The 114135-nt window shown below is 39.9% G+C and overlaps 1 protein-coding gene across 9 annotated transcripts; it reads right to left on the bottom strand.

The window, feature by feature from the left end:
• Window positions 1–246: 246 nt before the first annotated feature.
• On the bottom strand, window positions 247–66795 carry PICALM (phosphatidylinositol binding clathrin assembly protein). Of its 9 annotated transcripts, XM_048294419.1 has the most exons (24): window positions 66490–66795; window positions 40610–40752; window positions 38381–38456; window positions 37043–37145; window positions 34747–34840; window positions 34120–34231; window positions 32642–32748; window positions 31417–31458; window positions 30626–30711; window positions 29297–29420; window positions 28821–28957; window positions 26405–26505; window positions 21463–21612; window positions 20017–20079; window positions 19594–19674; window positions 16953–17060; window positions 15975–16106; window positions 15855–15885; window positions 14938–15037; window positions 13167–13190; window positions 11123–11182; window positions 8783–8887; window positions 2639–2741; window positions 247–1708 (listed from the first exon to the last, which is right to left on the bottom strand). In XM_048294419.1, the coding sequence occupies exons 1-23, from the start codon at window positions 66617–66619 to the stop codon at window positions 2649–2651; spliced, it is 2202 nt and encodes a 733-aa protein (XP_048150376.1). In that variant the 5' UTR covers window positions 66620–66795; the 3' UTR covers window positions 247–1708; window positions 2639–2648. The 9 variants fall into 9 exon arrangements, with proteins under 9 accessions (XP_048150376.1, XP_048150377.1, XP_048150379.1 ...); XM_048294420.1 differs by lacking the exon at window positions 13167–13190; XM_048294422.1 differs by lacking the exon at window positions 2639–2741 and having other exon boundaries at window positions 66490–66794.
• Window positions 66796–114135: the final 47340 nt, after the last annotated feature.

The following is a 114135-nucleotide window of genomic DNA, read 5'->3' as shown; positions in this document are numbered from 1 at the left end:
ATAATAATAATAATTTTTGGGGACATATTTATGCTTCTTGCTCAGTTATAAACAGTACAAGTTTATTGCCATGAATATTTTGAAAAACTAGAAATGGTAAAATATCACGTTAGGTCAGGAAGAAGGAGACACCTTGTTACTGGAACACTGAGGCTGTCTGTGACGACAGCCCGGAGAAGAGGCTGCATGGATCACGTCAGCCACAGGATCAGAGTGCTGCACTTCCTGCAATACAATATGCATGTATGAAATACATTTGGTATTTTATTAAGTAAACAAAGCAATTATCAGTGCACATTTTAAGCAGCAAAAAGAAAAGAAGCACCTCAGACTTTCATACCGTAACAAAAGTTCTGTGGAAGCTGCATTTTATTTGAAAATCCACCCATTTTTGCTAACATACATTTTAATATTTTAAACAAAAATAGAATCTGCAGAGACAATGCAGCAAGTATGCTTAATTCATGTACAGAATTGCTTTCATATCATTGACTATCCTTCTGAAGGCCCCACTCCACCCAAAAGTTATGATGTATTTACACAAAGCACCGATCAACAGCGCTACTTTAATTCCTCATGAACTAAATACCCACTAGACATATGTAAGGAAGCTACTTCCCCTTTTTTACTTTAAAAGGTACATGATCATAAACATGGCACGAGCCAAATGAAAAGGCTTCCCCCCCCAACACACAACACCTTGATTTATTTTTTTTTTTTTACAGAAAAGAAGGAAAGTCTTAAAGTGAAAGCAATTCCTCACATTCATTTTGGAAAGGCCTTATAATGTCAAATGTAAAAATAATGACATGCCAAGCACAAAGCAATAAAGTTCCTTCCCAATGCACTAATGCTGAATTAAAAATGTAGTGCTTCTTCTAGTCAGTTAACTGTTCCCTTGCAAAATCCTAGGCACAGAATTGACTATAAGGATTAATGTGTTTTACAGCTCTTCCCTAATTCCCATATATACTGAGAATTCATTAGATTCAGACCTTTAAAATATTTAGTGCTCTGTATGTCAGCTGAAAAGCATTCTGAATCAGATTCATTCTTTGTGGATAAAAATCAGACATACTGTATACATCCATACTCATTTTCATAAGGAGGTTTTTTTTTGATACAATATTAATGTTAAATTGATAATCATAAATAAATACAAACAATAATACATAAGGAATGTCTACTGCAAACTGAATATATAATTTTTAAAAAAAGTTAATTTCCATTACTGCTGTGCCTACATTTGTGAGGACTGAAGAAAAGGTAACTGCAGAATTAAGAGTTAGGATTTGACCCTCCCCTGCCCAGAGTTGTGTTTCGAGTTACGGTAAACGACATCTCCAATCCAGACAGCATTTCCAAACACCAATATCAATTTCCAGAATAAAGGCTTCTCTTCATACGTTACCAATTAAGGATATTATTAGAAGCTGAGAGTACTGACGTGTTAGTCACCAGGACAAAAATAGATCTTGGTCTTAATTCATGGCAATTCCTGGCTTTGTGTTGTGTACTGATGTCTTCTTATGGAGGTGTCCCAGCTTCCTTCATTGGTCTTCATCATTTCGCTGCATCACTTAATGGAAGAGGAGAGTTTAAGAGACTGAAGTTCATTTTTTTTCCTGGAAGTGGGAGTTTACTGCTGAGCACATCTTTTTGGAAACGTTCCTTTCTCTTCCATCTAACACAGTTACATAAACTGAATCTGGAAAGATGAAAAACCCTTGGGTTAACATCCAACAGAAGTATGGCTTCATTATAAACCTGTTTTCTTCAAACATTTCCATTCTTCTGATGCCCAAGCTACCCCATGAACTGAAGTTTTGAATAGAAATAAAATATTTTTAAAAATCAGGGCCAGGAAACAACCAAAAGCCATCAGGATGTTCTTCCAACGACACCAGCCTTTGGAACATCTCTGCATTCAAAATAAAACCCACCTAGTTATCCATGCAATATTGTCACCAGCAGCAGCTTAACACAGACCAACACCGTTATGAAGAGAACTCGGGGTCATTCTTCATGTTGAACCAGAGGATGCGCACAAAGAAAAGCAGCTGGTGTGTGCAATAACCCTGCTCTCTCTTTATACTATGAATTCTTGAATTTCTTTGTCATGTTTTCACTCATTTTACTATTTAATTCCCACCTGCCCCTGACTGGTAAAAAACAACACAACTCCTCCAGTGCACCTCTGTACCAAAATGGATCCCTGGCACATGTGAAACAAGCACCTCCTCCTGCACAAAGGGAACTCTCTGCTCAAGCCACGGGGAAGCGCACGAGCACTCTGCCAGCAGCACTCAGGGCTCTGCTGCTAACGGGGAACTCCGAACATTGTCCTGATGAGATGGTAAATACCAGGCAGCACCAGTTCCTTCTCCCTAGCTGCAGCAAGTACCACATGAGCTGGTTCCATTTCCAATGGACTGAAGCAAAAACATTCAGCCAGCCTTTAAACTGCTGAAGTTAAATACACAGTTTCCAAGTCACTTCCACAGTGCTTCCAACTCAACAAGATTTGGTTTTATTTCCTTCAGAAACAGTTCTAGCCATGTTAATAAAACTTGAATTAGAACTTTATTTTTGTTGCATATCACAAACACCAGCATCTCCCCAGAAAAATGGACAATACCTAAGTTGTTCTACAAGAAATCCTGGAGAGAGAGCTCTGCAAAGGGATCCTTTCCTGAGGCTCTGTGAGGACTCTGACTGGAAGGGCTGGATGCTGCAGACAGCTAGTAAGAAAGACGACAGAGAAAGGGAAAGAAAAAGAAAACAAGGTCTCAGAATGACAGAATATGAAAGCTGAACGTGTAATGAAAGGACAAGGGAGGTTAAGAGGCAAACTTGGCAGAAATCAACTATTAAAACAAGGTGTTTGGTCATATGGGAAACAAAGCCTCTTCAATGGTTGGTGTAATGCAGAAACAAGCTGGACATGACCCTCCAGAAAGGAAATGCCAGTAGCATTTGCCAAACAAGCAGATAACCTCACACTTTCACAGCAGTTTTCTTCAAAAGAAGAAACAAAACATTCAGCCTGATTCCTGTGAAACAGGTTAGTTCTCTCCCTGCTTTACTGGGAAAACTACAGCCTAGCAGGGAGAGATGATGCTGGGGGTCTGGCCAGAGCATGGCAGCTTTCCAGATGGTTTCTCCAGAAGGAATAGCTCTCAGCATATTTTCATGTCATAGCAGGATGCCTATAAAAAGAGGCTGGACAGCAGATAATAGAAAATTCTCAATTTGGGACCTAGAAGGAGAACATGGGATATACTCTGTGAGTAGGAGGGAAAAAAAAAAAAAAGGAAAAAAGATGAGTTTCAACTGCTACTGTGGCCGTTTTAGGTGAGAAATGAAGACTGTGACTGAGTCTGTACACTCATAAAAATTGCACCCTACAGCCATGTACCTAAAGCACCACACCACAAACTCAGTCATATAAAGCACATAAATTAGAGGTGGGTAATATTGGCATTCCAGCTGCTGCTGCTGGGAAGGACCAATAATCTGGAGGCTGTACTTGCAGGAGTATCTGCTATTTGTTGATTTTTCCTTCTGTGTTAGTACTTCTCCCGTTATAAATGGTGATTTATTAAATCCTATTTGCCCTCCCTCTGGGTAGAACATGCATGTTTTTGCAGTTACAAATCAAAGTCAGCATCCTCCAGTTTGGGTTCTTCACTGGAACAGTTTGTTCAGAACCGAGTCACTTGCACTCCATGCCCATGGCAAAAAACATTCCATGAAGATCTTTCCCTTTGGAAATGCCAGGCACCTGCCGACCTATGCATGACAGGGCATCTGCTTATGGGATTTGCTTGCAGAAGTACTCAGAGTGGAAATACTGCCATTGCATGTTTAAATTATTCACATGAATGTCTATCTCAGAAACCACATGAGCAGAAGGACTTCTTCAGGATCAGTACATGCTTGATCTACATTGGAATCTTCATCTCCTCCCGAAACTCCACTCCCAATGGGGTACTCAGATCCAGTCACCATAAATAGATTATGGAAAAGTCATGAGAGAGAATGGGAAATGCTTGAGAAGCAGTTTCAGAATGTCAGAATTTCCCCTCTTAAACCTGGTTCTTCCCTTTGGAAAGCCATAGCCCAGCACATCCCACCACTCTCCAGGATTTGAGGCAGACTAGTGATATGGTCCAATAGTCCTAACTTCAGCAAGACATGCCTACTGCCATTTGATTTCAGGAGACATTCTTCCTCTTCATGGTCAAATGCCTTGAAATCACATATTAAAAGTCCTATCAAACTAAGTTGGCAAATCTCCAACTCATATCAAGTCCAAAGTAATGTCCCAGTTTGAAAGCAGTGTGGAAGACTGGTAGGTTAGAATCACTTGTGCAACATCAGCATGTAACCAGACATAGGGGAAATTTCAGGAAGCCTGTTCAGGTTAAAATCTGAGAAAAAAACCTGACAACACTATTCCCTAGATGCCACAGTTAAATTCCAACAAGACACAGCATCCTGCAGTAAATACACATTTTAACAAGATTTCTCTAATTATTAAAAAGGATGCCTAAAAAAAATACATGGTCCTACATTGCACCTCTCCAGATTACTGTTTATAAACAGATCTGAAAACCAGGACCAACCTTAGCAGTTTCTAAGGAGAAGCATTTAAAACAACAGCACTGCCCATCCATTTCTCTAGTGCTGATCTAACTGGAGCAGAGAATTTGGTGCCCCTATTGCCCAGAGCTTGTGTGATGTGAAATGCACTGCACTGCTCAGACAGCTCAGTCTCACCTCCAACATCAGCCTCACTTCTCACTGCCTCCAACAAAGGCAAAGCTCCCTGAACTCACAGTAAAACCTAAGAACCATAAGCGAGCACTGGGCTGATTCCCATCATTAGCTACATTCTGGCTTCCCATGAAACAAGTCTGTCCAGTTGTTTTAGCATATATTTTAGGGGTAATGTGACAAAGCAAGCATCTGTAAGGTCTACTTTCTGGCATAAATCTGTCCCGAACTTCATACCCTCTTTCCTATAGTTTCAAACACTCCTCAAAAAAACCCCGCCTACACCCAGCCAAAAAACAACCACAAAACACAGCCACCCTCCAAACCAACTTACTCATTTGCACATTTACTATCCTCCATCACCCAGGTGATCACTCCTGCTACTTGCCCTGTACAACTGGCTGTGTTAACAACTGCAGTGTTACAACAGATGTTAGCAGGAGGCTGAGTGGTTTCTTTATTCTATTTTAAATACTAAATTTTGCACTACCCATCTGCTTCCCCCTCCTAAGGCTATGTCCTTCTGGGGACAACCACACCAGAACATGTGACATGTGAAGGCACACGGATTTGTCATGACTGTACCATTTTATATTGGCCAACACAACATCATTGCTGGTTTAACAGTCAAGCCCAGCTGCTGCACATTGCAACACGCAGGCCTTGGGATGGGCAGCTACATTCCAGCCCCTGTACATCAGTCAGAGCTGGCTTGTCTGGAACATTCTGCATTTGCTGTACTGTATCACATCTGCCATCCCTCTGCTTGAACCACTGATTCAGCCTGCCCCCTCCTCAGACATACACACACACTTCCCCCTCACCAGCTACAATGTAATCAACTCCAGCCATTCTCACTGCTCTGGATAGCACCATGAAATAGTTTGCAGTGAGTAATGCCCACTGTTTTATCATGATGAAAACTTATTTCTTTCTCAGGCAGGAAATACTGACCCTAATGCAGGACAAATATTTTCAAAGAAAAATTACACACCTTTCAAACCTATGAATGCCTTCTGCACTCAGATTTTCAAAGAAGCGACTGTTCTAGTTCCATTCTCAATTATTTTAAATAATTTTGCCCTTAAAAACCGAACTACCCTTGCTCTTAACTGCAACAATTAGGAAAAAAAGTTGCAAGCACGTAAAGAGAACACTTGGAAGAGAAGCAAAACAGGTATATCTAGAGATAGAAAAAATGTATTTATTAAGACTAATCCTTGAGAGTATCAAGTTAGGAACAACAGCTTAATTCATACAGAAACTGGACAACATTAAGACACCTATTTTCCCAGTCTGTTCTCAACTCACTACAACTTGGCAACAAAATTTTTGGCAACAACTTCATATCTGTCATCATGCTTTTAAGTACCTTCAGCTTCCTTTACTGTAGACAACACCCAAGATCTATTGGGAGACTGGAGGTGATATAATCTGGTGCTTTAAAAGTAAATACGAAAACCAATTTTGTTTTTGGCAGTGATGACGCCATGGACAAAACCAGTATTAGAATAATGGTGTTTACAGTGATCCATGTGGACAGTCTGAGCTCTTCACCTTTCAGATAACCATTATTTATTCTGTAAGATTTGTTTACTTACCCCAAGAACACACATTTCTATTTCTTTTACTTTCCTTTTTCTATTTCTGGCACAACAAGAGTAATGACTAAACTTAAACTGCAAAATACACCCTCAGAAGAGCCTCAAGACTTAGCACACAGTAAGCTCAGTGTGATAAAAGTGTAATTCCCCTCCGTGGCTTTACATCAATAAACTCGGCTGTGTATGGGGAAGCTCTCACATGCAGCCCTTGTTTCATTTAAGATGCTTTACTGATGTCAGGCTTCTGAAAACTCAACACCTTCCAGCAACACAGACTGTGTGTCTCAGGGAAAACCCTTCTTGGTCACAGCAAATGCTGACTCAAAGGGTGTGCTTTCAATGAAATTAATTCTCACAGGAGCCAAACGCTGTCAGATAAGAGACTAAATATAGCTCTACACACCTCACTTGTGACTAATTCCTCTTTCTCCTGTTCTGACAGCCAGCTGGGATTCAACCTAGGCCACGCCCTGCAATGTCAAATGAAGCAGAAAGGCTCACTGAGGTATTCAGACCCATCTACCTGCTCATAACTGCATCAGGCAGGTAGGCAGGTTTTATTTTTCAAGGATTGCTTCAAAATTTTTTTTTTTTTTTTTTTATGTAGGAAAAATTCCTATCCTTGAGGATTCTTTTACTTGGTCAGTATTTAAAAACTATCATAAACACTATTTGTCCTCTTGAAATGGTATAAAACCCATGTCAAAAATATCAAATCATTTAAGTGACAGTGAAGGTGAAAAGCAGCTCTCGGAAGTCCAAGAAAAAGTCAGTTGAGAACTGCATTTCCAGCTAAAGAAATTTAACAGCATCCCTTTCAGAAAAAGCTATTAAAAAAAAAGATACTAAAAAAAAATCTATCCACCAGGCCATATTTTAAAGAAGACAATGGACACATTGCCCACTGGCAGCACACAGCAGAATATCCTTTCTTGTTAAAGGATCACACGGAGGCACTGAAAAATGCTTGAGAGGCTCTTTTTAGTTCCAGCTTACTGCTGAATTCTCTTCCCTCCACAGTCTAGTCCCAAACTCTGCACTTACACCAACCTATACCTAAGTGAAGTTATACATGAATGCTTTCAAACAGTCACCTATAGAGACAGAGCTCTTTATAGTGAGATCAAAATACAGGCACAATATATTTCATTTTTCAAATAGAAGTCTGAGGTACAGAGTGAACTTTGAAAAAGAAACATCTGATGGCTAAGTAAAACCACACTGTTAATCCTGGAGCTTCAGTCTGCCAGCTAAACTTGGCTCTGCCTCTAACTGCAGTTCACAAACACAAAGTCTTAATGATCTCAGAATTTTCCAAAAATAGTATGAATGTGTTCAAGGTTATCCATCCTCTTTATCCTATTTTTCAAAATGTTTTTCCTACTGTAAAAAAAGCTCCCCTCTTTTCAGATGCCTATTGGGTTATAAAAGTGAGTTCAGATAGAAATTTCCCAGTGACAGACATTTGTAAAACAAACCAGTAACAGGTATGTATTTAACTCCAGTATTGATGCAGTCAATTCAGAGTGGCCCTTCAGCACACTCATTCCAGTGGTTTAGGTAATGAATCTGGACACAACACATCCCCAGAAACAGGTAACCAGGGGATTTTAAGGAACACTCCATTTAAGGTAGCACTTAACAGGCAAAAGCCAGGTAGATTGGTATTGGCTATTGCACATCTTCACTGTGCTGCAAATGCAGTCTCCTGCAAAACCATGGAGGAACACAAAACCCACTGGAGACCGCCATGGTTAAAACTAGATGGATGTGTCATGTGCCTCCCACTGAGATGGTCAGGAACAACAACTGGGTGTTGGGTTGAGGTTTCACCAAGATTAGTTCCACAATCTTTTCAAAACCATCTAATGCAGTCATGGACATAAAAGGCTACACATGCCCTGTTCGGCCCCTGCAAATGCTGTAATAAAAGCACACACCTTGCACCTTGGCTACTTTATAATCTGATGCTTTTAAGTGTAACAAGGGAAAGAACAGTGACACAAATACTTAAGAAAAAGCTGTAATAGCCAATCTCACAAAGCCACACTCTTGAGGGTAAAGCAGCATGGAACATGACTTTGGGGAAAAAGCCCATCTTCAGCAAAGAGCACAGACATCAACTTTTCTTGTCCTTTGTCATTGTCACATTCCCAGAAAAACAATGCCTGAAAAAAACCTACCCTCTTTGCTTTGGTAACACAAACTTGCTGCTGCCAACATGGATACAAGCAGATAGGAAGCAAGCCTCCCATGAACCGCTGGGGTTGTGAATAATTTGTCCAACACAAATAAGAAACAATTATATCTATGTAAAAAATTAACTTATTAAATATACTTTTAAAGAAACTGCCTCATGTGTAATTCATTCCCAGCACCAATAATTTGAATATACACACCTGTGCTCCCGGTACAGGGCCAAAGGGATTTGGTGGTCTCATGACTGGCTGACTGTATATCAAAGTTGGCTGTGTCATTACTGGTATGCCTCCCATCTGTGATGGCTGAAAAAACACAGACAGCATGAAATCACACACAGCATTAATACATTGCAAGTCTTTATGGAAATAAAGGAAAATGGCAAAATGGGTGAAAAGTCTTGGTCATATTTGAGATACGCAATCACTTGAGATCCTTCTACAATATTCTACAAAGAAGGTTACCAGAAAGGAACATTAGAACCTTTCCAAGGAATTCTCTCAATAACAACTGAGCCCATTCAATAGTGCTGCAAAGATCTGAAGCACTAAAACACTTGTTAGACAAGCATTTGTGCTGGTCCTTCTGGCTCTCAAAAGCGAGGTCAGACAGCACTTCCCTGACTGCCTCTGACAGCACAAGCACAGTTTTACAGATAGCAGTGCAGTGCTGATAGAGTTCAAGACAAAACTGAAAACTGAGAGCTGTACGTGCAATTAATGTTAAGTCATTATGCAATCAAAGTGTTACCAACACTCCAGCTGAGCCAAATTACAAGTTTAATGTGTATTAATGGCCTTACAAGTCAGGTTATATTTAACACAGATGCCCATCTCTGGCACCGCTTTTGGCATTCCCCTCAGGCTTGGGTTGACAGCCAGCAGCAGTCCTACTGAAGCAATCCCCATTCCAGGCAGCTTTTCCCAGACTAATCCTGGTGGTGGTGGTTCTCCTCCTATCATGCCAACCAGCCGTTTGGGCAATCACAGGGTGAACCCATTCAAGAAACTGACTCTGATGAAAACACCCTATAAAAAAATGTAAGAACAACTGAACAACTGCTGGCCCAAGGAAGACACAGGAAGCAGCAGCCAGGGAATGCGCAGGCGCAGCGCTATGGCTCTAAGGAAGCTGCCTGTCCCAGCATGCTCACACCAAGGGAAAAGCCTGCACTTAGAGAAGACCATCCTCAGAACTATGGCCCCCACTGCTTTTAGGAAAAAGGTTTTACAGCAAGGGTTGTAAATTGAGTCAACATTTCAGAGATTCCTCATGGTAAATGTCCTGCATAAAGTCTGAATGAGCCAGGGCAGATTTCAGGATGTGCCATGGAGCCCACTGGTCATTCTGTAATGACCTATCTCACCCATCTGCTCAGATACTGCACGTGTTTGAACAAGCAGCAGCAACTCAAGGTAACAGAGCTACAGCTCCTTAATTTCAGTGCCCATTTCATATTGGCATTTAAACCCCACAATGAAAGTTGCTTGACGTAAGAAAGATTACTTCCCATACACCACATATGTCACCTTCCCCTGCTGCTGACTCAAGTGTAAGTGCAAAGTTTGAATCCACACTAACGTTAGTTTAACCGTAACAGCTTTGATGAAGAATATGGGAGTTCATGGATGGGTAACGGGGAATGATATGATATGAGATATGATACTCTCCCAAGAGGCCCTCAAGAACACAGGTGGCTACTTCTGCAGTTCACTTACTGAGCATATACAAGTTATAAGTCATTAAACTAATTTGGTTATATGATGAAACTTTTTTTTCCCCTTTAATCTGTGAGGCATTTAATAGACTAACTGCTTGAAGGAAGTTTTCTTGCCTTTTATTCACTCAGGAAAGCTGTGCTGCATCAAAATCATACTAAAAAGAAGAGCTAAGGCATATCATTTCAGAAATGTTTTAAAATTTAAGGTAAGAACAAAAATTTTCAGAGCAAAAAGCAGGAAGGTCAAGTTTATGTCAAAAGCCTGGCAGTATTGGTGTGTCACTAAGAGATCCAATTCTCAACCAAAACCACACCATATTGCAGTGTCACAAACTTGCACTTTTGTAGCATTAATCATCACAGATACTTGCTCCCAACCTCAGCAAAAGGTATTTAAGGAAGGTTTCACTTCACCAAGAAAACATTTCTGTTCTGAAAGCAGCTATTTATACTGACATGATACACTTACTTCTATGATACACTTACTTCTATGCCAATAAAGACCACCAAGAACAGACACTCTTAATTTTCATAGAATCACGGAATGGTTTGGGTTGGAAGAGACCTTTAAGATGATCTAGTTCCATTTTAAGAAGTTTATTTAAAAAACAAGTGAAGCAAGGAAGAGCAGACAATTTCAGACAAACACCATGTAAGTGGTTCAGAAAACCAGAAGTTAATAATTTGGTGAAGAATAAATGAATGGGAGCTGAAATTCAGTCTTCAGTAGAATAGTTCAGGAAAACAAGAGCTACCAAACTATAAGCCATCAAACAATACACAGCATCTGCCTGCTTGGAGCTGTAGGAATTCCACTCACCATCACGTAGCCCATCATTCCTGTAGGCGTTGTGGCAGGATAGGCCATTACAGGGGGTGCCTGGTGTGAGAAACAGTGGTGAACTGGGAGAAGAGATCAGCTGCATACTGCAAGACATTGCTTTCTAAGGATCAACTACAGCACTCAGCTTATTATGAACAAAGCAAAGAATAGGATTTTCAGTCTGGTGTTAAGAGCGTATCCTAATTATTTCAGATGGAATATAATACCTAACCTAAAGTTTCTGGGCCATCTTGGCAAATCTCTAATAATGTATTTTGCTTGTATCAGGTTAGGATTCTGGCTGTCTGAACTAAACTGCAACATCCTGTTTAGAGAACACAGTACAAGACTCACAGAAGGTTGAGAGAAAAAATTCATGAAGCAGAAGCCCTTTTTTAATCCCATGAAGTACATACTTATATTCAGTATCAAAAGTAATGTTACACAAGGAGTCTTAAGAGAGAATTTAAAAGACTGAAAGACCAAATGACCATTGCTTCTGCTGACACTTAAAGGAATTCACTTTAGCCAGGATGGACACACTAAGGGGATTCTCCTAGCAGGCTTTGATATAAATTAGACTCTCACAAGAATAGCCAGTTTGCATTCCCTCTCCCTCACTCACTTCATTCACTGCATTTGAACATGCTAAAAGTCCTGAGTACTTGGCAGATATGTTTATATCACCCTGATGTACTTACTGCACTTTTATGAAGGCACAGTACAATTGCTGACAACAGACAAAACCTGGGTGAACTTATGGTTTGTAAACAGCTTGGCAATATATATGTAGAAAAACAGCTGATAACTCTCAGAAATATAAAGACAGTTCTTCATCTCTTTCCTATATTCTTTATTCTACAGTTTAATATCCACTTCCTAAATTAATATTAACTATTACGAGGACAAAAAAGTTGGATTTTTTTCCAGACTAAACTAGTGCTTACAGATATTCAGACAGCTTGCTGTCTATTCACTCCACCTCCTGTTAGTCTCCCCTTTTAGAAAAAAACCGAGTAATTTTCATGCTTTTGCTGGGGGGATTTCTATTCAAGACAAATACCATAAGCATTTCTTGGTACACAGACATTACTGTTACAGAAAAGAGGCAAATGATAAACCATTAATCATACTGGATTAATTAAAGCAGATAAATTGTTTCATCACAAATAGGGCATCAGGAAAGGTGCTTCTGAATTCAGTTCTAAGGTATCAGCTGCTTTTTCTTATATAGTAGAGCCAGTGCAACTGGCATTTCAATTGCCATGAGAACAGATAGAGAACCATCTGGACAGTGTATTTGCCATATATTTCAGCCACTGGGCAAAGCTATCCTGGTTTTTTTTGTGTTGCTTGTGTACACACACCTACACAAACATGCTGAACAAACTTATTGTTGAGTGCTCAAATACGGACCTACCACCCTTTAGTTACAGAGTTACCCTGGAATAAAAATAGAATACAGGGAAAGACCAATATTACTGTTGACATAAAGAAAAAAGTCCTCTGAAATTAAAGCCTGCATTCCTCAGACAGCGAGCACAGGTTATTTCTTGCCCTCTATAAACTATCTGCATTAATTTTCTTTTTTCATATGAGCATTCATGACATATTGGTCTCTCCCCACTTAAAGAAAAATTAAAAAATCAAGATCTACCATAAATGTGGATCAAGTGCCATGTATAACAGAAGCCTGTGAGATTTCATGCAGTTATTCAAACACAATATTTTTATCTTCATTCAGAATTCACCAAATGCATTAAAGGCAGCACAGACACATACCCCAGCTCTCTGGCAGCAGATGGTACAGTTTAAAGCAAGGAAAAATAATCTTGGTATTTCCCATGCCATCATTCGAGTCAAGAGCCTGCACACCACCTATGAAGTTTGTGTATGCTAGGAAAAGCTCAATTTTTGGCACACCAAAGATTTTCAAATGAGAAATGTGTAAATAGCGAGGAGGTTATGAGATTCTGCAACAGCAGTGGTTAATATCAGCATGCCAGTCGATTGCAAAAAGGCTGTGGCTTGTTTCACTTACGTATTGTGGAAAATGCATGCCATTCTGTATTTCCCAGGGAGAACAATTACATAATGCAATAACACTGGATTAGAAGCAAATACTTACACAACAGAATATACACAGATAGCATTTTAGTTCACAAATACATTAAATGTTTACTCCAACACATTCTTGTAATTCAAGTCATTCACTGAGACAACACACCTGTGATACTGTCATTGTTATTAGGTTTGACACTGGTTTGCATAGCCCATTTATTTGGTATATGCCTTTTTTACCAAAGATTTTCAAAAGCATATTTATTTAGCAAGCAGCAGCAACTCCACAATAAATGGACCAGCAGAGGAAAACAAAGCTTTTTTTACCCCCCCTCCTTATTTCTTTTTCAAGTTTTTTATGTTTATAGAACAGTTTCACAGGAAGTGTCTTAACAGTACCTCAATAATAAAAGCTGTTAAATGTAATGACTTATCACAAGATGTAGATATAAGACATGAGTTATTAAACAGATTCAAGCACACAGGTAAACTCAAACCACCAGTCATTAAAGCAGGTAAGTAGTTACAATTTCTTCAATATCTACACACTCCAGTAAGATCCACAAACATATTTCTCCCTAAATAAATGTAGTGAGTTGAGAGGTGACATCTGGTAGGGAAGAGGTGGTGGATCCAGGGAAACAAGTTCTGTCTTTCCAAATCCACAATGCTGCATTACTACACAGCAGATTCAACCTCCCCCAGTCAGAGCCAGATGCCATAAATCCTTGGGGGCAGTTTGTTACCTGTTCTGTCCATGTACAGTTCTCCAGGTCATTGGTGAAAGGGTGAGTAGGATTCACATGTAAAAATGTTCTGTGAACATTGTGAAAACTACTTCTGTAAAGTCTAAACATGTAATTGAAAGCCCACCTCCTACACTGCTACCCCAAAATCCTTGCCAATATTATCTGTTAAAATAGACATGAACTTGCTCATCAAAACTGGCACGGATTAAAAGCAACTGCACACACTGGGGCAGGAAAGCAGTAGTTATGTACATTAAGAAAGCTGTAGCCTCTGACACCTTTGCAAGTATCAGTGGCGCCAGTTCCCACCCCCGGGGCAGGCCAAGCTACAACATAATGATGCATCACCTATCAGTGCACCCAAAGGGCACTTTCACACTTCTGCTTTTCTAGACTGCAAAGTGCCTCCTCCCTCCTTGGAATTCAGAGTTTTGTGTCATAAACTCAGAGAATGGTTTGGGTTGCAAAGTACTTTGATGATCACCTAGTTTCAACCACCCTGCCATGGGCAGGGATACCTTCCACTAGACCAGGTTGCTCAAAGGCCCATCCACCCTGGCCTTGAACACTTCCAGGAACTGGGGCATCCACAGCTTCTCTGGGAAACCTGTGCCAGTGCCTCACCACCTCACAGTAAAGAATTTCTTCCTATCTAAAGCTGACATCTGTCAGTTCAAAGCCACTGCCCCTTGTCCTGTCTCTACATGCACTTGAAAAGTCCAATGAGTGAAACCCAGAGGCCCCTGCCACACCATGTGAGAGGCTGCTCAAACACTACTGAAGTTTGTACTAAACCTTCACATCACATCGCAAACTATTTACTAGAATCACATAGCCAAGAAAAACAATTCCCAGCAGTACACACCTCCAACTGACCATTTCTTCAATTTTCTATTACCCTTTTACTGCAGCTATAGGCCATTTTCAAATTCATCCATTACACATCACCCTGCAGATCTAAATTGCAGGGAACTCACTATTTTAAAATAAGCATTTGCTTACCAACGTTGGAGCATTCCATGCAGTTGTAGGTGCAATCTTGGGTTGCCAGTTGGAACCACCTGTCAGTTTCTTTTCACCTGGCTGAGTCCAGTTTACATCACTTCAAATAAATTTTTAAAAAAATTGTTAGAAAACATTGGACTTTCTTAAAGACTTCCTCAGGTGAACACCGTTTCCACTTGGGAATGAGGCTTCTTTTATTAATGAAGCTCATTTAGCAAAGGAGTCGATAAAAAGTTTTGTGACAACGTTTTGGCTTGGAAAAGTAAGAAGCTGTTCAGCATGAGCCCCCTCAGCATCTCAGTCAAGTTGCCCAGAATAGGTAAGTTAGTGTTATCTGACTTTGGTCAAGACATTTGAGTTAGACTTAAAGACAGAATATTAGGATTTCTGAATGATTTCAGAGTTGGCACAGATAGTCCCAATAAGCTTGAAATTTCCCAATCCCATTTCTCAACTTTGCTGCTAGAGCAGATGTCCACTACCCTTGAACACACACACCCTGCTTCAAAATTCATTTGTCTAAAGGTCAGCCTCAAGACCGAGGCTGCAGTTTCACAATCTTTAATACTGCTCTGCTCACACTCAGATCACACCAAGTATTTAATGAGTGCTATGATTACCTGCAACAACTACAAAGAAACATTTTGATGAACTAATTTTTTTAATATACCTAAAGTCTGAAAGCACTTAGAGACAGGACACCTTGCCTGCTGCTATCACTGTCACTACCACTCAGTCTACAGGCACCTTCCAACAGATCTCAACAATTCATTACACCTTGTACAAGAAGTACAATCCCACACATGCTCTAAAGGCTAACATTATGTTGCTATGCACAGGTTTCAACATGTACACCCATGAAAATTTACTATCATGAAAATCCAAATGCTCAACTTCTGATTAAGCATACTCACTTTTTAGTAGTTCCATTTCCAATGCCCAAATCTGTTACAAGGGAGAAGAAGAGACTACTGAAATTCTGTTTGTTTAAAAGAAATCAGTAAGTATTTACAAGTCAGCAGTTCCATACTTACTGCCTACAAGATTGGCTAAAGATGAATCCAGATCATCTGACACTAATTTATTAGGCGGTACTTTGGCAACTGGAAGACTCTGGTTTTGAGAGGCCACTGTTGGTTTTAGGAGACCACCTAGTTCATCAAAGCCTTGGAATGAGAAACATAAGTGATTTGAATCACAGGCCTCCCACAAATGTCATGGCATTCAATTAAACAGAAAGCAAGATCAACACAATGGCTAAAATACAAAATTTAACCTGGTGATGCTACTCTATACAAGGACAAAACTTATTATTCCTCTTGATAAAAAAGATACTTACTATGGAAATAAGATTTCGCTTCAGTGGTTTAACCTATGTGACAATTTTACACAGAACGGATTCATAGTGACAGTAAAGCAGTCAAAACATAAAACAAAGAAAAAAATACATAAAGTGTTCCAATCTTACAAAAACATGTACTTGCTTTTAGCAAATCACTGGCTTACAAAAAAACCCTGATGTCAAGTCTAATGACAAAAGATCAGAAAATATCTACTTTCCCAATGCTCAAAAGAACAAAAAAAATCCAAATTAACAGTGTATTAACTGATCACTTTCTGAAGCAATTGTAACGTCAAAAGAGGAGGCAAGGAAGTGCCAAAAACCATGTTGTAGATACATAAAATGAAATGCAATTTTACCTCTTCCAACCACACTCTACAAATACAGACTTAATTTCATCTGACAGCATATAAAAATGAAGGCTGTTCACTGTGTGAAAGTTTTAATTTACAAAATATTTAAGCGAGGGAAGTCAGTATAAACATTTCAGCAGAGCGGAGAAATAGTCTGTAATGAAAAATTATTTGATTGACCTTTTAAAAACAGCTTACTTTTCTTCATCTCTGAAACTCTGTCTCAGTAGTGTAAATAAATACCGATTAAGAGATTTATACCTCAAGAATAAAATAAATTGAGGGGCACACGTCATTTATTTTAGCAAGTGTCTTACCACCAGAATCTGGGACAACATTAGAAGATTTGTTTCCAAACACAGACTCAAAGTCAACATTAAGGCCAGCTGATGGCTGTGGTTGAGCAACAGGAGATGGCGTGAACCCTGTGGGGGAAGAAAGAAAGAAATTGTATGTTTTTATACAGCATTTCCCACAAATCCACCTTTATGCAAGACAAGCCAAATAAATATTTCAGCACTGCAGAAAGACTAGGAATACCTCAAAAGTCCAGATTACACCCTGACACCGAGCAGTTTATTTGGTCTTTATTTGAAGTTACTCCTCCAAAGAAAGATTTTGTCTCAAAAGCTGGACAGACAGGCCATAAAAGACACTCCCCTGCAACTGCTTAATCTCTGGATTAATTATTGACACCTTCCTTATTCTTTTACCATATGCTTATAATAAAACTACTGAGGAAAAGTCACCATGCTTCTCCAGGAAAAGAAGCTGGCTAGTGTGGAATCTGTTTCAAGATTATCTGACTAATTATTCCCTCCATGCTTTATATTAACCCAGCAATTCTCTTAGATACAACTGGAGTAAGATCCAAACCATCCCAAAGTGCCTGAACTAGTAATGCCTTTAATTAGACACTCTTAATACTAATAATGTTCATAGCCTAGCCCTTAGCTATTTTTTGACAAACGTTTTGCAGTTGACCATGTTTTGCAGTCAAATTTATAGAAATTATGGCAAGATATGGGGAGGTACAGCCACATTTCAACTCCTAGTGCTGTCTAAACTTACTCCATTTGTCTCCCATGTATCTGTAGTGTTCTACAAATACACAATTATTTTTCAACACTGAAAATTTATTGCAGTATGAAGCATTGCAGATGATGTTCAGCAGCATTAAGTTGATAGTTCAGTAATACAGAAGGTCATAGCCATTTGTTTGTAGTATTTTTTTAGTGTTATACATGATCACACACAAGCATGTGCATCACCTCAGTGTTCAGGCAATTACAGAAGTAATTACTGCTTTATATGAAAAGCACCAAAAAAACCCCTAACAATGCCACCTTGATAACTAGCTCTTCTGGTTTCTAACAAAAAATATGATGACATGCAGAAATGAAAGGATCACAACTACTTCAGGAGTAAAACACTGCAGTGAGTAGAAATAACTGACAAAGAACACTTCTTGGATTTTGTTTCACTTGAGGGGCAGCACCTCATTTCAATCTTACTGTTTTTCTGAAATAAGTCACGTTTCACCCAGAAAAAATAGTAACTATGGGATGTTATTCTCGAACATAAACTTCACAGAAAAAAACCCCAAATTTGGATTACCTGTTCCTTTTTGTTTTAAAGGAACGTAAGACGCCTAACTCCATCACTAAAATTTAGACAATGTAGTTTTCATTAAAAACAAATCAAAGTAAACTGCATATAGCAAAACATGGGAAGCAGTAATGTGGGAAAAGAGAGAGTAAATAATCAACAAACCAAAATGAGTATCTTTATGACATGTATACCATCAAGTTGTAACAAGCCATTTCAGAGACTCTGAACTGCAGATAGGAATTCCTTTGATGGGATGTCCTGCAACTCTTAAAACCGTGCCTGTACCAATAGAAAACTTGACTTACAACAGCTCATATTTTGCTTTAGCAAACAGCCTCAACTGAAACAAGCTGAGTTTCCTGATCTCACGTTTTAGAAGCTTCAAGTTTTATGAAACCAAGAAGATGAGACCATCTCCAGGACAAAACAATACACAGGACTCCTTTGAATCAGCCTCTGAGAAAGACCAAATCCTGCTCTTGGTATCAACCACCAACTCAGGGCATTTTGTTTAACAGGTATTTTGAAAGGTGCGAAGGTCAATATTTTAATGGAGCTTCTTTGAGTGTCAAGACTTGACAGAAACTAACAATCCTGCTTTTTGAATACGGAACAAAGGGAATAGAATCATTTTTAGTATTTAACCTTTTGTTAAATGGCTCTCACTGATTTTTATGCAAAGACACTAAACCAAAATGTGACTTTATGGAGCTTTTAAGAACTAAGCCTTCCACAAACCATTTACTGAAGATATTCCTAAGCCTTGCATTGCAGCAATATTAACACACCCTGTTCAACCGGGTTTGGACAGCCCACAGTCTCTCTAGCAACTATCAGGACAGTGTTCCAGAATCAGCACCAGTATGGGGTTACTATGCAGACGTGACACAGCTGTACAAATGATTAGCCAGTACTTTAATGCAGCAGAGACCTCTTTCTCCTGTTCTGTTGCAAAGCTTAACACTAGTTTAGTGCACTGGTTTAAGAGTAATATAGCAACAAAATTGCCATAAGAAGCACGAACATCCCAATCCCTTTATCTTAAAAACAGTGAGGTAGAGCAAGATGAGAAGATACTTATAAACATGCATGTCTTTTGCATGGTATGTAGCACAAGAGATCCTGAAATGGGGAGATACTCATTTCATTTTTAGACTAAATAAACCTTAGTTTGGCACAAACTGAAAAAATACATACCATTCGTGACCACACACCTGGCACAAGCACATGAATAGTTGGAGCCACTACAACAAGGCACTTCTGTAGTCAGTAACATGCCTACTACTTCTAGGCACACAACACATTCAAACTTCTGTGTGCGTGGTAAGGCTGTATCCCGTTACCTACCTCCAAATAGACCAGCTACAGAAGAAGGCTCATTGCGGAAATGAGAAGCATTAGGGTAAGCTTGAGGACCACAAAAAGAATCTGATAAGGAGTATCACACAAGAGAGAAAGCCAGGAAAGGAGAAGAGGGAGAGTTACAGAAAGAGAACCAAGATACACTGTTTATCTGCTATTCAAAACTTTCATTTCACATCAGTCTATAAATCCACATATAGTCTAATAACATAGAACCAATGGAATGAAATCAATACATATCAGACAGACGGTAAGAAACAAGTTTACACGATCTCTAACACAAAAGGGGAAAGCATGGTTTCAGAGGAACAGCTATATTAGGATGAAAACTTTTTTTTCCAATCAAATGCCATTTTTTACACCCTTGGAGAAAATGAGTGTAAAAGCTTCAAGGCATTTTTCTTATACCTGAAGTATATTCATATTTGGTTGCCACAAAGGGATTTAGTTGAGTAAATGGATTGTAATGATCTAAAGAACCAGAAAGAGTTATTTTAAATCCACATTCACATTATCGTAGCACCTTGATTGTGCTACAGCTAAAACTGAATCTACATTTCCCACATCAATCTGTCAGGAGGCCACCCTTTGGTTCCAGACATATCCTTAGAGCATGAGACACTGGAAGGCAATGCAATGTATCAATGCCATCCATTTCCAGTGACTTCAGAGCTGTCATGTGATAAATAAATAAAGACCAGCAAGGAGAACAAAAACCCATCAGGGTCCTTGTTCACAGCCCTGCACTGCTGCAACTTTTTGTGTGACTGCAAAACAAGTTGTACAGAGGAAACTAATTTGACTAAATAACCATCCTACTAAAACAACCAGTTGTATTTCAAATAATCATTCTACATTTACATGAACCATAAAAATTTCATTGGAAGCATGGAAAAGACAGCAATACCAACTTAAAAGTATTTTATATATATTTAAAGATATATTTATCTTGCTTTCTTTGTCTTTCCATTAAAGACAGACAGGCTAGGAAACTAGTTAGGTAAGGTGACAAAGTACAGGTAGTATGAATATCTTTAAAGAGATCACCCCTTTTGTTTTACCTCTATTAACAAGTATCAGAGGTATAAAAAAACCCTCTTTGTTCTGAGAGTCTGTACTTTTCTTTGATCAGTGCTAGTGGGGTTCAACCAGCATAAATACAGCCTGTGGTGTACAATTGTCTTTAAACTTAGCTTTGTTTAACAGAACTGACATGTAATTAATTGATTTTTTTGGCTATGAAAACAATCTTCCTATTGAAAAGTAAGCAAATTACAATGAGCTGCACCAACAAATGTTAGAAGAATTTCTAGTAAGACAGACATGCTGAACCATCTCCAAAGTAAGATGTGAACAGTTTTTAACAGGTGAGTTATTAGTTTATTGCCCCATCGCTGAACAGTCTGAGTAGATTATGCTTCAATATTTTTCATGTTTCTTAATGACAACACGACTGGGGCAAAAGCATCCACTATCAAAAAAGAAAATATTAAGCTCCTTTGTTTAAAAAGAACATTTCAACCTGAGGAAGAAAGTAGCAGCATTTTCTTCTCAGACATAGCAGCGTTTTACCTTAAAATTCCCAAGTGCAAGAGACTTTGTAAAACTGCACTCAAGCAACTGCTCTAACTGTAACTATGTTTCTTTACATCAGGTTAGAATCCATCTAGGCAGCCAAGCAAGGATTTTAACACCATTTTCATGGTACAGCTACTAATCAAATTCTAACACAGCACAAAACCAGCCCCAAATGACCAGCTTTTAGTTTCTGCAAGGCCCCAAAATATATTTTAGAAACTAAAATAATGTTAAAATGTTTAGGAAATAGGAAATTAGTTTAAAACGGTACTTTACCAACAAACATTTCATGTGTGGGTGTCCTACTGGTGAAAGTAGATACATCAGAAGACACAGACAGATGAGCAGCATCGTTAGTTTTTGTAAGGAAAGGATTTAGGTTTGGAATGGCATCATCAACATTATCAACAGTAGCAGAAAAAGGATCTGTTCAATTCCAGAGAGCAAGAGAAAGAAGAAAAGGGAGACCAATTTAGTTTTCTCCTCACATCTCTAAACTTGGGATGACCTAGCTAATTATTTCATTTTCAAGTTGTCCAGAATTACCTGCTCTCTACTCAAGAAAAATACTGCAGATACTAGCTACTAATTTCCCTTTTTTTTTTTTTTTTTTAAATTAACAACACCATCTTATAAACTGTGCTTCCTCCCGAGTGTGTTTTAGACAAAGTAACTATATTATTCCTCTAAACACAATCACTTTTTGTTTCTCACAGTCACGTCCTGACATTTGCAACAAAGTCCCTGGAGCAGAGGCCGCCTGTCAGCACTACAGAACCCCAGGTGCTATGAGAGGATTCAACACAATAGCATCCCCAAGACAACTTTAAAAACCTGAACAAAACCAACTGAGCTGAACTTCTCCTTCTCCAAACTGTGTTTATGGATTTTTCTGTTACTGAGCATCATGAAATTTTCAAGAGCTATGATTATACCAAGGTAGCATACAGGACATAAGCACTTTCCCTGCTACTTGGGGCATCAGGAACAAAGCAGCTGCTTGTGCATACGCTGTTACCTGCAAGCAAGCAAAAGACTGCTCTGCTTTTACAGACAACAGACAGTAAGCCACGATGAGGAGAATGTTCTTTACTAAATAACTGTCAGACTTTATTGGGAGGAAGGAAACACAGATCTATATAAGTGACTTCCTAAGGCACATAGGAGTTTCAAGGTTTCCCATGCATGAATGCAATTGCCAAGCTCATGTACTCCTGTAATTCAGAATCTAACAGATAAACTGGATAGAGAAGGCAGCTACAATACTTGTTGACTGAAGGAGCTGTGGTTTAGCTGCCTGGTTTCAGAGCCCACGAACCCTTGATGGAAAATTCAAGAACTCACTAGGTAGATCAGCAAGGGTTACATCTAGTCCTCCTTATCATGGTGCCTTGAATTGCAACTTACTCTTCTAGACAAAGCCACTACAGAGAAATTTCTGAAGAACAATAATAGGAAAGATGTCTTAAATACTTCAGTTCCTGGCTTCTTTCTTTTTTTTTTTTAACCTGGCTGGTTTATGTCACAATTCTTGTAAACACTATCATGCTGCACACAGCAGTTTCAAAGTGTAAATTATTTTCTCTCCCTGAATCTGACCTCCTGATTCTTAGCTATAAGTCTATATTGTGCTCAGTTGTACAAAAGTCCTAATGAAAACAAAATTTTAAAACTATAACTGCATTATTCTTTGCAGGTTTAACACATGCTTTGATTTGCTGCTCAAGATATGTCATTAGGTAAGACCTGACTTTTCCCCCAAACTGCTTGGCTGTGTTGCAAGAATGAGTGAAGTACCTTAAAAGACCTTTTTCTAAATCGTTCAGTCAGCAAAACGACAGTGTCCAACACTGAATAAAAGATAAGCAGAACAAGCTGGTATAATATTTGTAATATATAACAGGAATACAAAATTATGTATTGTCTTATGTATGTTTTATATAGTGGACATGCCAATCAGCCAGTCGCCTAAACCTGAGTTCCTGCTTTCAGCTACTCCTTAAAACTGCTTTCTGCTTTGAATGCCTTTTTAAAAGACATAGAACAAACAGATCTGACAATAAATTGGGGCACATTATCCTTTCATCAGTTCTTCCTTGCTCTTTCTGTTGCTGCTTCACATTCTGCCGATTTTATTGGTTCTCTTTATATTATGTAAGTGGAAAAAATTCAAACAGATGTGTCAAAATGTTCATTTCCACACTGGCACATTTGTTTTGCTTCTGAAGTTTAGGTACAAACTGATAGATGGCAAATATACCAGAGACAGCTGGAATGGTCTCCAAAGAACCCCAATAAATAGTGCAGATAAAACAATATGGAAGAAGCTAAGAAGCACAGTAAGTTTTTAGTCTGAATCTACTGTCCTCTAAAATTATTTTACACATGCGCTCATCCAGAAAATTACAGACTACTTTCTGTTCTCAATTCCCAAGGTTGTATATGGAACTTCCTGTGTTTTGACTAATAAGACAATATAATTCAACTTTAGATTATCAAGATTTGCTCGGAAATGTAATCCACTCTCAGATTCTCTGCTTGGCTGCCTCATTCTAACCCTAGCCAGCATGTTCAATCTTGTCCAAGTCTCAGAACTTGCCAATGCTAGTAATAAAAGTAACGGAAAATTAATTGGGTTTGGGTAATTTATATTCTTACATATTCAAGTTTTAAAAATTGCTGTCAATCCTGACAGCAACACCTCAATGTTTCTAAAGCCCAATTTCATCCTTGAATACACATGGCATCTATTTGTGTCAATGGAATCACGCTGCACCTGCATGCTATCATTAGGCATTAATGATTTAGGTGCATTTACAAAAGTAGTTTGAATTTTGCAAATTTCTATCTTTAAGTTATCCAACTAGAAGTATTTTGCCTGGAAAAACAGTGACAAAGGATTTTCAGTGGCATCTCTTACAGTCTGAAATAGGTAAACTAAAAACATACAATCACAGGACCCATTCCCCAGGAGTTTAACCTTGTAAGCTTTAACATTTTTGGGAGCACGAAACTAAAGGCAGCAATTCAAATATAATGCTTTTGTAACCATTTATTGGTCTATTACACACCTAAGAGCTTCTGCATAAAATTTTTAACAGTGACTGATTTTAGCTGATTTGATACTCTTCTCAAAGTCACCATATACACCAAATACAAACATCATCATGTCAGAAAATTACCTAAGGGAAGGATGCTGTGCAGTGGTTAGAGCACAGGACTGGAAATAGTTCAGGTTCCATTCTTGGCTCTGCCACTGACTTGCCGTATGACTTCAGACAAGTCAGTTAATTGCTCAGATTTCCCCATCTGTAAAATGTGGAAAGCACTTCTTATCTACCTCACCTGTGTGAAGTGAGTGTTCATGTCTGTAAGCTGAAGAGTTGGGGTTTTTTTTGATGAAAGGTAACACAAAAAATGGTGATCCCAGAATTTTAGCCTAAAATTTTAGCAGACAATCCAAAATCTTCACAGTTAATTAAGTCTAAGTATTTAGAAATGTGTCAATAGTAAGCAGATATATCAACAGCTATTACTGAAGACTCACACCACGAGCAACACAACATTGAACAAACACAGACCTTCAGGCTCAACTTTCAGGTTAATAAAGAAATGCTGAATTGTGATGTGACCTTTGAGAGGAAGGTAGCTCCCCTTTTATCTCTCACCAATGAAACAAACAACACAAGCTGAAACAGAAGGTATTGTGCAGAAAACAATCAAGATGAGCCAAACCATTTTTCTCCATTCCTAAACTCTAAGCCTATTATAGGGCTGAAATTTGTATGCCTAACTCCATACACTCCTCACTGCATCTTTCTCCAGAGACGCTTTGTTCAGCAAAGCCAAAGAACAAGTAAACTGCTCTTATCTATTTTAGAAGCTGCCACATATATTAGTAGTGCCTTTGTCACTCAAAATTGTGTTATTTCCCTACAAACAAATGTGAGAAGGTACACAAAACAAAGCACACAGCAAAAAGTAAATAGGAAAATGGAATACATACACAGCTTATTATGAAGATACATTAGGTAGCTGGAAAGATTTTAAGAAGAGCTATAGCTCATAAAAATAAATAGGGAAGTAAAAATTTAGAACAGGGTTGTTCTGATGTCTACAAAACTTCCTGAAGCAGCAATTCCCAATTTTTCGCATCATAAAAGAAAGCATTTTTGCAAGCATCTAATTTAGAAAAAAATAATCTGGAAATAGCCACATAGTTCAGGAGTTTAGTATTTTACTAAGTGTCATTTATATAGAAAAGTAAAAAAACCACCACAACCTTCCCCCGCCGTTATAAAGCTTTTTAATCCTCCACCAGTATAACCAACAGTGTAAGCAGGCAATATGTTACTGTATCTGAATTATTCTGGAACACTGAAAAGCAGCCAAGAACTTTGAGTAAACATTGAAATGCTTTAGCATTCAAACCAATCTTGAAGGAAAATTCATTTCTAGAACTCTCTTGCTTGATCCCTTGGTTTGAGGACTTGATTGTACCAATAAGATCATCTCGCAACTCACTCAGTCCATCCTAGAAACTGGGCAGAATGAAAATTTGGGTGCTCTGGAGTAGATTTCAGAGGGAAGAATATAAATTTTATCTCTTCACTTAAGAGGTCCAACCACAGCTTTTTACTAATTTGCTGTTGTAGTTAAATGAAATATAGCAGAGAATTTGTAAAGAGAAGCCTTATTATTATTTCAAAAATTAACTCCAGCTTTTCTTTCTATGCATAGTTGTCACAAGTGCCTCCTTTCAGGCCTCATCCAAGTTCTGCATTATCATCACCAGCAAATTTGATTTAACATTAGACAAAATTTAGAATATGTATTAAAACAATTCTGCATTCAAGTTCCTGTGTTTGCAGCACAGTCTACCTCATAGACAGCTTCACTGAACTGACTTCTAAACAGCTAATTTTCTGCAGCTGGCTACGTGACTCTTGAAGACAGGAGTTATGAGGCTGATAGAGCTGGTCAACAATTAAAGTAACTTTGCTAATAAAAAGATATATCAAAATAATTTAGAATCACCACACACTGCTACATTATTTTAATCTATACAGAGATTTTACTTTTTCTGATCCCTTTATTCACTTGTAATGTCTTAGTAGGATCTCTCTCTTTAAGGAAGAAATACCCCCCAGACTAGGGGAAACATGCACAGGAACATGGCCATAGCAATTAGAACCTTAATCCAACTCAGAATTCTTACCTCCCCAGGTACTTCCTATTTGTGGAGCAGCAGATATAGGATGTACAGACGGATGAAAAGTTGGCTGCAAATCAAGCAGATCATTTGGCAGCTTTGAGGTGCTACAAAGAGAAATTAATACAACTGTTTGAACTACATCAGTTTTCAATATAGGCAAATGCTAGCGACTGTCAACAGTAACAAAACTTTGTTACAAAATGGTTATTACAAAATGGATAGAACTGACCCAAAATTGGAAGGGCTGGTGAACTCCGTATTTTCAGTTCTGTAAAAAAGTGTTAATTTAGCAAGATAAGTTGCATGTTATCTCAAGGGACTTCTGTCAAAGCTGTCCAGAACAAAAAGACAGGTGTCCTCACAGTCCAGCACCAGGGCTAGGACATGTTATGTTCAGAAATCTTCAGCAACTTTTAAAGTCACCTCATGAAAACTCTACAATACAACAAAAACAGATTGACAAAATGAACTCTGATGGGCTGCACCACAAAAATGTTACATTTAAATTCCACAACTCTCATCTTTCCACTATAATCACTGCTGAGAAACTGCCTTACAACTATGAGCTATTAAAGAACTTTGGAGAAAGCAAATGTAAGAGGCCTTGAAACACTTGATCACACGTCAGGCATGTGAATGAAAACGTATTTAAATGCACATTTTAGACCATTCAAAACCAAACTGAGGCCTTATAACATCACATGGAAATTAAGAGTGTAGGCTTATATACAACTGCTGCATTAATTTAAGGAGTCAAACAAGAACAGTAAAATTCATCCTCTTGCAGAGAGTTAATTTCACACTTTAAATAAGTCTTGGGAAAAAAGAAAAAAAAAGGCTACTGTGTTCTCCCAGAACCTTTCAGGACATGAAATGAACCAAAATTTGCACATATGGCTTCTATGATGGATAGAAGCTGAGTCCCTGTGACATCCAAACATCTCTCTAAATGAGACCAGCACAAGAGTTCAATGGCTAGTAGTGACATCCTAGATGTCTGTATATTTTCTTGCTCACCCAATCACTTCTACAATTCACAGTTTTCAGTATTGCTTGGTTCATTTCAGCAGTGATTACAATGACATTTTGCCACTACTGCTCCCATTAAAAAGCAGCATGGTCTGGCACTGCCCTATAATGCGAATAGCTGAACAAAGATAATTTTCAAAGTAAAGCTTGTCCAAGATAATGACAGGGATTAACCAGACACATTGCATCTAATAGCAAGCCACTGAACTTCTGGCCCAGCATACCCCCTTCATGACAGCTCCTGCTGTAAAGTCTGTCCTTTGCTCATAGCAGTCATTCTGCCAGCGAGTAAATTTAAACATGAAGAAAAACTAGTGTGTGGGGTTTTTTTACAAGGAAACACTCTTGTCCTCACTATGCAGCATTTCTGTCTGTTTGAAGAAGCTTTATCAGATGTTTCTATGTTTCAGACCTCTTAAGAAGCAAGATCAGATATTCAAGTTCAAAGCACACACCCATTTCAAGTTTTCTGGCCTCTAAAAAGCAATTTTAAACAAAATCTTTTTACAAGGAAGTCTTTCAGTTACTAACACTGACAGATCTCTAGCTTCTTATATGTGACTCAGCTGTTTACCCCATATTTGGTGTCAAGTAATTTCCTACAACTTTCTAATGGGAAAAGAAAGCTGTCAAAAGAGTAATTGATTCTTACATGAGCTCTAACAGAACTAAGCAATCCTTTAGGTTTAGGATCACACTCAAAGCAAAAATATGACTTCAGAGAGCCAATTCCTTCTGTACTGATAAAAGCACTGTACCTTCTGCTGCTGCTTAATTTGACAGGTATTTTACAGAATGAAGATCACACACTTGCTCCTACCAACAGCTCCTGTTAGTCAGAGATCGGGATTAGCATGCAGTGAGTACTCTTGCACTTTCTTTGCAGGTACTTGAAGAGATGTTTCAGATACAACACAAGACTGCAAAACCTGCCTCTCATTTCAAATCCTGTTTCAGGCTTTTCTTTTTCAGAAAATCTACCCCAAATATTTGCCACTCTATTTTTAAAGATCTAGAAACGAGTTCTCTTTATGACCTCTCAAACAGAATTTTTGTTTGACTTTTCTCAAATTTACTTGTAATGTTCCTTGGGGACAAAGCAAGTGTGTTTTACAGTTCCAACAGTCTGGCTTACTGACTAAGAACAGCTAAAAGGGCTGTCAGCAGTCAGTTCATACCAGAAACTTCCACAAACAGATGATGAGAACACAGTTTTATGTTATTTATTGCAATAGGCTATTTTCCCATCAGCTTCACTATCATTTCTTATCACATTGCTAATGTACTCTGCACCCAACCAATCTTGTGCAATAAAATTGTGATTCTCTGTGGCAGAAATTTAGAGGAAACCCTTGCTGCAGCATGTCTCCCAGTGGAGGATTCAGCATACCTGTTAGAGGAGCTAGGGGTAGAAAAAATATCAATGGCTGGTGTAGTCATGATGCTTCCCGCTGCAGTTGACACAGGAGAAGCTGCCGTGGTTAAAGAGGTATGAGGTTTCTTTGCAAGTTCTTTTAGACGTTGCTCCTGTTGGGAAAGTGAGCTGGCATAAGACATCTAAACATTTGTGTGTATGACACTGGAGGTAAATAAAGCAGAACTAAAGAATTATTTATTCGACACACTAGTGTTAGCCACTTGTAATTACAAGAGTCAGTGGTGCCAAAAATACTTCAGAAACTATTTTAACAAACCCTCCACAAGGTGCATCATCTAAGTACACACAATTCTATTTCCAGCACTTTGCCAACAGTACATGCTCAGCATTAGTAACTCTGTTTTTCCCTTTGCTCCTTTAAGAATCCTAATAAGCTATCAACAAGAACACAGGAAAAGCATTTTCAATTAAAAATTCTGTATGCCTACCTTTAAAGCTTTTAAGCGAGCCTGTTCTTCCTCTAACGCAGCTTGTTTTTCCCTTTCATCCACTTTTGTAAGGGACAGGCCAGTGCTTGCAAGGGAAGAGACTGCATTGGAAAGGGTGGTAGCCCTAAAGTAATTGGACAGGAGAAAAGCTGGCTGTTAACAGATGACACGTGATAGGAGCTTCTAAAAAACACTTAGCTTCTATCCACCCAGTCTCCTTCTGAGCTCTCTATATCATTGGCTATATCTTACACTGTACAATTGAAAAGTTTAACTAAGATACACCATATGAACTGTAAAACAAAAAATGCTGAGAAATCATGCTGTCTACTCTACTGGCTTTTGGATTTTCTACCTGAAATGCTTCCCCTCCAAAGTGCATCACAAATTCACGTTTGAAGCCTTTGCTCTTTTCCTGTTTGCCTAAAATGGGATTATTTGTAGGCACATAGCAATCTCCAATCATCTGGGCTCTGTTTCAAATTGTTGTTAATTTAACAGGTTTAGTGAACAAACTATCAATGCCTCTAATATATCCCAAAGGAAAATTGTAATTTACCATCATGTTTAAGAGTATGCAAAAAGATTTAAAACAAATACTTAACTTTTAACAGAGTAATCTTACAAAAGAAAGCAAATATTCTAAAAAGTTGCTACCATAAAGAACTTATAAAATATTACTGCCTTATTTCTTGAACATGCAATAAAGAAATGCTATTTAATTTTACAAGTCTTATCCCCAATATTATGCTTTGTTAAATTTAAACAACAAAATTTTTCATGTAGAGGACTTCTCTATATTGCCTGTTGTGTTTTGGAAAGCACTCACAATCATTTAATGCCTTTTATCATATGCATTATGGCTTTAACTACCAATTACTTTCAAAATTCATACTTAATGTAAGGACTTCTGGAAGCATTTCCTTGCTTTTGACAAAACAGGGATTAAAGCTGAGATGTAAAAGTCTAAGGAGATGTATTTATTCATGTTGCATACCTTACAGAAGTCTAATTATTAACATAAAATGAACATTTGCAGGCAGTACATGAAAGAAACGTAGCTCCTCTTCAGAAGTTCAGGATCAAATGCTAAAAGCATAAGTAGGGATGTTAGAGGGGGCCCTTGCAGGTCCTTAAGATTCTAGTTCTGTTGACCTGAAAGAAGCTGTTTGAAGTACTCAGCAAAACATACGACAACTTGCTAATCCATCATTGATCATATAATGTCTTTAAGAAAGCCTCCTCAAATCTTAACTTACAATAAAATTGAAAAAAACCTGATTTAACGCTCTATTTGACAATTGTCCAAAAGGACAAGGATATAAGCACCTGCTTGCAGCTGTGGAATCTTTGATTTTCTTCCCCTCTAGAGAAGCTAAATGTTGTTCCAAAGCATCAAGAAGGCTACTTGGTGCCTGCAAAGAGAGATATTGGGGAATACATTTGAAGAAACCAATATTTAAAATATTTTCAGAGAATGCAGCTGTAGGGCAACAGGTACAACAGCTCAGAATACTTCTACCCCCCTCTTGGCATTCTGTATGTGTTTAATGACTTGAAGTATAAGGTGATGTATTCTCCTGACTACATTATTCCATCACAATGATTCATCAGCAAGGACTGAAAGATGTCAAGAAATGTTAAAATTAACAGCTAGGAAACAGCAAGCAGACAATCAGAAGCAGTCAGTATTTAAAGAGACACTTGGAAGGAGATTGTACCTAAAGTCGTTTCTCTGTGCATGCCCTGCAAGCCTTCACATTAATTTCAATAGGCATATAGCCAAAAGCAAGGCTGCTAAAAAACACAGCTTTGCAGTATCATGTAAGAGTCTCATTATGTGACCTCACAGACAAAAATTGTGTCTTCAAGCATGACGGAAATAAGGTTATCTTAAAACTCAATTAGAGAATGACAGAAATTACATATAATATTTTACAACAGGATCACAGAATATAAAAGCCAGGCTCTGACAGAGCTTGGATTTAATCACAAACTTAGAGAAAACTTGGTGACAATGTATACAAGAATGCATAAGTGAACCTTATAATGGCAGGTTTTTCTGGTTATGCAACCCCAAAAACACAGACATGCACTGGCAAACAAATCGGTTTATCTACCTGTGAGAGATCTGGTATGTCTCCTCTGTCAATTCCAACTTGCTGTAATAAAACAAACGAGTTTTAGAACCTGTTTGCTTTTGTTGAAGGCAGAGATGCTTATAAAGTAAACAACATTAAGATGAAGTAATGCAAAAAGCTCAAACCTGTTCAATATATATTTTGAATCTCCAGAGTATGTACTTTGTAATGGTTGATTGTAATAAATTCTTGTTAAATATACACACATTGAAGTAGGTGTGTTACACAGATATTTTAACAGATAGAACATTAAAAATAAGAGATTAAGGACCCAGTGTTTCAGAAACTGAAGAAGTTTGCCTATCTCATCATTTATGTGGCAACTCTCAGACTCACTGAAACAGAGGATATATTTGATAAAACAAAGCACCTTTAAAATTTTGTAAATAAACATTTTCTAAAATGCACATGAAAGTTAGGATGTTTGCAGCAGGACAGACAGTGTTAAAATAGAACGATCAATATTCTCAACTTCAATTGATGGTGTTATCAGCTGACAACAGTATCTCTGGCAGAGACACTGTAAGGACAGAAGCAAGCCAAGCTTTAAGATTTATTTTTTTGTTAAGAGAGATATAAATACCAAGGAAATTAAAACAAGAAGAGGAGCACACCTCAACTGTGGGATTCCATAATATTAGGACATTAATTTAGCAGTGCTCTAGAAACAAGAAGGCAACAGACTAAACACTTTTTTTTTAAAAACCCACAAACTAAACATTTTGCAAGGTAATTGCTTTCCCCTCTATGAGCACACCTACAGCAAGAAATCTTGAAGAAATCACATGTTCATCTGTTTGTCTCAGTTTCTTATTTGTGAAGCTGTTATTTCATCTAAAACTTCCGGTAGAACTGTGGGCTTCAAACTAGAATACAGCTAAAATCATAGAAAGCAGATCACCATGAAGTTCCTTTATTCGTTTAAAGCAAGGCTATTCTTCAAAGAAAGCTCATAAGTATTATATAACCAAGGAAATTTTAAAATGCACATTAATACACTCTCAAGTCAAAGATAAACCAATAAGCACTCCACAGTCTTTCAATACAGACTTCAAATGAACTAATCACCAGGGTAGAGATCAACAAGATGACCCTTTGAGAGAACAGAAAATAAGCAGGAAGGAAGAAGCATCTGTTTTACGATAAAATAAGCACTCTACAAGCTGTTTCAAATAAAGAGCAAAGCTGACTGACTTAAGTTTACCTCTGCAACTTTAAGGAACTCTGAGATCCGTGTCATTCTAGTGAGGAACTTCTTATATATATCAAGTCCTTCTTTGCATTGGTTCTTTTTCATATCAAAATATTTTTCTAGAAACAGTGAGAATATTTGCATTAAATAAGAAATCAAGATTTGCAAAGATAATGCAAAGTAAAAGCATATAAACCAAGACAAACAGAAAATACCTGCAGATCTGTTATTATGATAACTGCAGAAGTCACTATGCCTAACTTGCACCACATGACAAAAGCCCTGTCAAATGTGAGCTATTGATTCCATGCATGCAATTACACCTTACCTTGCAGGTACTAGATACCATAAAAGCATAACCACCTTGAAGACGAAAATCAAGTTTAAGAATAGGCCACCCAAAGAAATGTAAATTCATCTTCTTGGGAAGAAGAAGAAACAAAAAAAAAGAGGCAGCTTTACAATCTGGCAGTCAAATATCTACACAGTTCCAGTGGCCAGATATCAGGCAAGATTTTGATCTTCTGACAAACTGATGCCTCTTACTATGGTCTGGTGCAGTGAAGTACAACTGATTAGAAAACACCAGTCCTGGAAGCAAGAGGGTCTCACTCCTCTTTTGAAAAGCCCTTTCAAGGACTGTTTCATTTATTAAGCTTCACTCAAAACATAAGTGAAAGCAACTGCATGTTACTTGCTTACCAAGGGAAAGGAAGCTGACAGGGGCTTCAGACTGGAAGACTGACTACCTTCAGATTGTCCCTTACTGACTTATTTTGGATTTTACTTTTCATTTTGCAAGCACTGGGGAATGACAGCAATCAGGTAGCTTCATCCAATCTCAGAATACAACAAAATCAAGCAAGACAACAGATTACTTTCATCTTAATTCTTTTTTAAATTTAGTCTCCCCTTCATCTTCAGTACATGCAAGTGAAAGGACCTTAACCTTGAATTTGTAATTCTCCTTAAAATACAAGCTATGCCCTAGGAACATAAGACAACCAATCATGGAAACAAAGCAACATTGAAGTTTCCATAGCCAAGCAATCACTGATGTTGAGACTGCAGATTTGTAACTGACCACAATTGATTCCTTTACTACGAAACACAAACTGATCCTGTTTCTTAAGAAAAACCCCAACGAACATTAATATTGTAATTCAGGTTTCCCATGCAGTTCAGTAAGACGAAAAAAACCCCAAAAAAACCATAAACCCAAAACCAACGCACACAAAAACCCCCAAAAAAGCAGTGCAAGAAAAAAATTAGGTGAATAAAATCTTGGATGGGCTTTGCTTTCAGATTTTACCTATCCCTGTAGGTAAAGCAATGCCAAATGCAACTGCACAGTCAAACATTGGAAATAACAGTAAAATTTTGATGTTTTACTGTAAGACTCTTTCAGTTTCTCAAGAGAGCAGCTCTTGTGGATCATTCACTGAGTTCCCCTCCCAGAGCTGAGCATTGCAGAAAGCAGTTGTATTTACCCAAGAGGTTAATAATCCCTTCGTTATATGCCGCGAACAGTCTAATGGCATCTTTGAAGAGGAGCATGAAGGCAGCATTAATTACACCATTTGTAAGTTCATTGCTATTAACCTAGGAAGATCAGAGAAAAAATTAATTGAATTGGATTGATCTCTTACTGGAAAACTTCTAGTTAAACTCCAGCACGTTGTCTCAAGACATGCTTTCCAATCATCTCACTGGCTATTAGCAGAAAGTAGCACCAAACCAACAGTTTCTCTCATCACAGAATAAAATCAAATCATTTTGGCAGACATTTTTGTTAACCAATGCTAATGTTAACTAACATAACTAGAAGACAGAGGGCAGAAATGATCAGCTTTTCAACAAACAAGCAATTCTTACATAAGGTACACAATAAAAACACAGTAATTTAGGACAAAGCATTCTCGCCAGTGAGCATTGCATCTCTTTTTTCTGATTTCTTGGGCATATACCAATGAACAAAATTACTTGTGCTCTTTAAGCTATGCAGATAACATGGAACCAAGTGCAAGACCTTTAATCTTGACCTATCTTACAATCTTAGGCATGTTTGTACAACAAGTTGACAGTATGTTAGATATGTACATGCTGCTAAAACTTACATTAAAGTCAAGAAGTGCATCCATTTGATTTTGTATAATTGGTACAGTTTTTAAGAGCTTTTCTGTGCTCATTGTTCTCATCACTCCATCAGCCCTGTTGTGAGAAAAAATCAAAGAAAATTCTTCACATGAATTTTGAAGGCAATTTTTAGTAAGAAACAACAGAATATATATCAGGTCATCAGAGAAGCCATTTAAGTCTTTGCCATAGCAAGCAAGCCTTGTGGTGTTCAGGAATGGTGTCTAGCCAATATAACTGTAATAACTGCAGTGTGGAAAGACAACAACTAATTTAGTCAAAATATGAATCCAAGATGAATTTTGACTCAGAGAAAATGAAACTGATAGTGTTTAGAAATATAGGAGAGCTACAATGCATGAGATAACAAAAAAAAAAAGCTCTAAAGGTTATTTTTGAAGCAATTTTTAATATATTCTTTTTCCAATCACCCAACTATTATTTTGTGTCAGTTTGCGTTCTTCTCAACTTAAAGAGGTAAGAAAGAATAAAAAAAATGCAGCAGTATGCTTTTCAAGCGTTTCTTGAAAAGAAAAAAGACTAGAGACTACATGAAATTTCCTTTTAATGGCTGACTACCAGTATTTGATTGTTTATTAATTGTGCAGACTGAATAGACTAGGATTGGCTGCACATTTGAAAAAACCCATCAAATGAATACCAAAAATATCCAAGAAAAGCAACAACTGAGGAAGAGACTAAATCCCCTCAGTGAAATGAAACAACTGCTTTCTGTAAAACAAATCAGACAGCCTTGCAAGTTCATCAGCATGCACACAGCAAACCAAATGTTTCCTGCAAGTGCAAATCTCATCGTGCATCTTCACAGAAAAGTTTGTGGCTGTTCTCGAGGCTGGAAAGCAGTGGGGAGCGTGCTGCTTCCACCTCTCTACTTGTGCTGTATACTTACTCCTAACAGCAAACAATACCTGCAAGAAATTTAGTGGGGCACAGCATAGGAGCAAGGGCCCCAAGAAAAATTGAGGTGTGGAAAAGCCAGATTGCCACCATCAGAACTGTTATTCCTATTGGCTCACAGAAGGACCTCCAGAAACATGGTGCAGGCTAAATAATTCACCTCTTTAGGCCTAAAACACCTGATAAAACAATTGTGTATCTCTCTATAGCAGCTGCAGCCATCTTACCACACACAAATCTGAGGTGTGGAAAATGCTGTTTTGTGCTGTTGGCAATCCAAGCAACTCTAAAGGCAGAAAGAGCAAAAGGAGCCCAAGCATCCTCCTTTTACTTTACCATCACACTTCAAACCAAAATGGACTCCACAGTGTTAGCAAGGAGGCAGAAGGCATTTGCACAGTGTTCTGAGGCCTTTGCAACATTAATGTAAGATATCATGAGACAGCCCATTACTACAGTTAATTTATTCAACAGTATTAAATTCAGATTTCTGTGGATTAAAAATTAAGTTTTAGTTTCAATAAAAACTAACCTATGTATGGATGATATAGGACACCCAAATGTAAAACGAATATTAGGCTTTTAAACTTTAAAAAGCACCATATACAGAGATAATGGACAAAGATGGAAAAACTGTTGACTGTGATTGGTACCTTCTCTCCAGCCTTCCCAAAGATGAGTTCCAGATTAATTCTATTGTTCACTATAACATGTAGTTTACCAAACTACTGGTGCTCTATGCTGAGTTATTTTACATGTAAACAGGTACCTAGTCTCAAAACAACTCATTTCTCTTAAATGAGCACACTTTCCAGGGGAAATTTTAATTCCTGTAGACCAACTCAGGATAGCATCTGCTGTAATGTACTATTAAAAGTACAAATTTACACTACCTTCACAAAGATAGTAAACTTCATACAGATATTTTGTGACAAGAACAGAGAAACACCAGGAAGGACTGCAAGGTGTTTCACCTGTCATCTAAACCTTCAAGAGCTACAAGCACAAATAAATTGCACAGTCCTCTATATTACACACAAGGCAAAGTATACAATCTACTGTGGAAGATTTGTTCAAACTTCTACCTTTTTTTATACAGACTTTGATGCATACCATCTTTCATGCCTTTACATTAAACTATTAATGTTTGAAGATAAAAATTACAACAACTGAAGTAAAATATTTTTTGCAATATACATTATTGGGGAGTCAAGCCTTTGTGTGTCATGGTAGATATTCAACAGAGAAAAGGAGTCATTATTGTGTGTATTAAGCCTGAGCCATCATCAGTATTTTTCACCTGAATTACAGGACATACGACGAAGCCTCAAGATCAGTAGAAGAAAATGCAGTCCTTACCCTCTTTTTACTTTTGTGAAGTCAAAAGCCACTTGTCTGTAGGAAACTGCCTTTTCATTCAAATACCTGCTATACCGTCTGATAAACGTTGACATGTCATAACCTAAAAAACAAGTTTCAGAGGTTTAGTACCTACCAAATAAAAGAACAAGAATGTTGTTCTAAATAAAGTGCAAAATATTAACACAAGACAGCTCCATTAACTACGCAAAATTGTGCAAAAATATAATCTCAAAATAACTGTGTACGTCATTGTATTCACCATGTAAATCAAACAGACAACACCACAAATATCTAGACAACCTCAACTATATAAAAGTTTACACTTCACTTCCTAAGGAAATTACTTCCAAAAGCCAAACAAAGTAATTTTTATGCAAGTCCTCTTATACTACAATAGAAATTACTATCAAAAAAATTAAATGATGCATTCACAAAGGCGTTCACATCAGCTCTGCAATACATTGTCTCATTTGCAACTGAACAGAAAAAAAAGGCTTTGATGGAAACACTACAATATGACAAATTTTTCTCTGTTAAGACAGCAATGATAGGAAATATTTTGATAACTGTCAATCTAGAGGTATAGACTAAGAAAAAGATCTGTTCATAGTCTATGTTGAGACCATAGAAGTTAAAACTCAATAAAATGACACAATTTGGTAGAGCTTTGGTTATCACTGAGAAGGTTTCTGTCCCCAGGCAACCACTTTGGCTGCCTGTTCTAGAACACTTGTGGCAAAGATAAGAAGTATATAAGAAGCAGTAAAGAAAGTAAGGAACCACCTTAGGAGAAAAAACAATGACAGCTATGTATATGGTCAGAACTGCACTAAACTGCAGCGTAACAGTTTGGAAGTTTATTTCAGTTGAAAAACCTGAACCAGAGAAACACTTATTTGCCCACTGAATTAGTCCCGAAGATAAATGGAATGGTCTTTGATCAATTTTCCAAAAAGGTAATTTTGATTGGTTTTAGACAGTTCTTGTCTCACTGACATGATGTATGTACATATGATGCATTTTAAAAAAATTAAGTTACTTATCAAAATTGCCTCATTTGGAGAGGTCTATCTCTATAGAATTAAGAGGAATGCTGAGATTTGTATCACTAAGGAAGTCAGAAGCCTTTAAGTAAACCTGTTAGAAAAGATGCAACATGTTCCTCCAGCAGACAGCTCCTGCCACACCATTATGGCATTTTATTTAAGAAATGCAGCCTGGGGTAAAATGGACAGAAAAGTCACTTCCTAAATGGCAGGGTTCATTAGACTAACCAAGTTGTCTTTGCTGTTCCCCAGCACATTACTAACTTATAATGAAACAAAGACACCTTACCTTGCAATCCACTTTTGTCTAGGAAATTGCTCAAGTTAAACAACGTATTTCTGGAAGCCAGATACTGGATAAAACGCTAGATGAAAGAAAAAAATGAATACTTTTACTGGGTTACCAAGGAGAAGGAATAGAGGTAACAGTACTAGAAACTTTCTACCCAGGTTAAGAAATTCATCTTTCATGCCTTAAGACTGACTTCAAATCTGGAAACTATTACAAAAACTTAGCTGAACTACTGAAGTAAGCCAGTTATTTCTTTTTTAGGTATAAATCTGTGAACAAATCCAAGCTGCATTTTGTACGAAGGCCTCGTTTAGTCAGAGTTTATTTTAAGCCATAATATGGAGCTCTGAACTTCTGAAAAAATCCCTTCAAATACATTCTCATTTTACATGCTCACAGTTGTTTCACTGACTTCAATTTTGTAACAACTGATTTAATTTTACCAATTAGCCAAGCCATCGTTGCACAGCATACACTTGTAATGGTACTTAGCTTAAATATGAAAATAAGGTGATATAAATGTTAGTTTGCTTATAAATCAAATATCAAACATAACAATCCATATAAAGCATTAACACTGCATCACAAGACTTCTAACTATACATAATTACAAATTATGTTTCACAAGGTGAATGATGCTATTTTCATCTTTAAAAGACATTTCAGATCATTGACAATTTAATAGGAAAAGAAAATTTGTACAGAGCTGCTACAAAAATAAACCAATCATTCAGTTGCAATAAACACTTAGAAAAAAGACAAAAATAGTGTTGATTAGCATAACGTACTACTTTGTTACTTCCATTAGCGTACGTAGGTTACATAGAAAAAAGACTGGAGAAGAGTAAAGGCACTCAGTATGCAGCTATAAAGGAATTAAGCCAAAATTGGAGGCACCATCCCTGGAGGTATTTAAAAGACACACAGATGTGGCATGTGGGGATGTGGTTTAATGGTGGGCTTGGCAGTGCTGGGTTAGCAGTTGGACTTGATCTTAAAGGTCCTATGCAATCTAAATGGCGGTATAATCAATTTGCACTCTCATTGTTCAAGTACTATTTCTAACTGTGAAAACTTTCATCTTGAGCAGCAATCTTACCTTCATTACTTCTGTAAAATATTTGGCAAGCAAAATTTGTTTGGAAATTCTATTCTTAATGGAAAATATTTCACACAGTGGTCCCATGAAATACCTTTAACTACTGTGAATTGTTTTGGTATCAGTTTAAAATTCATATGACTCAAAGTGCAAAGTGTATAGACTGTGTTTTGAATAGTGTCAATTATTCCGATGAAAAAGTTTAAGCTTCAAGACAACAACAGAAGTTTGCCCTCTTGTGGCTTAGTTAGCCTCACAGAATAGATTTTCACCCAGACCAGCAATAACCTGCAAGTGAAACCATTTTAAACATTATGTTTAAAAACTTAACCTCCCCCTCCAACCCCGACTAGTCAGTCAGAGGAAGCAGCTCCCCTGAATGCAACCTGAAAAATTCTGGTAATTTGATAAAGCTGTCTCAATTCCAAAGCTCATATAGCTTACCTTATTCTTACTGTTTGCAGTAAAAAGGAATGTTTACAAACATTTCCTAAGGAAGCCTTAAAAATATACTTTTTGGGTTTTTTTAAAAGCAAAACACTCAAGCCGCTGCTATGCTTGGCTTCGTATTTCAAACAGTAAGGCCCCATAGGAATTCAAATTGTGAGACAAAACAAGTTTATTCCTTTTTGTGTAACTTGGGGTTATGTTTGTTAAACTGTTACTGTATTTGGTGTTATTTCACCCACAAAGCCAACTCATAGGCACACATTTGTTTTCATTGTAAAAGGTTAGGGGGTGATGGTAGAAATCAACTTAGAATCAAGTAATCTGGAGAAAAGACCAGAGGGTTAGCTACAGCATAAAAGTAAAAATGCTTCCATTTTCAGCTTTTAGAATCCCATGCAAGTTAATTTTTCTTGGTTTTTTTTTTCTTTCATCATTAGAATATGAACATACGAAAAAAAGTACCCTCAGCATCTGGAACACTTCTTACTCTACAATTACAAACTTTGAAGTAGAAACAATGTAGACAAACAGAAAATGAGACCTGTGTTCATGCAGAGTTGGACTGAAAAAGGCAAACCCAAAGATTGTCCTACAAAAAGAATTAGTGGAAGCATTTAGCTGATATTTACAGGAACAAGGGGCTGCAACTGTTCTTAGACACATCATTTTTGTATTACCTCATTTCCATACACCATTAGATGATGGGTTGTGATAAGAGATTTGAAGACCACTACCCAGCTACTGTTGGTAGTTCTTTCAAATAAACTATCCGCCAGTTGTGGGATGTTCACATTCATCTCATTTGTGCACTGGATTAAATCTGCAATAAAGAAATTTCTGTTATTATTATCAGTTCTGTGAAGGAAGATCAATTATGTAGTAATATTTTTGATGAAAACTGAGGGGTTTTCCAGTAAAATAAATATTGAAAAGCACCATGGCTTGGGTTTACCAGAACTTTGTAATACAAAGTTCACTCTGCTCACTGCCAAGATTCAACTGCTTCTGCAGCTGCCTTAGAAGGCCCTGGAACAGAAGTACCATAATGACTTACACTACTTCTGACTAACAGCTCTCAGCTTTCAAACACCTGAAGCATTAAATAGTAAAATAATTATTACATGGTACCATTTAATTAAGTTTTACTGGAAGATTATGACTAGAACTAACTGTAATCTCAGATTTCTGGCCTCTTAATGGATCAGTAAACCCTTTTAGACATTGGTTCAATGTGAGTAATAAAAGATTCAAATATTGCTTAGTCTTGATACAATGCAATCAACACATTCAAAAGGGCAGAGGAAATGTTGAGTGAAAAAAGGAGCCTCTAGCAACAATGCCAGAAGCTGACAGATTAATTTAGTTAAAACAAAGTTGGATTGTTAACTAAAAAGATGGTTAGGAGCACAAGACCTGATGTTGGCTAGCTAAAACAGTCTTCCAATTTCTGTTCAGCCTGGACTACTGTCACACCTGTGTAAACATGGGGAGCTATATACTTTCAGTACAACCAACAGAACACTATCCAATCATCCAGTAACTTATTTCCAAAGGCTGATGAAGGAAGAGATGACTTAAAATCATGACACTATGTTGACAAATACAACAGGAACAACTATATGATAATACAGTTTGCTACTATTTAATATAAAGCTTAACTTACTGCAGCACAGTAGTGATGAAATTTCTCCACTATTACCACTCCAAAAATAAACCAGTAATTTTCACTCAAACTGACAGCCCTGCCAAAGGCCATAGCTCAATAAAAATCAAGACTTCAGAATGTCCTATGCCTGCCTGTCTAAGGACTACCAAGTCATACTGGAAACACCCATTTAATCTGAAGGCAAACATTTCACCTTTGAAGACAGTTTTATACCTTGCTATGAACAATCATTCACCTTGAAGGACTCCTGAAAGACAGGACCTTCCTTCAGCCAGAGCAGCAGGTAAGCACAGCTACCACATACACAGAACTAGAATGGTCAGAACTGAAAAAGCTGCTATTTACCTGTTTAAGTACTAAAGGAAGAGAGCAGGAAATTACTTCCACATTCATAAATGTAATGAGATGGAGAGACAAACACTCCTTTATCTACAAGTAAAATTGTGATGACTACAAGCATTCATGACCTCATTTTTAAGTCACGGTTATCTATTATTGGATGATGATTTGGGGCTGTTAAGACAATGCCAGGATATTACTCAGCAAGAGACATGCTCTGAACTGTATCATTAAAACCAAGCCCTGAAGCTTCTTCACCTTCAGGTCTTCCCTCCTAAACAGTAACACAAGCAGTTTTGTGCAAGGCTATCTGGCAGGAACACACATTAAATACAAAGGTACACACATCACTGGATGTCAAGTCATATGTTTTGGCATAAGAGGTGCAAGTGCATATTAGAAACTGAACTTCTATTCTTAAATGCAACATTTGTCAACAGATCAACAGTAACAAAAAAAATACAAAAAAAGAGGTGGCACTTGAAAATCCACTATCTAAAAACATTAAAAACCCCCTACTCCAAATAAATACCCAGTGTAGATGATATTTTGTGCTGGGAGAAATGTTTTCTGAAATGCCACTGAACTTTGAAACTTATCTGTTGCAGTGTGTAAAAGAAAACAGGCTGTGTAAGCCAGCAGAAAATCATCCCTCACAGGACTGATGAGTGTTCATGTAAAAAGCGTATGAATGAACTTGGTGGGGGGCAGAGGGAGAGAGTGAAGGCAGATTATGAGGAACCAGCAACCAACTGGGAGAGAACACCGGCAAGAAGACAAGTACACAGGCAACCCCAGCCTTCAGTGGAAGCAAATCTGCAAATGCAAACAGGGGAGTCACTACAATACGCTACAGTTACTACAAACTAAATTTAGTAAAACATGAAACTTCTCTCTCTCCAAAATGCTGATTGAGCAGATATGCAGTAATCTGGTACGTTTTAATATCTCAAAGTACCTACACTGTACACATCTCAGAAAAGTTACATTTCTCTGAAATCTCCTTTGAAAGTATTTTCATGAACAATGCTTAATACGTAAAGAAATATTTGCATGGTTACACTCACATTAGATCAGCAATTTTTGTGCTAACTATAGTATAAGCAGCATAGTACAGACAGCAGAAGATGGTATCCCTTCATCCCACACTGCTGCACCACATCCCACACTGCATATACAGTGTTCTTACTTATTTATCCTATTCCCACAAACATCCTTCATTAAAGGAGAGGAACAAATATATAGTTATTTCCACATCCTACACTTAACACAACTCGTCTCACACCCACCTATGAAAATACTGGCTATGTATTTGGAAACCTAAGGGCCCCAAAGCAACATATCTCTAGACTGCTACTTACTGGAAATGCTATGAGCAATACCACAGGCGGGTGTATAACCAAAGGGTACAGCACTAAGGGGAACAGCTTTCATCTCAGAGCAAAAATAGAAACAAACAAACAAAATCAAGAAAACAAAGGATAACCCTTGGTGAAAGAGTGACGCCTGTTTCATTGATCATCTTGTCATGGGAATCAAGGAGGAGGACTGAATACTTACCCCCATCAATACCACAGAAAGGAAAGTCACTTTCTGTACTGACCTTCTGCATTAAGCCCCAGAACACCTCACAGCAGAAAAAGAAACTCTCCTGGGAAATATAAACTACCTAAAATCATAGAACTCTGCAATTCTAAAATCTGTTAAAACTTTCACAGCATGAGACACACAGCATACAGGTGTTAGATAACAAATGTCATTCCTTGTTTCAAAGAAGAGAGCAATTAACAACAAGAATCTCAAGCTTGCAGCTGGCTGGGAGACTTACTATGAGGGAAGCTTAGACAGCAACGAATGCACAGTCATATCCATGGATGTGGCTGGGGACAGCCAAGGGAAAGGCCACCACGTTGCCCAGGGCGTAGAGCACATGATGAACAGGAAGTGGTTGAAAGAGGTGGGTTTATTCCACCAGTAAAACAGAAGGCTGGAGGCAGGGAAGGGCAATATAAATGCTACCTTCAGCCAGGTATTTTCTTGGAGGTTCACAGTAAAAGGATGATAAGCAAAAGCAAAACGGTCAGGCACCGGAGTCTGAAAACAGCCAGATCTGTTAATGTTCAGCACGGTTTAAAAGCTGGGGTTCATTACAAAACCTGAAGTCCTTCCCAATCTAACGCAATTTACAAATCCATGCAATGTCTATGGAAAGAGAGAACAGAGGCAGGCAAAAACAGAGAAGCGATTTACAAAGTAAGTAGAAGTCAGAAAGAGTAGTCCAACAGGTATTCCAAAAGATTGAAAACTTTTGACTTAAGTGATTGACAAAACATGTTTTGAGAACACCATTTACCTACCTACACTAAATTGTATATCAAATTGCAGCAGAGATTTCAGAGCCAAAACTAGATTTTCCAAGAAAGCACTTGTAGCTTGTTTTTCAAATAGTGTTTAGATTTTATTTTTGTTATAACAGTTAAAGCTTTCACTACTAAGTGACTTTCACATAATTCAGTTCTGTTTGGGTCTTTTTCCACCAAAGCAAGGGTTTTGTAAGGAATCATAACAAAGATCTGGCCAAAAGACAGTTCAGCAACACTTGGAAGATTTGCAACTGCACCTGTACCAAAGCAAGCATATTGCCTAACACTGCTCAAGTTAACTACTGCAAAACATGCAGTAAAATACTGTAGAATACTCAGGCTTAGAAAAATAATATCCTTGCACTCCCAACCAAGAGTTCTACACCCTTTCAACTGTTCAGCCTTCATTACAGGAAAGAACCAAGCGATTCACTGCCTTCCACAATTCATGGTTACCAGGTGAAAGAAGTATAAAGGTGCAAAGTAGAGTAGAAGTAGAGCAAGACTGAAGATTCATACACAAGAAAGAAGCAGCAATCACCTACACAAAGCAGTTACTACAAGGCTATGATGATAAAGTACATTGTCTACTCCACACTAGGCATGTAGATGTGGATTAGCCAACCCATGGTAAGGGGTCATGAGTCTTGACCCATGTCAAGCACGAGGCAGTCAGGCTGGATAATAAAGCATCAAAGGCATCTGCCCCAAATTACCCCAGAGAATGCATGTGCTTTCAGCTTGTGCCTGTGACCTAACTCCTTCTGCAGCACCTCATTCTGCACCAGGCAGCATGCTATGCTATCTAAGACTGGTTTCCTTCCCCACAAGAAAGAACCACAAGGTATGCTGAATGAGTCTTTATTATTTCTTTTCCCAGAATATTACTCGTATTAATTCACAGTAAGATTATAAAGAACCGGGTTGAAAATAGCTTTCTTTAACAGTTTTAGTTTCAGATACAGTTTCAGACAGCATCATTTGTGGTAACAAGTAAGCTGAACATAAGCCAGATTTACATACTTCATGTACATGCAGTACCTGATTATTTCCAATGGTTTACCTGTATCTCTCATTTTGAACAATATTTCTATTCATAAGTATCAACCTGAAAATATTTACAAGAATGAGATCTTCCAGGCCAAAAAGTGCCCCACACTCGTTACTCCAAAATAGGTCAAGCAACTGTGACAGATATCCATCTTGTTAGCTATTGCTTTTTCACCTATTATACCACAGATACTACCTAGAATAAGCAAGTAATTGGGTACATCCTGCAAGTTATTGATAGTTGTGCCGTTTCTAAAAATATGAGAAAATACCCTTTCAGTAAGCAATAGAAATGTTGATCATCCAACATAAGTAGACAGATAGTGCCAAGAGCTAAACACATTACATTCTTCAGTTTAAAAAGATACAAGAATAATAAAAGAATATTTAAATACATATTGGTGGATCCAAAGCACAAGTCAATATGCATCAGATCAAGTTAACTCAATCGGTAAATTTAAAATTGAAGTCAACAGAGCAAACCTGTTTCTTTTTTCAAATACATAAGGAAGTATAAAACATTTCTTGCATGAATTAATATTCACATAGAGGAGTTCAGAAGAACACAGTTAATTTAGTACCTTTCAAACTGAAGAGATAACACGCTAGTGACTGAAACTCCACTCATGAGGGAACACTTGTGGCTAATCACAGTGTGGAATACAGGACAGTGCCTATCCTTAAGATAATTCCACTCAAGAGTGTGCATCTCCTTATGATCAATTTCCCTTTCACCTAAGGCTCTGTACAAAACAGTTTCTAGATTTGAGCAAAATATTTAATAATTATTGATACAGGGCTATTTTGCTTTCCTCTAAGGGACCAGCTTCTCAACAAGAAAAAACATTTGAAGCTGACACAATTGCATTTTATCATACTTCTGGAAATGAGTAGGAAAAATGTTAGTGTGTTAACCCAAAAGGTGAAACAAAAATAAAATACTAATGGAAAAGACACAGTTATCTACACTGCCAATACTCAAGTTAAACTCCTTTCTCCAGCTGTCTACATTTCAACTCATGTCATGATTTTCAAATTATACCACTTCCCTCTATGTTAGGGTCTCATTTCCTTCTTCTTCTACACAAATATTTGCTGGAACAGAGCTGCTCCCTCATTTGGTCAGCAATCTTAATCAAAATGCACATGTTGAATCTAAAAATCTATTAAACAGCTAAAACATTTCCAAAGGATAGATGAGAAAGCAGCAATGTCACCCTTTCCCATGCAACGACACACTGTGTAGCAGCAGTTAACACTGATAACTTTAGGAATTTGGTGAAAATTTTCAAAGATCAGAAGTCAGCAAGTTCACATCAAATTGGTTAATGATATGAAAAATGATTGGTTTTATGCCATCAAGAAGTCAGCCACCAGACCAAAAATGCCTTCCTTTGAATTTTTGTTATGAGTAAGTTACAATTTTACTATTTCTAAACAAATTTCATGGGTTTAAGATTAACATTCCCCTGCTTCCCCCTAAAAAGCTCATGATCTATATGGCTCATGTGGATTTTAAATAGTCCTGCTACAGGTTCTGGGGAAAGCACACATGCCTGCCACATCCTTCCCTCCCAGAAGGACATTGAGAAGGTTTTGCAATAGGGAAAAAATACAGGTTATTGAGAAGGAGAGAGGAAAAAAAAAATTAAAGAAATAAACATGTTCCAGTTACACTATTGTAGCATTTGTCAGCAGATCTTAAATAAAGGAGAAACTGAATTTAGCAGCAGCAGAGTTTTTCATGGTCAGTTTTTATTTTGTTATTTATTGAAATAGAAGTGTCTTTTTTTAACTGGAGTTGTTTGCATGAAATGTAACATAAAATATTAGAAATATCACCTCTGTATATTAGACATTTTTCCCAGTTGTATTTTTTTTCTTCAAATTTCTGTAACAGATCATCTTCCTTCCCTGAATAATTGGCAAGTCGAATTTATCAAATTTATTTTCAAAAGTTCAATACAATGTATCAAGAAGAGTTTTTCAACTGGCTGCTGATGACAACAAATACTTTGGATTATGGAGGTTATTTTTCCTATTCACCTTGACACAATGATTATGAAGAGCTTGCTCCATTTTTATCCAGTTACAAAATTTAAAAAATTGAAATGACTTCAGAAACACATACCAGTTTTATTCTAGTAAAGCTCTTTGAAAACATTTCTAGAACATATAATAGACAGTGTTCTCTAACATTTAAATACTTGGAGGACTTAACTGTGCCATGAAAGGACACTTAAAAAACTTCAAGAAATCAGAAATACTAAAATAAGAACAAAAGAGAAAGGTTTTCTGTAAAATCTATAATTAAAATCTACAGATTAACAGTTCTGATAACTGCAAATGCTGACACATTCAGATCTGATTCTATGCATTCCAACTGACATTTTAAAAGCAGATAATGTAAGCATATGGTAACTTTCTAAAAAATTTCCCACTTCTTCCACAGGTGATGTCCTTATTTAAATATGGGAAATAGGATTACAAAGTTCTTGGATGTAAATAAGTACTTTTCATTATAGAACCAAGCAATTTGTCTAAAGAGAATACTCAAAATAGTTCTGAACATTACTGCAAACGGGTAAAATTGTAATTTTTAAAAAAATTGATTTCTTCCTCAAGATGATACATTTGGTAACTAAAAATTAAGCTTGGGCCAAAATAAAGATACCCCAAATGACGTACTAGAGTGATCAAGCAAGACAGAGTGATGTTAAATTTCATTCTGAGCCACTCACTAAAGGACATTTAATCTGCTGGAAGAATATTATATAACAAGCATGTACTTGAAAACAGAGTGAATACTTCAGTATTTTCCTAATTAACAGAAAATACCTACATTTGCAGTTTAAGACAAAATAAACACTATTTGTTCTAAATTTAGGTTTGTTTCTCTTCTGAATAAACCCAGCTGTACCAAACTACTTTACTAGAAGTAATTTACTACATCAGCTTGCCCCGTGGTTTCACCCAAGTCCCCTTCAGAAGGTGGGCAAGGAAATCTGGATCACACATATTTAAATTAACAATTAAAATTCCCACTGACAATTATTTCTCTGCATATAACAGCATCTTAACAGCTGCATGTACTGACTCCAGAAACAATTTATGGAAGAGTTAAAGAAATCTGAGAAGACTCATTCTATTCTGAGCTTTCCATGTTTAAAAGGAACTATGATTTAATCTACTTTATATTAGATGAGCAGGAAAAAAATGCAGAAAGAAGATTTATTATAATGTTGAATAACTTGCTCAATAGCCAAAGATTTATATTTTCATTTCATCAAGTCACATCTTGCCTTTTTCTTCCAATTGAAATGAGACTATCATGTACTCTATCCTACTTAAAACTGCTATTTCTAACTGGAATTCTTAGAAATTACTTTAAATCTCTATCTTTCTAGTAACCCTGTGAACTCAGCATTACTGCCTCAAGTATCTTTTAACTCTACATTCTTCTCATACGGCAACACTGACTAACTTACTACTTCTGTTTGAGAAGTGTAAAAACTAATTAAGATACTTTCTGCAAAAAATACAGTAAAAATTAGTTCAGTTGAACAACTGCTTCAGTGAAGAATTCTCTGAAAAACATTAGTGGTGTCTATCAAAACTCCTCAACAAATAAAGCATCGGTAAATGAAACAGCAAAAGAAGTTAAAAATAAGGGAAGCACAACTAAAAACCATTATGTAAGTCACGTGGTTTTCTTTTCTTTATCTTAATTCCTACATACTGGAAAGTGCCACATTACCACTTGATTTAACATTCATAGTCATTATTCAAACTTCTCCAGTTACAAATATTGTGGAAATGACCAGTCTGGCTATGTTACCTTCGGAGAATTGATTTGTCAAGACAGACTTGAACATCGGTTTCCTCTAAATTTGCCAAGTATCCCCACCACATTTTAAAGACTAACATTAAAATACTGCTAAATGTTGCTCAACAGCTCCAGCCGCAGATTGTAAACACAACATTTTCATTTCAAGTACATTTGTCTCGTTAATTCAGAAACAGTTATAACCAGATTTACACAAGCATTCAGTGTACTTTGACAGCATATAAACAAGCTTGAGCAGTTTAGAAAATGAACATACCAACACTACAATTCTTGTTCTTATCTGCTTATGTAATCAGATACATTTCTCCTTGGAAAAAAATGGCAATTTTAGGCTGTTCTGTTCATCCTGCAAAGAATCATGTTACACTTTCAGACAAGAGAAGCTGATTCTCTAAAGTTCAGTGTAAGAAAATAACCTGAACTGCCAGATCATCATAGCAGAATAAATTACTTACACATTTAGGATCACTGACCTATAAAATAATTCACACTGGTCAGAACCTCTGGACAGTATATAAGCCCCAGTCAGCTCCTGCAGACTCTTGACTAAATATACAGGTTGTTGGAGCTTGGATCCCTCTGAGGAATGATCTTCTAAAGACATCCGATTGTGGAACCACTATCAGTGACAATTAGTTTTGTTCAGTTTTATGTCTCTTCCTTTCCTTCTGTACATAAGGAAAGGCAATTAAGCTCACAACTGACCAGACTTGGAGGTAATGAAACTGGCTTCTGTGGCTACTGCTACAAGTTAACCCATTACTGCATTACCCCGACATCTCTACCCTTCAAGCTGAACACAAACCACAGATTAATTCACCATGATCTTCATGCAAGTTCAACACATTGCAGAAGTTAGTTATTTTAGACCAACACAAATTCATAAGATATATAACTCATAGAATGTTTTCATGACAGCTCATGACAAAACAGGGTGGTCCCATTCCTGTCTCTACCTGCAAACATTCACACATTTCCATTGCTTATGTTATGTCAGCACTAGTGTACTTCTCTGAACCATACTAACGTCTCATAATAGAAAAAAAAAACACACAAAAAAACCCTGACCTCAGTGGTGGTGGGTGGGATAATGGGGATGACACATGAGGTGACACAACACAGCATAGTTTCTTCATTATCCTACAAGATAAAAAATAGCTCACAAAAGACCAAAACTGGAAAAAGCCACAAAAAAAAGAAGAGGTGATGACATGCAAAGGCAAGAAGAATGAGAGGAAAAAGGGAAGTGGACAAGCCCTCCCACTTTTGGCACCAGTGAGTGACTGTAACTCAACCATCCCACAACAGTCATCCTCTATTCTTCCAAGATGTCTGTCTTGGCCTTCAGTGGTTACTGTACATTTTGATAGTTGCAAGTTTTCTTAGATTAGTATCAGACTTAAAGTCTGATGTTCTGGTTCAGATTAAAAAAGAAATTCCCGTTGTGCTTCTCAGTGGAGACTGAATATCCATACTCTCCACAAAAAACTACAACACAATGGAAAATCTTCTATTTTCTTTCTTAGTAAAATAAATAATTTTCTTTCAAAGTGTCCTAACTTTTCAGTCTTCTTAATTCATCTGATCTCCTCTGGATTCTCTGCAGTTTCACCGATTCATACATATAAATATACGCACACACACATATATATATGAATGTATGTATTTATTCATATATATAGTTAGTGTCCCAGCTGGATAATGAAAATTACTTTCTTCTACAGACATATGGAGGGATGCCCATCTTTCCTACATTCTCACGTTGGTGGTTTATAATAAAAATTAAGTGAGCCAAACCCTCTTCAAGTGTTCCTGCATGTTCAGATAACCCCTTTAGACTCAGGTTTTACACCTTCCTTACACATTTAGACCTCTGTAAGCATTCATACAGCAGTACTCCAATTTATCAGCTAACTTCGTCTTCTAATCTTGGTCTGAAGAGCAGCTGCAAACATTCCCAAGACAACGCAATTCTCTGTTGACACACAGTGTATACCAACGTACCAGTTACTAATAAAAAGCATCATGAGAACTACAACACGGACATATTCTCCACTTTAAGTACCCTTCAATAATGGGCAAAGTGATGCAAGCAGTCTGTATGAAAGCAGCACTCTCTTGCTCCACTAAATTTGAGAGTCAAGGAAAAAACACACTAAAACCCATGGCTGTTACCTGTACCTATCAGTTGTTATAACAGGAGAGAACTATCTTTGTTAGCATCTTAAAATACTAATCAATAAAAAAGTATCTAAAATATATTAGTTACCTTTCTAAAGATTAATTTTCCAGCTGCCACCCACTCTTAAGACTAAATTCTTCCTCAAAACAGAACAAATCAACAATCGCCTCAGCTCCCTAATACTGAGAAATATGCAAGACATATTAAAACTACTGAATACTTTTGCTCTACATTCAGTTCCTACACTACCCTTTAAAAGCATTTTATCATGAAATCTAGTCCAAAATAATTATTAGCTCCCATACATACACTAGCACATTATTCCCACTGAAAAGTATCTGTAAACTTAGAGCCTTGATCTTATCTTTACAAACATGCTAAATAACGAGCCTGTGAATCATATTCTAAAGATGATTCTTGATTAAAACATGAAAAATGTCTGCATCTATCAGCCAACTAACATGACAATTCTTGCACAAGCTGTACGTTCAATCTGAATATTTAACCCACTGGCCTAATTAAACCAGGGAGAAACCAATATTCTTTTTTACTGATTATACACTAATTTCAATGCATCCATGAATAAAATTATGAATAGTTCTTTGTTCAACATTGTCAGTATTTCCCGAGTGCATAGCTGCAAACACTTGAGGAAGCATCCCCTGCTTCAGGTTCTGACAAGCGAGAAAGCAGGTACATACCTTAAGTGTTCCATATGAGCACTGCTGTTTAAGAATACATTAGGACAGGTGGCTGGGCAGGCTTTGATTTTGAATGACAGGCATTGGTTTGATATTGAAATCAATATTTAATATATTAGTGTATAATATTAAATTACTACATCAAATATGATAAATATTTATAATAATACTTAAGCATCCAATATAATATTTATAGTGTGAATAGTCATACATAGTGGATGAATGGAAGCACAATGAACTGCATTAGGTGAAACATTTTAACTTTGATGAAGACTAATTACTTTGAAAATTGCGTAGCTTTTACACTGCTTTTATATCCTACTGAAAACATGAAGCTATTTCAAGCAGCCTGCATACATGTGAGTTTATCCTATGATTTCAGCTTAAGATGCATAGAGAAGGCACATAACATGGTTTATAGATAGCTGAGAGATCAGACCATAATGCCAGATACTAGCCCTCAGGTCTCTTCATCACCATGTACACAATGAATGTTACCACACTGTTCTCTGTCTGACAGGAATAGTGCCCAAGCCATCTGCCTTTGCTTACTGTAAATTTTTGGTTATAGTATGCACTTAAAGCCCTCTCTTTCTGCTCTAAAGAACCTGTAAACGTTCTCTAGCTATTACACCGCCATACAGTAAAAAACAAGTTGTGCTAACAGACATTTTTAAAACAAGGCTTGTGAGACACGTGTACAAGCTGCTGTTGTACTGCCAATAGCACGTAACCAATCCTTGCAGATTGCTCTGAATACCTCCTGGCTGCAGGCAAAGTACCAACAAATGCCTTACCTGGCAGCTTGCTAGCAGTGGTACAGTAACAATACTGTAGCCCAGCCTACTGGAACAGGGAAACCATTTTGTTAACAGCAGACACCACAGAACAAAGAATCCTCAATGAGCACAACTCTACAGTAGTTCTGCAGCAAGACAACTTGTATTTTTTCAAGAAGGTAAGCCTTTAACGTAACTAGGGTTTTCTTCAGTATCTAATCCTCCTCAATCCTGCAAGGAACTCCTAATCTCAACTTTCATTCCCCTGGCTCATATGACATTCAGATGATATCTGTTAAAAAGTACAGCCAAAGTACCTATCACAGAACCATAGAATGGTTTATGTTGGAAAGGACCTTAAAGATCATCTACTTCCAACACCCCCTTATAGCATGAATGCCACTCATGATCAGGCTGCTCAAAGTCCCATCGAATCTGACCTTGAACACTTGAAGGGATGGGGCACCTACAGCCTCTCTGGGCAACGTGTTCCAGTGCTTCATCACCCTCTCCGTGAAGAATTTCTTCCTAGTATCCAATTCAAACCTGCCCTCCGTCAGTTTAAAGCCATTTCCCCTTGACCTGTCGTTACCTACCCATATAAAAAGTCCCTCTCCCTCCTTTTTACAAGCCCCCTGCAGGTACTTGGTAGGCTGCAGTGAGGTCTCCCTACAGCTTTCTTGTATCCATACCGAAGAACTCCAGCTCTCTCAGCCAATGTCACCTTCCGGCATCTGTGACTTCCTTAAACCTGCATTACAGAGGAGCAAACGCCAGACTTCACACACAGCACATTTTGGCAGTAAACGCTTCTAGCACACTTTCTGAATCTAAATATATGTATCTTCTAAATACACAGAGTATCCACACAAGCATAATTTAGGTGTTTCTTAGATGTTTACATTCCACTTCCCTTTATTCTCAAAGATGCACCAGGAAGCAATTTTGTAGTAGTGATGTACCATCTCTGCAGAGCACAGTGAAACTGAAACCAGTGAGCATTAACACCAAACTGACCTCCTGCCACCACATCTCACTGAACAGATCTTCAAGCCAAAAAATTCTCAAGACCTTCATTATTTTGGAATTAATCAAGCACATGTAATTCACATTATTTTCTCTTTGAACAGCAGTGCTGCATCTTTGATTAGTTTAACAGACAAAACCAAAGATAAGAGAAAACCAAAGCCATGTGATCTGAAGTTTTCCTACTTCAATACTTGTCTCATTTCAGTAGCTCAAAGGTCTTCATCTAGTAAAGTTGTTTAGAATATCTGTTATTCTCTCCCATTTTAAAACCAGATTTTGGAAATTAGATTTCCTTCTGAACAAAATCTAACTCTGAGCAAGAACACCACATTTTTCCTGAATGCCTTTGGGAGCTGTCAGGAAGCACATACTTAAGTTAAAGGAGTTATGCCTCTGTATTTGCCCTCCTCCATCAGTGCTGGAACTGCCAATGAAGATGTGTGTACCTGATGCATGGTAGGACATATTTCTTGGTAGATATCAACCTCTACAGCTTCTGGTTAACTACTGGAAAAAACTGTGCTGTCTCGTTAACTACTGGAAAAAACCCAGCCAAAACCTGAACTTGTAATTCTGTAGAAATATGTTTCCTTTTGGCAAGAGTCCATGCTAGTATGTCGCACAAAACAGCTGTACTGTCAAGAGAGTCTATAATGGTGCGACAGCACCTACTACAGGTCCTTTCACCCCTGTAGTATACTGGTTAAAAACCAACACATTTAAATGTTTTTCATGTACTTACACAGATTTGCAGAATTATGATAAAGGGAAAAAACCTGGGAAATTTTTGCACCTAAGACCGAAGAAGTTTAAGCTATATTCTAAAACGGTTTGTTTATTACATTGTGTTCTTCCAAACATCATAGAGATGCAAAAATTACTAATTTGGGTTTGTTTTAATATAGTAAGTATCAAAAGTCCAATATATAAAATTAATGCAAATGGTGCTTTTCTGGCACAGTATAAGTAGAAGGAAGTCCAAATTATTAAGATTTTTAAAATTAGTACTATTTATTACAAAAGAGTGCAAATGCTTTTCCTATAAATAGCACAATGCCCACCTATTGGAGAAAACCTCCTCAGATGATAGCTTTAACCCAGATTTCTACTATGAATAAGCTTTACACACATCATACTACAAATCCAGCTGTGCAGTATTTCCTATTTTGTATGGATAATCTGTTTATCTTACTTTTCTGTATATCTCTCAGGAGTCCTGTCAGATGATCACTTACTCTTGTAGCTGACTAAACAGAGCTTAACAGATCTCAATGTAGCTGTGATTTAAAGGCTTATAAACAATAACCTAAGTAGTCCAACAAAAGTGGAAAAACCTGAAAAGAGGGGAAAATAAGGCAAAGACAATAGAATCAACTAATAAGTGACAAACAAAACACAGATTTCATGAAGGAGCTCTGCTGAGGAATACTTTTTTCTCCTATTTTCTATAAAAGAAGTTGGTCAACCTCAAAATGGTAACCCTCAAGATTATAAACTAAAAACACTTGCCCAAAGGTTGCTGCAAAAATTTCCTTACCAAATCTCAGTTAACAGACCAAGGAGGAAAGCAGTTTAGACTATTTGCCTATTATACCATATAATGAATTTTCTTAAAGAAAAAGAACCCCGACAACTCCTGACAAAGTACCTGAATTGTTTGAATGATCAAAGCAGCAAATCTTCAAACTTCAAGTATTTATAATTCAGTGAAAATCAAACACCATCCTTCTCCTACAAAGTGACTGGCAGTTGGGTACTTGAGCTGGTATCTCAGAGATCAAATAGGCTAAATTTTGTACTCCCTGGTGTTATATGAAACAGTCTGAACACACAGTTTTGCACAATGTGTCTGAGATTTATCTTTCTCTATAATGAAAAACAAAAAAATTACTCTGCACATCAGACATTTTTATATGACTTCTGTCTACTCCTAAGTGAGACTAATCTTCATTTTTCCCATCAGGAATAGGAGAAAGCAGCGTAACAAAAAACATGAAACTGCTCCTTCCGTGTCAATGCATTTGGTGACATGCAAAATTCTAGTAATTTTGGTTAAAAAAGTGTCACTACTTTATAAACTACCATTTTTTAAGCAACAAGGAAAGTTCATGATACATGGATTTAGAACACTTCTTGCAGCCATTTTAATGCAAGCTCCATCAATTCCATACAATCTATTTCACTTTTTGCACTTAAAAGTAGGTGAACTCATTAAAGGAGATCTGTTACTGACAGCCACTTTCATAACTTTTCTTTTGACCAAAACAGGATCAGATTTTGACATTAACTGTTAGAAAACTGGATAAAGCAGAGCACAAGAGCTTAAAAAAACCCCTCTCTTCCCATAAAAACAGAGGTATCACCACTAAACTGTTTCAACTGACACTCATGTACTCTGAGTGTGTAGCTCTTCCATGAAGGGAGGCAGTCAAGCAAAAGTACAGCTAAATTCTTCCATTCTATTAATAGAAATGTTGGAAATGTCTGCTTAACTTAGCTTTTACTTCCTTTTTCAATTTAGACTAACATGTCCCTTGAGATATTTGGAGCTCTCTGACCAAACAAAACTCACCCTGGCTCATCCTAAGTATATTTTCAATGCACAACATTGAAGGGCACAACAAAACCATTCCTTACAGACCATGTCAAAGATGCTCAGAGTAAAAATTTTTATATATACTGTGATAGAGGTTAGGATGGTGCAGGAACAATCTTCATTTAACACGCAGAGTGAAAAGGAAGCTGAATTTTTCCAGGACCATACATTAAGCTTTACCAATTTTCAGTCAATAAAGCAGAGGGCCTTACAAAGAGGAACATACCCTCTTTACAGCATCGTTGTTATGTCTGAGTTTCATAAATTCAAATCAGTTCTTTCCCTCATTCCTCAGTTTTAGAGACTGTTCCTGAGCCCTTCACTAGTGACCATGGGGTCATCAAGTTTCACAAAGTGTCAGAGCCAACACAGAGTTTCAAACTCTTAAGTCTGAAACTGGATGGGTAAGGGAAACTGTATACAGAAAGAACTCCTCAGTATCCACAGCTTTCAGCTGGGAATTTCTCTATTTACCATGAACAAAGACATGTCCCTGTCACAAACAGCCTCTAAGATAAACTAATGCCAAGTGAAGAAGTAAATAACATCTGCCTTTGGGTTTTCAGTAAAAGGAAAGAGACCTTCAGCCAGGTTCTAGCCTTAAAATTAAACTGCTTTGTAAGAAAAGCTCAAAAAAGGCAAAAATAGTTATTCCATTTGCTTCAAAGTAAAGTTTGTTCATTGGTTAAAACCTCAGAGCTAAAAGGAACATGGAGCTATAATAAAACTAGGTGTTAAGACATCTTGTGTCAGCCCTAGTATATACCAAGAGACTGACCACATTCCTGTCCACAAAGACTCCTCATTAACAGTTTAAAATAAGGACAAAAGCATCTCCTCCAACTCACTGTATTTTACTTACAAATCAATAAATATGAAGAAAGTCTCCTCATAAACTAACTGTGTGTAAACAAAAAGCAAAAAAACCCAGCAAAACAAGAGAGAAAATCAGCCACTAGAAATGCATGAGCTTCAAGTTCATAACAATGAAATTCCAAGCATCAGAAGTTAAACTAACTGTGCTGTTCCCTAGTATTTAAGAACTAGCACAAAAACTTCTTTGGATTTCCATCTGCTTACATACCAAATTTGGCACTGAAACAAACTTCATATATTCCAGATTTTTAATGTAAAGTAACCTGCTTGGAAATTGACTTATGTTACACTTGATAGGCTTAAATGATGCTACATAGTGGCAAAACATTTCAGCTGAACAGGTCACAAAAACAGTATGGGCTATCTCCTTATTAACTATAAAGAACCTAAAAATAAAAGTCTGTATCCAGACAACCATTTTTCCTCAAAGCCCAACAGTGTGCTAGTCCCTGCGTGTGTGAAACAGCTTACAGCCAAGAGTTGTGCATCCTGAGCTTTTCCATTCAACTGCTAATCAAATGTGACAACTCACTACGCATTACATACCCTTATTAGAAATAACTACAGTCTGCAAATGCAGAGGTGTTCATATTTGGTTTCCATTTATTTCTTTCTTCTATTCCTATGATTAAAATCCACTTCATATGTATTTTTGATACTCTAAATTTTATTCTGCAGTGCTATACTGTAACACTCATGACTGAAATGCAAGCACTCTAGGGAGAAATAATCCCTAACAAATTTAAGACAGGTTATTAATATATAACAGGAAAACTGATTTAAAGGATAATAAATCCAAATTTAGTCATCTGACTAAAAACCAGCTGATCAGAGCATGGCTATATCAATGAAAGCTAAGGGACATGGACATGCAGAGAATTAATTCAAAATTTACTACCTAAGGACTCCAATATATTTCTAAGCAGTAAAGAGACTTCTCAAGAGAAAAAAAGAACACAAGGATATTATTCAAAAAGACTTTTTTTTTATCTGCAACTAGGATTTGAACTAGTTGTGGTTCACGATGAATAAAAAGTAATTGCAAATAAAACACCTGAATTTCAGCCCTAAAACTTACAAACTGACATAACCATTTATGTAAATATTAGACTTAAGTGCCCCTTGTAAGACAGAAGAACAAAGGCATTTCATGAGTAAGCAAGATTCAATGAAGCCAGCTTTACATCAACCCAGAAATGAAGAATTACTTTGTGAACTACAACTGTATGAGGCTGCAATACGTAATCAAGTAAATATTCCTAACAAACTGGTTTTTAAATGAAAGTTATTTTTAATCTCTCCATAACAGCATACATGCTGAATTATGATCACCAATGGCTTCTGGCAAATAGAAAAGGGGGCAGAATTAAACCTGATCAAATAACACCACTATTCCCTGTATGGAGACTTAATCGTTACAACAGTTCAAAAAAGATTTTACACTTCACATAGAAAATAAGGTCAGATCCAGAATACAGAGTTGTTGATCAGAAAAATTCATCACGTTTGAAATAGGTTGCAATGATGGCTGAAACTATAATGGTAATATTGGGCAGAGAGAGAAGTAAAGGGGATAAATCAAATTCAAGTGTGACCGCATTTCCAATTAAATATCAACCCATTTGTCAGCAAGACTGGAGATATCAGCCAAATAAACCAAGTGCAACTGCAAGCAAATGTAGGTGAAACGGTGATGCAACTTGTGAACATACGGGAAGAAGTGGGGGAGAGAGGGACATACTCCGTAACAAAACTAAACCCAAGACAAAAAACACACATGTGGATAGCAAAAGACACATATAGATACACTTCCATGTCACTTTACAGTTCAGTATCCACCCCAGAAAAAACCAACCACCACCAACAGCAAAGCACGTTACAAGCAGCCCTTCAGAACACCGAGGAACATGAAGACACCCACTTCTACCTTTTGACAGCCAAGGCATTCAACCTTCTCACCTGGCAGATAGAGTAACAAATCACAGACAACCAGAGCTGCTCTGAGTGGATTTACTGCCAGATTGAAGACAAAGATTTTTTTTTTTTTTTAATTAAAAATAAGTATTTAAAACACGTTTACTTTTGTCTATAGTTTTGTAACCTGAGTTTAATTTAAAACTTTGTTTGTTACCATCTCTGGGCCTGAAATCTAGTTTACTACGGTAATTTTAGAAACATGCTGTGCAGATGAATACCAGAGAGTTGGTTTGGTTTTGTTGGGTTCATTTTTCTTTTTTTTGAGCAAAAGTAACTAAGGAATGATATGAACCTCATTATCACCTTTTTATAAATGGATAAAAAAATATCCTTTTTCACAAGTTATTAAGATGGAAAATTTGTTTATACACTAATTATTTAACTAGGAAACAGCGTTATTACGGATTCACAATTTGTGCTTTAAATTTTACTAAACTAACTATTCAAAAAATCAAAAGGTTACAAACAAGACAGACACTTTGTTGTTGTCATAATACACGGCCAGCAACTGGAATAGCTGAGCTACTGCAAGCACCATATTTAGAGTAAGTATGTGAAATACCAGAGCAGTTTCAATCCATGCAAACATCTCACCTCCCACATCAGCAAAAGAATCACTCCTGCTAGAATGGCACCACTGCTGGAGCACACAAATGTTGTGACTGAAGGACTGCTTGCTTGGGAGAAAGCAATAAAGGACAGCAAGTGAAGATTTCAAAAGTGTCTTTTCAGGAGAAAATTAAAAAGGAGTTGATGTGGAGAACTTCTCTGTAAATTAACATAGGTATGAATGGAAGTACATAGGAGAGCTCAGAACTAGTATAATCCCCACTTTGTGAGGTGTTCTTATTTAATTTAGACTACTTATGTCATGACCTGCATAAAACTCTCAGGATTTCACTTTATGACACCACTGTTCATTTCAGGATATTCCCTTATGCTTCATTCTGTGAATTAACATGCCCAAGTCAAATTTTGGTGTAGATCTTGTCAATTTACACCCTCTCTTTTGAAGTAAAACTTGTAAAAGCCTAATTTACCCTTGTATAATATTGCAAATGATCCAGATAAGCATTACTTTAATAAAGCTCCTTTAGCAAAATAGCACAGGAGATGTTTAGTCACAATCAGAAAATCCAGCGTATTTGCTAAATCTGTATGAAATGCTTAACTTCAATAAGTTATTCTCACACAGTTAAATACAGCTTAGTTCCCTAATTTCTAAAATCCCAATATCCAATTCGTCACATATTACTCATAACTTGGATTTACTGTAAGAAGACTTAAGACTACCACACCTTAGCACTGAACTTACTAACATTATTTTTAGGTTTAGAAACTAGCAGCCAATTGATAAAGCTCTGATATAAGCTAGGGGTGAAATACAAAATAGAACACTACTTCTTCAAGTTTTGAAGGATACAGTTACTTTGAACTTACTAAGAGTTCATAACCTGCCCACTCACGATCATATTTCACAATGGAGAAAACAGCTAGAAGAGCAAGGAAAACATCAAACCCAACAATTTTATAGCAACAAAAGCTTCTTTCCACTTGACTGCGTTCTTTTTTTGTTACTTACTTGTTGGTTACTTCTAAGTGGCTGCAGATATAATCAGTAATAAAATCTCTCTCATACCCAAGTCTTTGCAAGATCACATTAAGCTCAAAATTACAACTACTCCCAGAGTTAAGATTTTGACCAGCAGAAAGTCTAAATGGTTAAATTTGCATACTCATGAACAAAAAGCAAAGTTTGCAGCAGACGAGTTTGCTAAAATACTCAAAAGTAAGAACACATACTTGAGATTATTGCTTTAAACTGTATTGCAAACTATTTGGAAATAATAAATAACTGCCCCAGTAGAGGGCTTCAAGACTTTATAAACAAGACATTTACAATTCTTCTATCATGCTTGAGAAACAGCTACTTCACAGTTTACAGGAAAGTGCACATATCCTAGCAGTAGTAAAGCAGTGTGCTATTTTTCAAGCATTAATTCATGTGTGAGATGTTTAGAGTGAAAATATCTTAATGGTATAGAGAAATTTGAATTTAAGAAAGCTGTTTAAAAAATTAAGCTTTCAAATACAAAAGTGTCTCTGCTTCAGAAATAATGTTGCATTTTCCAGGGGGAGCAAGACATCAGTAACATTTTGTAAGTGAACTTTCTCAGAATTCTACCATCATCAATAGATCATGTACTTTACATAAGGCAACATACGCAAAAACCGGGAAGCTTTAAATTCCACATTGGATAAGTCATCTCTCGTATTACCATCACTTTGTAAGCCAAGTCATTAGGGACAACTTAAAAGTTTCACATCTACAAATCAAAAACTGATTTTAGGATTAGGAACTGAAGACTGAAATAGATCATTAGGTCACAGGCTGAACTGCAAAAGAATGCTTCTCCCAAGCGTCACTTTTAGAAGATGCAAGAGATGACAGCACCATTAAAAAAAAAATTAAAAAACAAAGATCTCAACTAGAGCTATAGCCCAAAGTTACATGACACTTGAATAATCCCAGCTAAAGGGAAACAATGGTGGTATGAAGATTCACAGGAAGCTGATTGCAGGTGTCCTGTAGCTTCTCCTCCTTAGCTCCTGCCTCTTACCTCATCTGAAGTAGAATACTGCTTCAGGCTAAGTAAAATAAAACAACAGCTGCACAACTACATGGCTATTCTTTCTGCATATGAGCAGCTGTGGTAGAAAATTGTCACTCTGGCAGCCAGGAGGAGTATGGTAGTTCTCATACTCTACTAAAAGACACGAACAAATATTCCAAAGGAATTCTAGTAAAAAGTAAGAAAGTTGGCTGGAGAAAGAAATGATGAAGGAATCACAGAAAAATTCAAGAGAGAAAAATGAATACTTCAAAAGAAAGTTGTAAGAGTGCAATTATTTGTATTTGCAATAATTACAGTTACAAAGAACATTTCTAAGCAAAAATAACAATGGATTGCCTCCAGAAATTTAAGTCAATTACAGAATAGGAAGCAAAGCCGCAAGAAACTTCAGGTGATTCTGCCAAAACCAGACACAAAATATGAGTTTGTTGAAGCATCACAATACCATAAAAGGAATATGGATAATCTGTTTCTACTGGAGAACACAGAACTATCCACAGAACTAGGAGTTAATTCACCTCATCACCCAGCTACACTTTAGCATCTAAAGGCAAGCGAACACTTAAAATTCCCAGATTTCTTAGAAATCTCTTGTGTGATACAGGGAAAAGCAATGATCCCTCAGTTCTACAAGTTACCCTCTTTGTACCATCTCATTTTGAAATAGAAGCTGTCCCCAGCACAGACACTGAGCAAGTCTTTAGCTGGACTTTTCTCTGTCCTAGTAGTAGCCTCTAGACAAAACCGAAGCAGCTGACACTAGGGACTTAGGAATTAAATTCCCAACAAGCTCCTTCAAGTTTACTTTCACTTACACAGCTTCTCACAGACATCTACCCAACACAGGGCAGGGTTCTGGTTTACCGTCTTCCTTAAAAATACACATTTTCTTTCACAATAAGAAATCAAGGAAATTACACTGTGGCTTAACTATAGAGATATTTCCTGTTAAGAATGGATAATTACAGCATCGCAACTTCCTTCCAAGTCATCCATCCACATTCTCCTTTAAAGAGTGCTACTCCATTAGCTACAAGCAGATAGGGTTACTATGCCACACTCATTCAAGAGGCCAACCCTAAATGTGTATCACAACAAAGCTGTTTTAAGTACACTCCGCAACATGCACATGTACACAAACGTTTTTACGCTACTGAGCTGTCACTGCTACAGCAGTTTCACTGAACCAATCCAGTGAAATCTACTTGGGATTAACTTAAGGTATTCTGAATATTAATGTATCTTCAGGTATTCCTAATATTATTTATCCACCATACACAAGCACACCTCCCCCCAGAATCACGTAAAGGAGGAGTGAAATCTGGCAACAAGTTTCCCAGCACCATTTATATTAAAACAACTTAAAGTAATTGTTCTTACCATCACTATCCAGCACTCAACATGGAGACAAAAAGCTAACCAGAAAGAAAGGGTTGTATCAATCTCAGTGGGCAAGTTAAACCCACAAACCAGTTTACAGCTTCCACTGCTCAGATAGCATAAAAACCAGGAGAAAGTCCCAGTGAAACTAGGTTTTACACAAAAGAAATTCATGAACTATGCTTTGAGGGTTCCAAGGCTATTAAACCTGTCTGATTTCTGTAATCCATCATAACAAAAGCAGCATTTAGATTACCAGACAGAATCCTTAACACAGCTCTAAGGCTGGACCTTCAAAACAAAAGAAAAAACCAGTTATCATATATTCAAGTATACAGCCCCAAGATGATGTTACTACCTATCACAAGCCATGTCCACTTGTAAATTAGAAGTCTTTCTCCCTCAAACCAAACAACTAAGCTTTGTAATGGAAGAGAAAGAGCATTCTTTGAAGTAGATTATATTTTAATCATCATGGGCTAAGAAAAGAATGCCTTTCTACCTTCCTTGATCAAGACAACCATCACTGAGGGAAATACAGAGGTAAACTAGAATGGAGAGCACTTCAGTTTTGAAACTACAGACACAGTCAAGAGCAAGATAAATAAGGACAGGGAAAAACCATGTTCATGAGTATCTGTCAGATTTCCCTCCATTTTATGAGTTAACATGAGGTTGAGCGAGTTAAATCTGTTCATGACAGCTCAAGCTTAATGAAGAAAGAATTTCAGTAACAGGACAATCAGAAATCTTGAGATATGTACAAGAAATACAGAGACCACATTAACAAGAATGTATGTCATGGTCACAGAACATGCTACAAAACTAAGACTTCATTACAGGACAGTGTAGGAAAACTCAACTTATCCATTCACCCAGGACACAACGTATAGCAAAGTAAGTTTTAACTGTATTATCATAATAAACAATAATCAGAAAAATATTAAGGCAGCATGCTGCCTATGAAGAGTGGTATATTAATTATCATTCACAATGAGATGTCAGTTCACAGGACTCACCTAGTTAAACTGTTGTAAAAGGAAGATGTGTACAAATAGTTCAGAAGTGGGCCTTGAGTCACAGCTTGCGTAAAAACCATTTATTTTAAAGCATACAACCACACAGGGTACGAACAAAGAAAATGTTCAAAATACAAGACCATGTGTCATTTCCTGATGCCAGGAACAGAGACTTCTAGCAAACATATTAGGGTAGCACACAAAACATCTAGCCACAATGTATTTTAACCATTAAAAAGAGGGACTAATTAAAAAAAAAGTTTGCTTTGCTCTGATAAAAGAATTCTTAGAGAGACACAGAAACTAAAACTCCTGACACTCTAGAGAAGCAAAAGGAAACACAGAAATTGAAACTGTCTTCTCATCCAGCAGCTACCAGACAGCTTTCTAAGGAAGTCCAGGCACCCTTCTGCAGTAGCACCCTGGAGGTCTCCATTAGGTTGTCTCCCAGCAGCCCTGTTCAGAACATCACCCTTTTACACACACAAAACACTCAAAGAGCAATTTTCTGTCCAGCTTGATATTCTTTTCAATAAAGCTTATACCACAAAGTAATTAAGCTCCTAAATGCCTTATTACTGAAACTACTTTTACCAATATTACAGGCTAAACCTGACAAAGTTTGTTCTCTAGAAAGCCTCACTTCTGCTGTATGAAATCCAGTAATATCACGATTTCATACATATGCCATATGACAAGGTGTTTTCTCTACCTGCCTATAAGTTACTCAAAGCCCAAGGATTTCCTCAGTATTCTGATACCCTTAGCTAACCAAAAATAACAAGGCCACTCAGTTATTATCATCTTCAGGCAAAAGATGAAATGAATGAGGGAATACCAAAAAGAGACAGCAGCTGTTCTGGGACTACCCTAAGAAATTGATGAGATCGCTCTCAGGTACTTGCAGAACAAGAATTTCTTAAACCTTTAACATGGACATGTTTTGGTAGAAAGAAGGAAGAACTACAGTACAATTAATCCTACTGCTATCATCTAGTGTTCTCATTTGGATACAGAGCAATTCAGAAGGCACAGACTCAAGACACATGAAGACTCAACCTTCTCCTCACAGACGTGGGTGGGATGAAGGGAGAAAGCACACTCATAGAGGGCATAGACACACATATCTCTCCAGTATCTTTCATTATATATTGAGGAAGGTGAAAGGGAGTGGGGGGGCTGTCCTTAAAAGGCCTAGAATAAACAGACGCAAGACAATCAGGTATTCAGACCAAGAACTTCCCCAATCTTGTGACCTTACAGCTTGGTGAGACACACACTAATGTGAACTTTGGTGCTCATCATTCTCTTCATAATCATCCGGATGGATCAGAGTTGATAGAAAACCTTCTAAGACTTCCCACCTTTGATCTCTTCTTAACAGAAGCTGAGAAATGGTCAGTCCCTGTACAGTATGTTAAGACCAGGTGAAGTTCTAAAGAAGTCCTCTGAGATACATCTTCCCAAGTGAATGAGACAAACTAGAAAGAACTAGGAACATCCTCACTGAGAGAGATTTACCCCTCGAACACTCATTTCACATATTTTCCTACGTGGAAGAGTTACAGGATTGTTAAAGAAGGATTTTTTAATTTTTTTTCCTGGTAGACAACCTGGAAAATAATTAAGATAACTGATCAGCTATTCCTTCCTGAAACTCCTGCACCTCCTCTAGAGAATAAGGGAGTGCTGCCCTAGCAAGACGCAAATAAGACCAATTAGTAAGGAAATTGCAGCCCATTCCTCTGCCTGGCCTCCCCGGTTCTCTCTCTCCCGAAGAAAGGGGTATGGGGCAGGTCCTGTCCTTCAGAAGCTCACATTGTCCGGGGCCCTGTGCATAAGGAAGAGCTAGCAAGGCCCCTTTCGGAGAGCAGATACACTGAACAGCCTCTCCCAAGCTCTCCATCGCCACGTCCCCGACCCTACGCCCCCGCCCTCCGGGAATGCCCTACGCTGAAACCCTGAGCTCCTCCGCCTGAGGAGGCTTCCCGTCCCCACGAGGCCGGTGGGATGGGCGGCAGCCCCGCAGCGGGACCCCGCGACAGGCCGGGCAATCCCGCTCCTCGGCGGGACGCTCGGGGAGAGCCCCGGGGCCGCCGTCCCCTCCCGGTACTCACAGTCCAGGTGCTTCTTCTTGGGGCCCATGACCTCGTGGGTCGTGGCCTTGCACACGGTTTTCGAGACGGCCGAGCCGGTCACGCTGTGCTGCGCCGCCGTGATGCGGTCGGTGAGGCTTTGGCCGGACATGGCGGGTTCGCTGGCGGCGCTGGAACCGAGCGCGGCTCCGCTCCCTCCTCAGGGGCCGGGACGGGAGGAGTCGCCGGGGGGATGGAGCTGCGCGGGCTCCTCACCCCGCCGTGCCGCAGGCGGCCCCCGCTCCGCCCTCAGGGACGGACCTGTCACCCGAGCAGGGACCCCTCCTCCTCCTCCTCCTCCTCCTCCTCCTCCCGCCCCCCTCCCCCGGCCGCCGTCCCCTCCCCCTGCGCGCCCGCCCGGCCGGGGACAGGGACACGCACTGGGCGCCGCAGGAAAATGGCGGCGGCCGAGCTCCTCCTCGGGCCTTGCCGGACCTCTCCCGCGTCACGTGACCGCCCGGCGCCCCGCCCCCGTGACACGCCCCGCCCCCTCAGCGCCGCGGGGCGAGGGCAGGGGGCGGGAGCTCTTCCTCAGGTCGGGATCGCTTCCCTCAGGATCCCTTCCCCTTGAGCAGCCTCTCCTGCCCTGGGGTCCCTTCCCCTTGGGCAGCCTCCCCTTCCCCTGGGCAGGCTCCGCTCGGGAGATTCAGTGGGCCCCTGTTCGGGTTCAGCGCCGGGTAAAGTCTCCGTGGAGCGAGTGGGGGGTGTCTCCGCCCCTGAAGGAAGTAATTTAGTATTTCTCAGCCTGGAAAGTTTTTGCAGAAACTCTTTTGGTGTCACCTTCGGCTAGGGAAAGCGCAAAGGGAAAAAAAAAAACCTGTTCGCAGGGGTTCGGGGCTGGTTTCTACGATCGAGCTTCTTCTCGGAGTTATTTTTATTTGAAAGCTCGCCAAAAATTTCTCGAATGTACATCACGGCCAGCATAAAAACACTGGTGGTTTTCAGGTCTTTCATGATTAGCCTCCCACTGTTCTGCTACTCAGCCAATGCTTCTCGGACTTAGTAGGTGGCTCTGTCCTTGGCAGCCCGGGATTTTGTACGAAGTTAGTTGGTTTCTGTTCTTAGAAGTTAGAAACTGTTCCTCAAGGTGCCTTCTCTCGGCCTGGTACCTACAGCTGTAGACGTGGTTACCTGTATCCCAGTGGCAGACAGTGAGCAGCAGCTACTTGGCGTCCTTGCCTCCTATCGCCCATTGCCGAAGTGCAACTTCCATTACTCCTTGCAACAGGGCTCTTCTCCTCCTCCCCAAGCCCACAGCAGTGAATAATACAGCAAAACCGCAGGACTCCAGCTGACAAAGTTCTTCCTCTCCCAGAAGTGCCTCCTGAGGAGCTGTCTTGTAAGTGTCCCCCATCCATGAAGCCACTGAAATATTTATTGGGCAACTTAAAGAGAAGCAGTATACAAATAATACTCGGCTCTGTGTGCTTGACAGGATGTGTAAGTAGGATTATCTGTTCATAATGCACAAGGAAAATCGGTGTCAGAGGAAGAACATCTGGTGAAAGTTGAACCCAAATAATGCCATTTGTGTGTGTGTGTATAAGGAATGCTTGCAACATGTAGAACTTGCTTTCTTCATAATGCCAAGCTCTTTGAGGATACTGTTGTATTTGTATTTCTTGGCTCCTTCTGAACTGCTTTAGGAGTCCCAAATATCCATGCTGGGGAAATAAATCACTGATGTATACAGCAGCAGACTCTGGCATGAGACAGCTTCAGCATAAAGCTTCACACCATGAAAACACAGAGGCTGCTCTAGGCTACTGATACAGCAACACACATCGGTATTTTTTATGCTAACTTCAGCTAGGACCTGGATTTCAACACCCCATTTCAAACTGCTTTTGGAAAAATTCTGTGGAACTGGCCTGAGTAAATTAGGCTCCATCAGTTCTTCTCTGATGATGCCCATCACTTTCTCTAGGAACAGTGAAGCTGTACAAACAGAGGCAGCTTGTGACTCTAGGAGTTACTGAGACCAGATTTGGACAAAATATCTCATTCCTGAGGGAACAAAAAGTGACCTCAATCTTAGAGGTCCAAAACCAAAAATAAATGTTGCCTTTTTTTACAGCTCTTCTTGCTCACTGAAAGCTCACAGTTTTACTCCACAGTTAAAAATTCTACTTGTAATGCTTGTTCATTAGCAGAAATGGGTGAGAGAACTGATGGCAAAATATATTTCGATAATTGTTTGTTGCTTTTTAATTGCTTGGGAGATACTTGATACCATTACAGCAAGAAGCTGGAAGCACTATGACAGATAATATCTGAGCACCTCCCAAAGATTTGGAAATTGAAATCAAAATATTAATCTCTTTTCCTTTCCAACCTGAAGAAAACAAGTTTGATTAGTTTATAACTCATTTGTTTTTGTTTGTGTGCCTGGGTGTGCTTGAGAATGAAAGGAGAAAGGAGTACATATCTAAAGAGAAACTACTGCAGAGATAGGAGTCCTATATTTAGTGGAGCAGCAAACCTAAACAACATTCTTTTCTCTTGTGAAAAGTTCTTCCAGTATCTGGATATGACTCCTGTGAAAATGCTGTATCTTGCATTCACAAGCTCCCCAAAATTGTCAGTACTTCCCTGGTATTCAGCTATCCTGGAAGGACAAACAAGCTAACAGATCTGTTTCTTCCCATGTGTATTGTATAGTGCTGAAAAGCTTGCCTCAGCATGACCTCTGCAATTTATTATGTATATAATTTTCTTGCAACAGTGTCATTTCCACTCTGTGAGGTGCCTGCCACGCTGTAATGCCTGCAGTCTGCCAGGGTGATTTGGTGTTCCCAGTGCTGCTGGCATCCATGCCCTTCCTCCTTGCTTCATATTACTGTACACTATTAGGAGAGCCATGGGTTGGGGGCACTATTAATCAGAAATAGCTTCAGATTTAAACCAGGTGTTTTGGCTGAATTTCAGGTCTATTAGAAATCAGCCCATCTGAGGCACAAAACTATGAGGAACAAAGGTGAGCACATGCTGATAAACTGTTGCAGTCTCATTACCAAGGATTTGAGGGCATATCTGCTAAAAGCAACAAAAAAACCCCATCAACCATAATTTGGGAAGCTAAGGGGACTAGTGAAGAGAAGTTGAAGAGAGGGATTAAGTTCGAAATGGGGCTGGGCATTGGAACAGCTGAAGGCAATGGCAAGAGGGATGGGGCAAGGAGGCAATGGGTAGGAAAAGCAGAGGCAGCAAAGGCACCTAAGGGAAATAAGGTTGGGAAATGCCCTATCAGTGTTGTATAAATGATTTGAAAACAAGTTACATTCCAGATGTTTCACGAGACCCATTTACAGGATCCCTATGGTTTCATTGCTATTAAGGGTTACAGTATTTTCTCCAGTTTTTCAAGGAAGGTGATTTTGATGTCAGCCCCAGGAATTCGGCATTCATTTGAGTAGACAGAAGATATAGAATAGACTGTAGGAAATAGAAACACCAGCTTCCCAGATGTAGCTCTCTATGCCATTTGTCCATGTCTATGGCCACTTTGTGGTCCATTTCTTGTGCACCTCTGGCAGCAGAGAACTCCAGAGCAGCTGCACAGCTAGAACCAGGCCACTCACTGACCATATTCAGCAATCTACAGTTAGTGATGCACTTTTGAGTAGCCTAATTTTGCCCAGCCTAGTAGAGCTCTGCCCGTTTAACTCTGGTGTAATAATTTCAAAACCAATTTCAAAGAGTTTGGAAAAGATTTACCCAATGTTGTTTTTCTGTGACTATTGTAAGAATCCAATATAAGAATTCAATATAATTTGCATCACCATAGCAACGTCATCAAATAATTTTATAGACAATAATGAATTTTTTTCCAGCAACACTTCCAAGAAGATAAAGAAACTGGAACAAAGAAAAATTACTGTTAAAATAACACTTCTTAGTGGCACAGTGAAATTAAGTAGTCCAGGAGTGTGGTTCTTGTTACTCATTCATGTTGCCAACAAGACCAGAAGCCAACAGAGGTAGGCAAGGTGGCTACATTGCATAGCTAGGGGAAAAGGAGGCAACAAGATCATTGAGGATGTCTGGAATATTGCAAAATAATCACAAAACACAGTGGAGTTAGGATACTTTTTTAAATGATACCCCTCTTCACTACTCCAAAGGTGCTTGTTCACAGGTTTTCTTTTTGCTTCTCTTATATCCAGTTTGTATGAAACGACATTTCTGATCCTTCCGACTTTTAGCACTTAGCTCTTTCCTTTCCTAATGATCATTTTTTCATGTTCATTCCTGTTTCAAATACATCACCCTTATCCATCCAACTATCCATCCTGGGTCTATCCAGAATTTTCCTGCTGAAACAGGAACATTCAGCTCTTGCTGTGCATTTCTCTTGTATCACCTGATTTTCTTCGAGCTCCATACTGTCCTCACATCTATTCCAAATCTATCTATCTTCAAATCTATTCCAGCTCACTCCTTGCAAAGACAACTTCCTCAAGTCCATAGTGAATCAGAGATGTCTTTCCTGATTCTCTTCCCTCTTTCTGGAAATAGTGGCAGCTTTCATGTTTCTTTTGTTCCTTTTGCATTTCCTCTTTTGTGCCTCTCTCTGTAAGTCAAATATCCAACTTCCTTCCTTCAAACACAGTATTCTAAGCTCGCAGCTTGTGTCACCTTCTCATGCAGCTCCAGTTATCTAGTAATCAATGTCCCTTGCAGTGCTGTTACCTGAAAGGAGGTTGACTTTGTCAAGAAAGAAAGCAGCTGCCCAAAAGCTAACATAATTTTGACATGAGAAATGCATGTAGGAAGGGAGAAAAGTGAGTCAGTACCATTGCACAGGAGGGGAGCAATCAGAACTAATTTTACTCTATTCACTTAGGAGCATGATATCTGGGTAGGAGCTTCCATGCTTCATGTGAGTATCTAAGTAGAGGTGGAAAACAAATATGATGCTTCTGAATCCTGTTGTGTGTTCTAACACCTTTATCTCCTTGTCCTGACATGAAACTTGCACACTGCAAGATTGATGGTGTCATTAATGCTATAAGCAGGATTCCCACCTGGCCAACAAATGCACATAGTAAATGTCTTACAGTGTGAGAGAGGAAGGAAACAAGCTCCCTTACATTTTGTTCACACTTCCCAGTGGATGTGTCAAGCACTGACACCTCTGAAGAGCAAGAGGCCTGCTGTCCTCTGTGTTTGCCATGCAGTGTCCATCAGCAAATATTCCTAATGCACTCCTGCTGCTGCTCTTTCCTACTGTGGTTTTTCACACATCCTTTCTAGGCAGCAGGCACTCTCACAGTAACTCACTCAGATACTGAACAAGGAAAAGCAAACCTTATAACACAGCCTCACCAGCATGGTAAGTGCACCTATACACTTTCCCAAAATTTCTGGAGACCATCTATCATACAGGAAAATAAGTGGTCCCATCCCTGCTAGTGACACTTGTCCTCATCCCTTCCCCCCTAGTTTGATGTCGAAAACCTAGGGCCTTGCTGCCAAATGCTTGTCCCCATCATTGCAGGCTGGCAGTGTTTGTGAGACTTGGCAGGAAACGGCATTTGATAAGAATCCTTCTCTGGGCACCTCTGAGAGGGCGCTGTCATTCATTTCACTCCCCTGCCAGTTCACAAACACCAAGCCAGCAGGGCAAGTGCAGGAGGAACTGCATTCCTTTTGGGCTCCTGTAACTTGGAAGCAGCCCCTATCATTTTCAGTCACCTTTGAGCCAAAAGCAAGCTGAACACACTTCAGCCCCAAAGGAATATTTTTAAGGAAAGTTATAAGCAAACAAACAGGCAGGGTATCAATGGAACAGCCACTTCAGCCTGCTGCCAAGCTAAAATTGGTACTTATGCTCACACTCTTGCACACACATGCGTGCAGCAGAGCTTAATCAATTCCCTCATTAATATTGAGGCTCATGTGCTCATGCTCTGTGTCTGGGAAAGCTTTACACCCACATGAATTTTGATGTGGAGCTGAAACAAAAATGTTGATGCTGGCAATGCCAGCTATAGAGAGTAAATAGCTGGGGCCTGCCAATGCTGACTTGAATGGGGCTTCTCACCCAGAAGAAAACCTACATGTGAAAAGTATTCTCATGATCAGGTCTGTGCAGTAAAAGTAATCTTGGTTTCCTTCCTCAAACAAATAAATCCATTTATGCCAATGAGTTGGTTTCAAGCCTTGTATGGGTAGGTCCTATTCCCTGGTCTTTATGTGAGATCTGAATCTTGCCCACTGGAGTGAGTCAGGCTATCGGTGTTTGGCTCTGTGCTTCAGGGGTCAGTGACTGCATTTACATGTGGGCAGACTTCATGCTGATTAAATCAAACTACTGCACTGAAAAGAACATTAACTAAATGCCTCCTAACATTCTGATGGTGTATAAGCTATTCTGAATCTTAAAACCCATAGAGGATTTGTCCTAATTCATTCTACTACACACAAGTATATAAATGAGTGCTTTCTGTTTAGTAAAATTGAGGAAATGAATAAAAAAATCAATGGGAATTTAAAATTGCTTTCTTTTTCAGGATCTGAGAAGCAAAGAATTGCGAGTAATATTGGAATGAATGTTCTCACCTTCCCTGTCACCCTGTGTTTCCTTGTTTTATTTCTTAGAACTCAAAAAAGCAATACTTTCTTAGTAGCAGTGGTGCAGCAGGTTTGTCTTGATAATGTACTTCAGCCACGAGCCTTGTCTAGAAGTGATTGGATTACGTTTTGCTTGTCTTCTCCACCAAAACCAGGGAGAGATGCAGGCCAGATGTGAATGTCAGGGCCACAGCACTCCCTTCACAACTCTGTGTCGGGCACTCACCTTTCTGACAGCTCAATGGCCTTGAGGAGATCCCACAATGGAGAGCCAAATGCAGGAGAACACGTACTCACAGTTCTAACACAGGTTGTGCTTTCTCCACAACTCCCCACTGCTTGTGGGTAGTGTTGAGGTGCCAGAGAGGGGATAAGATGATATGCTGGGAACAAGGGAATTGCTAGCACTGCACTAGTGGAGTGGGAGGGTGGCTACAAGAAGGCTAAAATTTCCTTGGTAGCCTCCCAATAAATCCGTATCGGTTTAAAGCTACAAGTGAATCTGGCAACAAACTTCTGTGACTTTAGATCATAAGTCACCCGCTGTGTTGAAAGCTGTTTGATGTGGCTCTCTCCAGTCACAACTGGCTGCAGGCCAACAAATTCACTTTCTATGGATCGCAAAATCACCACAGTTTTTACTGGTCACTTTTTTTCTGAAGCCAGGAGCAAAGAGTAGTAGAGGATTTGTGTATTTAATGCATCCACCTACCCAGTTCTTCTATTTGGACCACTTCTATGTGCTTTCAGTAATCAGTTAAGCCTGCCGTTGCCTTTCATACAGCATCCCTTTTCAATGGAAATCCAGACATGTTGGCAGTGCTTGCTACTAGAGGAGTAAAGAAGGAATAATGATCCAAAAGAAAAGTATTGTAGTCTCTCAAATTGCACTGGGATATTCTCAAGTCCAACAGTAGCCCTGCATGTGTTGGTATTCATTTCTAACATTCTTCAAGAGAGCCTGTTCATTCCTGAAGACTTTATGCATTGCAACAGCCGCTGAAACTTAGAAAGAACTACAAAAGCAAGATACTGATGAACATTCTGCGCACCTGTGTTTTTTAAGCCTTACAACCAAAAATCCAGCGAATTACAAAGAGCAAAAATGGGTATCAGATGCATTGAACTTACTCAGATTAGATAACGCAGTTGGAAGAAAGAGAAGATAAGTATTTTATGCAACATCTTGTTGACCTGTAAGATCAGATAACTAAAAGAATATTTTACTAAGAACAGTTGTAAAGAAAGCAGTAGTGTAGGCAGGTAAAACCACAGATCAAATACTTTGCAGGTCCATATTTCATCACAAGGCAGTACGCTTTCAGATGCCAAATTCTGTTCCTGTTGAATCTATGGCAAAATGCCCACCAACTTCAAACAGAATAGGTTTTGTCCCTCTAAGCTATGAGTATGGCCAGCAATACTAATGCAGAAGAGAAATAAATTGTGTAGGTGAAGAGTAGGGAGTTGGTGCTGAAAATTTAGTGCCTGCCTGATCTTAATCCTTTAATTTTCAAATTAACAAACCCCTTTTACTCTTAAAACATTATATCAATCATTGGTTTTTTTGGTCCACAGTATTTTACGGTCCATTGGCTGAAGTGATTAATGCTAATAAACTTTTATTTAGTAAGTAGTTTTTTAAATAGTTAACCCAAGTTTTCAGAAGCATTAGAAACATTCTTTTAAAACCAGAACTTCTTGGAATTGCAGCAAGTTTTGTTCAATTAAGATCTTTAAACCTTCTCATTGGTATTCTCTTTTTACCTCCTCCTCTGTTCCATGACATTCCCTTTAGCGAAGTTTATCCAAATCTATATTCTTAAACCTTATCCTGAAAGTGGCTAAGTCCTTCTATTTGTTTGACAGCTCTCATCATTATAGCAGGTATCTGTGCATGGATGTGAAAATGAATAGCATAAAACAAACTACTGAACTTTTTTTGCATTAAAGTAATTTTGCATCAAAACAAATGAAATTGCCAGCAGTGTATCTGTAGTATTTTAAAATCAGATAAAAATAGGATTGCTGTATTCTTTAATTAACATAGCTGAAACTTAGCCAATTCGGCTTCGGACACAGCAGGAGACATACTGTTTGTCCTGATTTTGTGGGGAATGAAAAAATGTGATACTTGGCACATGAACTAACTGTGCTAACTTAAAATGTTACCAAAACATATTCAACTAAATCAAATATGGTGTCTTACCAGAGATTAGCCTACATATTTTAACAGAATGGAAGGGCACAGTTTTAAAGTTGTGGGTTACTGAAAGAAACAAAATCTAGAGAAAGTGATTATCAGTGACATGAAAACTTTGAAGAAAACTACTTGCATGCTGAAATCAGTGAGGTCCTTTGGCCTGGTGTTCTTACTTGCAGAGAGTAACATCATCTCCTATGAACAGTTCTGTTCATTTGGAAATCCAGTCTTTTATGGCAAATGAAATCTCAAGGTGTTTCAACTGGAGTGAACATTTTCCATTGTCAAGATGTTAAAATCCACCACTTTTTAATTTCTATGTGCCCGTCTGCGTAAAATGCATAAAATGGGTTATGATGAGGTTAGAGGTATAATATTACGATGGGGATAAATTCTTTATTAGACAGAAACAAACATCAGCTGAGTAAACATCATTAGTGCTTACAAAATCTAGACTAGATGTAGTACCTGACTGTGTATGACGGAATTTTAGTATCCTAGTAAGCAGATACATTCTTGTAGAAATTTTAAGGCAGAATTCTGTCATTCTCAGATGCACATCCTTAAGCAAAGAAACTCTCAGGAAAAACTTATGAAGAGCCCAATTAGAAAACCTCTGATGAAATCAGATGTGGCTTTCAAAACAGTCCTATTAGAGAAAGGTAAAACTGATTTTTCCTGAGGCAGTGAGGACTGAATCCAGAGAAATTCCTTGAGGAGGGACATTGCTACCCTCCCTGCAAAGCTCTACTGTTTTAAATTGCACTTTAAATTCCTACTAGTAAGGTGAGGGGGATATTCATTAAATTAGTTCATGTGGCAACTGCTCTCCCCATTCACTTTTCAGTAGACAGCCCAGCTCAACTTGGGAATAACACTGGCCCTTGTATGAGAGGGCTATGTGCAGACAGATACCAAATTTACTTTTAGTGGCCTTCTGTCTTTAGAATTTTTTTTTTCTTCAAGAGTTTCGTTATGAAGACTGCCTCATTCCAAGGTATAACATTTCATGGTTTTGGAAGAAACAGCTACCTGGAGAACTTTTCTAAATTGCCTCACAGACCACATCCCTTGGTGTTTCTCTAATCCAGACCATTTTGTTTCCTAGAAAGTACAGCTCATCCATTCAGAGGACTGAGTTTCCCTTGCACAGATGGTTTGCCTGTTAAGAAACTTCCCTTCAGAAACCACAGTATAACATGAGCACCCTTAGGCAATAGTTCCCAAAACTGGGGTTCTGACCATTCATGAGGTTGTAGTAGTCCTGAGCAAGGTTGTGATTATAGCCAAAATTAAGTTAGATAGTCCCAGGGCTGTGAGCCAGTCTGAAGGGGAGCTTGCAATGAGAAGAGGAGTTACTCAAAAGACAACTGGAACCAAAGATTAAAGGGTGAGGCAGAAATCTTGTGTTTCCCCAAGTCAGGGCCACTGATTCACTTTGCATCACACTCCAAAGAGCTGTGACCTCTTTGGGTGAGGCATGATTTTGGGCATCATTCCTCAAAGATCCTCAGATCTCTTTTCTACACCGAACCCATACTCCTTTGGTAGGAGGAGGTAGGATGACTCAGTCACTCTTCAGGCTCTCTGTCACTTCTCTCTGATACAAACTCTCAGGAAAAGCAGAATGCATCCATGTTCTTTGGTAAACAAAGGGATCTGTGGGAGCATTTGTCCCCTTAGAGACTTAGAGACATTGCATGGGTAGATGGAGCAGAGTTGAAAACAAAGACCTAATTCCAGTGCTCTTGCAAAAACATCTGGCCAGCACTGTCTCTTAAAAAAACAGACTGGAGGAATGTAAATATATGTTTGGCCCATGAAGGAGTCGTTACACAAATGTTAATTATGAAGAGGATTTCCCATGAGTACAGGCGCTTTTGACAGAACTTTGATCCCATGCAGGACACAAGTCTCAGGAGTCACATGCTCTGCCTTAGAGATGTGCTGACGATTCTGAGCCTTAAGAAGCAGCAAGGGCATTTGCTGTAGCACAGGAACAGAACAAGCTTTGATGATTGAAAGTGAAGTTTGCACAGCATCATGTTGAAGCAACTCTGTGTAATTAAACAGTTCCACTGGTCAGAACACGCAAATATCTAGCTATGATCCAAAAATGGTGAGGCATCTTCCCTTAGGTCACTTAAAGAGGATATGTGAGCACTGTCATATCATTTGGCATAGCAAGGGCTATGGAGCCATTATATTTCTGCTGTTATGGGACTGAGATTCTTCTCTTTGCTTTCAACATTTTGAGTTGTTAGGCTCTGACTTCCATGCCTTTTTTCTCCACAGTCAGGAGGGATTCGAGTTAAACTGACCTTTCCAAAGGGATGCTGAGATTCTCACATGGCTAACATGACTCCAGGCTTCCACAAAGATCACAAGAACAGGGGACAACCTTAGGCTTTCTTTGCTGTGAATAGTGCCATTTAGAGAAGAGAGTGATTAACCATGTGTCTCGGTTTTGAAAGACAGGTGTCTGCTAAGGAAGGCAGAGGCCCCCCTTGAAGTGGCAGATATAACCCCTTTTCCCTCCAAGTTATTATATTTTGAAATCAAGGGCCTTTAGGCAAAGATGTGGGAAATAGGAATAACAGTTCTTTACTCTATATATATATGTATATAACCAGTCAAACAAAACAACAACAACTCTGGCAGTAACAGCAATCACAAACCCAGTGCCAGCCTTCTCGGCTGTCGGGCCCTTTCCCCTCGGGTGCAGTTCCGCTCGCAGCCGGCAGGGGCGCTGGCGGCTCCCGGTGAGCAGGGCAGGTGCGATGGTTCCCCCGCGGCTGCAGGGGGCGCTCCGGAGCGAGCTCGGGAAACCCGCGGCTCTGGTGCCCTGGGATCCCGGGAAGGGATGGAACAAAGGCTTCACAAACCGCTGGGCAGCCGATCCCGGACTCTCAGGAACAGCAGGCTGAAACGGCAGGGACGAACGCAAATCCCGGGTGGCAGGCGAGATGTATCCAGATGGGAAAAAACCACGGAGGCCCAGGCAGGCAGGGCGAGCAGGGTTACAGCGTAGCGAAAGCTCGAAGCAGCAGCGGGGCAGGGCAGCCACAGCCCGGTCTCCAGCAGGGCAGGGAAAGTGGCTTTTGGGGTCCCGGCGTTGTTTCCAGCAGGAAGAAAGAACGGCCAAAAAGAAAGCAGCAGCAGCTCCTTTCTCTGCAGCTTCTCTCTCCGGACGCTCAGAGCGAACTGTCCCCACACCCAGGTGTAGACAAAAGAGTAGCCAGGCCCGCCCCACTCCCCTTTTTGTCTTTCTTAAGTACAGCTATTTGTCCCCTAGCAACATGCATATGGGAGAAAATTCCTTTAACAGGAAAACCTAAGACTAAACTAAAACCCCAACATTATCCACCCCGAATTTTTTCCCATACTAACATGTTACAACCATATAAATCTATGCATTACCCAAATTATATACAAATATACATGCTGATATTGATACAAATACAGAGCCATGGGTAGTTCACCCTAAAACAAGGTCCTCTTGAGGTAAGCATCGGGTCTCTCCATCCTTTTGCATCACCCACCAGGTGCAACCTGGTCCCTGAGCAAAAACAACCCCACGGATGGGTTTGTCTTTGCTCAAGGCAGACTTTACCCAAACAGTTTTTCCAAGCATACCTCTCATGTGCACCACTGGAACCTTATCTCCATCTGTTGTTTGTAGGGGTTCGGATTGGGCAGGGCCTGCTCGGCTGGTGGAACCTCGAGTGTTAACTAACCAGGTGGCTCTTGCTAAATGCATCTCCCAGTTTTTGAAAGTCCCCCCACCCAGTGCCTTCAAGGTGGTTTTAAGCAGTCCATTACACCGCTCAACCTTCCCAGCTGCTGGTGCATGGTAAGGGATGTGGTACACCCACTCAATGCCATGTTCTCTAGCCCAGGTGTTTATAAGGCTGTTCTTGAAATGAGTCCCATTGTCAGACTCGATTCTCTCAGGGGTGCCATGCCTCCAAAGGACTTGCTTTTCCAGGCCCAGGATGGTGTTCCGGGCAGTAGCATGAGGCACAGGGTAGGTCTCCAGCCACCCAGTGGTGGCTTCTACCATTGTGAGCACATAGCGCTTGCCTTGGCGGGTTTGAGGCAGTGTGATGTAATCAATCTGCCAGGCCTCCCCATATTTGTATTTGGACCATCGCCCGCCATACCACAGAGGCTTCACCCGCTTGGCCTGCTTGATCGCAGCGCATGTCTCACAGTCATGGATAACCTGGGAGATACTGTCCATGGTTAGATCCACCCCTCGGTCTCGTGCCCACTTATAGGTGGCATCTCTGCCCTGATGGCCTGAGGCATCATGGGCCCATCGAGCTAGGAACAGTTCTCCTTTATGTTGCCAATCCAAGTCTATCTGGGACACCTCTATTTTCGCAGCCTGATCTACCTGTTTGTTGTTACGATGTTCTTCATTAGCCCGGCTCTTGGGGATGTGAGCATCTACATGACGGACCTTCACGGATAGCTTCTCTACCCGAGTGGCAATGTCTTTCCACTCTTCAGCAGCCCAGATTGGTTTTCCTCTGCGCTGCCAGTTTGCCTTCTTCCACCTTTCCAGCCAACCCCACAGAGCATTGGCTACCATCCATGAATCGGTGTAGAGGTAGAGCTTTGGCCACTTCTCTCTTTCAGCTATGTCCAGAGCTAATTGGACAGCTTTGAGCTCAGCAAATTGGCTCGATCCACCTTCTCCTTCAGTGGCCTGTGCAACTTGTCGTGTGGGGCTCCATACAGCGGCTTTCCATTTCCGGCTAGCGCCTACAATTCGGCAGGAACCATCAGTGAAGAGGGCGTATTGTCTTTCACTCTCTGGTAGCTCGTTATATGGTGGGGCTTCTTCGGCACGTGTCACCTGCTCCTCTTCTTCTTCAGAAGATAACCCAAAAGTCTCACCTTCTGGCCAGTTTGTAATTATTTCCAAGATCCCAGGGCGACTTGGGTTTCCAATTCGGGCGCGCTGCGTGATGAGGGCAATCCATTTGCTCCAAGTAGCGTCGGTGGCGTGATGCGTGGAGGGAACCTTTCCTTTGAACATCCACCCCAGCACCGGTAGTCGGGGTGCCAGGAGGAGTTGTGCCTCTGTGCCGATTACTTCTGAGGCAGCCTGGACTCCTTCATAAGCTGCCAGGATTTCCTTCTCTGTGGGAGTGTAGTTGGCTTCAGATCCTCTGTAGCTTCGGCTCCAGAATCCCAGTGGTCGGCCCCGAGTCTCACCAGGCACCTTCTGCCAGAGGCTCCAGGACAGACCATTGTTCCCGGCTGCAGAGTAGAGCACATTCTTCACCTCTGGTCCTGTCCTGACTGGGCCAAGGGCTACGGCGTGAGCAATTTCCTGTTTGATCTGGGCGAAGGCTTGCTGCTGTTCAGGGCCCCAGTGGAAATCATTCTTCTTGCGGGTAACCAGGTAGAGAGGACTCACGATCTGGCTGTACTCGGGAATGTGCATCCTCCAGAAACCTATAGCACCTAGGAAAGCTTGTGTTTCCTTCTTGTTGGTCGGCGGAGACATTGCTGTGATCTTATTGATGACCTCAGTGGGAATCTGACGTCGTCCATCTTGCCACTTTACTCCCAGGAACTGGATCTCTCGGGCAGGTCCCTTGACCTTGCTCTTCTTGATGGCAAAACCAGCTTGCAGGAGAATTTGAATTATTCTCTCTCCTTTCTCAAACACTTCGGTTGCAGTGTTCCCCCACACAATGATGTCATCAATGTACTGCAGATGTTCTGGAGCCTCACTCTTTTCTAGTGCAGTCTGGATCAGTCCATGACAGATGGTGGGACTGTGCTTCCACCCCTGGGGCAGTCGGTTCCAGGTGTACTGCACGCCCCTCCAGGTGAAGGCAAACTGAGGCCTGCACTCTGCTGCCAGAGGAATGGAGAAGAATGCATTGGCAATGTCAATAGTGGCGTACCACTTTGCTGCTTTGGACTCCAGCTCGTACTGGAGCTCCAACATGTCTGGCACGGCAGCGCTCAACGGTGGAGTCACTTCATTCAGGGCACGATAGTCCACAGTCAATCTCCATTCCCCGTCAGACTTGCGCACAGGCCAGATGGGGCTGTTGAAGGGTGAGTGGGTCTTGTTGACCACCCCTTGACTCTCCAGCTCGCGGATCATCTTGTGGATGGGGATCACAGCATCTCGATTTGTCCGATACTGCCGGCGGTGCACTGTCGAGGTGGCAATTGGCACTCGTTGCTCTTCCACTTTCAGGAGCCCAACTGCAGAAGGATTCTCAGATAGTCCAGGCAGGGTGTTCAATTGCCTAATGCCCTCTGCCTCCACAGCAGCAATCCCAAATGCCCACCTGAGTCCTTTTGGGTCTTTGTAGTAGCCATTCCGGAGGAAGTCTATGCCCAGAATACACGGGGCCTCTGGGCCGGTCACAATCGGATGCTTTTGCCACTCCTTCCCAGTCAGGCTCACCTCAGCTTCCAAAAGGGTCAACTGCTGTGATCCCCCGGTCACCCCAGCGATGGATACAGGTTCTGCCCCCACATGTCCCGACGGCATTAAAGTACACTGTGCCCCAGTATCAACCAATGCATCATATTTTTGTGGCTCTGATGTGCCAGGCCATCGGATCCACACCGTCCAGAAAACTCGGTTCTCCCGTGCCTCTTCCTGGCTAGAGGCAGGGCCCCTCTAGCCCTGGTTATCATTCTTTCCCTGGGCGTACATGCTCGAGGTACCTTCAAGGGGATCCGACATATCATCCTCCCTTCTGTAATACCTGGCAGCTCGGTCACGGGAGGCTGAGGCTACCTTCACCTTAGCGGAACCCCCTCGGTTAGTGCCTCCCTCCTTGAGTTCACGCACCCGCGCTGCCAGGGCAGAGGTGGGTTTCCCATCCCACCTTCTCATGTCTTCCCCATGCTCACACAGGAAAAACCACAGCTCAGCTCGTGGGGTGTACCCTCTCTCTCTAGCAGGGGGACGACGGGCTCTGACTTGGGGGCCTGTGACTCGCACTGGTGCCACACTGACCCTCCTCATCTCCTCCCTCATCTCCTCCCTCATCTCCTCCCTCATCTCCTTCCTCATCTCCTTCATGTCCTCTTTGAGGTCCTGGACCACAGCAGAGACATGAGCTTTCAGCGGGCCATTGATCATGCTGTCATAATGCCTGAGCCTGTTGGCAACAGAGCCCACTGTTTCTCGGGTATTGTCAGCATCAATCGTTGCAATGAAGGTGGTGTATTGCGATGGCCCTAGCCTTGCCAGGTTCCACATCATCTGTCCTGTGCACCTGACCTTATCGGGGTCATTATCATGCTGTCCATCCTTCCCAAAGAGTACCTCTAATATTGCCACCTCTCTTAGCTGTTGGATCCCTTGCTCGAGTGTCTTCCACTGCATTCTATGATGATACTCCTGCATTCTTTCTTTGTGAATGAACCTTTCTCTCACACTCATTAAGAGCCGCTCCCAGAGAGAGAGAGGCCCTGGCTCCCTCACAAATATCTGGTCCACACCTGGGTCCTGGGTCAACGATCCCAGATACCTTGCCTCACCACTATCCAGTTGCACACTTGTGCCCATAAGGTCCCAAACCCGAAGCAGCCAGGTGGTATAAGGCTCACGCCCCCTTCGCACAATGTCGTTTCGCATAGCACGGAGACTGTCGTGCGACAGGGACTCAGTGATGACTTCTGGCTCTGGCTCTCCTGCTGGTTGTGAGGGCCCTGGTTGCCCATCATCATTAACTGGTCGTACTGATTTGGTCTTATACTTCCTCCTTTGCACAGGGGCGACTGCTGCTGGCTGTGGTTGTCCTTGTGGTTCAGCTGAAGCCTGGACGGTTGTAACATCCGTGGGTTCCACTGCTGCACCATCGGACTCACCCTCTTTGGGGCAGGGAGAGGGTTTTTCACTAGCTGAGGAGGTGTATTCCCTTAGCAATTGGCACATCTCCTGGCGCACCTGGCCCATCTCCTGGCACATCTCCTTGCGCACCTGGCCCATCTCCTGGCATATCTCCTGGCGCACCTGACCCATCTCCTGGCATATCCCCTGGCGCACCTGACCCATCTCTTGGCACATCTCCTGCATCCCTTTTGCCAGTACCCCCACCCAGTTTGGGTAGTCCATTTCTGAGGTGGACTGTTGGGCAGTATCAGTCTGTGGAGCGGGATCTCTAGTGTCTGGGGCTGTGGCAGGCTCTGGCTCTGGGGTAGGATCTCTAGTGTCTGGGGCCGTGTCAGGCTCTGGGGCAGGATCAGGCTCTGGGGTAGGAACTCTACTCTCTGGGGCCATGTCAGGTTCTGGGGCAGGATCTCTAGTCTCTGGGGCTGGTGTCCGGGTAGATATCCAAGCCAATCTCAACTTATCCTTGAATGCTAAATAGAGTAGGCCTATCAGCAGCAGATGGTTAGTATTCAGAGGGAATTTAAACCCTTCGAAAATTGATGGGGTGGGCCCAAAGAACTGGTTGAGGGGTTGGGAGAAAACTTCCCCTGGTGTCATTTCCTCACAGAAGGTACCATTGTTAACATAACCCCAAAAACATGTGCTCAGTGTGTGATAGCTGTTTATCCATGTGCCCACATTCCGGAGGAAGTTAAAAACCCATGAATTCCTCACCTTCTCGACCCATAACGCAAGCTGGATAACAGCAATGGTAGCCTTAGTCAGAGGACCCATACTCAAGTAAGGAGCTGCAAAGGGGAAGAATATAGCCACGGCTACATGCCACCCAAACCAGGGTAAACTAGACCACATAGTGCTGCCTAACAAGGTTCCAATATCCAGCACACAAAATAAAGTTATCGAGGAACTGTTATTCCTTTTTCACCTCTATCTCTTAATGCCCTCAGGCCCCACGTTGGGCGCCAAGATCTGTCTCGGTTTTGAAAGACAGGTGTCTGCTAAGGAAGGCAGAGGCCCCCCTTGAAGTGGCAGATATAACCCCTTTTCCCTCCAAGTTATTATATTTTGAAATCAAGGGCCTTTAGGCAAAGATGTGGGAAATAGGAATAACAGTTCTTTACTCTATATATATATGTATATAACCAGTCAAACAAAACAACAACAACTCTGGCAGTAACAGCAATCACAAACCCAGTGCCAGCCTTCTCGGCTGTCGGGCCCTTTCCCCTCGGGTGCAGTTCCGCTCGCAGCCGGCAGGGGCGCTGGCGGCTCCCGGTGAGCAGGGCAGGTGCGATGGTTCCCCCGCGGCTGCAGGGGGCGCTCCGGAGCGAGCTCGGGAAACCCGCGGCTCTGGTGCCCTGGGATCCCGGGAAGGGATGGAACAAAGGCTTCACAAACCGCTGGGCAGCCGATCCCGGACTCTCAGGAACAGCAGGCTGAAACGGCAGGGACGAACGCAAATCCCGGGTGGCAGGCGAGATGTATCCAGATGGGAAAAAACCACGGAGGCCCAGGCAGGCAGGGCGAGCAGGGTTACAGCGTAGCGAAAGCTCGAAGCAGCAGCGGGGCAGGGCAGCCACAGCCCGGTCTCCAGCAGGGCAGGGAAAGTGGCTTTTGGGGTCCCGGCGTTGTTTCCAGCAGGAAGAAAGAACGGCCAAAAAGAAAGCAGCAGCAGCTCCTTTCTCTGCAGCTTCTCTCTCCGGACGCTCAGAGCGAACTGTCCCCACACCCAGGTGTAGACAAAAGAGTAGCCAGGCCCGCCCCACTCCCCTTTTTGTCTTTCTTAAGTACAGCTATTTGTCCCCTAGCAACATGCATATGGGAGAAAATTCCTTTAACAGGAAAACCTAAGACTAAACTAAAACCCCAACACCATGTCCAAAGTGAAGCCTGTCCTCAAACCACTGGGGTGAAGGCACCAGAGGAGCAGTTCAATAATCACTCCATTTGCTTAAACAGACGCTGTGGGCCTCCTCTTCTTCTCCCACTATGGCCACCCCTTCCTCCTGCACCACCCTTGTTCATGCAGCGCTTGTGCAGCTGGGTGATGAATCTGACCAGGGAACTTACCTGGCTGAAAAATATGGCTGGTATTTATCAGGCCTTTTTTGCAGTGTTACTTTTTCAGTTGGATCAGAGTTCCCTGTTCCAATTTGTGGTGTGGCTCCAAAGTCTGTCAGCAGAGTAAAGGCAATGAGAGGTGGGAATGTTTAGAGTGGGAGTTCAGGGATATGAAAACCATAGGTCTTTGGTGTCCAGTGAATGAATATTGAACCATGCTTTTGGACTGATACCTTCTGTCTGCCTTGCCTGTTAAACTCTTTCTGCCTGTGGTGCTCTATAAATAATGTCTTTTGAAACTATGGCAAGCCTATTTTAAAAGAGAAACACAGTTACTGAATTTCCACTGTGATTTATCTGCCAGCCCTCCTCCCTCCCCAGTGGCTAAACATCTCACTTACGTATTTCACAAATGTGAAACAGAATACTCCACTGCTTTTTCCTCCATTCTTAAATGAAATTGTGAGAATTCAGCCTTTCAAAATGCCTAAGAAAGGCAGCAGGACTTCTGCTCAGGAAGAAAGAGAGTGATCTAGATTTAAGGCTTTAGGGGGTTTCAAACAGTGAGAAAGAGTTGAAACATTTAAAAGACATGATTCCTAAGCAACCTTTTTGTTGAAGAAGTGTTTTATATATCAGAATGTCTGACCATCTATAAGGGGTTTCACAGGAGTTCTATACTGGCACTGGAGAGAGTTTGTAGTCAAAAGGTAAATGAACACTTTGACTTAGTTAAGTTATTAATGCTGAAAATAACATTTTTATTCCAAGCAGTAAAACATGAGTTACAATTCTGAAGATGATACAGTTCAAAGCATATTTATTTGCAGTAAAAATCTGTCTCTAAAGGAGGAAATAGTGGTTTGTTCATAACATTGGCTCTGAAATATACTCAGCAGTGTCAGAGGGCCAGCTTTTCCAAGAAGATGATTCTGTGAGTGCCATTGGTACCCAAAGAGTAGGTGATATATTATGCATCCTTGATCTATGGCTTCTAGCTACATTACCTGTTCTCCTACTGATGTAATAACAAGGAGTCAAAACCTCAGCTGTATTTAATATTGACTCATAAGCTTTTGTCACAGGCGAGCATGATTTCCTGATGTCTTTGACACCCAGGAAAGAAGGATGACTGAGAGACCTATAAATCTCAAAGTCCTGTTTTAGACAGAGTGAAGGAGAGAATATTATGACAACGTAGCATTTACATGGTCAAAGTACTACAGTTGTAATAACATCTCAAATACCCTCATAAAGCTAAGGAGTAAACACTATTATCTCCATACAGAAGCTTGCCAAAGGTGATATACCCTGGAATTTATTTTAAGTAAGTTTAAGCTCTTCAGTTTCCCTCTGGAAACTAATAAGCCATTGAGAAGCAAACTTGTAGCAGAAGTAAGAAGAGATACTGGGTCTTGCTGGGATTCAAGCCCATGCCACCTCACAACTATCCGAATTTCCTGTCCGAGAGGTAGCTGGAAGCTATATTAAAAGCTGGAGTTTATTAAGTTGTGTCTGCACAGTTGTCTGGAATTTGTCTCCTGCAAATTGTCCTTCATTTGGTGTGTCCTTGAAAAGAAGTAATCTTTGTTTCCACTTCTGATGATAAACCACAAGTTAAAACAAGCAGGTTTTTCCTTGAATGCCAACCAGCTATTATTATACAATTTGTTATCAGATCAAAGCAAACATGACCTTAGCCCTTGGACAGTACATCATAGCGCCATACCTTTCACATGGAAAGGAGGAGGAAGGGGGAGGAGAATACATATCCTGCTTTGCTCTCCAGATGTGACTGCAGGCACTTTAAACCACAACTATGGAAGTGGCTCTTTGACTTTCATACTGATGGGGGGGTCTCCCCTCCTCAGCCTATTTCTGGGTGCTGCTCTCCATGTAGCCCAAAAGCAACTGATCCACAGCCTTGCTGTCTAATGACTCAAAAAAATGTGAGGACAGATAGAAGCCATATCCATTTCTGAAGTCACTTGCTCAGCAAATTAGTGCAGATTGATGCAGCCTTTATACCTTAGCAATAGTCCTTGCTGCCCCTGAGGGTTCATGTTGTGACAGGTGCCCTTCCCTCAACCTGCTCCTTCCTGTGCTTTGCGAGACACAGACAGACCAGAGTTCAAACTCGTCACCTGTAGGAAGCCTTTGCCAAGAACAGAGGATACTTTGCCGAGCTGATAGCTCTGTTGTTAATATTTTTAATTCTTTGCATTTTACATTAGAGCCCAGCTTCTGAAATTGAGTAGTTATGTGAGAAATTCAACTTTTGTTTATTTCTTTGGAAGGTTTCTAGTGTTCAGGTTTGCAAAGAAAGTACTTCTGAATTCAGGGCTCAGAAATTAGGTGCAAGGGGAACCCCTCTCCATAATTGCTACCTACAGGAAATGGTGAGATTTTTAAGCAAATTTCATGTTAATGAAATATGAGTCATGCTTTTTAAGATGTGGGATGCTGATAGTGCCTCTTTTAATGTCCTTTCCATAGTTCCACAGACTCTTTCACATCTGGTCATAGACCCCAGTGCACAGTTTGTATTGTTTAATAGTAGTACAACAGGTATCCTGATACCTGCTTACATCTCAGAAGTCATGTCAGATAGGCACTGCTTGCACCTCCACAATTAGTTATTTTCCTTCCAAGTAAAAGAAGAGCTTTAGGCCCATGCAGATCACACATCTCAGACATGGTGGCTTTTCCCCACTTTTCTCAATACAGAGTTCTCATTAGCATTAAAAGTGAGCTCAGTACACAGCACCCTTGTTCTTAAAATGATTCTTGCTGTAAGGCTTCAGCTCAGCATCACTTTGGCTCTCCTTTCCACATGCTGTTCACACTTTTTGTTATAGCATTTTGAGCAATTACAGATATATTACAGACTAATTTATCCCTCACAATCACTCTCAGAGCCATGCAAAGGTGTTTTATTACCCTTCCTTTACTGACAGAGAAAGCAAGACATGGAGATTAAAAGCAATAGTCTCTCCTTTGTTTTTGTTCTTGGAAAAGAGCCAAATTTATTAAATTCTGGCTGAAGATGGGAGAGGAAAGTCAAGATGTGGGGACTGGTCTGGGACAAATTCCTCCCATTCCTTGAAGCCTGTTAAAAACAGTTCTGCCACAACCTTTGAAGATTAGGTCTCTGGGAGGTCCTGGAGATGACAAAAAGATGTAAGAGGGAACTTTGTGATGATATAAATTTTCCATCAGTCTGAGTTGAAGGTTGCAGTTTGTCACTGCAGAGACACAGTTTATAAGGAGCCTGTATTTAGAAGAGCAGTGAGGTGGCTGTGAGAAGTGACAGGGCTTCAGAGTTCACTGAACTGAAGTGGACCTTGAGAGAAGGAGTTGCTGTTAAAGAATTGGGAACAAACACCAAGAAAAGCAGGATGGTGGGAGGCTTGCTGTGACACCAGTGAGCCCTCCCTGCTTCTGCTGCAGCTGAATTGTTCCTGGCTTGCAGAGGGAAAGGCCAATCCATTAGGAAAGAGAAGATTGCACTGATTCAATCCAGCAGAATTTGGAATGCATTTGCAGTAACTCCCAGTGAACAAGTTATTCTATCCAGGTATGGTGGGGGCCAAAACAGGGCCTCTAACTTATATCCTATTGAGAATGTCAGAGTGATAGAGAAGTATCATCCCCCCCGCTTAGGGCAATGCATTCCTTGTGGGATCTGGATAGGATTCCCCAAGAGAATTATGAATTCTGTGTTAGATGAAGAACTCCTATACTTAAAAGACCAACTGAATAAGTGTCTAACTGATACATGGTAAAAATTTTGTGTTCTTGCACTTAAATTTATGTCACAAACTGGTCTTTCTCCATCCAGCTGTCTGTCTCAGTAAGGGCTCCAATTTCTGGAAAAGGTAGGAGATGCCTCTATACATCTATTTCAGACTCAGTTGACCTACCACTGTCATTCCAGAGGAGCAGAGAGAAATATATAGTTCCTCTGAACTCTGTAATTCTGTAAATTTGTTTGGGATTTAGAAAACAGGGTGATATATATGTTCTAAATGTCAATGACAAGATAGATAGGTGTTCCCTCCTTAACCTACCATTTTCTTTTAAAGTGTCCCTGTTTACTGTCTCATCTTGTTTCTTGTGTTCAGACTTGCAAAATAAAACCTGCTGGCATATACAGCACAGACAGCCCTGATCCCAGCCATGATTCCTGACTTTTCAGAACTCCCAGAACTTCACTGGTAATAGTGTCAAGCTCTGTTGAAAACTCATGCAAGGAGAGTCCAAACATCATTAGTGTAGATCTATGCCTTCACTTCCTATATCCAGGACAGTCATTAGCCCAAATGTTCTGTCCTGAGAGTGATATTTCTTCTTGTCTTCCTGTTTTCTTCACTGATTTTATTTAGCTTGGTATCCAGTCATTCAGTTTATATTCTGATCTAATCTCTCTGATCACTGTGGACAAAAAGTGGAACAATCCCACTCCAGCAGTGCATTTTTTTTACAGTAAGTGTGGTGAGGCACTGGCACAGGTTGCCCAGAGAGGTTGTGGATGCCCCATCTCTGGAAGTGTTCAAGGCCAGGTTGGATGGGGCTTTTAGCAACCTGGTCTAGTGGGAGATGCCTCTGCCCATGGACTAGAGGTTCTTCAAAGGTCCCTTCCAACACAAACCATACTATTATTCTATGGTTCTATTACAGAAATATGTTCGTAGAGAAGCTCATAAACAGAATTATGCCTTTTCTGCAAGATGAGGGTTATCACACATTTAGATAAGGCTTGGCAAGCTGTGTTCTCTCTTTCTGCTCCCACAGAATCTCTTCCGGCAGCTGCATTTTTCCCTTCACCTTTTTATTTACCTTTGTTCCAACTAAGACTGCACCACAGTGTTGGACCTCCTCACCTACCTCCTTTTGGCCTTGGCCAAGCCATCCAGTTGTGTTAACAGGAGGGTTGAGCTTCAGTGATCCCCAAAATTATGAGGATTTTTTTCTTTTGTCCTTCTGCCCCTGGACAGAAAAACACTGCTGTTCCAGCAGTTTACTAGAGTGTTAGAGCTGTTGGGAGTCCTCTGCTCTTTGTCCCTCTGCAGTTCCTTACTTTTAATTTTTTAAACATTTGTTGCCATCTCTTTCCAACTTTTCAGTCACTGTTCCCTGTAGTCCTTTGGCTTCTCCTTTTGTCTGCCTCCTTTCTTTTTTCACCCCTTCTTAGTTTCTGAGGGAGTGCTTTGATGGTGTTTCAGACATGGTCTGGTCTCCGTCCCTAAGACACAGGGACAAAAGGGACAGTGGCCAAATCATTAAATGAAGACCCATCTCCTGTTGTTTGTCTCACACATGGCCTCTTCTAGCTTCACCTCATGGCCAATGCTTTTGCACTGAAAGGACAGTGGCCTAAAGAGTTTGTCTGTTCGGGGTCACATAGGAAGGCCTTGGGGAGCTGTCAGGCCTTGTGTGATTTAGGCTGAATAGTCAGTGTAGAACAGTTCCCTTGCTGGCAGCACAACAATATGAAGCTTTTGTGGAATGCAGAGAGGGAATAAAGACAATGCTCAAATAAAAATCAGAGGTGTGGATGACATGAAGATATTTTCTTCGTCTCTGCAATCCATTCACAGCTTCATTCTTCTCCACCTCTCTCCCCACCAAGGCCATACTGTCTGTCCAGTGCAGTGGGATGCTTCTGCTGACACACATGGAATGGCGATGATGTAGTGATAGTGGAATTTCCAACTTCTTACACAACTCTGCATGTTAATGTGTAGAGATGCTTTCTCTGCATATTTAAATGCACAGCACTTAAACCAAACTACGGACTCTCTTCACATCCCTTATACAAGCACATATGCCCTCTTTTTCTGAGTCAGACTTTCAGACAGCACATTCTTGCTGCCTTGTGCTTGCTCTTCATGTCACACTGGCCATCCCAGTGGATTTGTGGCTGCTGTGCATCGCTGGAATAGGGCAGCCAACATGCACTGGGGAGAGAACCTGAGCAGCTGAGAGGAAGAGAATTTACTTTTACAGAATCATAGAGTCATTAAAGTGGGAAAAGTCAATGAGTCCACCCATTAACCCAGCACTGCCAAGTCCAACACTAAGCCATGTCCACAAGTGCCACATCTATATGTCTTTTTAACCCTTTAGATATATTAAAAAAAAAAAAATCCTAATATCCAATCTAAACCTTCCCTGGCACAACTTGAGGCCACATCCTCTTGTCACTTGCTACCTTGGGAGAAAGGACCCACCCCCACCTCACTGTAACCTCCTTTCAGGCAGTTGTAGAGAGTGATAAGGTTTCCTTTATGGTATTTTTTACATGCAGTTCTCCATGTGAAACAGCTATATGTAGCTGTAATGGGCTGGTATTGTGCCATTTACAGAGCTGTTTAAACAAAAGCCCACCAACCTAAAACACTTAATTCTGGCTGCAATTAAATTTGATATCTACCTGCAGTCACTGTTGGAATCCTATGGCTTTTCCAGTGACTGATGAGGTGCCCAAGATGAGCTATTCCCTGGGTCGTATAACCCACACACTGCTATTGATCTTGTTAGCATAGATTTTGGTGAGTGCAGTTGAATATGCTGCTTTGAGATCTCCAAAATGCTTTTTTCAATGGATGTTAATCCTGAGCTACCAAAAAACCCACAGGTACAGGAAAGGCAGATCATGTTCTGCAAATCATGCACTGGGATCTAGCCAAGTACAAAAGAAACAAAACAAGAGCCACAGCCAGGCCTTTGAAGGTAAAATGTGTGAAACATTTGCTTCTGTTAAAAATACTCTGACTGCTTCTTTTGTGTGTCAGTCTTCCTGCAAAATCATTTGCCTCTATGGGCTTTTTTCCCCCCAACTTTGGATACAAAATACACACTCTGGATGGCTGCCAAAATGGTGAGGCAGCTTCCCTTAGGTCACTTAAAGGGGACATCTGAGCATTATCGGTTGGATTTTGTCACGCAGTGAGGGGAATATAAGATTTTTCTGCTTCCCTAACGATACAGCCTCTTGCAATACTTCAAGCAAACTGTGTTTTCATAGCTTGTTTTCAGAAGGAGCTGTATTATGAGCTAGCCAGAAAACTAAAGCCAAGCTGGTTATCTCATACAGCTTGCAACACTGTTCAGAAGCCAGTTCCCTTGTGGCTAAGATTTTCCAAAGATACGGATGACTTGAATGCACTAACATCTTTAATATCTGAGTGGCCTCCACAAAATATCTCAGAAAGTCTGTTTTTGGAAAAACTTTGCTCCTCTTCTGTGAAATTGAGCCTTTCTCAGTTGTCACAGGTTAAATGGGCAGTAACAAAAATCACAGACACTTTTAAAATCTTGGCTAAGTTATTCTTTGACCTTATACTTACTATGGATGTTTTAAAAGACCCTGCAAACTTGTTTGTATTATTAGAATCTACCAGCATTAATCCTGAAGTCTCCTCAGACATGTCTTATTTAGATGTGGATTTAAGCAAGCAAACAAGAACCTATTTAATATGGAAATTGGGAGCACTTCAGCAGAATTATCAACGCTGACTTAGGTTATTTCCTGAGGTAAACATGAGTAGTATCTTCCCTCTCCCATTAACTTTCTAGGTCCTCAATAAAACATTATAGAGAATTAGTTTCTTCTCTGTTGCTGGTTTGAACAGGAAACATTTAGTGCGGGTGAATAGTAAGTATTTTCCATATGCAAATTTGCTCATTTGCTGCCCTTTACTTCTTGTTAAGGGAAAGGGTCATTTATTCTGCTTAAAGCTTTCCCTCAGAGCTATTCAAATTAACAAGATGCTAAGTGTTTTACTGAGGAGGGTCTGTAATTTCCTCAGCTGGTACAGCTGGAAAATCGACATTTATTTATTCTGTGCTCAGAAATTACTGGGACAGAGGCATACATTTGCTATGTAAAATACATTGTTAGTTCCTCAGCATATATCATGATGCTGGGTCAGAGTTAAGAAGGTTAATGAAATATTTAAAGTGAATTTTTGCATAGCATTTTTTTTACTACTGCAATGGATAAACCACAAAGCTAAGAGCATGTTTATGTAAGGTATTTAATCAGGTGTTTTCATCCTATAGAATGTATAGAGGCTATTATCAAGATGTTCTTACAACACTTGAATGAGATTAAGCTCTTTATAAATACTCTTTTAAAGGCAAATTTGAAATTTGCTTCTAAGGTTGTATTGCTGGAGTAATGAGCAGCAGAGCTGATGTCCCTTTGACCTCACTTTAATTTATACTATTATTGAGGCCAAACTGGCTGTAGTTGCATTTGGGCTTGAGATTTTTAGAGGACATGCACCTGTGTCACCCCTGTCAGTCCAAAATTCAGTGGAGCTCAAGGGCTCTGAGTATGTTGTGTATAACAAAGACAGTATTTCTGACTAGGTCCCCTGGTCCGAGACATCCAGACAAAGGCATTATGTAATGATGAGTTTTGTCTCCATTTCCTTGCAGAACTCCTCGAGCAATGGAATTTCTTGAATGTCATCAAAAGAAGTCAGACCCAGATGTGGACTCTTCCTGCTTGATATGCCAGCAGTGAAGCTAGCTTTCTGTAGTTGCCCATGCTGCAGTGAGAGAAGGATTAAAAACTAAGGTACTTGAACACTGTGAAACTACACACAAATAAAGAAGTGGATATATTCAAAAGGGCTCTTTGCAAATAAACAACAAAAAAAGCCACCACTTTGACACGGCCAGGCTTGAAAAGAACACGACAAGATCAAATAATAGCTGTACCTGCTGGAGCTGGAACCAAAACAAACTGGTCCACTTCATTTTCTACTTCACAAACAAGGAGTTTGGTTGATAAAAATGCTCTTAAGCCTTTTTAGCTCCGTGGTAGATACAAATTGCTCCAAAGTGGCTTTAGAGGAGCAGGCTGTACTGGTGGAGCATGGTGGCAGTTTGGCTTTTTTCTAGGCAGTGGGTTTGGCGCCTGCTGAACCGGTCATAGAAGCATGGAATCATAGAATGCGTGGGAAGGGACCTTTGAAGATCATCTCGTTCCAACCTCCCTGCCATGAGCAGGGGCATCTTCCACTAGATCAAGTTGCTCAGAGTCCCATCCAGCCAGTCCCTTGAATGTTTCTAGGGATGGGGAATCTATCACTTCTCTGTGCCAGTGTCGCACCACCCTCACAGTAAAGAATTTCTTCCTAATATCTAATCTAAACCTGCCCTACTTCAGTTTAAAGCCATTTCTTCTTGTGCTGTACTACATGCCCTTGTCAAAAGTCTCTCTCAATCTTTCTCATAAGCTCCTTTTCACTGGAAGGCTGCAATGTCTTTTTGAAGCCTTGTCTTCTCCAGGCTAAAAAACCTCTTCTCTCAGCCTTTCCTCACAGGATATGTACTCCAGCCCTCTGATCACTTTTGTGGCCCTTCTCTTGACTCGCTCCAACAGGTCCATGCCTTTCCTCCGCTGATGACTCCAGGGCTGGATGCAGTATTCCAGGTATGGTCTTAACAGAGTGGAGTATAGATATGAAAACCATCACTACAAGACAAACACAGTCTGAAAAAGCCTTGGGAGTCTAGATCTCTGTTTCATTTCTATTCTGAATTTAGAGTCAGAGGCTGCCATCTTCAGTGAACTCATCATTAGCAGGATGAGAATGATCTGGGAAAAGTCTCTGACCCTGTTTCTGCTGTGGTAAAGCTGAAGTAATTCTGACTGTTGGGGTGTTTTGCCGTGGGTGAGCACTTTTGGGCATTTAACTGTTTTTTTAGTTCCTTCAGCAGAATCACTGATGTCAGCAGCAGCCAAGCATGGCCTCAGCTGGCTAGTTACTAGATAAAGAAGACAAGATTGCAGTTTTGGGGGAATTTGACACACACACACAACACCACTCATCTTCTCCCACTGGTGCAGTGTAGAAAGATAAACTGCAGTGGTTTTAACAGTACAGGAACCTGGCATCTGAGACAGAGATGGTTTAACTTGTGTATTTTTAGAGGCATCACAATCTATTTGTTTGGGAATTTGTTTGATTGTTGTTTATTGTTTAAAAATCTGGAAACCAGCTTTCTCCTTTGTTGGACCAGAGAATTTTTCAGCAGTTTCAGCAAAATAAATATAAGGCATGGGATCTTGAACAGATATGATTTTCTTCAGGATATGTGTCAGAAATTTGAGTTAATGGGTAGCAACAACTGATATAAATGAAAATTCTACCTTAAATGGTGAAAAAAATGCTTTAAAAAATGGGTTAAGACCCATTTTTTGTTTACTTTATGTAAGACTTATGCAAGTTCTCCAATCTCTTTTCCAGGAGAAATGTAAACCAGACAAACTCTTTTTAAATATTCTGCTGTCATCATGAAGAAACAAAGAATGACATCAGGCTTAAAAATCTCTGCCTAGATTATCAGCTGAGAAACATCTTGCTAAAACCATTTTGCCCACCAAATTTGAGAATTGTGATCATTTGTAATTGCAAATAACCCAGCCATGCTAGTTAGGGCTCTCAATATTTTTAACATTATAACTGGGTATGCACAACAAGTCAGTGTGTGCCTTAGCAAAATGGGACAACAGGAATCCACCAGCTTAAAAGAACGATTGCATTACGCACAAAAGGGAAAAACCTGTTTGTTGTAAACGGTTTCATTTGTATCTCACAGCAAATTAGATTCCTTCAAAATCTCCTCAAGGGAGTGTGGCATCATGAAGCCTTTCATCAGGGGCCCCAGACTGGGCTCTGCTTCAAACTTCTTCAGAAGAACAGAACAAACATCCTCCTTCCACTGAGTCGGATGTTTTCCGAAGGTAGAACAAGGTATCCTCTGTACCTCAAAGGGAGGAAGGATCACATAACACCAGGCAAAAATGTGAAGTTACCAGTTTTTACAGGCTTTTTTATTATTATTACTTTTTTAAACCAGGAAGCTTTTCCACATCCCAGTTAGAGCTACAAAGTTCTATGGGTTTCCTCTGCTTTGGATGTACTGACATTCAAATCCGAGGCTCTCAAACACAGTCATTATGTCCTGGGCACCTTAGCAGAGAGAGAGTGGCTGGTAGAACATTTCACTCTCATAACAGCCCTATGACAAGTACAGAAATGGTGTATGTGGAAAATTATTTATCAGGAAGTATTTGATGTATTTTTAGGTTCTCCTTTAAAGCAATTTAGTGGCTGGAAAGCAAGGGAGAGGAGATTAAGTTCCCGGCACACTCCTGGAACTTCTCTGTAGACTTCGGCTTTGGAACCAGCCACACCTGAACTTTTTGGGAGTTTTCAGCAATTCAGATCAAAATTGAAACATCTTTCTTATGACACCATACAAACAGTGTTTCCTGCCATTTTCTTCTCTTAACTCAATACCGTGTTGTTAATCCTGTGTCAGGCATTGGAACAGGCTGCCCAGGGAAGTGGAAGAATATCCATCCCTGGAAGTATTCAAAAGGATGTGGGACCTGGGGACAACATTTCATGGTGAACATGGTGGTACTGGGTTAATGGTTGGACTCCACAATTTTAGAGGTCTTTTCCAACCTAGACAACTTCACGATTCTAATCAACAGAACAAAAGTTTGTATGAACTTTGTCCTATACTGATGACTCTCCAGAATGAAACAGGTTTGTACTCTTGTTGTAGAGCTCCCCAGCAACATGGAACAAACCATAGCAAAGGTCTTTTTCTCTAGAAAACTGCCTAAATTTAAATGGCTCACATTCTTCTGGACTTCTCTGTTGTTGCTTTAATAGTTTTGCGTGTTTTGCTTGCACATGCAAAAATACTTAGATGTTTTTTAAAGCATTCTGGAAAATTAATTGTTTCATTTATGCCCAAGAGAGGAAAGGGCATGATCAGCTCAAGGGATTAATAAAAAGGGGTTTGAAGTTATTCACCTCCTAGGGATTCACTTCTAGGCTGCAGGTTGTAATGATTTCAAGACTGGCCAGTGGCACACTGACAAATGTTTCACACTTGCAGTCCCATTTCCATACATGGGAATGTCTGTCACAAACCTCAGACCACATGGTGTTTTCTATAAATTTGTGAACATTTCCAAGATAATAGACTAAAAAATTAATGGTGTGGAGATGACCTACCCTTTTATGTGTGGAGGATTTGTCTCAATGACAGAAGAAAGTAATTTTATAGATCATTGTGATAGATTTATTATCTTGATAATGAAAGTTGCTTTCTCTTTTACATAGCCAGGCTGTTGATCTCATAAACTCATGTTTCCAGAATAATGAGTCTTTTTAGACATTGTAGAAACAACAACTGCATAACCAGCAGCAATGGAAGCTTTAACATCTCTTCCATTACATTTGTGCTTTAGTAAAGTCTTTGACACCATTTCCCACAGCATTCTCCTAGAGAAACTGGCTGCTCTTGGCTTGGATGGGTGACTGTGGGTTAAAAACTGTCTGGATGGCCCAGAGAGTGGTGGGGAATGGAGTTACATGCAGTTGGTAGCCAGTCACCAGTGATGTTCCCCAGGGCTTAGCGTTAGGGCCAGTCCTTTTTAACATCTTTGCTGATGATCTGGACAAGTGGATTGAGTGCACCCTGAGTTTGCAGATGACACCAAGGTGGGTGATAGTGTTATCTGGTGGAGGGCAGGAAGGTTCTGCAGAGGGATCTGGACAGGCTGGATCGATGGGCCAAGGCCAGTTGTATGAGGTTCAATAAAGCAAAGTGCCGAGTCCTGCCCTTGGGTCACAACAACCCCAGGCAGCACTACTGCCTTGGGGAAGAATGGCTGGAAAGCTGCCCAGTGGAAAAGGACCTGGGGGTGTTTGTCAACAGCAGCTGACCCTGAACCAGAGTGTACCCGGGTGGCCAAGAAGGGCAATGACATCCTGGCCTGTATCAGCAACAGTGTGACCAGCAGGACCAGGGCAGTGATTGTCCCCCTGTACTTGGCACTGGTGAGGCTGCACCTCAAATGAAAAGGACAGAACAGACCAAGAGGCACTGATAAAGAACAGACTCTTGGCTCAGGCAGCTTCAGAAGATAATCACAAGCTTTCTGGAAGCCAATTTAAGTGCCATGCCAGAACACAGTCTAATTTTGCTGTTAAGCCCTTTGCCAGGAAATAAACTATTTCATTCAAGTTGTTATTGCATTAAGCAGAAATGACTAAGGCTGAGATTATGAGATCCAGTTCATGCTGAATGTCACCTCACTTGACAAGCAGGTCTTAAGTAACAAAAAAGGCATTCAAAAAGCGAGCTTTTAATTCAGTTATATTTTTAGCTAGGCCTTCCTGCTTACCTCTAGATATCTTGTTTCTTATCAGAATGAGTTAAAGCTTCATGGAGCATAAGATGGAGGAAAGCTGAGCTGCTGTGGTATATGACTTTATGTACTGAGTAGGATCAAATGGGTGAGAAATTGGTGATGCTGGACAGGAAGTAAGATCCCCTTCTCTTCACAAAGCAATGCCCAAGAGTGATAGTAAGCAGAATCTATTGAAAAAATACAAAATACAAATGTATTCACAAATAATTTAATGAGTTTGTTTTACTCCGACTTCTACAATCAGAACTATTTGCAAATAGTTGGATGGCAACCAGAATTTTTTTCACAAAAAGGTCATTTCATTGTTCTGCTTAAAAAGTTTCCGTCATTCAATTAAGGAGCTGAAACAATGTCTTGGACAAAAAAGACATGTTCGCTGCAGAGCAAACAAAACCCGAAACAAGATCAGTGGCTTTTCCCATTAAAATTGCTGTCTTTCTCCAACTGGCTATCCCAGTTTAAACCCTAATGGAGGCAAGGCTTAGCAGTTTCTGTCTCTGCAAACTCAAAGAAAAATGCAGCTGCAGAGAGCAAAGCTGATCTGGCCCAGGTAGCTCACAGTGAAGAATGGATCCCTTTCACAGTGAAGACAAAGCCTAAAGGAATTGACCACACAGTATGAGTAATGGATGGTAAAGTATGCAAAGAAATTATTCACAAATAAGCCATAGACTGAGAGTTATTAATTGATTTACTCACTGGATTCTGACACGCACCACATTTTTTAAGATTTCCTAACCAAAAAAGGCATCCTATTTGTTGCAGATTTTACCCAGAACTTTAGAGTGCCTAGAAAGAACAGCATTGCTCTGAATTTTGGGTTTTTAAAATGGAAATTGAATTGAAAAATCTTCCTTTGTATGAAACATGAGGCCTTGACCACTTTTTAATCGTTATGACTACGGCACTTTTCACAGAAGTAGGGTGTTAACCTCTGAGATGTGGCTATATTCCAGCTCAGATGTTTTCCTTTCTTCCTGAATTTTCTCTGTAGTTTCAACTGGATGACGTATTCCTCACTTCCCTTCCTTTGTGTAATCCTGGTGGCACAGAATGGGAAAGACTGCTGTGTTTCCCCCACAGAGATCGCCGGCTGCTGAGATGCAGCCAGCGAGGGATATGTGCACAAGCTGAACTACATCCACGCTCTTTGAGGCACTCAAGAGAAGCTGCACATCCACGAGGCAGACTTTGCCCCCAGTTTATTAAGCATGCTGTTATCCTCCTTGGATAACAGCAGTGCAGAAATAGGGAGCGGTGTTAATCCTGAGCATTGTTCATTGTCCATTCTTTACCTAGAAAACACAGGTTATTTTTATCAAGCCTCAGAAGTGACAGAGAGGATCATGATTAGCTGATCAAACTCAGCAATTCTGCAGCACAATAATGGACAAAAACTCCAGAGGAACAAACAACCTGTAGGTGGCCCATCTTTATGATACATAGAAAGTAACCTTGAAAAATCAAAAAGGAGTCCACTCTGGAGTTCCTCTCCTCTCTTTTACATTAAAACTTTTGCTTATCCACGAGTAAGAAAATCTTTAATGCCTTTCTCTGCCATGGTGTCTTGTCAATAAGTGATGTCATTTGCAAGCAAAGGCATATTTCTCACATATTCCCACAGTACTGTTCTGAAGTTCTCTCTTTTATAGGCAGGAATCTGAGATGGGCCTTTTCTAAGGGTCTCTGGAAGGTCTGGGCTGGCATTTTCCCACTGCACCACAATGTCCTTCCTAACACAGCTATATCTGGGCCTGGAATGATCTTGGTTGTTATTTTGGCAGTTCACAACTACATAAAGGACTAAGAAGAACTTGGGATGATTTTCTGACCCTAAAGAGCCATTCAATAAAACCAGGAAAAAGTCCATCTTGATACTGCTAATATTTCATAGGAAATCCACCTCATCCCAAGATCTTATTCTTATAACCTTTCAGGATTTCTTTGCATAGTATAAAGAGAGACACATTTGTAATTCCTCGAGAATAACTTCTAAATCTGTTTCTAAGACATAGTGGGGCAATACCTTGGGATTTAAGTACTTCAAACTCCTAACAAGCCAGATATGATATTTGCAGCTAAAGCCCACCTCTGCTCTGAAGAAAGCCCATTTCACCAGTGTGATTTTAATTTTAAAAGCAGTCCTCCTGGCAGGCTTCTCTGCCTTCAGCTGATTACGTAAGGTAAACTATTGACATATGCAGACCAGTTGAGGCCATTTTCTCCATTAAATTCCAACCTTGTTTTAAAAGTGCAGTTTTAACATGTTGTTCTTTCTGAAATATTCCACAATATGTGCTTTCACGTTTGGTTATATAACATTACATTCTTTTACAATAATAAAGCCGAGTGTATTTTGGAATTGTTCACAGACTGAAGCCATTTAGCACATGGGACACATCCAGATGTGAAAAAGTTCTGCGGCTTGGCTAGACATGTTACTAAACCTTTTCTCAGACATCCAAATGATGCTCAGGATGAATTTAGATTTCCTTTCTGAAAGGGACCTAGCACTCTCCTAGTATGCACAGGGAGAACCATCCTATATTTCTGATGCTGGGCTATTGCAGTTGAACACAAAATATATTTTACTTCAGTAATATGTTGAAACTGCTCATGAGTTTCATTTAGGTACTTATATAGCCTGCTAATGGCTTTGATACAGGAGAATACACAAATAATAATGATGTATTGAATCCAATGTCTTCAAACTTCAGACTAGGGGCAGAGATGACTGGCAGTAATGCGACAAGAAAACCCTGCTTGGTAGGATTTCATGTATAGGCAGATTGATACGAGTTTTCCAAATTCATAGGTAGATACTTAAATATAAGCAACAAGGGGATCTGCTGTTTTAACAGAATAAATGCATTCATTTGTAAGTACGTGGGGCTTTTCTGTTTCAAGAAGCTGATGAAGGGATCTGACATAAGCAGGGCTACTGCTATACAGCACCCTCTTGGGTGGAGATGGGCAGCCCCTGTGCTGCAATGAAACACCTCTTTTGTCTGAAGGCATTTTCATGACCCTGTGGAACTGAAGGCAATTCAGGTCAAAGCTGTGGTCTGCATCTCCAAACAGACATTTGAGAGATCCTGCATAGCTCTCTCTGCCAAGGGTGTGACATCACTGACAAGAGTCTTGGCACAGGGGATCCCTTGCCGAGATACCATCCATTGTCTCTGCCTGTATTGTCATGTGTTGCCATCCCCACTGCAGCTACATGACCTGCACATTTGATTGCTATAGCACACTGCTTCACCCTGGCCCTGCACTGTCATCAGCACAAATTTAGCCATCTGGATTATAGGATAGATCCTTCAGGACTTATATAGATGGATCCTGTATTGTCTCTGCACAAGGGAAAATTCTATAGACCTCAGGGATTTCATTACAACCTCCGTGGGCCACTCGTTGCTCTGGTCCTTCACCGTATAGGCTACCTGACACTTGTTTTATCTATGGCCTGGGGATGAGAGAGGCTAAAAGTTCTCCACTAGGATCAAATAACCTGCTTCAAATGGCTTATTCCAATCTCAGATTCTGGTCTGAATCAGTCAGGACCTGTCCCATTAACTGAACAGTGTGTCTGTTAGTGTGAGACAATGGGTCTATGTCAACAGTGTGCTGGTTTGGCTTTACATCACATTGAAATCAAAGCAGTCATCATGTCATCAGCCTGTAGAAACACAGTGGTGAGTTCATCCACAATAGTTATTTAAAATCTGTCTTTTTTTTTTTTTAAAGCTGACATGGATGGAAAACTCTGGGCTGACTGCCTTTGAGTTTGCTGTTTTATGTTGTTTGTTGTTCTGCTTCCTGGTTATTATTGATATCCCATCATTATCCAAATACTTTCTAACCACAGGAATTAGTGCAGCTACAATCTCTTTTCTTTCGTTTGTTTCTTGTTTCTCCCCTTTGCTTGTAACTTATGAATATTTATTTGTAGAGGCCAAATGTCATGTCACAAAGTGTTTACTACCCTTTCCCTGCATATAGGCACAATACAGTGATTTACCATGAGGCCACAGAGTTTAGATTCATTGCCTTGCAGCATTTATTGTTTTATTTATGCACAGAATTCTTATTTAACCATTCAAAGGATCATCCTGGCACAGTTCAGTTTGTTGCAGTGGTGAGATTCTAATTCAAATGTTGAGCTTTGGCTTTCTTTATCAAAGGTATTATTTTCCAAACACGCTTATCACCAAATACCCTTCATTTGCAGCTGCAAGATATCTGAGTGAGAAATAAGAGACAACCTAGAACTGCATGCCAGACCTGCTTTATTTGCAGATGTGCCATGTACACAGGACACCCACCTGCTCTTTGCCAGCAGTAAAAAAGATGTATAGTAATGTCTGCACTCGGCTTTCCAATGCTGAAAGCTTTCTTTTCATGGAAAATATCTGGACATTTCATGCACTTATATGGTATTTTGTAGCCTAGTACTTTAGAGCCAAAGGAAATGTACATGTCCAAGAGAGTTTGCTGGATACACAGACAGTATTCTTGGAACTAGACTTAACTGTAATCATTAGGGAAATCACTTTGTTGCTTTCCTTATGCTAGCATAGCCAATGTGCTCTGCAGTTTGAGCTCTATCCTCCTCCTCCTTCAGAGCAAGAAGCTTTCCATTCTTTCTGAAAGCAACAATTCCATACATGAGGGATTGATGAGCAGCACTTATACACAAAAATATACAGACTTTTGTTCTCTTTGCACTTTATCACTGAGAAGCCTCACACTCACATGTATAATAATCGACCATCTCTGTTCTGGAGACTTACAATCCTGCTCCAGATCAGCCTCGATGGCTGAGTGATCTCACCTAACATTAGGCATCTGAAGCATAGATGTCTACAGGTAAACCAGGCATCTGAATTGCTTTTTCTAGTCAGTGGACAGAAAAAAGGCACTTGCAGGGACCAAGGTTAGGGACCTTTTTATTCAAAACTGGTCTGCGTTAGATATTTAACCTAGATGAAATTGATTTTGTCCTAAAATCCATTTAGTAGATCTTTACTGCCCATAAAGGAAGCTTGGGTGACTGGCTTGGATGTATACATATATGTTACAGTGACATCTGAACCCTGTCCTTTCTGTTCAAAGTAAAAACCTCATATTGATCTGCCATCTTCAGTGGATGTGTAATGGGTTTATATTCCATCTGACTAAGGAAGATGTTTCAGCCTTCGCTACCAAAACCTGATTTTTCACTCTTCTCAGCACTGTGTACCGTACATGATCTTGCTTGTCAGTCAGACCCATATGCTGGATATCAGTTTTTACTGCTTTGACCCTTTTGAATTCATTTAAATACAGACTGTCTCAATTGTTTAGGTTGCTCTAAGATAAAGCCCTTCCTATGCATCTCACTGGCAAAAATTCTGTGCAAGTTTTAGGTCTTTTGCATGAGCAAGATGCAGAAATTCTCTAAAATTAAATTACTTAAGAGTACGAAACTTTACTCAGAATATGGATAACTCTTAGCTGTGCAGTTCTTACGTACAATCCATGCTCTACATGCATAGCCACGTCTATGTTGTTTTACTGACTTCCCCTTCTGTGTTCATCAAAACTCAGCTGTATCTCTTCACCTTCACTGAGGTTATTTTTGTCCTATCTCTTCCTATCATCCATACTGAGAGAGTGACTCCTGCTTCTGCCACATATTTTGCAGGTTTCAAAAAAAATAGTATTCCTATTAATGACCTATCAGACCCATTCATTGTTCTAATTCAGATTCCTTCTTGCAGCTCTCCTTGGCCCTGATGCCTAGAAAATACTTGGCAATACGTGCTGTCTGTCTGGCTAACGCAGTTGCATCGCCACCTCACTCTCCATATAGGTCTATTGTATTTTGTCTTGGATTTAGATTCTAAAGCTATCTGACCATGTGTACACAGTACTGAGCTCAACTTCTGCTGAGCCACCCTAATATAGCAAGAAAATAATGACAATGAGACAAATTTTGCAAAATTAGGGGTAAATAACATTTCACAAAAAGCTTTCCAGTGGAGATTTCCACTGTTGTCTTTCATAAACTCTAACACTGTGCTTCCTTTGTTAGAAATTCTTCATTCTTCTGGTTTTGATTCTTTCATGCTTCTAAGTTGAAAAGCTTCTGAAGGTTCTGAAGCCAACACTTTGTTGCAAGCAAGCACTCCTTTGGTAAAATTCCTGTATTTTGTTTGTGTCTGTAAAATACCACACCTTAGAATAAAAGATCACCACCATTTTGCTCAAGTAAGGCAGAAAATTTCCACGCTGCAGCAGGTTTCTACCATCTGCTGCTCAGACAGAAAGTGTTGTATTTCAAGTGGACACTGGTGAGACAAGATTTATTGGTAGTCTTTTGTTGGATCAGCTGGTACAGTTTAAAAAATTAGACAATTTTCAAAAATATAAGCCCTTTGTATGTTCCAAAACGTAATGTATATAAAATGCCTAACATACCTCATGCCATAGAAAAAAAACCCAGGTAAAACACAGCAGGAAAGGTGTAATATACAGCCAAGACCTGAGATACCACTTCACTTGGTCTAGAAAGAGCACTATCAATGCTACATCAATAATGTAAGGATTTTTTTTTACCAAAGGATACCATTCTAGTTAAATAGATGGAATGTTTGAAAATAGGTGTTTAAACACCTCATAAGGAATTCAGAACAGAAAGTAAACCTCCACTCGTTCTGTGGAGTAGCTGACAAGAGCTATCCTAGCCTAGAATCCACAGAGAGCAGTTACAGCTGTGATTACAGTTTTAGGAGATAAATATTCATCTTTGAAAATGTTCTTCTAGACCTCCTATCGTTCCCTCAAACAGCCCTCACCTTTGATACCAGGATGTCATTTACAGAGATACAGTTTCTTCAGGTCTTCTGCTTTGTGTGGTGTCTCATTTATGTGTTATCTCCAGTGGAATCTCAGTCAGGTGATAACAGGTGGAAGAATTAAATTACTGCATGTCTGTAATTAAAAATAATGCAAATATCTCTGAGACACAAGAATTATGCATTTATTGAACTTGGTTTGCCAAAATGTATGAAAGCTAGTCTCTGTCAGGAAGAAAAACCAGTTATTTGGGGAACTAGTTCATGTGCCTGTCACCATTAAGCATTATTTATGCCTTGTTAGAGCATTTGGCCACACAGACTAGCTGAATGGAGCTGCCCAGAAGTGGATATAGATGGCTACAGGTGTTTCATCAGGAATAGAAGTCCATACAAAGCTCCATCTCAGTGGAATCAGTCAGCATTCCTGCTGAAATCTGCCAAGCTTTCTGAGGCACCTCAACAGCTTTGCCTTATCTTGTGCGTCCTGTTCCTCTGGATAACTGTTTTCTGCTCTGTGCTAAACATGCCTTATGTGTTGGGAAGTGCTGTTGATCTGGCATGGTGCCTGAAAGGTTTTGCAGATGGGCAGGAATGTTTTGTTCTGATAAAGAAAGGGCTGCAGATGCAAGAATATCAATTCTCCAGAAAAAGGGAGGAGAGTATCTAGTGGAATGAAAATAACCCTCCTTTTCACATGGACAAGGGAAGTGTTTAATAGTGCTCCGCACCAGCTCTACTCATTATTTTGTCTGTGAGGAGCACCTGATCTTCACCTTGGTGATTTATCATCCACATGAGTAACTTTTACAAGAGGCAGTGAACTTACCTGATATTAAGACATTTGATTGCAGAGCTTGCTGCTGCTTCAAGTCTGTTGATCCTGATATTTTGGCAACATCTGTACATTACTTTCTCTATTACAGCTCCAGGACTGTCACTTTCCTTCTCTTCACCAATGTCTTGATTTGATACAGTGTCTGTGCAACACTGTGAAATTTGTCACCTTTATGTTACACAGCAGTGTTCCAAAAAGCAAATCTTTTTCAATTTATACTTGCAACTTTCAGGCTTTATTTAATAGGATCCATTCAACAGGGGCCTGTTCACATCAGGTATGAAAGTGGCCTGAGAGACACTAAAGACTCTAATATTGAGCCCTCAGTTAACCTTTTCTTTTTTTGCTTTTACAGTTGTAAGATTAGTCTTGGATTGCATTGCATCCCTTTACTACTCTCACAGCCAGGCACATAGGACCAAAATCCTGTCATCATGTCTCTCCACCAAGGTGGCTATTCTTTCTTCTCTTTTAAAATACCAGCTCCATGGGTTTTTCCTGGTGAAGCAGTGGGAATGTTTTCTGACTCACTTGAGTGAAAAATGGACAACTTGGCTTAAAAAGTTTAAATAATTCATTTTCATGATCTAGGTCACTTTGCCAGAGAGATGGGTTTGGAAGTGCTTACATAAACAACTCATCTGACAGATATGAGGGGTCAGGAATACATGGAAGAGAGGCAACAAAGAACATTTGGGAGTGATAACTTCTTCCAGTGTCACAGCTGATTCTAGAGGAAGGTATCAGCTCGCAGACTGAAACTGTGCTACCCAGAAAGGGCTGATGTACACAGCTAGTAGTGAAACCATGCTCTGGTGTCTGGGACACTGGTTAAGCTACAATTCAAAATGGAATGACACGCTAGAAAGATGATACCAATATGACAAACCCTTAGACATCTTTTGAAAAGGAAATTTATGTCTGACCCTTACATTATAGTACTCTAAATCCATCAAAAAAATGAATCAGGAAGAATCAGGAGACAGAAAGTTGGACTTGAATGAGCCTTTGAATAAGGAATAGTTAAGCTATCCAAGAGAAGCAAAATACCATCCGAGGCCAGAGATGAGAGAAATCAGTAATTACTCCACCCATGTTCATCATAGCCAAGAGCTAACACAGAGTAGCAAAAAGTTTGGAGTAGAAGCTGCAATACTCAGTGTGGCAAGGCCTCACTGCCAAATGGCATGCGACATCCCAGTCCTGGCAGTTTGGTGTCCTCCTACAGCACTCTTCCTGTAGTCATGTGTTATACAGACCTGGCAGTGATGGTGGGGACAGTGTCACCTATTCTGTCACAAATGCCAGAAGCAATGCTATCCCCAGATCTGTTCTGGTGTGAAGGATTAAATGAAAGATCAAATGCTCTTTTTACTTGCCATGACTCTTCCAAAGGAAGAGCATCATAAAACACACTTCAATAAAAAAAATTTCTACCCAAATTAAACTCTTGCTTACATAATAAGAAAAAACAACTTGTATTATTACCTGTAAAATTGCCATCCGGGGGCTACTCATATTATATTCCTTGTTTGAAGTGGTGACCATGGATATATTTATGAAGGTTCATTTCTGATCTGGAAAGAGGTGAGAAGTAGGAAAGCAAAATCTGCAGACTAGTCAGTATTATTTAAGGAAGGAGAGACCTGGAGACAGAGCAGAGAGTTTCTGAAGGAATATCCTGAAATAATGTGCTCGGCTTGGCCACTGGGTCTAATAAAGGATATAGTTAAAAGGTTGAGAGATGGGCAGTAAGACTCACATAAGAATGGAAAACCATGGGTATTAAAGGAAAAATGCTGAAACTTAATTTTAGAAGCAGGACAAGGAAGGGAGACTATGATGAATTGCATGAAATGGACACATAAAAGAGGCACATTGGGATTCTTCCATTCATGTGCTTTTCACAAGAAGCTGTTCACTGAAACAGAATAGCAGTGAGCATGAAAGGAAGGAGAGAAATGTTATTTCAAACACTGTACAACCCCCATTGAGTTACAAGGCATTAGAGTGATGGAATAGGGGGTCTCAAAAGTATATTTTCTAATTTTTTTATTAGTATTTTCTGTGTATACCCATGAAAAATGGAAACATTCCCATTTAAAGGAATAGAGCTGAAACTCTGGTATGGAAGAGATATAAACTCTAAAATTCCATGGCATGAATGTAGCCAAACTGTAAGTGAAACTGAAAAAAGGTAAGTAACTGTTTTGATTGTTTGTGACAGCTGCCTGTATTCCAATATCTACTTAAAAGATAAAGCCATGCCAATATGAGCTATAATAATTCCTGGGAATAGATTAGAAAACAGAGATATGCAAATTATTTTTTTTACTCAACACTTTTTGAGACTTCTTCTGGAAAAGGTGACACCAGCTTTTGTTAAGGAATTTATTACTTTACAAATTGCAATGAATCAGAACTACAGTGACTATGAAATGAACATGCACAGAGGGAAGACAGATGATCATAACCAGCAGCCTGATGGCCAGTGCCTGTTTAGCTGCTGTGGGAATTTATGTATGGGCATGAGTATCATTAAGATATTAAATTTTCTTTAAATGTGTCCCTGGGTAAAACAAAACAAAGGCTATATTAAGTGATCACCATTGTAACATGTCTTAAGCAAAAACAAGGCAGTCTTTATTTTCTTTTCCAGTATTTAAACATTTCATTGTTGAGCCAAAAGAGTTGTTCTGAAGAAGCCTACACATTATCCTGATGTGCAGCAGCTGAAGATTTAATCAAGGTTGCTGACTGGGACCTTCTCCCTAAATCTCTGGTCTCTTGTTCATGTATATAACACAGTGACTGCATTCCAGTGAGTATCTTCAGGGAGCTCAAAAATATGCTGATCTCCAGCTTTCTTTGTGGTCTGTAGTCCAAGATGTAGGCAGGGCTCATTCAAACGACAATTTGAAAATGCACTCCTAATATTACCTCTTCCATGTGTCTGTATTGTTTGGAAACTTGACTTTATATATAAGATGGTCAGCTTTGAGGTGATTTTAGGTCTAGAGATGAATTGTGAGGATGGTGTTAACCATGCCATTTTGCTATGAGGTCAGAGAAACTTTGGGTTGTGACTCATGGTCACAGGCAGATGAAAAACGGCTGTAGGGGCTGACACCTATAACATGAACACAGATTTCAGTGTCCTCCATTGTGCTGACACTGGAATTTGTCCAGTCCCTTGATGAGCTGGTTCTGGGCACCACAGTGCTAGGAAACTACTTCAGTGGAAATAAGTGAAAGTTTTCTGTGTTTTTATTGCCTTGGAGTGGGGTGCTCGAGAGTCACATAAACATGAGAGTTGGCACTAGGAACAAGATGGGATGATGTGGCCAGGGACTAATCAGGCTGGTTTAAATTGTCACCTAATTGTGACCAAAGGTGTGCAACCACGCCTGTGGATGGAGATCCTTTGCTGTGCTCAGCTCTGTTTGCTGCTGCTTCCAGACTCCTCTTCCCAACACACGGTGCTGCTGCCTGACATCTGCTCATAAAGCTGCCCTGTCAGGTGACAGGGAGCCAGGACACTTCCCATTAAAGTAATTAAGAAACCAAATTATTTGCGCCTGAAGTGGGCTGGGAGACAGGTCTGACAGCAGAAAGAGACAGCCAGCTCCAGAGGAGAAACATGGCAAGAGGTGGGATGGACTGGTACACAGGATACTGGCAGCAAGTACTCCTGTGGTCATGGCTGTTTACCATAGGTATGCTGCTTTCTACACTTCAAAAGCTGCTATGTTTTATCATCTTTAAAATATAAAAATAAAACAAAACAAAAAAACCCCCCAAGACAAAACCAAAAAATCCCCATAAAAAACAAAGATAGATTAGGAGGTGGCTTGATAACAAAACTTATTCTCACAGGGAAGAAATACCAGGTGCTACTTAATGTCTCTAAGAGCTGGAGCCAGGCACATTTCACAACAGAAGTAAGGCACAATTGTTCAACTGTGAGAGTGATTAACCAGTGGAACAGACTACCATGGGAAGCAGCAGATTTTCCATTTCTTCAAGTCTTCAGCTCAGAACTGGATGCCTTTGTGGAAAATACTTTCAATAAACATGAGATTTTGGGCCCAACACTAACTAATTCAGTAAAACTCAGTTGTGCTTATTAAACAGGAGGTCAAGCTGGATGATATAATACCCTTTCTACTCTTGAAAATCAATGAAGTGTAAATGAAACAGCTATTGAACTCCACTACGGAACTGGTTAGGGAACACATTCCTACGCTTTCCTTGTCAGAGGCAGTGTTTTGGCTGGAATATTGCAGCCTCTGGTGTCCAGGAGAGCTCTTGCTTAACCCTCCTCTGAGATCAGCCTGTCTCTGTCTGAAGCCCTTCAGCTATGACTATCTCCAATTCAATGTTCTTTGTGTCTAGTTCACGTTGTGTTACATAAAAACAGGACTACAATATTATGGGAAAAAGAAGTATGCTTTAGTACCATGAGAAAGATAAATAGAAAGAAGCTAATTTAGTTAGATACAACAGATGCAACACGTGAATGAAGTCTGAGTAACAATTTTTTCATACAGTCTTAAATCTGCAATTTTCTCAGCAACTCATCTCAAAAGTCCTTAAAAAGCTGGGGTTTTTTTCCTCCTGAAAGTAATAAAACAATACTTAAAAGTGAACTTTTCCTCAATAGGTCCCAAAGTCCATTAGTGAGGAAATCATCATCATTATTTGCTTCAGATTTATAGACCGAAATGAAAAAAAGTGAGTTGTCCATAGCTAGTCAGAAACTAGTGAGAGTGATCTTGCTTTCTGTATCACAGACAAGTGTCTGACAAGATTAGAAGTATACAAATATCTTTATTTTATTGCAAGAAACCAAAAATATTTTCCTTAAGGGCTTTCCTGTGGCTGTCTTGATAATAAACCTGAAGGAAGTGGGCTAAGGGATACTCTTGCTCGTAGCTGGATCTGATGATTTCCACCAAATACAGTCACACAACAGATAACATATAGCTAAAGCTATAAGCATTTCTGGTACCTTCTGGAGTGACATTTCCATCCATTTAACATCTTCTTTAAATGCAGTTAAGATGTTCAGAGTCAATCCATAGCCAGCAGTGTGGGTAATGTGCATCTCAATGGCACATGAGAGATACCAGGTGGGAGAAGAGTAGATGCAAAGTGTCTGGTGCTCAGCCTGAAATTCAGCACACAACTGTACAGCTGCTCTGCATGCACAATGCTGGTGCCTGTGTGCCACCCACATATTTACGTGGAATCATGATTAGGAACAGTTACCTTGTACACACTTGGACTGTCTGTGCACTTAAAAGCAAGCCTTCAGTCAGAGGATGAACAAAAACTTCTATCACTGTTGAACAATATTACAACACTGTTGTCACCCATGAAAGAGTCACAGCAAATAGCCACAGGCCATGGTGCACAGAAAGGAACTTGAAGGCTCCACAGTTCTCACAGTATTTTTTTTTTCCCTACCAGCCAACTTTAGAAACCATTTCCCAGAAATAAGCCAACATGCACACTGTGGAAACATTAACTCTTCAGTTTCTCAAAGATTATCAGAAATATGTAGGTACCCTGAGCTCAAATCTTACCTTGGCACTAAGGGTGGAGGAAACAGGCCAACAAGACTTTCCCCTGATTGTGCTGCTATGTAATCTGTTAGAGTATTTTATTCTCTACTAATCCCTGTAAATTCTGTGCTTTTTCCTTGTCTGCCCTGCATCTGGAACATGTTTGTATAGAAGGGGAATTCAAGAGGCCATTGCCCTCATTGGCCTTATATAGCATCAGTTATGCCTAAAATATTCTTGACTGACATTTCTTTAAAGTTTAAGCCTCCATATACTATCCTCCACAAAAATCTATTCCTATCAATTATCTATTAATATCTTTTTCCTATACATAAACTGAATCTTCTTTACAGCAATTAAAGCCCATTGCTTCTTCTCCTGTAGAAAAGAATTTATTTCTTCAACGAACTTCCCCTTTTTTCATGTCTGTTATCATCTCTCTTCTCAGTTTTCTGTTATTTTGGGTAAGAAGTTCCAGTTTGTTCTATCTTTCCATTGTGGGTCATGGTTTCAAATCTATCATCATTCCTGCTGGTTCTTCTCTGGACACTCTCCAACAGAGCCAAATTATTCTTGAAATGTAGTGCCTGGAACTGGATACACAGATAAGACCTTAGCTGCAGTAGTTGACATTATTCAAGTTTTTATCTGTTATAATCCCCTCAGCCTCCTTCTTGAGGCCTGGTCTTTACCTCTGTGTTGTCTGTCCCATGCTTGTGCAGTTGAACATTTCTGCCTAAGTGCAGTATCTCAAATTTACCTCCATTAAAAAGCTATTTTCCGACCCTTTTATAAATATGTCAAGAGCTTTTGGAATTCTAATCCTACACCCCAGTGTATTTTCAGTCCCCTCCCACCTCTTTGTCATTTCCATGTGGAATGCGCCCGTTTTCCATTCCAGCAGCTAAACTATTATTGAATAGATTGAAAAAGACTTAACAAGGGAGAATTCCATGTGGTAATGCTGCTACACTAATAAAGGATGGCAGCAAGGAACAGTGCAATGCAATTGTGACTGCACTGTCCTAGTCTGGTAATACCCAACACAGAGATAGACCAAATTTTTCCTCTCCAACCTTTTAAGGTCTTCAAGTGGAAAAGTGACACAAAGCCATCTTGGGCCATAGGTTGACCTGCTATGTTTTAAAGCAGCAAAAGTTTATGTTTTCTGTTTCCTACCTCCCCTTTGGCACTTATACCCTGCACAGCCTCTTCTGTCAGGCCAACACAACTATTTGTGTGGCCAAGTGGTAAACCAGGTTGGAGGAAAACTAAGACAGCAGAAAAAGAAGAACCATAGCTCACGCATACATGCCTTCTCTGAACCAGGTCACTGTGGAGATTGTGCCCACACATGGAAAGCGACAGGAAAGCACAGCTGGAAGTGTATGCTCACAATGGGTTTAAGAAAGATTCAGCCCTTGCTGCTACTTGGAGAAACTGCCCATGCACCTCTCTGCTCTTGCTTTCTCTCTGATGCTGGCTCTAATATTTCGAAATATTCTGTCCTTTTTGGCTCGGTTAATTTTCACTCTGGTTGGATCCCTGATCTGGCTGACCACAAGACAGGCATTGGACATAGGAGTGAGGCTCCTGAAAATATAATTTCATGACTGGCTTTCATTGAGCTAAAGCGATATTTTGGCCCAGAAGCATTTTCTTTACTGTGCCTTCCACCAGCTCAGCATGAGGCTGTGTGGCTGACAAAAGGGCACAGCAAGCATCAGCAGTGTGTCCTGGCCTGTTGCATCCATACCATCAGTGCCTGAGCCTTCTGTATTGCTAAGGGCCTTCCATCTGCAACTCCAAACCTGCCTCCAAGCTCTGTGTCCTCTCACCCTGGCTGCCTTGGCATTGTTTCCCAGAGCTCCTGGGGCAGCATCTTTCCCTTGTTTTTCTCAGGCTGTTGTTCTCATGCTGTTATTTTGTCATTCTCATGTTGTTATTCTCATGACCTTGCACCTGCAAGCCCCCGATAGTGTTCTCAGCAGGTTCTCATGGGAAGCTATTGCCACCAGCATGGGAATCACCCCTCCTTTCCCCCTCTTCCTACCCTTTTGCTTCTGCTTTACATTTCAGGGGGCACAAAGCTGAACAACCACCCAGTGTGTGGCACCCACAACATAAGTGGGTTTCAACCAATACCAATTTGAGTGAGTCCCAATAACCATTATATCATTGCAATGGTAAAAGCACTACAGGGAAGCCTGGAGAGAAGTCCAAGAGAGAAAGTTTTCTGAGGACCCTCTCCTCACTTTTTTTTTAACTGTCCGTGTAGAAGAGCTCTGCCTTTCCTTTCTCTTTCTCAATCTCTCTAGTTATTTTTTTCACTCTGAGTTTCAATGTATGCCCTCAGCCTTGAGCCCCACTAATAAATCTTTGTGCACGTGAACTTATCTCC

Source organism: Corvus hawaiiensis, chromosome 2 (assembly GCF_020740725.1).
Source record: "Corvus hawaiiensis isolate bCorHaw1 chromosome 2, bCorHaw1.pri.cur, whole genome shotgun sequence".
In the NCBI taxonomy this organism is placed as follows: Eukaryota; Metazoa; Chordata; class Aves; order Passeriformes; family Corvidae; genus Corvus; species Corvus hawaiiensis.
The sequence above is the reverse complement of the archived record's forward strand: the minus strand, read 5'-3'. Positions and strand labels throughout refer to the sequence as shown.

Bases quoted from the DNA above. Each gene is read 5' to 3' on its own strand.
- PICALM (XM_048294419.1), bottom strand. From the start codon at position 66,619: ATGTCCGGCCAAAGCCTCACCGACCGCATCACGGCGGCGCAGCACAGC. The intron at 28,958-29,296 runs GTAGGCATACAG...CTTTCCCAACAG, and splicing joins CTCGCTTAAAAGCTTTAAAG to GAGCAACGTCTAAAAGAACT. The intron at 13,191-14,937 runs GTAAGCAAATGC...TGGGAAATACAG, and splicing joins CATGGAATGCTCCAACGTTG to AATGGCATGCATTTTCCACA.